Source organism: Lacerta agilis, chromosome 3 (assembly GCF_009819535.1).
Source record: "Lacerta agilis isolate rLacAgi1 chromosome 3, rLacAgi1.pri, whole genome shotgun sequence".
NCBI classification, from domain to species: domain Eukaryota; kingdom Metazoa; phylum Chordata; class Lepidosauria; order Squamata; family Lacertidae; genus Lacerta; species Lacerta agilis.
The window spans coordinates 21965043-22096827 of NC_046314.1; the positions used below are offsets into that span (position 1 = coordinate 21965043).

At 42.1% G+C, this 131785-nt stretch overlaps 1 protein-coding gene across 1 annotated transcript; it reads right to left on the reverse strand.

Annotated features, from left to right (window-relative positions):
- Positions 1–26240: 26240 nt before the first annotated feature.
- On the reverse strand, positions 26241–104210 carry MYOM2 (myomesin 2). Its single transcript, XM_033142997.1, has 37 exons — positions 104086–104210; positions 95887–96017; positions 94214–94357; positions 89158–89299; positions 88867–89024; positions 86141–86233; positions 76553–76641; positions 76413–76463; positions 75662–75826; positions 73196–73357; positions 70514–70655; positions 69585–69784; positions 67927–67980; positions 65356–65483; positions 64079–64262; positions 61218–61392; positions 60183–60304; positions 59233–59420; positions 58081–58207; positions 55096–55274; positions 54759–54873; positions 54082–54238; positions 53881–53987; positions 50134–50178; positions 49498–49634; positions 44173–44317; positions 43815–43874; positions 42170–42237; positions 39195–39308; positions 38143–38230; positions 37295–37333; positions 36177–36282; positions 32309–32472; positions 31958–31994; positions 31071–31093; positions 28978–29033; positions 26241–27223 (listed from the first exon to the last, which is right to left on the reverse strand). Exons 2-37 carry the CDS (start codon positions 95988–95990, stop codon positions 26915–26917), a joined length of 4377 nt encoding a protein of 1458 aa, XP_032998888.1. The 5' UTR covers positions 95991–96017; positions 104086–104210; the 3' UTR covers positions 26241–26914.
- Between the last annotated feature and the right edge of the window lie 27575 nt (positions 104211–131785).

Here is a 131785-nt window from a genome sequence, read left to right on the forward strand (position 1 = left end):
CCGTCAAACGACCGGGGACCCTGTGTGATCGCCACACTCCTGTCTTCCACTGCCTCCCGCAGTTGGGTCAAACTCACATTGGTAGCTTCAAGAACACTGCCCAACCATCTCGTCCTCTGCCATCCCCTTCTCCTTGTGCCCTCAATCTTTCCCAACATCAGGGTCTTTTCCAGGGAGTCTACTCTTCTCATCTCATGAGGTGGCCAAAGTACTGGAGCCTCAACTTCAGGACCTGTCCTTCCAGTGAGCACTCAGGCCTGATTTCCTTCAGAATGGATAGGTTTGATCTTCTTGCAGTCCATGGGACTCTCAAGAGTCTCCTCCAGCACCATAATTCAAAAGCATCAATTCTTTGGCTATCAGCCTTCTTTATGGTCAAGCTCTCACTTCCATACATCACTCTTGGGAAAACCATAGCTTTAACTATATGGACCTTTGTCGGCAAGGTGATGTCTCTGCTTTTTAAGATGCTGTCTAGGTTTGATATCGCTTTTCTCCCAAGAAGCAGGAGTCTTTTAATTTTGTGACTGCTGTCAAGTTAGTGAAGCATAAAGTCACATGTAACTAACATTCATTTTGGAGGGTTTTTTAAGTTAAATTCTCTTTCCTGCTTATAGTCATGGTATGGGGTAATGAAAATGGGTTACATCAAAAGATAGATTTTCTGGGATAAAGGGGGCAAACCTAATCATGAGGTTTATGTATTGGACTATTCCCTTTCCCCCAACAAATTCACTTCATAGACAACACTGCCGGGCTGGGGCTTTCAATGCCTCCAACAATCTACCTTGGGCAGCTGGCCAAGCTGTCTGGTGAATTCTGAGACATTAAAAACAGAAGGATTTGTACTTTGTGGAACTGGTGTGGCAACCCATGGCAATTTAGAAGTTGAGCTGAATCACCCATCTTCCAGGGTACTAGCTAGCAATGGCAGGAAGGTGAGCTCCAGGTTCGATCCCTGGCATCTCCAAGCTAGGCTGGGAGAGATCCTTGTCTGAAACCCTGGAGAGCTATTGTCAGTCAGTGTACTCCAAGAGTGGGAACTTATGGCCCTGCAAATGTTGAGCTGCAACTCCCAAACTCCCTGGCATTTGATGATACTGGCTGGGGCTGATGGGATCTGGAGGTTTTTTGTTTTTTTTACATCTGGAGAGCCATAAGTCACTTACCCCTTGTGTGGACAATAGTTGAATGCACCAGTGTTCTGACTGGGCATAAGGCAGCTTCCTACATTCGTATTAAAATGTTCGAGGAGGTGGGAAAGCCAGAGAACCTTCCATTAGCCCCTGGTGTTTAGTATCATCAAAGACCCTTCTGCTACAGTTCTGTCAAGTGATTTATGTTCCCTGCATTTTTTTTCCCTTAATGATTCTGCTTTGGTTTTCGGGACTTCACACCTGGCATCAACTTTCTTTCTGAGACTTTCCCATTCAGATCACAAAGCAGCGGTTGGATTTCTTGTGAAATCCTCAATTATTTTCTGAACCGCAGTGCTGTTTCTGTTTCTGAATATATTGGACGCTGCATGCTGTGTTCAGAAGCACAAGCTGTTTAGTCTGTTCTGCCCTCCCGAAGTTTCTGCAGTTTTTCCTTTTTTAAAAAAAAAAAATTTTTTTAGTAGAGTTCTGCTGTACTCAATTATGTTAAATATTTCCTCAGAAATGACATGCTTTATCATCAAAATCTTGCTGGTTTCCTGTGATATAAGAGGTTTATTTTCAATCTTGTTTAAACTTTGAAAAGAATTCTTTCCAGATAGTTAATTTTCCCTGTACCAGTGATCCTCTTTCTTTCTGCTTTCATGAATCCTCAAGACATATTGTTTAGGCCCTTCAACAAAATGTCCTCCATTTATTTGTTGTTTATTCATTTAGTTGTGTCCAACTCTTTGTGACCCCATGTATAGTGACAGAAATTCTACATTTTAAATGAACAGAATTTTGGGCTGTGTTGGTAGGGGCAGGGGAGTCAAAAGCAAAGTGTGATTCATCTTGGTTCAGAAGAATACAAGAATCTTTCAGAAAACACCTAACACAGTTTGTTAAGGGTTTTTAACAAATGGTGAGCTAGTCAACATTAAATGTCTCTCTCTCTTTCTGTTCAAGTGATAATGATTAATCACAGCAGTTGAGCTGATAAAATGTACTTTCAAGTATGAAAGAAAATGCTTCAGCATTAACCAAATTAATGCAGAGACTTCTTTGAGAGAGAGAGAGAGAGACTGAAGGAGAGGCTCAGTTTTTTACTGAGAAAAGCAAGATAATACTAGCTGATTGTTTTTCATTTTTAAAATTAAACTAGTAAATCACATGGTTCAGGAGACGTGACTTCAAAATAAGAGAGCTGAATCTTTTACAAAGGTTCACATTCACTAGACTAGACATAGCAATTGACTCTCCCCCTAATCCATTTCCCCTGCTGTTACTCATATAAAACTCTACCCTGCTGCACTCAGCCTTAGACATGGGCAAGCTCTGAAATGCCTCCTTTGGATTAATTCAGAACTTATTTTCTGTTATGCAAAATACTCAATGAGTCAAATCATCAGTAAATGATAAAACAACAATCATCCAGAAAATGTTAAAATCTGATAAGGCAATACAATTAAACCCCCTCAAGATGTATTTATTTGTTTCTTTGTTTTAAATATTGGAAAATCTCAGGTCATTTGTCCAATTCAAGGGTACCAAAAATGGTTCACATGTAACACTAAACCATGGTTTATAATAGCTATGGCTTAGTCATGGTTAAGCCATTAGGCTGGATTCAGAAAATCAAATAAACTGTGATTTAATAAACCATGGTGTAATGTTATGTGTGAAACAGACCAATATAACCTGCCCATCTCTGTCATCAGGCCCATCTCCAAAAGGCACTTTTAATGGCTAGCTGCTAGAAGCCATGAGGCTTAATGCCTGGGCATGGCAGTGTCTTTGAGGTTAACCTGCTTTACTTGCCCAGAGTTCTGGGGTCCTGGATGGAGGTCACCTTAGGGTTGTGCTTCAGGTAAGAAGGTAATGACCCTATTGGTCTTCTTGCTCTGAGCAGAGTTACCTCTCCAATGGCACTGGATGTATGCTATTTGCCTGCACCTTTCACTCTTTCTGCAGATGTTTATTTATATAAATAGAATGTCTGAGTTTAAGCCATGCTACACATTTTGCTTCTTACTTCCCAATTCTGGTCTCCTTATGTTATAGTGCAGGCTTCGCCAACATGCTGTCCTCCAAATGTTGTTGGCATTTTCATTGGGGTGCGTGTGTGGGAACAGCTTCCCAAATATGCTGTAAACTGAAGCAATAAATTAGGAGGTTCATAATCTACCAAACTTCTGAGTAGCTACCTTGTCCAAGACTTTCCCTCTATTCATCAAGCACTTGTCAACTCAGTGAAATATCATAGTATTGACCAAAATGCTTGTATGTCATTTTAAATGTCGTAGGTCAAGGAAATAGTTCATCCAAAAGTTGGGAAAGGTCCAGGCATTGCCCAAAAGGATAGTGAGGGAATGAAACCATCAGCATCTTCTGCTGGCCGTTTTAAAGTTTGGATAAAATATTATAATGCTACATGGCCACTTTCTACTGCATTAGAATATTAAAATATGTATTGGGGTCTCGTGGTCTGTTACATCACTTGCATCATGTTTTATGGTATATATGCAGTGAAAAATATATCTTCCTTTCATCTTATGGTACAGAAAAGTCTTCACCAATCTGGTGCCCTCCAGATGTTGTTGAACTACAATCCCATCATGCCTAGTTATTGGCCATGTTGGCTGGGACTGATGGGAGCTGGAGTCCAACAATTCCTAGAGGTTACCAAGTTGGGGGAGATTGGGGTAGAGCATGGATGGGGATCTGGGGGCCTGATCTTGGGGTCTCAAATGTCAGTGGTGTCCCATGAGACACCAAACTTCAGCCCTTCTGTCATGCTCCATTCTAAATCATAGTTGTGGCATCCCTGGAGGCACCCCCAAGGCTATGCGCCCACTGCAACCGAACCTGTCTCTCTCACCTAAATGCTCCCCTGCTTACATTATCACACTACTATTCTATCTAGGCCAGTGTTCTCTGCCCTCACTAACAACAGCTGTCCAGGAGTTCAGGTAGGAATATTTTCTGGCCTATTTGAAATTTCCCACAATGTCCCAGAGCAATCTGGGAAATTAAAGTGGAGGATCCTGAATCAAGCCATTGGATTGGAGCACTACCAATGGCAGGCAAGTCAAAGGAGGCACACCAATGTAGGAATGGCCCATTCGGAAGACATTTTGACAAGGGCCCCCTCCAACATAGAGTCAGCCTTGTGAGATGGCATTGCTTCAGATATGTAAGGATGTTAAGGAATAGTCAACACACATTTTGTGTTTTGTGAAAGGAAGCAAAAAGTAATTCAACTCATCTATTGTTACTAAAGGTGTAGAGAGAGAAAACAGAGGGAAATATCAGCCCCAAATGCTTGAAATTTCAAGAAGCTTTTAACACAATTGTAATGGTGTCAAAAATTGAAATAGTTATGGCATGGAAACAAATAAGCAGTTGGTTAAATAATAGACCACTTATGCCTGCCTTCTATTTTCTAAATAGGGAAGTGAGTATGGAATGCCACAAGAATGTGTGTTACAACCTGTGTTTGTTTTTTTGAAAAGGCATTGAAAAACTGAAGTAAGAGCTGACAGGGTTGTTGTTGTTTTTAAGATATCAATGCGGATGTAACATCTGACATTTAAGAAAACAAATGCTATCTTCCTTCACTTTTGGTATAGAAGCTGAGACTCATGGTAAGTTGGTAGTTCCATAACTGCATCTTCTAATTCAAGGTTGAAATTTCTTTCAGTGACTGACCATAAGATCTTCCATAGAATAACTGGGAATTTTGACTTTAAAGACCCACAGTTCTACATTAGCATCAAAGTAGTGTAAAGTGAGGATAGAGATATTTTTTCCTGCAAAAATAAAAAATACATATTAAAAATTGCAGGCTTTTTGATGGAACTTGCTGTCTCTTGATAAACATCAATACTCTCTTGAAGCAGAATGCTTTTGAACACTGTAAATCACCACCCACCAACTACCTTTCTTGTACTCTTTAGTATTTGGTAGGTTTCACATGGGGTTGCCACTCTGCCCATAATCAAAATTATGGGTTTCTTGGGATAAGGAAGAAAGTGACATTCAAGCTCAGTGGAAAATAATGTACTAGAGTAATGGGCTAATTAAACACTTTACAAATTGCTTCTTTTATATCCTATCTTTCTAAAAACGTGTGCTTTTTTCCTGGCTGATTTAAACACTGAAGCATTTTACCCCTCAGTATTAAAAGCTGTCAGATATAAGTCTCGTTAATGGACAGTTTGAATCTAGCCCACTGATCGCTCAAGTTCAGTTCTGCAAGTTACCACAAAATGAACACATTCATCATATGCAGCAGAGGAAGGGAAACACTGCTGAATTTTTTTTTTTAAAAAAAAAACACCCAGTGTTTCAAAACTATTTATCATAGAATGTGGGAGTGGGGGGGCATTACTTTTGCTAAGGACTACCTTACTGGCTCCACATGCCTTACCCTATTGCTATTAGATGGCCGACTAAATCCTTATTTCTCTCTCATTAGATATTTAAAGTTGTTGAAGATGGGATTCCACTGACCATCTCTGTTAAGTTGTTTGCATCAAAAACAAGAATCTTGAGTTATCTCAAAAACTAGCACATTTAGTTTTTGTTTTCTGAGTGACATAATCCGCTAAAGTTTCCACCTAAGTGGTTGTGAGCACAGTAAGAAGAGTTATCAGCAGTTCAAGAAGGGGGAGATCAAGGCCAGCCTAGGACATTTTGCTGCTGCTGCTGCCGCCGCCTCCACCTCCACCTCCACCACCATACCCCTGCCACTTCTGCTGTTGTGAGCACACCACTGCCATGGGCATATCCCCCAATACTGCCACTGTGAAGGGTGGCTGTGCCCACAGTGGGGCATGTCCATGGCAAAGGAGGCAGTGGTGATGGAGCCATGGTGTAGTGGCAGAAAGCAGTGTGGCATGCAGGCGTGGGAGGATGTGGCAGTGAGCAGTGTGCTCCTTGGGCCCAGATCTGCTGCTTGAGGCAATGACTACATTTGGCTTCATGGGGCAGGCCATTAAACAAGGGATTTACTTTGTTGATGCTACACATTGAACTACAGTGGTACCTTGGTTCTCAAACTTAATTCATTCCAGAAGTCCCTTCCAAAACCAAAGCATTCCAAAACCAAGGCACGCTTTCCCATAGAAAGTAATGCAAAATGGATTAATCCGTTCCAGATCTTTAAAAACAATCCCTAAAACAGCAATTTAACATGAATTTTACTATCTAAAGAGACAATTGATCCATAAAATGAAAGCAATAAACAATGTACTGCAATAACACACACACACAATCAATCAGTAGCTGAACTGGGTTCCACACAGTCACAAAAACAAAAGCACCACAAAAACAAAAACACGAAATAAGTATCAAAAACAGACAGACCTCAGCATAACACTCACAACGGAAGTGTGGCACTCAAAACAGAAGTGTGGCACTCATTGTCAGCATAACACTCAAATTGGAAGCGTAACACTCAAAACGGAGCATGTTTGTCTTCCCAAAAACGTTTGCAAACCAGAACACTTACTTCTGGGTTTGCAGTGTTTGGTTTCTAGGATCCTTTGATTTCATTTTCAGTGTTACTGGAATTTATAAACAACAAAACCACTGATATTTATTCACTATTCACTTAAAAAAATGGTTACAATCTAGACATGTTGGGGCAACTGAAACAATTGCACCAGGAATGCAAGTCATCAAATGGCAAAGGGAATGATCCTGCTGTTCAACCAAATAAGACATATTTTCATAAATATGCTGCACCCAAAGATGTAAAAAGTCTATGGAAATAAAAAATAACTTTTAAAACTTATTGACAGCTGTAGAAGAGGAAACACTTGCAATAAAACAGCTAGACAACTCGAGAATATGGCACTAGCAAATAATGAATGTGCCATTAAAGCAAAAAAGCATCTGGTCATCTTCGGAAGGGAAGTAAAAATTGCTGTACTTAAAGCCAAGCTTGCGTTCTTAGCTGAGCATTTTATCATAAGCAGAAAACGCATTTGACTCTTTCTGTAATTAATAGCAAGTATCATGTTTCGTGGGGCTATAGCACAAGAAGAAACGCACACGCACTGTAGAACTTTGATCAAACACTAACTATAAAATGGAACAGTGCTGAGCACAGTTGAAATAAGTTCCCAATATAGATATTTATTCCCCAACGCTTGTTCCTGATGTAGAACTTCACTCACCTCTTCTTCCCTGGTGGGGAGGGAGACGCTATTTTGTGGTTCGCCTCAGATGCCAAAATGTATTGGGCCCACCATTTATGAACAAGTTATAAACCACAGGCCCCACTCCTTTCCACATCCCTCCATTCAGAGAACTGCCCATTTATTCCTACTCTTTGCTTCCTGTTACTTAACCAATGACAGATCCACAAGAGGTCATCTCATCTTATTCCACAACTGCATGGCCAATTAAAGTGCATATACTACAATAAAATAAGCATTTAAAACAAATCATATATTGGTGGAAATAATATTAAAAATTGCATTATATTAAGGGAAATGGTTCTACCAAAAATATGCACGTTAGGCAAAAAGTTTCAAAGAAAAAGTGCATATTAGGATAAAAATGCATTAAAATGCTGGTTTCCGTGATGATGATTTTATTTTTATTTAAAAAACGCAAACTGATGTGGAAATGCAGAAAACTGAAGACTGAAAAATGAGAAATCTTTTCATTTTTTTTTTGTAATTACGTCAGTAAATTGAAATCCAGCAGCAAATCATAAACAAAATAAACAATGCATACAGTTAAAAAGGAGAAACTGAAATTGACATATTTGATAGTTCCTGCTAAATTTAGCTCCGAATTTTGAGTAGACGTGTTTAGGATTGTACTGTTAAGTCAGCCAATTCGGTTGTTTAATCAGAAAGGGCAAAACCATTCCATGGGCAGGGGGTACCGGTAATCTGCTCCCAGAAACAGAGGTTGAATTACTGAGAAGCATCTGGTTTTCTAGGTGTATAAGAGGGAGGACGAAGATAACCCCTGTCCTGTTTGGACACCATACCAGGATGGTGAACCTATTGGCTTAAAGGCTGGTTCACATAACCATTCCAAGCATGCCCCTTTGCATTTGTCATAGCAGCCTTGAGTGCATGCTGCAAATGGATTGTTTTTGAAAGAACGAATGCCATAGTTTTGATGCCACTGCACAATGCTGTGATTTACACTTAATGACTGATGACTCTCATGGATCATTCGCCAATGTGCACAAGGCAAGCCAGGCTAGAAAGAAGTCCCCAGAAATGCATATAAGGCTGGGTTCTTTGGGGGAAAGTTTGCCCACAACAGTCCAATGCTCAAAGCATCCCAAATCATGCTTTTCCAATGAAGCAATACACATCCCATTTACTCTCCCTCATTGTAATTCTCTGGATTTATAATGACATGACAAAGATTCTGCTCCACAGACTTAGTCTTAGTGCCATCCATCACACCAGTCCTCTATGCCAGAGCTCTTAATATGGCTATTTACATGCCACTTTAATCTTAAATACACAGTGCTCGTGTCCCAGAAATAAGCATATTTCTGTGGCAAATTAGATTTAAATGCTTCAAACCAGTTACCATACTTAAAAAATAAAATAAACGCGACTGCTGTGGGCTTGGCTAGAACTAAACGAATCTGCCAAGCGCTGCTGAAGTGGAAACAAATCAAAATAATTAAGGGACTGGTTTGCAGCTCCAGGTTTATTTTTAGATTGATCCGTTAGCCCAGGCAGAAGTCCACACCTGCAATTAATTTCTGTAATAGACAATGATCTGCCGTTCTAAAGTTAATGGACACAGCTCCACCACCAAGAGGTTGGACAAGGCTCCCTCATCTGCCCACACCACCATGCAGGCACCAGAATGGAGCCACTGTTCATTTCAACTCTATCAATTAGCTGCAGGACCTAATGGACCCTTTGTATTGCTGACAGAGAGGCATAAACTCAAATTAAAAACCAGCTATGAATTCCACTTCAGCCTATACAAAGCCAACTCAGATCTATAATCACCCATTCCCACGCACTTCTGAGTAATACCCCTCCCCACTCTCTCACTATATTTAAGGGTCTGGTGACTTCTGTTCCAGTGTATCTGAAGAAGTGTGCATGCACACGAAAGCTCATACCAAGAACAAACTTGGTTGGTCTCTAAGGTGCTACTGGAAGGGGGGGAAATATTTTTTATTTTGTTTTGACTGTGGCAGACCAAAAGGCAGAGGAAATAGCTTTGTCTGAGAATGGCCAGGAGGTTGATGGAAGGGAACAGATTCTATTATTTAATATAATGCGCTTCTCCTAAGAGAGCCAGTGTGGTGTAGTGGTTAAGAGCAGTGGATTTGTAATCTGGTGAACCGGGTTCAATTCCCCGCTCCTCCACGTGCAGCTGCTGGGTGACCTTGGGCTAGTCACACTTCTTTGAAGTCTCTCAGCCCCACTCACCTCACAGAGTGTTTGTTGTGGGGGAGGAAGGGAAAGGAGAATGTGAGCCGCTTTGAGACTCCTTTGGGTAGTGATAAAGCGGGATATCAAATCCAAACTCTTCTTCTTCTTCTTCTTCTTCTTCTTCCTAAGTAACAAGATGCTGTGGTGTTCATGCTCGACACCTGCAAAGAGTTTCCCATTCTCCTTTTGTAGCTTTGGTTTGTGTGTTTTGTGCAGAGTGAAGAATTACTTATTGTTAAAGTTACCCTTTCAAAAAGAAAAGGGTGGTATGACGTTGTAGTAAATTTCATTAAACCTTCAATACATTTTGAAAGTGTCATTAGCGTCATAATCATAACTCTACAGTTGTGGGGACGGAGGGAATTCTTGGCTTATTTCCCCCACTTTCATGCTGAGTTCTCAGCTGTATCGCAGGACTTTTTCCTTAAGCAGAAAATAATTTTATCTTTACCCTTTAGACATTAACGTGCTGTTAAGTGTAGGTACTTCGCTATTATCTATGGCTGTAGTAAAAATGAGACATTATTCCTATTTCCTGGGAACTGAAACACTTCTAATTTTGGCCAGAGTCTAATGTTGCCTGGTTCATTCAATGAAATGTTTAGATAATCAAAGTTCCTGCTGTAACTGAAGTATTACAGATGGCGGATTTATTCTTAACAAGATTTTTATATTGCCACTATCAAATAGGACTTCCAACTGTCCAGAAAGCATTCTTTGTGTCTATTAAATCAGGTTAATCTTTACAATGGAACCAGCAAAGTTTTTAATGGCAGTGGGGTTAGGTTCATTGAATTTACGTGTCACCAACCACAAAAATAACATCCTGCAGTAATCTGCATTGAGAATGAAATACAATTTTAAAAATAAACAAACTTGTGCATCGAGCCCATCCCCAATGGAAATAATGACACAGCGGACACAGAATTTAGTTTAAAGGTTAATGGGCAAATTTTGCCCACAACTTTATTGATAATACACAAGTGTGACTGGTATTGGCTTAGGCATTGGTATCAAACTATAACTGGCTCCTACCCCACCGTGTAGGAAGCCTGGAAAGGTAAACAACCAGCAGGGGGATCTCCATCAATGTGAATTGACTGGCGCTCATCCCTGGGGTTCCTAGGCGTCCTGGCATGGCCCTAGCCCCTATCTGGGCTTCAGACGAGATCCAGACCCCCGGATTCCTTTAATGGAATACCCTATTAATGGGAAGGGCAGGTGATGGTTGGACCTCCCTTCCCCACATTTCCCAAAACCAATGCCTAACCACCAAACCTTACAAAGTTGTGACAATTGCTAAGATTAAATCAGGTTAATCTTTACAATGGAACCAGCAAAGTTTTTAATGGCACTGAGGTTAGGTTATTGAATTTATGTGTCACCAACCACAAAAATAACATCCTGAGGTAATCTGCATTGAGAATGAAATACCATTTTAAAAATAAACAAAATTATTAAAAACATTATCATGGGGTGAGGGGATCCAATCATGGGTGTTGACCAAATACCTGGAAAAACAAAAACTTACTTGCCTGGTGAGAATACGATGAAAAAATAAGCCTATGCTGCCAATACTCTTGGTAAATCAGTATACAATCAGCAGCACAGAAACGGCGCACACAAATCTACTAAACCATTCCACGTATAGAATTCTATATTGGTATTCCAATCAACAGGAAAGCAATGCAAAAAGTCAAAAAGTCAAACAAAGAAGCCACAAACAGAAAACTCATTCAAATTGGTACAACAGGACAATTTCAGTCTTTAAATGTTTTTAGCCAGGCTCCTGTAGATATTGACGAAAATAGATCCAGTCTGATGATATGTACAGATGTTAATAGATGAAAGTAAGTCCAATCAGAGGGAATATTGACGATGTGACGCACAATAGACAGGGTGCCGGCGTTTGTCCCCTGTTTCGCCCACGGACAATTTTGGGCTTCTTCAGTAAATTTTGGATTTACTGTATATTGATACATACAAATTTACATGTTACATCTCTAAACTAGAACATCTAGTCTTCTTCTTCACAATGTTCTTTTCACAAAGATTTGATATATTTGCACACTCTCAACTTCAAATGCTAAGTTCTTTCTTGGCTTAAGCATTAATTCGTTTAGCCTAAATTCGGCTAATTCAGGCTAGTTCCCATGACCATAGATTCTACATCCCTGCTGTACAAAATCTCTTTATGAATGCCACATGTCTAAAGCCAAGTTCTACAGAATAAATCATCTTGAGTATGACTCAAGTATTAATTGGACTTAGTCTTAATTGGTCACTTTGCCTTTTGTAAAAAAACAAACAAAAAAACTTCCTGTTTCTCTCAAAGTGGTAAAAAAATGTACGGCTCAATTTTAATAGCATTTCCATTTGAGAAAATGCCTTAATATAGTGTAGCCACTTGCACAAAGGCGAACATTCTGCAAAAGGGTTGTAATTTACAAAGTTCAGCTCTTCAATTTTTCATTATCTCTATATTGCCAAATAAATAGTGCACTTCAATAAGTTGTTTGGTTTGAACCAGAGAAACAATTTGTGACTCTACACCTTTCATTAATTCTTTTATAATAGTTCAAGTGAGCACAAACCATCCATTGTAATTTCTCTGCTTGATGTCTTTCCTTTGCTGAGTCAAAATATCAATAATCATGAACAGTAAAGACCAGCTTTCCTTGGGAAGCCGAATGTTCAAACAGAAGGGGGATTTTCTTAGCAAAAAAAGAGCTGCTCCCAAACTTTTTCATAAAGGAACCATGGAAATATTGGCCACATTCCAACTATGATCACAAACAACTGGTCACCTAGAGCAACAGGTATTTCTGGGTGGTGATGCTCATCTTTATGTTCCTACAAATAGTTCATCTCAATCAGTTCAGTGGGACAAAAATGAGCATTGTGATATAGGCAGAGATATACAAAGATGTGCATCTGAGATAATGCATGTGAAAGAAAAGCAGGAGCTAAAGTAGATCACAGTTAAATCTGCATCTTTTTCCAGCTACCTTTTGGGGGGGGGATATTTTTGTTTGTTGTACAGGGGGGGGCAATCTATTTTTAGATGTGCCTGTTTCAACTCCTGAACACATGCTGAAAACCTAGAACTCCTGAACACATGCTGAAAACCTAGGAAACTCACTCTCAGCTTTCCCATAGTCCACCCATATCTCCCATCTCCCATACTTGACTTGGGTCATTGAAATAAGTGTATAGAAAATCACAGGGAAGCCTACAGAGGAACAGCTGTAGCATATTTGGTATCAGGCTGATATGGAGAATATTTCCATCATCAGAAATAAGCAGATGGTTTCTGCTAATTAACAACAATCTTACTTTTATTTATTTTTAAATTGGATCAGTACATGAAGCGAGTAACAACACTTGCAAGAACACCTCTGTGTGTTTTTATTTTGACTCAGAACCACCAAGAGATGCCAAAAGAAATAGTGTTGAAACCACAAGAAAGGGGATGGTTTTGAGGTTCAAATGCTACAGGACAAAGATGGAAAGAGTAAGAACCAGTGATTTGCAATTTGTTTTTTCCTCCCGCAACAAAACATCCAAAGTGGATCGCAGTTATGCTGTCACCATAATTTGAAGTTCTTAGTTCTCAAAGCGAGTGAGATCTGCAAGTCCTGCCTTGATTGTTACACTAAAACAGCAGAAAATAGTTACTCTCACCAATTTTTCCCCATTTCTTCATAATGACTACTTGTTATATGAACTATGTATGGACTTGGGACATGGGTGGGAAACTGTTCCCATGTACCCGGATAAGCCAGTTAAGTTAGAATACAGGATATTGGGGAAATGCAATCCTGGCTGTACTGTATTTTGTACCAGAATGAAGTCACTATCAATTAGACGAGCCTCTGAGGGAAATAAATCTGCAATATGAGTGCAAATCACATGGGCTCAGCCAATGCGGTCTGCCTATTTCAGAACATGGGAAGCCTGCAATGAACATTCAGAGGTCTTTTTTTGTCATATCAAGTGAAGCCAATTTAAACTGTCAGCATTACAGCAACCATACAAAATGGGTAACTTAACAGATCCGTAAGCAGATGGGGAAAATTGATGTCTCAATAACATTGAGAAGGAAACTGAATATTAGCCTGCCTTGAAACAATTGCAACATGCCCAAATTGCTTTCAGTAACGCAAACTGAATGCAGAGGTGGAGGAATGATAGGGAAAGCAAAGACATGTCATCAGGTACTCACTAAAAAGATGTTGTTGTTTTGAAAAAAAAACGAAGTATATAATTCCACTCAAAACCTATGGAATAAATAGGCAGTGCAGAACTGATTTTTCTTCATCTCATCATATGGAGTCAGCCAAAGATGGCTGGGACACTATTTGCAGATAACAAGTCTCCTTAGACTGTGCCACTGGAATAAGCGCACTCATCCTGCAGCCTTTTCTAGAACATGCCAGCTTATTTGTCTAGAGAGTACATCACTACCACCATTTTGCAACGCATGCTGTTTGGGTCCTTTGTCAGAATTTGTTCAGTATGATGGTTTGAGATCAAGAGGAAGGCCATAACATTCACCATGGAGATGTTCCAACCTTATCACTGCAAAAAAGAGGTGAGAGTGAGGGATTGAGTTGGAGAACATATTAGCTTTCCTCCAGACTTTTCCAGGAGTCTTGCTTAGGGCTTTAACAGCCCCCTATCTTTTGAGATGCCTCCATGCTACTGTTTTACAAGAGGGTATTGTTTCACACACACACACACACTTTTATTCAAGGTCTCACCATGCATAAAGTTTAAATGCAATTTTTTTCATGCATCCTAAAACTATGAAACTCGCTCCCACCAAAGACAGTGATGAACATCAACCTGGGTGGCATTAAAAGAATAACAGACAAATTTATGGAGGAGAAGGCTATCGATGGATGCTTTCCATGGGGACTATGCTGTGCCTCGACCATTGGAGGCAGTAATTCTTCTGAATTGCAACTGCTGGAAACAACAGGGGGGGATCGTGTTCTTCTGCATGGATATTTCTTGTGGGTTTTCTTTGGGCAGCTGGTTGGTCATTGTGAGAACAAGATACTTGGCCTAATCCAGCAGACTCCTTTTACATTCTTACGTTTTAATGAAACTAGTTTCTCAAGAAGTCATTTTCAGGAGAGAGAGAAAATGCATTAGTTTTCAGTTGTGTGGGGGCTATGTGAAAAAAAGCAAACATTCAGTCTCCATTGATTCTAGGGGGAAATGTTGTGTGCACATAACCTATGTAAAAAATGTCTGCTGTCAAATTATCAAGTTTTAAGGAGACATTGGCATAAACTTTTACAGGCTGGATATTATTCTGATGAGTTGTAGTTCTGCCAGGCCCTAAGAGGTTTACATTTCTGCCTTAAACAGCACAGCTTTTATTTGCCCGGATGACAAGGAAAAGTTTCCTGCTAGGATTGCCCTATTTTCTTCCAGTTCGCTGCAGATCTTCTCCACACTGGTGTCCCCGGCTGCAGATGTTGCTTACGGTTCTTTCACTAGATTAATTTCAGTAAAGTTTGTTGTAGCAATTATCTTCAGACGATAAAAGGCCAAAGTTAAGATCTTGAAATATATTTGGAAAGCAGCAAAAACATACACCACTCTGACAGAAAAAAAAAACTCTGCAATACAATAGATAATACTTATCATCAGAAAGCAGACGCCTGAGCAGGCAGTCAGCTTCTGCATGTGATAATGTGATCACACTGAGACGACTGAAGGGAGGATGTTGTTGTGCTGAAGGATAATTTCTGTAATAACGCTGGTTTTCTGTTAAAACATTTCTCCCAGATGAATAGTCCTTTGATACTGCTAAAGGGGCTTTCTTGGATCTGGGCTTTGCAATTAAAACAAAATTAGCTCATGTGCTTAACCAGACAAAGTGGAATCTAAAACAGAAATAAAATTCAAAGAAATGGCGGGGGTGGGGGGGAAGCTGCTGGCCAATATTCTTCTTACCCTGACATGTAGGTTATTTACACTGTGTTGCAAGCAAGATCTCTCAGAGGAATGGATGCAAGCAGATAACTTGCAGAGAGGGACTATGTGCCATCAGTTCCACAGGCAGAAGATAGTAACAGGACTTGGCCTCTCAGTCAGACTGTCTGCCTACTAACAGGGAAACTATACATTATGTCAGCTTTGTAGCTAGGGCTTTAGGTGCAGAGAGGTTGACTGCAGAAAACAATGCCAGCACAAGGCACCTAATGTGGGGCTAGGATACCTTTAAACCTTTTGCTTTCCCCATGGTTCTGACTCAGATTTTCCCCCACAAAAGAACTTACATAGAATGGAGAAAAACTGCAAAGTGAAAGCACACTGAAAGGTAAAGCACTAACGCCCTCCTTACGGTCTTCCCCACCCTAGGGTGCTGTTCCAGATCAAGGGAGCCAGCATCTCAATCTGTGTTTGTTTGTTTTTTAAGTCCCTGCTCTTAATGGCATAGCTACATAGCTAACACAATAATTTCACTCTTAGTAACATCACAGTCCACAGCAAATTCTAGAACTCCCTTTTCATCCCTCTTCAATGTTGCTAGAAAAGCTCCAATCAGAACTTTCAGTACAGCACTAAAATTTAGCTGGCAGTTCTGAGATAGTAACATTAGCAAATGGGGCAAGCTGATGGAGCAATCTTGACAGACTGGGTAATGTGTTCACAATCCTGTGTATTCCCAGCAACAAAACTGAAAGCGAAGCAATACAATGAGAAAACAGAACTAATGTATCACACACACGCACAAGTTTCTAACAATTCCATCCACCAATCACCATGTCATTAGCCAAGCAAGGAAGGCACTAATCAACACTTGTCAGCAGTGGGGATGCTATGACATCATCACAAAATCTAGCCTATGCCCCATCCCACATACAATTGATCAGCTTTAGCTGTCAGGAAGAGACTTACTTGCATTGTGATATTCCATTTGGCAGGCTCTGCTGCAAATGGCCATTTGTGTATGGGCACTCCTGCAGATTGTGGGGTGTTTATGGGAGAGGCCTGGAGGGTCTTCAGCAGTCCCACTTTCCAGCATTAACTCCCTCTTACCAGAAATACACCTTCCATTGCTTACCTGTGTGGGATGCCTGGTCCTAGTTCCAGGGATACTTCTTGGTCCTGAGGTAGGATAGGTAGTTAACCTGGACAGTTAAGCCAAGTCAAAGGTGACTATGGAGTGCAGTGCTCATCTCGGTTTAGGCTGAGGGAGCTGGCGTTTGTCCACAGACAGCTTTCCAGGTTATGTGGCTAGCATGACTAAACCACTTCTGGTGCAATAGAACACCATGACGGAAACCAGAGCACAAGGAAACACCATTTACCTTTCTGTCACAGCGGTACCTATTTATGCTTTTGAACTGGTAGGTTGGCAGAAGCTGGGACAGAGCAACAGTAGTTCACCCCGTCACACAAATTCAAACAGCCAACCTTCCGATCGGCAAGCCCAAGAGGCTCAGTGGTTTAGACCACAGCGCTACCTGCGTCCCTACTGAGGTAGAGTACCTGCAAGGGTTCTGGGAAAATAAGCACTACTCATCAAATCTCCTTCTTTTATCTGGTTGATTGGTGGACATTTTTTGATGGTCTGAAGTTCCCAATCAGGTGCCAGTTGCTAACCTCTAATTTGGGGGGCACAGAGTCTTGTGACAATAGATACATTGTTGGCTATTCCTGGGTGCATACCTGTGCATTGGAGGGCATGTGTGATGGGTGACACCATTGTGGAATCCCTGACATTGACCTGTAATGGTTGTTGCCACCTTCAGGCATCACAGGTGAGCAATGTCATGATTAGTGGGTGGTAGGAGATTTGCCAGGAAGTCTTTGGGAATGCCTATCAATGTTGCTACATCAACTGTTGCTTCTGTTGGTGTTACTTGCTTTCATTTTTACTGTTGGGAATGCAGAGGGTCACAATTGAACAATGTGTAGCGGCCTATCCATCCAAATATCAGGGATTCCAGCTGCCATCATCTCTGGCGATTGACCATTCTAGCTCAAACTGGTGCAAGTTGTAATCCTGTGGAGGACCATATCTGGAGGGCCACAGGTTCCCGTTCCCTGCCTCAATGAGTATGCTTTGAATCAGGGATGATCAATGAGGTTGCCTCCAGAGATGGTTGGATAACAAGTCCCATCATTCCAGACCATGTAGCCATCCTGTCTACTAGGGCAGTTGTTGAATTCCAACATCTGAAGGGCACCATGTTGGCTGTCCCTGCTCTATATAATGGCTGCATGTATCTGTTGGCCAGGTGGCTGCTTTGCAAAAGGAGGAGCTCCAGCTATGGTTATCCTGGTTTCCGCAAGATGGAAGGATGTTCATTTCTATCAATGTGAAAAGAAGCAGCTTCAATCAGATGTTTTTGAATTCAAGATGTCTGACACAAAAAGTTGATAATTATGCTAATTAGCACCAAGTAATTTGTTTTGCAGTCACACCAACAAACGCTGGAAGAATAGGAAGGGCAGCACATTTGTCTAGATAAAGAGGGCTTATTTATGAGTTTTCGTCCTCAAGATAAAAGCATGTCATTAAAGCTGTACATCACATTACTGTATTGTCTGGTGTCTTGTAGCAAGTAAACGGTTCGGCGAATATAATCAAGAGGGTTCCTTGTGCAGATAAGATGTTTTTGTGACCAGAAAACAGATATGGGTCTAAGTGAATGGTTTGTTATTAGGATTTATTTTCTTTGTGTTTCTGGCATATTTGTAATTACAGGCTATTTAATAATAACTTGGGGGTGCTGTGTTATTTTCAGACAAAAAAAAGTATGTTCTGCTAATGAACTTCCATTTGTTAATAAACCAAGGGCCTGTGTTTTTACAACTCCAGAATATAGATGCCACCAGAACTGAGCAACCCAGTGAGGCGGAGCCGCAGCAACAGCTTCCACTTAACTTGAGGGGTCCACACAGCCCTGACCTCACCCCTCCCAGTAGGTGACAGCCAAGCTGAGAGGTGACACATGCAGCTCTTCCCCACTGGGCAAGCCACTTATCGTTGTCACCCAGGCTAAAGTGTTCTGTAGATACAATTGTAGTTACGTTGAGAGTGCCATAAATTGGGATGATTCAGATACATGCTTTTCTGCATCTCCTTTGTGGGAAAGTTGACTGATCAGACAGGGCTCTGTGTCTCTGCATTCTGACATACAGCAACTGGAACACAAAATGTGGCACTGGAAACAATTGGCGAAAATGGTATCACAGGAAATGGAATCGTAAGAAGGACCACAAAGTCTTGCATCCAACAATGCATGAGCAGAAGGCAGCACATGCATGGACCTTTCCCTTTCCTTAGCCCGGGTGCAACCCCCTCCAGAAATGCCTCTTCAGAGGCTCAGAGAGACCTACCAAACAGTGTGGACCGTGTCTTAGGGGGTTGCAGTGGGAAGGCTAAAATCACTCAAAATTGGGTAGGCGAATCCTGCACCATAATTTGAGCCTAACCTAAGCACCCCCTCCCAAGAGATGGGTGGGGTTTGTGACACCATGCGGGATCACCTGGCCAGGTGACACCCACCTTGCTACAGGGCGGCCGTCGCCCTGCCCCCATCTCGGCAGGACAATGGGCTGCCAGCTGGGGGTGGGGCCAGGAAAAAGGCCGAAGCCCTTCGGCCCAGACTCACTTGGTTTTTATTCCTGCTGGATGCACCCACACAACCCTCCCAAGAAATATAACATGGTTTTCCTTTGCAGGCTAACTATAGCAGGTGCTGCTATGGTCATAAGATGGTTGCTGTTTTCAGAACCAGGAAGGAATTTCCCCTGCATTGACAGGTTTTGCCTTCCCCATAGCAGTTCATCACAACTTTGGTGGTTTGGGGCGTTGGTCTATCTTCGAGTTGGGGGAGTAACATCCTCATGCACCCCCACGTGGCGGCGTTTGCAGGGGCCCATTAAAGGGCTGATTGCGGGAGTCACTGGCCCTAGAGTGGTGGCAAATAGGTCAAACTCCCAGCTTTGGTGAGGTGGGAGGGCATGCTGTGTAAGTTCACGCTTTCCAGTCCCCTCCCACTACACCTGACTGCCCTGCGCATCCTCAGCCCCTTTTAGGTTGAGAGGGATAGCTCATAGCTGTCAACTTTTCCCTTTTTTAAGGGAAATTCCCTTATTCCGAATAGGATTCCTCGCAGGAAAAGGGAAAAGTTGACAGCTATGGGATAGCTTCCAAGGCCTAAGTCAAGGTTCCTACACCTGAAATTCAATAAAGCTGTGGCCTAATTTAACCCATACATGGTTGTCATGTCTCAATTTCCCATGCTTTACTCTCACTTTGAAAGCAGCCCACTTCCTTTCATAATTCCACTTTGGGCATTGGTGGAGAACAGTTCACCCTCCATGCTGAGTGGGCATGTGGAATTTCAGCCACATGTTCTAGCTACTGACACAGTTAACCAATTTCGCAAAACGTTCTGAAACTTGCCGGCTGCTAAGAAGGGCGACGTCATGACCGTTTCACCTCCTTATCGCGGAAGGCTTACAATGAGCTAAGCAGTTATGATTCCATTGCAAAGATACTTTAGATCTAAGATGAAATGGGAACCACATGTTGACAGCTCATCCTAGAAATACAGTAATAACATTCATTTTATATTGGGCGATAATTAATCCCTCAAGAAGCCTATCTCCCAAAGCATTCAAGGGAAGTGTCATTGAGACTTAAACTCTTACATTCCATGACTCGGCAAAACCTTATGCATTTTAATTTCTGCTACATGCACAAGGGATTGCATAGAGGGGATACATGGCATGTCAGAAACCGGGCAGGGAATGGCCTGCAGTCATTCAGAATTTGGAGGAATAGTTACCATAGCTTCCATCCAGGCTGAAAGCCTCTTCCTTCCGTAACTACAAAAAAGGCTGTGCTCAGAATTGTCTTCATAGCCCTGACCAATCACCATGGTCTCAATGGTTGTAAAGTGTATGAATCTTGACAGCACCAGACCTTGCAACTGAATTAGTTACATCTCAGATTCTGGGATCTGCAGTTCCTTAACTGTGGAGTCCTGAAGTAAAATATATGAAGCAGCAAGATCTGCAAGAGCCATCAACAGAAATCTCCCTTTCTGCTAATAATGACCACTAGCAATGGGCATGTTGCATGCTATATATATACGTGGTCTTCAACACAAATCTCAGTGTCACAAGAGACCAGTAATATCTCACAGGCTGCATTTGGATTTCACCAAACACGTAAAATGAAAAGATGCGAACTGGCTGGATTATTGCATTTTTTAAAAAATAATAATAATCACCCGTTTCCTAGAAACTATAATTTGCTGGACCTGTCCTTGTCCCTGGCAGAAGTATAATGCCTTTAATAATCTTCTATTCCCTAAGTAATGTGTCTGCATCAAAACGACTGATATTAAAAGAGTGGGAAGATTATTTTTTTAAAACCTCCTTATTTTTATTTTGTTCTTTTGGTGCCACCTAGAGGCTTCAATGCCATACTCGGGTGCTTTGGAAAGAATGTGCCTTATTTTCTCCCCCAAAGTTTCCTTAAAGGACAATCATAGGTTACTGTTATTTAGGGTACGATTCCCTCAGCAATATGTCCTGTCAGGGGAGACTCGAAACATTTTTCTGCCGGAGGCAAAGGACAAGATGATGCCTCATGCTCCCAGCCCCCCGCCCCTATTTCAGAAGCCAACCAGGCTGGTAGTTGAATATTACTTTGACATTGGAGATGAGAAAATGGTTTCTCCTGAGGACAGCAGACTAACTTACGAGATGCAAGAGCCCTATTTTGTATACACAGCTCTGTTCTCCTACACCTCATTGCTGGTCCTCAGCATCAGCTTCCTGAGGCAATCACCTCATTTTACCTAATGATAGGGCTGGCCCTGGATTTTTTCCTCCCCCCTACATCACACATGGATAATTTATATTATGGGCTGCCAACACAGCACCCACGGGTGCTAGTGCCTCTTATGGCACCTATGAAAAGTCTCAATCTCTTTTAAGATCCAAAATGTAAGAGGCTGTTCTTCCTGCTCAGCTCTTGTTTGCATTAGCTTGGCCTCTCCCACCATGAGCACATTTCCTTAAACATCCATCATATTTCATGGCATGCCAAGAATTGACACACACCCTCTCTTCTGTTCTGCAAAGAGGTGTAGAGCTTTTCTCTGTGCCTTTTCCCCACTGACAGGGGACTGACCCCCCCCCCAACCCCAGACATGACTTGACCTCATATGGTTCTGTCTTTTTTCTGCTCTTTTCAGTATGGCAGCTATTTTGGATTATGCCATGCTCCCATGGCAGCCGTTTTGTGACTGGTACCCTTACTATTTTCTCAACCTTATTTATTTATCATCATCATCATCATCATTTGAATTTCTATGCCACCCTTCATCTGAGCATCACAGGGCGGTTTAGAATATTAAAACACAAAAGACATAACAAACTAACAAACAAAAACAAGAACCCCACCACTCTCTCTCACTTACATTAAAAAGCCATAGATTGCTCAGTTAGTCAAAGGCCCGAGAGAGGAGGAATGTTTTTGCCTGGTGCCTAAAGATATGTAACAAATGTATCAAGTGAGCCTCTCTGAGGAGAGCATTGCAGAAATGTTTAGGGAAGTTTTTAATGTTTCTGGGAGCCACCCAGAGTGGGCGGGGTATAAATAATAAATTTAGTAGTATTAATAATAATAATACTGGGGAGCCACCACAGACAAGGCCCATTCACATGTTGCCATCTTCCAGACCTCTCATGAAGGAGCCACAAGAAGAAGGACCTCTGATGGTGATTGCAGGGACCCGGTTAGTTCATATGGGGAGAGGCAGTCCTCCCAAATCTGCCCACTAGTCCCAAAAGATTAGTATCCCCTGGCTTATGTAAAAGGACATTTGAGTTATAAGACATATTGTACCTTTGATGGGTGGGTGTGTATCTCAGCACCTGTATATTGTCCTCAAAGGGAGAATGGCTTAGGACTTATTTTAAGCATCTCAGCAGTGTGCAAATCAGAGACAGCAGAAAAGAAGCAGGTGCTTGGGGGGCAAGGAAGCTTCTCAACAGTCTGCCAACATAACAGAGCCAGAGGCTACCTCAGACTCATCAGCATAACTAGTTGACATCTTATCTACCTCCTGTGACAAGCCATCTATGGCCCATTTCATGCTGTGACTGCCTAAAAGAGCGCAACAGGAAAGTTGCCCAACACAGAGCTCACTAGTCAGACAGAAAATCAGTCTAATAAGAAACAGCCTCCATTAGGAGCAGCTAACTCTGTGTAATAGGCTCCTGGGTGAGGAGAGGAAATGGATGAAACCTCCAGCTGCTGTAATTTACTGTCGCTTCATTGCCTTTGATAAGCAGGCACTGATCAGCACATGGGATTAAGCCCAGACGATAACAGAATGCCGCCATCTCTTGCTCTGCTTTAGCACATGTATTATAGCTCAACGATGTATGGAAATTGTGTCAAAGATCTAGCTTGTTCAGGCACTCTCTTGGCACAACTGCGCTTCCAAACTTGACTGCAATCTGAGATTTATATCTAGAAACTAGACCTGGCTAAACCCCCTCAACCTCGATCTTTTTCCTGCAGCCACTTGAGGCCATAGAATACCACTGCTGCAAGCTAGTCCTGCCAAGTCTCTCTTCAACGGTCCTACCATGAGAACAGATGGGGAACTGGATCTGCCCTGTGGGATGAAGTCCTACTTCTCCTAGCCTTCCATGGGCCAACATTGACAGGTGGGCATCATCCGACACCTGACAAAGTTGTTTGAAAGAGATTGCTGTAACCAATGATCAGCAGTTACAGGGAGTCCCTTTGACAATCTGTTTGGAGGAAGCACTTTGAATTAAAACTGCTTTCTCCAGCTGTAGAGGGGGAGGAACAGCTTCTTGGAAAGAGAGAAACTGACTCTCTCTCGCTCTCTAAGACGCATGCACACCCTAGAGCATCCATGTCACGAACTTTCCTCCTCGTCCTTCTTATTATTAATCTTATTATTATTTATACCCCGCCCATCTGGCTGGGTTTCCTCAGCCACTCTGGGCGGCTTACAGCACATACCTGCCCCACCTCTGATGTCAGAAGTAGGACAGGTGAGCATGGTTTGTGAGAAATGGCCTCACAGACCAAAGTGGGACCCGTGTGGACCAGAGGCATGAAGGGCAAGGCAACTGTCTCAGGCAGAAGGTCCTGGGAAGGGGGAACCTGGAGCACTGAGAAGGTGCTGGAGGACAGAGTTCTGAACACAAGGCTAGCCTGCTGCCCTTGAGTGCAGTGGAAGATGATAATAATAATAATAATAATTAATAATAATAATAATAATAATAATAATAATAATAATAATAATAATAATACTTTTTCTCATTTATACCCCCCCCCCAAAATCTGGACATCTGAAGACAACTGAAGGCAGCCCTGTATAGGGAAGGTTTTTTATGGTTTACGTTTTGTTATGTTTTTATATATGTTGGAAGCCGCCCAGAATGGCTGGGGCATAAATAATTATATTTTTATTATTACAGAATAGGACACCCCTATTTCCACTGGAGAAATGTTGGCGGGTATGAGACGAATAAGGTGAAGCGAGACAAGGCAAAGGAAGCCAGTGTGCCTGTTTGAGAAGCGGTGAGTTGTTCAGACTGAGGAGCTGACCTGGTGTGAGCATTTTATAAGCCCTGTGTTAGAAGGTGCTCTTGGTCAACAAACAACCTGTCTGGTTTTTCTGAAGAGTCGGAAGTGCTTGTGGTGCAAGAGTTAAGGCAAAGAAGTGTGGCTGTGTGCACATAGCCTACAGCTGATTGGAGAGCCCCTGCGCAGTTCAGTGTTTTGAAAAATCATTAAGGAATAGGTCTTATGATTAATGTCCTTGCTACTTCCACATACTTTTCTTTCAAAAAACACACACACATCCAAACAAAGAGAAAACTGCTGCCCGGCATACTGGGTGGGGGGGGGGAGTATAAGTGCTTATTACAAATCTTCAACCTCCTGAAAACAGTGTTCCAGCAAGTACTAATTTCTCTGCTTCAGCAAAGGATTAAATGTCACCATAAATTCTTTCCCTTCTACCTGAAGCTTAGTTAGCTAAAACAGGCCAGCTAAAGGCATAACTAAGATGAGTCTAACCTTGTCTGCAGTGCCCAAGGATACTTCTGGAAAACTGCCGTAACACACAATAATCTGAGTCTCTGCTAAATACAATTTATGTAGGATAAAAGACACCTACAAGAATGCTGAATTTTGGCTATTTTGCATGCTATGTTGATCAGTTCCTTCAGCTGGCTGGCTGAATCCAGTAACATTTTAATTTGTACTGTACAGATTCCTCTGGTTCAAGCTGGAATTGGGTTTGACCAATCAAGTTTTTTAATCCACCAAAATTGAACGATATCTTAGAATTTCCCCCCTCAAGCCCATTCTTGAATTCCCTCTGTACTTTCAGTGCTTCGATTGAGAACATGATACTGTATCAGATTGCTTTCTTACATCACACCCAATCCACTGTCATCCCCTAAAATTTGCCCCACCAGAGTTGTACTACAGCAACTTCTGAAGGGCTAAAGGTCACCAATCCTTGCCTTAAGTGGTCCTATTGATGCTAAGCACTAAAGAAATGTAAGTGATCACTCACACAAAATATTTAATTTACAATGTGTTGTGCAGTGTTTCTCAGCTTGCATATTTATAAACTAGTCGCTCATCACTTGAGAAGAAATGGTTTTTCTTCACTCAGAGATTATCTTCTTGTAGGTGGGAGGGGAGAAAGGCATGTCTTAAGGAACTGGTGCATGTAGTTAGTTTGTGTTAGGAGACTTTGCCAAGTTCTATTTTTGGCACCACTGGTATACATAATCATCCAAAACTAAATAAGAACATATTGGTTAGATCTATAGCAGCCAATGCCTATGGGCCGTGAGGGCTTCAGTCCCCACAATAGAATATTTGAGGGGGCCAGCCCCCCCCCCAAGTTGATGGGCATTCCGATACAAATGGTGGGTGTGAACTGCATCATGTGATCGCTTATGTGGGGTGCAGGTTACCTGGGCCCCCACAATATTTTATTCAATTTGGCACTCCTGGTTAAATCCAATATACTTCTACTTCTTTCCGAAACTAGACAGGATCTGCAAACTCACACAAACTTTTGGAACTGAGCAGCTGCAAAGCTATTCTCTCCTGGCCAAATATAAATTATTATAGTTTCAGAGTAGCACATGAAAGCATACTATTTCAGGCCCTTATGTTACAGCCACAAAACACATGAACATTCCCACAGAAATAAACACCTGCGAGTGGTAAAACATTCCCAGTATTGTGTTCAGCACAGCTACTTTGGTAATGAATACATTTAAAAAAGAGTTTTTACCACATTTTTGTGTGTGGTGGGGGATCAAACCCAATCTGGAAATATAATTAGCCTAGGAAGCTACCAAATGGCATAGGTGTCTCCTGATACTAGTTCCTAACTGCTTGCTGACCACACCATAAAGTGTAAAATTAATGTAGTAAGTGGCTGTGGAGTGACTATGATTAAGCATAATTTGTTTTCTTCTTTGTTAAGTCCATTGTCTGCATGCTACCAGCTGTGAAATTGTGCAATAAGCCATAATTAAACAGTGAAAGAGAGTAAACAGAACTAGTTAAGTGTAATTTGGTGCAGAGAGAAACACAAGGTGACTTTTAAAGTTTTTTTATTAGCACAAAGCAGGGGAGGAAACAAACAAACAACAACTGTGAAACTTATGGTTTAAATGAGTCCATGGTGATTGTAAAATATCACTAAAGATCAGCTTGCACTACAAAACAGCAATACTACTAAGAATTACTCGGAAGGTCATTTTTCAGCTTGTCTGGTTTATATGAGGCTGCAGTCCTCAAAGTGTTTACATTTCTGCAGCCCATTTGAATTCCATTGGGGTTTGTTTTTTTTTTAACAAAAAGCACCATGGGTCACAACCCAGATTGAGGAGTAAAGTTCGGTTCCCAAATTATATATAACTAATAAAAGTCTGATCTTCCCATTGCCGTAAGCAGAGTTCCATCCTACAGATATAGCACCGATTTGCATATAAGTTAATAACAGCTGCCCCTGCAATGGCTTTTTGTTGCCAGCCACATAACAGCTTCTATTCATAATGATGTAATTGCATCTGGGGATGGTACGGTTAGAGAACCGAGACTGTGATGCCAACCTCAAAAAGCTTAACTGTTCCTTGGACATTGCCGGTTATCTACTGCAAAAACACTATTGAGGGGGAGGGGGGACCTACAGATTCTCTCTAGCCTTTTGCCTGTCAAACACACCCCTTACAAATCTACTTCCCTCTGCCCTTATTATGCTTGGAAGATTAATGAGTTCCTTCTGGAGCTATTAGCCTTGATTTGCCACCTGTGCCAGGCTTGACGTCCGGCAGCTCTTCGCCATGCTTGTATACACTTACGGTGACATCCACCATCTCGCCACCATACTTGTTCTTGACATTGATACTGTACTTTCCTGAGTCTTCTGATGACACCCCCTTGATGACCAGACCGGCATACTTTCCTTGCTCCAGTTTGACTACATAGTGATCGTTCAGTTCAAGCTCCTTGTCATTCTTAAACCAGACGAGCTCGGGGTCGGGATTACCAAAGACAGTGCAGGTCAGATTCAGGGTCTGAAACATACAGGGAGGGAGTGGGGGAAAGAATGTGAAATCCAGACTCTGGCATTGGCTTACTAACTTAGATTTCTTTATCTCATAGCATGATTGTCACAAAACCTCACAAAGCTCTGTCACTGTGGCAGTTTTCCAACATACATTGGCATTATCCCAGTTCAGCACAAGACACAATGGGTTGTAACCAGTGCTTTTTTTTCCTTTAAAAATGTTTAGGGGTACTCTCATTTTCCTGCTCATATTGAAATACTGCCCCTCAATACAGGGGTGGAGAAATGGGGATGCGGTGGTGGCGGTTCATCCCAGGTGTCACCACTGGGGAGTGACAAAATGCCGGGCAGCACTCACCGCAGGGCCTGCAGCGCACCCAAGCCATGCGTCTCTCCTGGGAGTGACACAGTGGCTTGAGCGCCTGCAGGCTCCGTCCTGCCCCAAACAGTCCACCCGCCTCCTCCCCCTCAGCTGTAGGGCAGCTGAGGAGGAGGCAGGCAGGCAGACTCCAGAGGCCCCACGGAGCATCCTGCCCTGGCTCACCCCGCGCCCCCGCGCCCTGTCGGCTTGCTCCGCTGCTGCCTCAATGAAGCCAAACTTAGATTCACAAAATGTTTAGGGGTCTGTGTAACCCTGCGTACACCCAGAAAAAAGCACTGGTTGTAACCAATTGTGTCTTGTCTGTCCCCCATTCCTACTTCACAGAAAATTTTGTAAGTAACAGACTGTAAACTGTGTACAGCTGCTGTTTTTTAGAGACTGATATTTGAGTGGACAGGCGGAGTCCCCCAAACCCCAGGTGACCCCTGAGCAGAATAATGACACAAAACAATGTGCTATGGGATTTAAATTGGCCACAACTTTATTAAGATTCAGGTGTAGGGAGACCTTGGCTCAGGCATTGGGCGTTTATCCTTCCCAGTCCCCAGCCAGGGGACGGTTGACTGAGATAGGCAGAGACCCCAGGTATCCAGCCTGGGGAGGATGAAGCTAGCCCTAACTACCTGGAGCCGCACTGGGATTCAGGGAGCTGCGTGTGACCACGCAAAAGTCACCCCCCCCCATTTGATGTGGGGAGCGGTCATTATTTTAAAACTGCAAAGACAGCCACTCAAAGGCTGACTACAGACCCAATGCTACTACTACAGACTCAAGTTTATAGAGATAGCCCAGGTAACCCTCTTAGACATAATTATGATGGGACTTTAAGTGATTGCCTGCTGTCCCCCCCTTTTTAATGGAAAAAGCGTGAAAATGATTCCCACCCACCCCCTGCACAAAACCCCCACCACATAAATCTGCTCCAAAGAGTTACGATACTGCAAGAGGTGGTGCAGACAAATGAAAGAATTCTGAAAACTGCCTCCCTCCTTCTTCCATCCATCATCCATTGGAGAAAAGAACCTTCCTGAACAGGTTACAACCCAGATTACTAATCCTAAAAAGCATGGCAATCCTGAAATGTTATCTTGCCTTGATAGAAACACACCCAACCCCTTTCCACACAGATAGAGAGGTGAAGGGCTGCAGCAATTTTCCTCTTTAAACACGGAATTGACAGAACTGCTTCAGTGCCAATATGGGTGACACTCTCATGCTTCCAGCATGGCACCCTTGCAGAATAATGTGGGATCAAGTGAGGGGGGGCGCATATTTATAGGTATATTTAAAATTCAAATGTAATGGTATTCTCTCATGAGGCTTTCTTAGTCTTTTTTGTAGCCACACCACGACAGCCAAGCCACATGGCTTAACCTTACCTTGCCTTCCATTATTGTCACCACATCGGGCAAACCACCAATCACTTTACCACGATCTATGAAGAAAAAGCAATCAAATTATATAATTATCAGCGCATTTTGCCAATCAGAGAGTAAGCACCTATAGGATGATCAAGGTGAGACAAATGCTGAGACGGGGGGGGGGGGGAGGACCAGTGTCAGCAGCTACTTCCTGATGTTTAAGGAATATGCAAAATATGAAATGTCTGCAGGAAACATTAGCCGGCAAGTGGATACTGAAGATTGTTAAAGGGTACAGCCTGTTCTGTGTCATCTTCATCTTCAATTTATTTCTTGCTCCCTCAGAGGTTTTCAATTTGGAAACTCTTAGGCACTCTAAACCCATAAAAAAACAAAGACTGTGAGACTATTTAAAAAATGGAGATAAGGAACAGCTAAGCTCTTAGCCCATTGCAATGCAAAGGGGTTTGTTGTGATAGAGTCATACACTAACTTTTAAACTAACATTTATACATTACCCAGTAACAAATGTCTCTGGACAGCTTACAGCAACTTGAATTCATTTTTGGTGAAACATTAAGTAGTGCACGATTCCCAGCATCTCTAGGTAGGGCTGGGTGAGACTCCTTCCTGAAATGCTGGACAGCTCCTGCTTCATTTCAGTGTCAACAATACTGAGATAGATGGTTCGTTGGACTGACTCTGCATAAGACAGCTTCCTATGCTCCCATAATCAGTATCCCAAGTTTTCTCCTGGTAATGCTCAGTTCAAATTTCAATACATCTGGACACTTTGAAAATGGAAACATCCGGTTTCTTCTGGCTCAATAGCACCAGGTGAGTCTCTGCTAATATACAGAGCTGGCCTAAAGATTTTGCTTTGTTTTGTAGGTCAAGATGAATTTAAAAGCATGTGCACACAACCCCTGTTTACTGAGCAGCATAATAATAATACATAAAAAATTAAGAGTTGACTAGGATATTATTTTCCTATTTTCAGTTTCAGTTTTACACTTAATTTTAATTTTTACCTGTCCTGTTATTGTAACTGCACAGTTTAGCAGGACTCCGCATTCAGGGGCATTATCACTGACATAAATTAGAGTCTCCATTTCACCTGTAAGCAGGGGCTGAAAAGGTGGATGAATCTAAAAAGGCAGGCAGTTGCTCTTTCTGCAGGGCATTTAAATAACTGAAGCAGACACCCCGAAATGTTATCACCCCAGGAGATTGCCTAGTTTGCATCTATGATTTTGGCAGGCTCTGCATATACAACAGAGAAAAACATTAGCTGACCATTTCAGGTAAAATGATTGTCCTGGGAAATGGGAAATGACTAGCGTCTGTCATCATAATGGTACAGAAATCATAGTGAAATATGATGAAATAAGACACCTTCCTGGAAGCTATGATTTTAGGCTAAAAGTGGAAGTATATTACAGGCAAGTAATAAATAAGCATGCTTAGGGTCAGAGTGCCTGACTGATTACCCATGCTGGTGAATAACGAGCAGCCCTTATGTATACTATCTATCACTCAGATTTCTTGCCATCATCAACATGAAATCTGTCATCCTTGGTTTCCAGACTGCATTGCAGATCCTCACCCGTAGTCTGTTCTCACTAACAGCTCTGAAACCTAGCTAACAATGGTTTCTTAAGTTGAGAGGTTTAGGCTGGACACCCATTCTCTCCCACTTTTCTATTCCCACCTGCCAACACGCTTTCCAAGAATAAACAAACACAGGTTCTCCAGCTAAGGTAGACCTGCTTGACAACCCTCCCCTCCCCCAACAGAGAGCAAAAGCAGGAGGTTTATCAAGTCTCGGGGGTCATCAGGCATGTATTGTGGACTCTGCTAAGGTTGGTGGGTTACAGGTTTTCCACATCTTCTCTAAAATGGCAACTATCTATTCGGCTTGAAAGTGCACCTTCCTCTTAGAATGAACTGATGGAAAGCACCATTATGTACACCTTATTCCTTCACTTTTTTTGAACTCTGTGTATGTAAATAAAAGGAACAAGGTCTCCCTAGCATTCACTAGGCTGCTAGATCCTGCTCTTATATGATGATAATAAATAACATGCTTCCTCTGTACAGAATGTACTTACTCTTCTCAGCAAAAGCAGCTGCCCTAAAGTGGGAAAAGAAAACAGAAAACAAAATAATTAATATCACAATTATGTATATGTTAAGGCAATCAGGGGGTCTTCGTCAAAGACAATTATATCTGTCTCTGATTGCCTGTGTGTCGTGTTTCCCTTGGGAGGAGCGTCACTTGGCGATGGCTGATCTGGTTCCAGCCGGGGTAATGGATGGTGAATTTTGAGATCAACCAAGGGGCTAATGGAGTGTCCTGTCTTTGACTTATCTAGATTGAGCTGGCGTTCTTTATGTAATTGGCCTTTTTGCTCTCAAGTTTTCCTCTCCAAGGGAGTGTTACGGCTGGGTGCATTGCACATATCCATTCTTGGCGGCACTGCCAAATGAACCATGGGTCTATGGCAAGTGCCCTCCAACAAAGAGGGCATTGATTGCCTGGGGTTGGTCCCACCTTTAGAAGAGATCAAGGTGCTGTACATGGTTTTCCATGGTCTCCATTTTATCCCCACAACAGCCCTGTGAAATGGTATGGACTCCCTCAGGAGGTGGTGGACTCTCCTTCCTTGGAGGTTTGTAAGCAGAGTTTGGATGGATATCTGTTGTGGATGCTGTAGTTGAAATATCTGCATTGTAGGTGGTTGGACTACAATTCTACGATTCTATGATTCTAAGTAGGTTAAGCTGAGAAATGGTGACTGGTCCAAAGTCACCCAGTGAGCTTCATGACTGAGTGGAGTTTTGAGCCCTGGTCTCCTTGATAATTGAGTCCAACACTCTAATCATTATGTCAGGTGGGCTCTCCACATGTTTCTTATACCCTATTATGTTAGAATGACACTGGTAGGCAAGACAAAGTAATTGTCATGAGTTTAAAGGAAAACGGTATAAAGCTTACTTGAGTCGCTGGAATTCTGCATAAGCATCGTCAAACGCTGCAAAGAAACATTTTTGAGTATTATAAAGTTTGCCTTTTGAATCGGCACAAATGCTTTGATGCCTACTTGTGTTTCTTTTCTTTTCTCAACTTATAAAAGTGGTAGAGAAACATCAAATGAAATCTAAGAAGAGAGATCAAAGTCAGCCCTGATGAGAAGAGGCATAGCATGAACGAAGCTGGTAGTGTGCCTTGAAAACTGTTAGCACAAAATAAATACCTAATAATAAACAATGAACGTTAATTCCCCAACTGCAAAATGGCCCCAAATTACAGTGTGATGAATCCAGTTGCATGCTTAAAGATGCCTACCTTGTCCAGATAAATCAATACTCCGCTTATAGGACTCCTTGCCATCAGACAGCTCAAAGGTGTACTTCCCTTTATCCTTTTCTGTGGGCTCACATATCTGCATCCAGGCAACTTCATCACTGCCTCCAATCCTCATCTTTTCACTAGAAGAAATCTTAGATTCCCTGGGAAAATGAACACAGGGAGTCTTCAAAATACACACAGAGAGAGTTTTGAGGTGAGAGCATAAAAAGCAACATATCGGCTATTTTCCAAGGACCCTTACAACTAGTTTCAAACACCTACAGTAGGTGGACTTTGGGCCTCTGTTTCTTGAGCAACGGTTCCTCTTGCTCTGTGACAAAGCCTTTTGAGGCCAGAAGAATTTTCAGAAGCAGGCTGAAACATGGCGTATGGAGTGATCAATAACAAATGTTCAAAAGGGGAGAAGCAATACAATTTTTTGCTGGCCATGCTAGCCCTTGGATTGGGTATGCCTTGGTTTAGCCATCAGGCTGAAGGTTATAAAAGTAAGCAGACTTGTAAGCTTGTTGACCAAGGGTTAGTGGGATAGAAACTTGTTTTCTCATTCAATGGATTCATAATCAGCACCAGCTTCAAGAAATGCAAGACGGAATTTACAGGCTAACCTAAGCACTATCAGTTTGTTTTGTTTGTTTTTTTGATATAAGATCATGCTCTGGGTCTACAAGTCAGAGGACAATTCTGGGGTTAATTTCATCACATCTGGGAGATTCATTTTTGGATTATCTAGCCTCCACCTTTGTTTGGTTAGTTTTCTTCAAAGCCTATGACTCCTTCCTATTTCATTTTGAATTTATTTTATACTTATTTTTAGTCTATTCATATTTCAATTTAATAATCTGCATGAAGCTTGAAGGATTTTTTTTTTTTTTAGGAAGAGCATCTGTCACCCAGAGAGGGTTCTATTACTTCTGCTATTTATCATTTATAGTGCTTTCAAGATGTGCATTGCATTTTCAGAATGAAATAAGAGACATACACAAAGAGACAGGGTGGGGAGGAATGCCAGCAAGGGGAAGGGGAAAGACAAGGAGAAAGACAAGCAAGTGCACGTATGATTAGATCAGCCAATGGTTTGTGAACAGCCCATTGGTGCAGCTCACTTTTGGCTTTGTGGGCAAAAGGTACCAGGTTTAATCAATCTCAGGTCAGGCTGAGAAAGACTCCACTTTTTAAATCCTGGAGAGTCATTAGTGCAAAGACAAGAACAACTTAGAGAAGAAGAAGAGTTTGGATTTGATATCCCGCTTTTCACTACCCGAAGGAGTCTCAAAGCGGCTAACATTCTCCTTTCCCTCCTCTCCCACAACAAACACTCTGTGAGGTGAGTGGGGCTGAGAGTCTTCAAAGAAGTGTGACTAGCCCAAGGTCACCCAGCAGCTGCATGTGGAGGAGCGGAGACACGAACCCGGTTCCCCAGATTACGAGACTACCGCTCTTAACCACTACACCACACTGGCTGTTAGAGGGTCATGACTCAGTGTATGTCAATCCTATGTTCATGTTTGAGAGATGGGCTTTCGGGCATACAGGGCAGCATGGAAAAAAGCACAACTGGCGTTGCTAGAAGTGTACAACCTGAATAAAATTCTAAACTTCAACCTGAGATGTTCAAGCCTGTGCCACTGGTAAGATTTCGTTATTTACCTGGGTCGCTGCTGCATTTTGATTTTTAAATGTGCAGTCCTTCAAACTGTATTTTATATGCTTGACATTCTAGGACCAAACAACGGATGATACTACTGAGTGAGGGATAGGGAAAATGTAAAGGAAAACACTTGGCCATTTGTGTACAACCTCTACTACACATGATTAGGTTTCCTGAGATCATGATTTTAGCCTGTAAATAGGAATATCAAGTTCTGGATATTTTGCTCCATCATTAGGAAGGTGTGAAGACATTTGCTCCCCTACAAATTTAAGAACATTTAAAACAAAATAAAATAAAAGATCTCAAAGTAGCTGTCTTAATACAAAGGAATTTCAGAAATAGACTGGAAAGAGTAGTGGCTGAATTGCAACTAATCACCAAACTTAAAACCATGGAGAAACCTGGTCTGAACAAAGACATTGGATTATTATCTCATTATACATGACAAAGCTATCTTTAGCCATCTCACCCCTTGCCTTTCCCCTTAAGACCAAATTGCAGTCGTTAACAGTCATCTACAGGTTTTCCACACCTATCAGCTGATCACCCATTCCCACTACCCTTCTGAGTAATGCCCCTCCCCACTCCCTCACTATATTTAAGGGTCTGGTGACTTCCATTTCAGTGTATCTGAAGAAGTGTGCATGCACACGAAAGCTCATACCAAGAACAAACTTAGTTGGTCTCTAAGGTGCTACTGGAAGAAATTTTTTTATTTTTTTATTTTGTTTTGACTATGGCAGACCAACACAGCTACCTACCTGTAATTAAGAACATTTAGTGAAGCCATTTTCCAAATTTCCTCACCTGTTGAGGTTAGGCAGGTAGCAACTGCAGGGCTCTACCCTCATACTGCGGGTTTGAATTCAATTATGTATTTTCTGTGGTGGCACCTTATTTGTAGAGTTCCCCCAAACCCCATCTATACAACCAGGTAAGTGTTGATTTATTTGCTCAGGGGTTATATTTCAACACATGTTGTCTTATCACTGCTGTTTTCAGATTTGAAAACGCAATCAGACTGCTTTTGTTGTTGCTATGCTATTTTATTTAGCCCTCTTGTTGTTTGGTTTTATCTCACTAGTTTATCTTATAAGCAATTTTTACAGCTTTATTTTTTCTTTTTAGTCATAAGCAGTTTCCAAAAAAAAATAATGGATAAGGTCAGATACTAAACAAATGTCCTGCAGCCTTTTAGTTCTTTGGAGCTGTTGGTGATACCAACCAAAGGAATAAAAACTACCAATTCAGGGTGAGCACAGACATATTGGTTTGCAAACAATCATTGGCTCACAGGCTCATTGGAAATCTAATCTAGGCTTTGAAACGTTGAATCCATTGCTCAGATTATTATTTTTTAATCCAGCTATTTCAATCCAGAAAATGACTAAACCTCAGTGGCTAAAATACTGATACCTCCAACTTAGATTCTCATCAATCAGCTAAAAAAAAAAAAGGCCAAACAGAAATGATTTGGCCTAATGATAACAAAGGCCTAATACGAAAAGATTGAAATATCATTACTTAGCTTTTGCTTTGCTATCCTAGATTCAGCTCACTCAACCAAGCAAGTCTCTAGATGGGAATTCAGATTCCCTGCAGTGCAATGAGTGGATGATTGCATGCTGGCTTTACGATTTGTTTTATGCTCCCTGCGATGCAAAGTGTTGGGATGATTCAGGGCGGGCTGGGGATTTGCATGCAATGCTGCCAGCTGTGCTGATGACAGCATGGAAACCAAAAATTGGCTCATTTCTTATGAAAAGGTTGTCGCCTGAATTTTTCATTTTTCTACTTTTTTATTAAAAAAAGAAGGAACACTGAAGATTCGCATCTGTCCACCCCACCCCCAATATTAGTATCAATATCAAAATGTTAATTTGTTAAGTCTCTGAATACCAGGCAAAACTCACCCGGTACAGTCATACCTCAGCTCCCAAATGCCTTGGGAGTAAAACGTTCCGGCTCCAAACGATTAGAAACCGGAAGTGAGTGTTCCAGTTTTCGAACTTTTGTTGGAAGCCAAATGTCTGGCTCGGCTTCCGCTATTGTTTCTGGAGCACCTGCACAATCGGGAACCAATTGGAACCTGCCCCTTGGTTTCTGAACTTTTCGGAAGTCGAACAGACTTCCAGAACGGATTCCGTTCGACTTCCGAGGTACGTCTGTATTCAGAGCTTGGCTGTTACTTACTTGTGAAACCAACTTGCTTTCATTTCCTCTGTGTAGTACTTCAAGAAACACTGTAGTCTTATGCCTTCTGGAGTACAGTGGATCTTCAGTTCAGAAGCAGATTTACCTACAGGGATAAAACATTATTCAGATCCAGTGGTTGGGTTTTAGAATCTCAAATCATGATCTAAGCAAAAACTCCAATAACCAGACATTCTTAAGATAATTCATTCTACCTACAGACTTTCAGTAAATAAATAGTGAATCAACAGATCTCCAGGACCACTCCTCTTAAAGGGCTGCCATGAAGCAAGGTCAATATAATGATGCTGAATAAGAGAATTGGTTTTTTTTTTAATTCTCATGTGTTTGATTAGATATTAAAAACCATACTCACAATAAATTAAATTTTCTATTACTATTATGTCATCTATGTATGTTGTTTTGTTGTATGAAATGCCAGAAATCTGGAGACTGTTGACATTTACTGAAAAGTCTTAAAAGGCCAGAAGGAAATGCCAGAAATTCTGACCTAACAAAAAATCTCAAAGTCAGGTCAGTGCCCTCAGTAAATGACCAAATATTACCCACATTTCCAAAATTAACATGGTTAAGCACCGTAAAGTGTCAAAAACAAGTCTTTGAACTCAAACATTTTCATCATTCTTAGAATTTACCAATAAATATCAATATTCACTAATTTTCCATAATTTTCCGCACAGTGTAATATTTCAGCCCAAAGTGCAATATTTATATTAATATATTACAGAATTCAATGTGGTTTAGATTTTAATGATGAAATCGTTTTAAAATTTCTTCTGAGTTGGATCATTGGATCATACTGTGACCATTAGCACACTTATATAAGAATAACTTCTTATCACAAAGCTAACAAACTGCATTGCCCGAAGCCTATTTGATAAATGACACTAAACAAGCATGTGGTTTTTTTTAAAAAAAAAAATGCCTTCCTGATTAATAATGTCAATTAAAGTCAAAAACCTATTCAGAATGTTAACTACACCTTAGAAGGGGATAAGGCTATTTTGAGATTTCCTGCTTTCAGCGACAACAGGTTCCCTCAGTTTCTGGCAATTTTAATATGTTTTTGAAATGAAGTGGAAATAACATTTACTCACCACTGACTCGACTCAATCCCAGGATCATATCTTCGTAAACTGAAGAGAAGAAGGGGGAAACAATGGATTGTTAGCATGAGAAATACAGATATGTAGTATTCGCATGAGAAAGCTTTACACAGATAAACAATGATACTGTGATAATTATTTCAGAAGGGCTTGTGCTTGGTTATTTTGACTTTATATTCTTGCATTTAACAATCTTGTTTTCCATATGGCTGCACACATAGCTTTGGCTAAGTCCAAATTAGACCAATTCAGTGGGCTAACCTGCCAGTTGTCCCCACGAGCTGGAGTCTTGCAACCAGTTTTGCAGCTCATAGAGACAACCTCTGTGTATTTGGCAGGCTGTCCAGAAAGAGCCTCCAGGAGGGGTCAGCAATGGAGTGCAGGTCAAGCATGCCCAGTCCCAAACTCGACCGTCATGCAGTTGTTGCCAGATGTTTGATGGCACCTAAAGTAGGCTTATGTAAACAGCTCAAGCAGTCACCTTATGTGGCTATTTTGTGAGTGTTTTCCTGAGGGAGGAACTGATATTAATTAAAGGACAATATGTGCATGTATTTGGTAGTAAAAAATAAATAAATCTGAAGGAATGAGTTATTCCAAGAATCATACAGCAGCAATCAGAGGTTTGTGAGGCTTGAGCTGTATGGGATGAGGTGGATGACCTGCATGACTTTAGAAGGAGCAGAAAACATGCAGTTATAAATGTTTCAGAACTTCTCACAACTTCCATGCCAGAGGAGCTTCAATCCCAGAGGTGATGTCATTATTTCCTTTGTTCCCAGTGGTTTGGAATAACAAATAACCATGCATGACCAATGCAGGGGGAAATAGAGCTTTACCTTGTCCTGATACATCAATAGCAGAAATATCTTGACCTCGGTCATCTGACAGCGTTGCCTTATATTCACCCTGGTCCTTTTTAGACAGCTAGAAATAAAATATGACACAGGGATTGTGTGACTTATATTAATGGAAGTCACTTATATACTTGCTGCATTTTCTATATCAGAAAGGAAATCTACTTTGAACTTCGTCTGAACAGAAATGACATGAGAGGCAGATGTGGTGAGAGCATAGTTAATGAGATAATAATAATAACAACAGCAATAATAATAATTTATTATTTGTACCCCACCCATCTGGCTGACTTTCCCCAGTCACCCTGGGCGGCTCCCAAATGAATGTTCAAAGATAATTATCGCATTAATACTTTTGCATGTACCGCTTAATTAATTAAACTGCCTTCCAAGCTTAACATCATTTTTAGTCCAGTGGAAACCAGTGTAAAGTTAAAGGAAGTATTTATTTTGACAGAAAGAGATGAAGCAAGTTGGTTTAACATGCTAACATATAGGTGATTAAAGATTGCCTTCTCACTTTTGGTTTATATCTATGTGAGATACAGTCATAACCAAATGCATTTATGTAGTGGTGACCACCTTGAAAATATGCAGCAGAGACCACGCCATAGGCACAGCTACTTGGGAGTAAGTCTCATGGAAATCAACGAGATGTGCAGCAAAATCCTTTGCATGTTTACTCAGAAGTAAGTCCCTCTGTGTCCAGTGGACTTTACTCCTAGATACAGTACATGGAATTGCAGCATTACTTCTGATTAAATATGGGGCATGATGTAGTCAAACGAAACATTCTTCAAGTGCCATTGATTGCAGGGGAAGAGAGTATTTGAATAATAATAACCTGCACAAAGCCAAATTTCCCTCACTAGCAGGAAACACAAATAAAACACACACACAAGAATGGGAGTTCCCATTGTTGAAGCAGCCAACAAGTACAGCAAGTACAAGCCTCAATAATCTTGAACTTCTCAAAGAGAAGTTAGGAAGGAAGAATCTGTTAAACATGTCACCCAGAAATCATTGCACCATACCTTTGGAATAGTCAAACAGACAACCTCTTTCTGCAGGTCAGGTACCTCTTCAACATCAAATCCAACACCATCTTTGTACCACTTGAAAAAGGTCTCTTTCTTGGTATTTGCCACCTGAACAAGGACAACAAAATCAATGAAGTATAATATGCTGCTAACAAGCTGTGCCTTGGTGGTTTGTTTGGTTCACCAGTCACAACATTTTTGAAGGTCCACCTGCCCTCATATTAGTCTGCCCAAGCATTAAGATGTTCTTTGAAGGTCCTGCCCACATTTTGAGGTGCAAAATGGAGAAAGGCTTCATCTGTGGTGGCCCCCTGTTTTGGAATGCAATTTGATTTATCAGGGGTGCGTACTTAACAGCTTCCATTCTGTTCTCTCTATTCACTGGGTTTTGATCTTAATATTGTTTTGAAATATTGCTAGCTGCCTCAAGAGAAGATCCACATAAATATTCCAGTAATTATAGACACATCTCATAATGTGGCACAAAGTTTGTACTGGAACCGGTCATAAAAAGTAGCAAAGCATTTGGAGTGACTTAAGACTATGATTTGGACTGTGATTTGGACTTGAGACTAGTATTTGGAAACAACTTATTTTGAAATCAATGGGATTGAATGCAATTTCACATGATAGCAGTTGGGGAAAATAACTACCCACATGGTAGGCCAGAGATCACAGTGTGATACTTGCACTGAGCCAATGGTCTATCTGACTGCACACTGACTGTCTGTGGTTCTCCAGAGTTTCAGACAAGAGTCTTCACCAACCCTACCTGCCTGGAGATGCCAGAAATTGACCCTGGGACCTTTGCATTCACAAAGCATGCTTAACTGCTGAGCTTCAGGTCTTCTGCTTTTTTCAGATATCTTCTGGGCTGCAACTTTCTGTGTTTTCTGTGACTCTGAAGGTAACCAGGATCCATCACAAATAAGTATGCAGTACTTTCTTGGAACTGTTGCAAAAGTACCTATGGGAGCTGCTACCCAAATTGGTTCATCTGGACTCATAAAGAAACCAATGTTGCAATTTTGCCAAATGTTTTGCTCTTGGCAACCAATGACTGCGCTGTAGATGGGTTGGAGGTCTTCTTCTACAGCATGGAGTGCCCTGCAGGAGGCAGGAGCACAAGGAAGCTTCCTGAAGGCAGCCCTTTTGAAGTGCTAGTGGAGATTCAGCTCAGCAGAATGGCAAGGGAGAAACAGTGTGTTGTTTTATGCTTGGAATATAGCTGTGTATTGGCTGACATGAAATATTGCTGGATGAGCGAGTTTAAACGGTAACTTGAAAGAAGCAATTTTAGAAAGAGGGTTTTTTGTTGTTGTTTTTTTGAAAAGAACAGAAGATGATTACTTTTCAGAGACACTGTTCTGTGCTGCTGAACAGGTCTGTCCATCATGGAGCCACTGTTGCTTCGGTAGCTGTAGTTTTTTGTCACATTCGTCTAACAAGGATCACAGCAATACCAAAACTAAAAGCAGATATAGCAAAATTAGGTTTCTTGGCCCATAATGATTTTAGCAATGTGCCTGTGGAGTCTCTGGAAGAAATGCACACAGAGGCAAACTACTCTCCACGTGGAGCCCCAAATAGCAAACAGTGAAATATAAACTAATTTTGAAATTGAGCAAATATCCCAAAACAATTTGTAGCAGGACATGGAGTTGTACTAGTGAAAGAGGAGAAGTCAGAAATCACAGTAGCACTCGGGTTTTTTGTATCTCAGGCACTATAAGATTTATAAAGATGTTGGTTCCTTAATATGGTTTGGTACAGAACCCCTCTCCTGTCAGTCACTAAATGGATGCTATTATGGAGTTATACCACCATTCTAGGTTTGGGTTGGACAGGAGAGGGTTTATGGGGCTGGAATGAGTGCAAAATTTCTTTGCCGGTCCCGTGGCAGATGCATTCTTTCATTAAGGGAACTGTCAATGATGTGTTTCCCTGGGAACTAATTGTTAGGCTTCTTCTAAACAGGACAAAAGCAGGCCTCCCACCATGCAGCAAAAGATGGTGTAACCTAGGTCTCTGTGCGTAATAATAAACAATAGATTGCAGTTTGAACCAGAGAAGAAACCAGAGAAGAAAGAGAAAAATTGAAAGCTGAGTTTCGGCTCTGTAAACCAGCAACATTTGAGAGTGCTGGCACTTTCTCTAGTAATCTGAGTGCGGTTGGCTGTTTTGAGTGTGCCTCCACTGTGCCTCGACCTATGTACAACCTGAAGACTTGTAAATAAACACAAATGCTACAAAACACCAAAAGCCTTCAGTGATTTCCTTTCCAAAGAAATTGAACCTAAGTAAGCACGATGCCCTTTCCACTCTTCACCACTTGGTGAGACACCATGTTTCTGAATCAGGGGTAGAGGGGCAAAAGCAGTAGCTGGGGAATGGGGTACTGGAAAAAGTTGAGCCACAGGAATTATACATCACTCATTCCTTACAAGGCACAGAGAATGTACCTAAGCTTTGTGCCACAAATGATCAAAAGCTGGTGGTGAATGGCTTGGTTGTCAATGAGGAACTCAGCCTCACTGTATTTTGGGTACAGCCTCCCTCTGCACCCCCACCCCAGCACACTGACTCCGGAAAATCCCCATGATTCAAAGTTGTTGCTTGAATTTGCTGGCCTCGGTTTAGACTGAACTATGAGGGACTTGCACTGACTGTAGATAACAGTAAGAGAATGAAAACTAATATCTTTATCTTTTTGCCTGGCCTTCGGCTGAACTGTACCACCTTGAACACATCCCGATTCTGCATCCTTGTAGCCCCAAGACGCCTCGGCACTGTCGCCACCAGTGGCTATATTAGCACTCATTGGCTTCATGGTCAGAGCCTTCTATCTCTTCATGTGGACATGGCACTCTATTTATATGCCCTAAACATTTGTACCGCAACTGCTTGCATTTATGCCCCACCAGGAAGGGTGCCATTTTATTAAAATGTAACAAAATACGATGGTTCACCTTACAGAGCAGCACCACTTCGCATTCTTCTGAAATTTCCCAATACAAAAACTCCAGAAAATGAGGACCTGAAAAAAAAGAAAATGATAAACATATCCTATACTGTTGCTTCTATTGTTTGAGAGAATGAACAAACCTGGAGAGAAGCACAGAACAGGAACTAAATCACATGACAAGCAGTTGTATCTGGAAGACCTTTACTCTTTTGGTCAGTGCACCAATACATAGATAGCCATGTAAGGTGAGAGAGATGCTCAAGTCCAAGGAGGATTTGTGAGTACAGCTAAGTGCCCGTGCTGCACTTATGAGCATGATTGTGGGATCTGCAATGGCTCTGTGCTGCTCGTATACAAGTTGGTGAATGCGTTTACCAACATATAATGCATGCAAAGCAGGAACAAGGCTCTGTAATATCAATTTATGGTTTGCATAAGTAGTTAGGATGGCGTCCACGTTTTGAGTGTTTGTCACTTGATCGTTGCAGCACCAATAGGCAACGTCAGCAAACCTCCCCATTGGAGCGTTCATATCTAATTCCCTCAAAAGCAATGCTTTTCAACAGACTCACCCAGCACATTCAGCAGAAAATCATTAAGTGCTGAGCAATCAAGGTTTACGAAAAGAAGTAATGCACATCTATGTGTGATAGTAGCTTCTCCGGACAAGAGAGGTAAAGAGTGTTGAAGGAGGAATTCAACAAATGAATGTGCATATGCTCACCTCCTTTCCCCAATCATGTTTAGAACTGGACCCAAGCCTTATGGATGTGCATGAACAAGTATATTATAATGGAGCCAAGAGGGGGAGTAGGAACTTCATCCTGGCACCATTCCTCCCTTCCGGGGGCAACATGCCATGTTTTGCCCACTTGAGGAGAAATAGGAAGTGCTGCTTTGCCCTGCCACTCGCTGCTGCCACTGCCCATTCTGCCACTTCTGCATGCCCTGCCACAAGCACCACTGGCAGAGAAGCATCATCATCATCATCAGTGCCAATTTCAGGTGAGGTCTCAACCAAAACTGACATGATCTTGTCCCAAGACTGCATCAGTGGTGGCAGCGCTTCTCTGTTGCTGGCAGAGGCAATGGGGCAGCAAGGTTTCTGTGGGGGTGCCACGTGGGTGACTTCTGCCACTTGAGGCAGTGGCCTCACCCTGTCTAATGCCTGGGTCAGCTCTGCTCCCTCCCATTCGCTGCCACAGTCATCTTCTTCCCTTTCTCATCTATCAGGCAGAAGCAATGGAGAAACCTCTCCTGTCGGATCTCCTTTGTGCTGAAGAAAATTGCCTTAGCAGCACCCCAAACACCCTGGTTCCCTGACACTATTACCCTAAAGAGGACAGTAGAAAAATGCTTTGGAAAGAAAACTCCAAATCTATTGCACCTTTATTATATATTGCAAGCTAATCTTTAGGGTTTTTACGAGGGGGGGGGAGTACATTCCAACTGTCTTGGAAGCAGGGCATGGTGACGTTGTGTGTGATGACAGTCTGCATGGAAACAAAATTACAGCTGTACAAAGTACTGTATTAGCATTTTTGGCATCCAGTGATATCAGTGAGAATTAAGTGAGAATATTGTTCTCAGGGAATGTTCCTTTCCATCACACAAGAAAAACAAAGCTTGCCTAATTGTTTCCACCTTACCTTGTTTCCTCAGGAACTCTCTTCTCTGGAACTCGGCTTCAGCCAATACAGCCTTGAATGCTAAAAATAAATTAAAAAAATAGATGAGAGAAAACAGAGTGAGTTGCTTACTTGCTCATGTATTCGAAAATGCTTAAATTACATTTTAACCCAGCCTTCCCCAATCTGGTGAGCGGTTGGATTAGATCACAGATGGAGAAGCTCTAACCACTCAGATATTGTTGGACTCCAGCTCCCATCAGCCTCAGCCATCATGGGCAGCGATTGGGGGTGATGGGAATTGTAGCCCAAAATGTCTGGCGAGCACCAGGTTTGGGAAGGCCGCTGTAAGCGAAGGCAAATCGGCCAGGGAACCTACCATCACCAATAAGAACTAATGAAGATTGGTTCTTGGCTTTCCCATCATGCATCTGCACCGTGTAGGTTCCTTCATTTTCAATAGTGAAGCGGTCCATAACCATCTCAATGATACCAGTCGAATGGTCACATTTGATCTTATGCGTCTGAAATCAAGGCAGGTCAAAGAGATTATCTACGGGGATTATGAGGCTGGGCTGGAAGGTGAGAGGTGGGTGAGGCAACAGGGCTCCTCTGCCTGGTTCTCCCTGCAAAATGGGCCTGCTGCCAAATGTTTGGGAAGTGGGGAGGTGTTCCAGGGGCCGGGAGGGGACAGGGTGGAGCCAGCCTGGGATTTGCTGGATCCACAGTTGGTCTCACTGCCATTGTACAGCAGTGTTGGCCCTGTACAGGAGCCGACTGTTCCCTGCCCACCACCCCTGGAAGGCAGGGAAGGCATAAGAATATCAAAAGGGAAGGACTCATCTCTCTGCTGTATCTTTCCACAACTGGGTGTCTCCAGTATTGTGTCTTGAAAGCTTTGGTTGCTTCTGAAAACTGGCTCTTTTAATTCTAAATGATGGCTGATCCTCAACATCCTCATCGTCATTTGTATGGTGCCTTAAAGTGTTCAAAGTTCTGTTTATGGGTTGGTTATTTGAGGTTGTGTGTTTAGGTTTATATAATAGTTTGAAGAAATCATATATATATATTGTGTGTGTGTGTGTGTGTGTGTGTGTGAGTGAGAGAGAGAAAAAGACTTACAAATGTATGTTGCCTTAGAAGTTAATTTCATTGCGTTTCATGGGCTTATTCCCAATTATGATTTAGGACTCAGCAACATTAGTCAAAAAACAGTGTTTTGGATGCGTTATAAACATGCAACTCCAAACTGAAATCCAACCTCTGCTGGAGGTGTAATAAAGAAATAGGAACGACAATACACATGTGGTGGCTGTGCGAGGAAATTAAGAATTTCTGGTTAATAGTGCACAAAGAAATGAAGAAGATGTTGAAAATATCAATAACAAAAAGACCAGAGGCATATCTACTTGGATTAATAGATGAAGAAATACCGTGGGGGAGGAAAAGAATCTTTCTCTATGCAAGCGCAACCACGAGAGTAGTAATAGCCACAAAATGGAAAATACTGAAGGTTCCAACAAAGGAAGAACGGATTTGTAAATTAAATGAATATCTAATCTTGGCAAAATTAACTGCTATAATAAGAAACCAGTCAAATAAAAAACTAAAAAATGACTATATGGCAAAGCCTTGCTCAAAGAAAGATGTGCTATTATGCCTAGATTAATAATATGAAGTATACAATATAAGAAGATTTAGTAAATAAATAAAGAATTAACAACAAAAACTGAGGAGAAATATAGAACGCAAGAGTATTGTAAACATAGATGCTAGAAGGAAGTCGAGTTGGAAACTGAGGGAAGTAAGAGGGGTGAAAAATGAACTAAAAGAGTTGGAAGGAAATATAAACGAAGGGGAAGTGGGAATTGGTGGTGGGACAAGGGGATAAGAATGTGAGATAGATAAATATAATGTATTGTATGGAAATAAAATGTAATATGAAAAGTAATAAACTGCAATACAAAAAAAAACCATGCAACTCCAGATGGGGCTGTAGAGCACAAAACTTGTCTACGCAATTTTACATAGCTTTTTTATTTCTTTTGTTATAGCGATTTAATTTCTGACTTATTTATAGTGGGGTTATTCCTCTGTGTAGATCCACCCTTATTCCCAGTTACAGCTTGTTCCTAGTTCTACAGTTATAGGAATGTAGGGTTACATGGGATTTTATCACTTTTTCTCTCTCCCTGAAGGACTAGGCAATATGAAATGCCAGTCCTCTTTCCATCAATTTGTGGGGGGCACCACTTTTGTGGCTTTCCACAATCCGTATTGAACATCTTCTATACAAGCTCCATAGGGATTAATACAAAGCATTCAAGAGCACAGATGCACATCTTTTAATATTAATGTACCTTTTGAAGGCAGTGCGCCTGCTGATTCTGCCACATTCTGCTCCCACAACCAAAGGGGCGAAAACAACAAAAAATTTACATTTGCAATAGATCAATATTCAAAACAGAAAACTTAACTGTGTTTCCACCAGACAAAAGGAAACAAAGGTTTGATCTTTTTTCTTTATACTTCATTGCAATATATCTATTATTCCCCTTTTAAAATCTACAGGGTGTGGGATTAAAACTGCCACTTAGAAGAGCTAATGAATTTAGCCCTCTTTTTCTGTTCCTTCATTTCAAAAAATAAAATCCTTCGAAATAAAGGGCAAAGGAAGTTGTTCCAATTAGAGCCTCAACGGAAATTATCTATTTTCGGCCAGTGTCAAGAACAAAACTATATTCCTGCTAGTATGGTGGTCTATTGAACATGATCAGCAGCTGCAGTGACTGTCTCTGGGCAGGTTTTAGAATATAATTAGGTTTCTAGCTATTGCCATTATGCAGTGAGATGAAGTTCAATGGTTTTATGGCAGTCATAAATACAAGGCTTTTATGTGAATTTCCGCAAAAATATCATCAATCTCCAAATGCAAACGTCACCTGTGGCTTGCTAATTAAAGAGGTGAAATAATACTACTGTTCCAAAAAAAGGTAGCTCTGATGCCAGTGCTTTCGTAGCATTGCTAAAAATACAAAAGGCAGGGAAGGAGGGAGAGATGACGCAGGTCTGGAAATAGCCAAAAGAAGAAGAGGAAAAAATGGCGGGGGAGGAGGGGGAGAAGGAATAGTCCCTGGAAATTACTGCTAAATAAGGAAGCAAAAAGTAGGCAAAATATAATATTCTGAATACAGAACATTTCCCATTTAGAGCTGTCTATATATAAACTTTCTTGGGTTCCATGATCACTGCGATGGTGACAGCAGTCACGAAATTAGAAGACGCCTGCTTCTTGGGAGAAAAGCAATGACAAACCTAGACAGCATCTTAAAAAGCAAAGACATCACCTTGCCGACAAAGGTCCGTATAGTTAAAGCTATGGTTTTCCCAGTAGTAATGTACGGAAGTGAGAGCTGGACCATCAAGAAGGCTGATTGCCGAAGAACTGATGCTTTTGAATTATGGTGCTGGAGGAGACTCTTGAGAGTCCCATGGACTGCAAGAAGATCAAACCTATCCATTCTCAAGGAAATCGGCCCTGAGTGCTCACTAGAAGGACAGATCCTGAAGTTGAGGCTCCAGTACTGTACTTTGGCCACCTCATGTGAAGAGAAGACTCCCTGGAAAAGACCCTGATGTTGGGAAAGATGGAGGGCACAAGGAGAAGGGGGCAACAGAGGATGAGATGGTTGGACAGTGTTCTCGAAGCTACTAACATGAGTTTGGCCAAACTGCGAGAGGCAGTGAAGGATAGGCGTGCCTGGCGTGCTCTGGTCCATGGGGTCACGAAGAGTCGGACACGACTGAACGATGAACAACAACAACAACAAATATATAAACTAGTTAAACCTCTGAAAGAGTTTATAAAAAAATGGAAAGAGTTCCCAGAATTGCTGTCTATTGCATAAAGCCTTGGAATGCTTTTTATGTTAGTTGCACCATAAAACTGCCCTGGTGCAGATGAATAGAGGGTGTGTGTGTTTCTCTGTGTGTGTCTTAATATGCTCCTACTACCGTGACTACAACTACAAATCTGTTCAGTTTCAATGGTGTATTGGACGCTGAACACCACAGAAATGGTGTGCACTTTGTTCAGGGGATGTTAAATCTGCATTATACTCTAAACAGAGGGCAATGGAGGCTGGGGGGAATAAAAGGGACTGCTAGTCCTAGAATTGACAAAGAAGATGATTTGCTAAAAATGTGGCTGGCTGCTGAGTCACTAATTATATAACGCCAGAAGTTGGTGGGGCCTACTTCCCATATTGTCCTACAAGTGGTGAAATGCTGCGGGGGGCCAATGGGTCCTTCAGAGGCAACAATGAGTTCCCTGAATTAAGTTGGTGGCTAAAGTTGATGGCAATTTAACACCATTGCTCTGTGCAATTTTTTAAAGCAGTTTCCAGTGGGGAGCATAATAAGGGTAGGTGCTGAAATCTGTGCTTGGTAGCTTTTAGGGTTGTTTGTTTGTCCCTCTCTCTCCAGCAAGACTGCAGGCTGACTATCATGGAGGGTATGTCACGTGCGAACAGGTAATTAGAGGCTTGGTGGCATGAAGGAAGAAAGTTAAGGCACTCCCACAACCTGGCAGGAGGTGCTGCCAATGGTTCCAGCTGCACTTCCCATGTTTAAACCATTTTCCCCAATCCCAACAGCCCAAAGAGCACCAGGAGGTTGGGTGCCATTTTTATGCACTGTTCCCAATATATAATGTAGCTCTGGGGCATCAGAGCACTGCTGCTGCCTGGCACTGCCATGCAAGCCCACAGTGGTAAGAGAGAGCCTGCAAGAGAACATTTTTCTCGAGGCCCACTAGTTTTGCTGCTGAGATAAGGTTCAATGCTGCCTTACAGATGATTCTTCAACAGTTGGACTGGTCATGTTGTGTGGATGCCTGATTATCGTCTTCCAATGCAACTACTCTATTCCGAACTCAAAAATGGAAAGCATAATACTGGTGGTCAACAAAAGAGGTTTAAAGACTCTCTCAAGGCAAATCTTTAAAAAATGTAGTATAAACACTGACAACTGGGAAACACTGGCCTGTCAGTGCTCCAATTGGAGAACAGTCTTTTCCAAAGGTGTCATGGGCTTTGAAGATGCTCGAACTCAGGACGAAAGGGAGAAACGTGCTAAGAGGGAGGCACACGTGGCAAACCCTCACCGTGATCAACTCCCGCCCGGAAACCTATGTCCCCCACTATGGAAGGACATGTGGATCCAGAATTGGCCTCCATAGTCACTTATGGACTCACTGTTAAAACCGTGTTTATGGAAGACAATCTTACTCAGCTATGAGCGATCACCAAAGAGAAGAAGATTCCACTGACCAGCAGAATCTCCACATGGGCAAAAATGGGTCACCTGATATCATGCTATCCTCATGACATCATGTGATTGAGAGGTGGATGACTTCATTCACATCTCAGATTTGGCCAATAGGGGGTAGGGGGTATATGAATTGGGTTCAGCACCAGATCCAGTTCCCTACTCTTGAATCAATCTTCTTTATTTATCACATCGGACTCTCTCACTTGTTAACAGTGGGCACTTGCCAGGTGAAGTGGTTTGTAAGGTTATACGTATCTCACAGCTGTACATATGGAGAGATGCCATTTAAAAAGAAAGAAAAAGTCCCTTCACCAGGTCTAAGTATTCGTCCTACAAAGAATCTGGCACTACATCTTCCCAGGCATGTACTTACATCACTGTTTACAACTTCACTGTCATTGATTACAAATCTATAGCTGGTATCAGCTGAAATGCTCTCAGCCTGAAGCCAGAAACGAACTTGGCCTCTGTCCAAAATCTCATAGGTTAATTCAGACTTCAGAGGGATTGCTGGAGGGAAAGAACAGAGCACAAAAGCAAACACATGAAGGACTCCCCCCCCTTTCCTTTCTTTTCTGCCTTGGAACAACTTAGCTAAAGATAAGTCCCAGCAGTTTAAAGCTTTCGAGAGTCTTCAGCAACAAACAAGTGAAATGTTATGAAAGCTAAATGGAACCCCTCCACAGTATTTGCACAGATGTGTATTAAAGCTGGTTTTGCATGAGTCAGAGCACAAGCTGAAGTGCATATTTATTGCACTATTTAGGGCTTTTAAATACATAATCCAGCAAATATTAGACATATCCAAGCTGAATCCATTCATCCAAATACATTTGCAGTGGTGAAGAAGATCTCTCTTAAACAGAAACTAATATTTGCATTTAATTAATAGAAGGATAAGCAAGCTGTTCTTTAAAAAAAAAAAAACTTTTCATTACTTTACTCCAATCAACGGAGTGTAAATATATTCCTTCTGGGACTGAATATTAGATTCAGAAGTCCTACTTACTTGGATTTCTGATTTCATGGCTTAGTGTCATCAGACGTTCAAGCTCTGAAATGAAGGACAATTTTCATGTTTTAATTTATTCTGACAGTCAAAATAAATGTTAAGAACAGTATATGACTCCATAAAGCACTAATAATCTTTTTTTCCCCATTTCAGTGAAGAAGATACCTATGAAAACTCAACTTTTGCAAATGAAAGAATATGGGATGTGACAGAGAGTTTGAAAAGGGCCATATACCTCATGCAGAATCCCCGTCATCTCCAAGACAGACTTGGGGAGACCCCTTTCTGAAATCATAAAATTACCACAGAATTGTAGAGTCAGAAGGGACCATGAGGGTCATCTAGTCCAAGCCTCTGCAATATTTTGCCCAATGTGGGGCTCGAACCCACAACCCTAAGATGAGAGTCTCATGCTCTACCAACTGAGCTATCCAGCCCTGGAGCTCTGCTGCCTGTCAGTGTCAAGAATACTGATCTAGATAGACCAATGGTCTGACATGGTTTAAGACAGCTTTCTATGTTTCTAAGTTCAGAATGAAATATACTAAAAGCAAAAGGTAAAATGTCCAAAACAAGCAGGGCCAGGGGCTGAGTGAGACTGCCACCTTAGGCAGCCGATTTGGAATGTCATGAAAGGGCAAAAAATTGGTGGCTATTTAAATTACTAGTGTTGTATTTACTGCCAGGGAAGGGTGCTTATGAGAAGTGCCAAAATAACATGACCGCCCTTTGTTAAGGTGCACTTTGGGTACAATGAAGAAAGGGCATTTGCGGTTCCACCTCAGGATGAAAATTGTCTTGGGCCAGCCCTAATCCAGCATCTACCTCCCCCATTTCTCTGCTGAGCTGACCCTGTTCCCTGGTGTCTCCTTTTGAAAGGGTTGCCTTTCAGCAAAAGAGAATGAAAGCTGGTGGACAGGAAATGTTTACAAAGATACACAGCAAATGTCAATAAATCCTCATAGAAATTGTGCAAAAGGCTAGGTTCTACATAGCTGGATGCAGAGATTAGCCCTACTTAACACATTAGAATTGCTAATGAGAGCTCAGAAAATGGAACTAATTGCACAATGTGCAAATTTGCAAGTAACAAAGAAAAGGCAAAATTAGCAAGTGAAACATCAAGGAAACCCAACAGGTAGTTCTATATCATTTCTAAAATGTATTACATGCATCTGAGGCCCATTCATTCCAAAGGTTTCCTAGTTTGTGGGGAAACGTGGATCCTAGAGCTTGTGGAATAAATGAAATATGATCAATAAAGACTGGGCACCTTAGAATTGTATCCAGAAATAAGCCTATGAGTCTCGCCTTGCAACCTGAGACATATGCCACATGTGTAGATATGTTTTATGTGTTACAAGTCTTTTATTACATGTGTTTTATTATGATGTTTTTATTATCTTTGATTGCCTGTTAAAATATGTTTGCTTGGTTTTGCTTGTTTGTTTGTTTGTTTGTTTTGTTCGTTGGCTATAAACTGAACTTGGCTGAACTCTTGATTTGGATATGATGCTAACAATAATAATAGTAAATAGTTGTAGTATTGTGGCTCTTGAGTTACTGGTCCTCTTGATGGTGCAGAGTGTCTTCCATCAGCTTAGGCTGGTGACCCAACTACGACCCTATCTGGATAGTAATCTATGCTCTGAAAACCTCCAGGTTAAACTATTGAAATGCGCTTTACATGGGGCTGCCTTCAAAAATGGTTCGGAAGCTTCAGTTAGTGCATAATACAGCTACCCAAATACTGAGAGGTTCAAGGTGAATGGATCATACAATGCCAATCTTGTTACAACTACACTGGCTGTCTGTATGCTTCTGAGCCCAATTCAAAGTCCTAGCTTTCATCTATATAGCTCTTTATGGCTCAGGACCCCATTATCTTCTTGAATGCCTCTCCACATATAAACCTAACTGGACTCTTAGATCAACTTCTGAGGCCCTTTTCAATCTCCCATCTCTGAGGGGAGCTCAAAGGGTTGTGGCAAGGGTCTTTTCAGTTGTGGCACTCTATCTGTGGAGTGTTCCGTGATATAATGTATTTATACATATGTTTTTAAGTATGTTGTAAGTTGCTTGGAGACTTTAGTGTACCAATCAACTATCAAAGTAGTAGTAGAGCTGGAAAATGATATATCTCTATTGACTTTTCTATCGTTTAAGCAGTATTTAATTTTATCAAATGTTTCTTGTTGTTGTTGTTGTTGTTTTTAAAAAAGCCAAATTCTAGAATTTGAAAATTCGGGGGGAAAGATGTCTTTCCTTAAAAAATATTAATGGCTATAAAAGTTTCATGTCCACTTTGGCATAGAAACAATGAAGAAAGCACAAAACCTCCAAATAAAAACCTGGCAAACCAAAGGCCTATATCGCCTAATAGACTTTTATAAAAAATAACAAACCTCTGTCAACACAGGAAATACAGGACAAACTAGAAGACACCCAAATGCCCTGGTTAGCACAACACCAACTACATGCCCTCTTAAACAACCCAGCAGTAAAATTGGCAGCAACTAGACCCCTAACAACCTTCAAAAACCTCATCCTAACGACAAAGGGACACGGCAAAGGGATGGTATCCACAATATACAAAATACTACTCAAAAACCCCACGAACTCCCTAGACACAATCAAAAAACAATGGGAGCATGACATAGGATATGAAATCAACCCCACACAATGGACCATAATGTAGTCTAAACCCCCCCTTTAAATCCACATCAATGAAAAGATAATAACTCACCCTGAAACTAACCTACAGGTGGTACCTAATGCCAAGAAAATTAGCACTAATACACCCAGGAACCTCACCAAAATGCTGGAGAGGGTGCCCCTCCACAGGCACATACCTCCACATGTGGTGGCAGTGCCCCAAAATCCAACTATTCTGGACAACAACCATATGAGAAATATGTAAGATAACCAAGCAAGTGCTAGAAATCACCCCAGAATTAGTCTTACTAAACATCTTCCAAGACAACAATGCCCACTTACAACACAAAGAACTCATAACCCACCTACTCTCAACAGCCAGAAACATCATAACCAGACACTGGAGAGACCTGTCAGGAGTAAGCATGGACCAATGGTACCAAGTAGTATGGGAAACAGCCCTACTAGAAAAACTAACCAGTAAGCTGAAACTAACATGGGGACAAATAGAAGAAGACGCCTTCACCCTGGTATGGTTCCCCTTCATCACACACACAGCCCAACAAAGCAATGACAAAAATCTACCGACAGCATACAAATCAATATGGCTAACCTGATCAAAAACACTCACCCACCCCACTCACACAGGAAACCAAAGACCACCACAGCCAACTACAAATGATCAATCACACCCTACACCAACCCCGACCTCTCTCACCACCAAAGGAGCATAAGTGAACAACAGAGAACCTGCACAAACAACGCTGACACAAACCCTACATATATTAAGTAAAATAGAAACATAGCCACCCCACCCCACGCCACCCATCCCACCCACCTCTTTCCCCCTTTTCCTCCTAATGTCTCAACAAACGAAATTGACTTGTAAAAATGTTACATGGAAAAAATACGAGAGAGACATTGCACTACCTTTGTAAATCAAGAAAATCTTTAATAAAAAATACTTTTTTAAAAAAAGAAACAATGAAGAAACAAATGCATATATTTGATTTGGGATTAATAAAGTTTCCTGTTTAGATTTATATAACTCTGCCATGCCCTACAAAGAATACAAGATTATTTTCTTACCTTCTTCATCCATAATAAAACTGGATGAAACACCATCAGTATCACTAACAGCAACAGCATAGGTTCCCAAATCATCCTTGTCAGGTTTCATAAAATAAAGTTTAGAACTAAAAAAAAAAGTACAAAAAAGACGGGTCACTACTTGTTTGCTAAAAGAATCCTGATTTTCAAAGACTTCTTTAAAACAACTGTAGAACTTACTGTTCTCCAACTGTTTCAACTTTATATTTATCATGATCTTCTATCTCTTCATAGAATTTACTCCAAGCAAAATGAGAAGCATCTGAAATTTCTTTGCAGTCAAAGGCAAGGTAAACATTGCCTTCTTCATCCACACCTGCAGTGATTTCCTTAGTGTCTGCAATATATGATTGCCACGAGAAATGTAATTATTAAGGGGATGTATGGGTTCTTCCAAATGTTGATTCAATTAAGAGAGTCTTAAAGTCTGGAATATTCCTTTAATTAGTTCAATTTGCTGCTGAAGCCAGAGGGAAGACGCAGCTTACAAACAGAGAGAGCGGACAAGTTTATTTTAAGAGCTTGCAACAGTGGGGAAATGGGGCTGTTGCAGAGATATTATTATACAATCTAGCATTCCCACACAGTGAAGTGTCAGAGACAGGACAGGGTTAGAATTGGGAGGCGGTTTCAGTGTGCCCATGAAAGTAGAAACCAACATAAAACACAGGGCTTCAGCAAGAAGCAAAAATGGCTTTAGGGGTGCACTTTGACCTCTTTGGGTCTCAGCCATAGGCTTTATAGTCAGATAGCAAAATAAACTCCACATCTACCCCTTCCAGAGTTTAAAAAGTTACCCTACGTTGTACATATTTGGGCATTTTAGAAGTATAGTGGTCAATATCATGTCTTCGTACCTGGTCTAGCCTGGACCAGCACAGCTTCAGAAACATCCGAGGGCTTGCCTACACCAGCATCATTCACTGGACGAATTCGAAATACGTAAGATCTGCCCTCATGTAATTCGGTGACCTTAAAAAAAAATACAATGAAGTGCTTTCAACTAATAGCAAGATGGGGGGAAATTAGAAGTGACAACATTCCAAACACCACAGCAAGTACTCTCCTTCCTTGGAGGTGTTTAAGCAGAGGTTGGATGGCCATCTGCCATGGACGCTTTAGTTGAGATTCCTGCATTGCAGGGGGTTGGACTAGATGACCCAGGTGGTCCCTTCCAACTCTAAGATTTTCTACCTTTTGATAACGGTGTGATGTTGGCTTCTCGTTGAATGTGTGCCATTCTTCTCCTTCCTCTTCCTTGTAGTCCACAAAATATCCACTAACAGGGCTGCTGCCAATGTAGACAGGCGCTTTCCAAAGAATCACAAGGGATGTATCCCTAACCTCACAAAATGTAAGATCGTAGGGAGGGCCTAAAGGAGATGGAACAGAAATGGATGTCCAAAGGAGAAATGAGGGAGAAAGTCAGTTCAGTTCACATTTAAAGGCATACGTCACTCATTAGCACTTTTTAACGTATGCATAAAAATGCATACGTTGGTGAAAATAACATACCAAAATGTATTATATTAGGGTGAATTGTTTTGCAAAAAATTGTATATCCACAATGGTTAGTTGATGTCTGATGTTTGTTTTGTTTCTATTGCTGTAAACTGCTTTGACATATTCTTAATGATATAGTAGTATACAAATAATTATATGGATAAATAAAATTACATACAAATGTGTCTATTGAGAGAAATTTGCACTAGCATGCTGCTGAAATTTCATGGGGACTTTAAAAAAAAGAATCACAAATTAATGTGGAATTGTTGAGAACTGAAAATTGGAAGGAATTTTTTTTTCTCTTACCAACAAGTTAAAAGAGCAGGCCTGGAATGAGTAGGAACAAAGCCCACTGCTTCCTTCAACAATATTAAATTATGTCAGAATTGGATCCACAGTTCAGACAAAATTCATAGATGGCAAAACTGGAGAGGCCATTTCACTGAATGTTCTCTAGGGGGGAACCTGAAATTTCCTGACTGTTCAGGAGGAGTTGAAAAGAAGAACATTTTCCAAACACTTGCCAGAAAACTCTTTTCTGAGAAATGTCAGTCCAGTCCTAATTACCACCTAGCAAACAGGTTCATCCCCTGTTTTCCTTGCACAAGAGTGACACATTAGAATTCAAGAGCATAGATTGCTAAATGGAATTTAGTAGTTTCAATCTGAGGTAAGAGGCATTTCAGTGGGAAATTCCATGTGTTCAAACAGTATTTGTGTGTGTGTGCGCGCGCGCGTGCACAAATGCTTCCTTTAAATACAGTTTTAATTTATTACTGTTCTGATGTGCCAACCTGCTCCACTGAGTTTAGAACTAACTTTGTCACCGAATACAAATGATTTCATTAACACTTATATTGATTTTACTGTTTCCACATGAATAGCATGCACAAAATGGAAACCAGTATTCGCCACTGAAGTCCTTCAATATAGCAAATAGTGTTTGAATTTCTGCTGCAAAGGGTTTGTATCAATCTGCTTGTGTTTTGTGATGAAGTACTTTTCATGGTAATGGAACAACAACAAAAAGGCATGAAGCGGAAGGCTAGAGAAAAAATTCAAGGAATGTAATGATATTTCCCTTGAATCCAGCTATAAGCAGGTGCCTTATTCATGTCTTTCTATGCTGAGATGCTGAATCTTTACTTCATGATTTATTTTTCTATAGCTGTCATTGAGAGTTCCAGTGCAACGCAGCTTTCCACATTAATATTTATATAACCAAATATTAAAATACTCTCATATAAAAAGAACCACAGCAGGTTTGTGCCACAATTTCCCAACGTAATTCAAACCGCTTTATTCAAATAATGCAGGACAAGGCAGGGCGTATATAAGCCCACCGTTTTCCTGCTTCTAGATGCATCTATTAAAGATTAAGAGAACAGCCTGAAATTCTGCAAACATGTGCAGAGGCAATAATCCGAAGTGGAAGGTTATAGAAAGGACTCAACGAAGTAAATAGTGATTCCCTTTTTCTCTCAGCGTGATTATAGTCACTTTCTTGAGATTGGAATCTATTTATGATCAAAAGCTTGAGGCTGAAGATGTATTCCCTTCAAATGAAACAGACAAACAACATTACCCAGAAGCTTCTGTTTGCTTTGATTAATTAGAGAGCTGGGCAAGCTATCTGAAGCTCACCTTGGAAGAACTTGGAAAGTTTCCGTGAGTGGAGCTAGGAAAATTTGGGTCATTTTTTGAATACTTTTGTTATTTTTGTTCTGAATGCAGAAGCCCTTGGCTGAACGAACCTTTTCCTGAGCATTTGGGCCCTGATGCTCTGTTAGCCCAAGTGTCAGAGGAATATAGATGGGGAGAGAAAGGAGACCTTGGAACCACTCCTTGCGTGCCGCCATTGTTGCTACTTCCCCCACTATTTGACAAATAAGGGAAGGAGTAATGGTGTTTCAGTGGGTAAGCAGGCTTTTTGGGGGATGAGGGCTGACAGGGATAGTATGGGGGCATTTTTCCAAGTCCTCAGACTGACTTTGAGAAACAAACTGAGATCTTTTAATTGATTGATTTTTTTTTAAAAAAAAAAAAAGATTGCATATAATTTCTGAGTTCATCTAAAGAAAGATTGGGGCCACTCACCCACCAGTTATTGAGCACACTTCTGACAATATTCTCTCCACTGATTAACTTACCACAGTTGATTCACCAAATGGAAGGGGACATAGGTGCCATCTCTAGGGGACCCTGGGTGCCAAGACACCCACAAAAGTTTCACAGTGGGTGCCCAGCCAGGTGCCCTATGGTGCCCTATGGTGTCACATGTGTGATGTCACACAGTGCCCCAAGGCCTGATGGGGCTCAGCGCAGCCACTGGAGGCTCTGATGTCATGTGTGTGCCATGTTGGGCTGTGTGTCGCCATGTGATGCCACGCATGTGGCACGTGTGACGCCACACACAGACACCAGGCACCCCCAATGTGGGGCAAAACCCAGCACGCCTGGAAGAGAATGGAGTCATGATTGGCTGTGAGCAGCCCATAGGCCTTGTATCGCTTTTCCCTGACAAACTGTGAAAACCCTTTCTTACGACAAACTTCAGTACTGTGCTTTAAACTCAAACATATTAAATTACTACTACAGTTGTCAAGTGATAACGTTCAAACTGTCACTCATTTTCCAAAATGCATTCCCTTTATGAATGGCCAAACGACTTACCAGGTTCTGGCATTGTCCAAGCCTCACATTTGAAATGTTCGCTAGGTTCGGATGCCTGCCCTATGCCAGCGATATTTGCGGCAGCAATTTTGAATTCATAGTAGGCGTTTTCTGTCAAATCCTCTACCTTTGCAGAACAGTTGACATTAAAAACAAATTTCACGTGGGTAATATTCACATGACCTTCTTAATAGAAGTAAGACATTCAAAATCTTCTCATTTATTTGGTGTTAACTTCCATAGTGCTTTAAGCTAAATACCCAAGTTAATAAAAAAAAATTATTAAAAAATAGGGAGGAGAGCTCTTGTTCTGAATGTTTAGCTATTTAAATATGGACAGGTTCCAAAAGAGAAGCAATGGCTGGTCTGTTTAAAATAAAATTTCTAATGGAAAACTGTCCTGTGGGACTTTTAATGGTTGTCTTTTTATAACATGAGATTTTGTTGGCAATAGGTAACAGATGAAATAAGCTATTGTCCAGAATCATTCATCAAACAGCAACAAGTAACAGTAAGATGTAGCTAGAAATCAAGCATGCTGGTCAATTGTTCCTTCCTGTCTTCTGACCTCCAGGAGAAACAAAGCACAAGGCTGGGCTTATCTATACATGCAAACCAACACTTGCAGTTTGTTTCTCCCAAACCAACAGTAAAACAGACCCTAGTTGGCATGTAGCACTAAGGCAAGACTTGTGCTTGTGTTTCTCCTGAAAACAGGCAAGGTGAAGCGAAACAGAAGTGATTGACATGCGTGCACCAGCACACTGCTTGTTCACAGTAAACCATGGTTTATTTCTGACTATGGCTTACTGTTATGTGCAAACAGCACCACAGTCTCATCCTGTACTGAACTTGTCTTTTCCTTTACGCCAGCTTGAATAGACCCCTATAGAAGCATTGTCTCAATGCAAGAGGAAGGGAGGAAAAACCCAGCCAGATGGGCAGGGTATAAATATCATCATCATCATCATCTCATCCATTGCATGCAACTGCACAATGTGCCCATACAGACAGTATGTGCTACTGTTTCTTCTCTTCCAGGCAATATTTTGGAACCTAATTTGTATGGTTTCATCACAGTCAAAATTACATCTTAAAAATAAAGTGAAATTAAGTCTAAATACGGTACCAAAGTCTGAAAGCAATACTGACCGTATAAATCCTTTCTTTAACAAGAGAAGAGTTGACTTCATGCCAGTTGTGGTGATGTACCTCTCGTTTGTCTATGTAATAACCCAGAATATTTGACCCACCACTGAATCGTGGAAGCTTCCAGCCAATGGTCATTGAGTGGCCATCACAGTTGAGAAGTGTGAGACCATAAGGATAGGACGGGCAGGCTGAAAGAAATCAAGCACATGAAACATTATAACAACGTCCAAATTGAACAGCTCGCATAATACCAAATTGCTTCTTTTCTACCTATCAGTTGTGTTATGGTGAAATAATGGTTTCAGACTCAGCTAACAAATTTAAGAATATACATAATCCTATGCATGTCTACTCAGAAGCAAGTCTCATAGTGTAACAGTGGCTGTTCACATTATCACATTATTATGGCCCTTTGGGCCACTGCCACAATAGTACTCAGTGGGGTCTACCTTAAACACATTATAGGTAAAGAAAGGCTTAACTAAGGCATTATTTCCCATCATCCCTCAATAATACTCTTCCATGTTCCCTTGCAACAGCATTAACATAAAACACCTAGGTTAATCATCTTCCTAATGTCCTAAAGACCCCAAAGATTAGATTGTTCAGAACCTTTTCTATGTTCCTACTCTTCTTTTTGAGGAACTAAATTCCTTTAATGAGCCAAGCTAACAAAGGTTGTCCTATATTGCTCTGACTCCCCACATCCTACTGGAATGTGCCATGCCATTCCTCAAGTGGAAACCTCTGATAATGTGAAACAGTCCCATGCTATTGGGACATGGAACAGTGTGCTACATGTTATACAGCACATGGCAGAGTCACTGCAGGGAGATGGTTCACTGCTTGGATCAGGTAACACATATGCCAGCCCTGTGACAATTGTGAGTACAAAAGAGTGTGTTTTTGTTGCTGTTACTGAATCTGGACCCTTACAAAACATCACTTACTGAGGGCTGCTTGTACTGTTATAGGTTCAGACTCCTGAGAATTTTCGCTCATTCCCACCGCATTTGCAGCCTTCACGCGGAAGACGTATTTCTCTCCTGTTGCTAAGCCATGCACAGCAAATCTGAAAGAAATGAGGATGGAGGCTGTTACGAAGATTGAATGGAAAGATGTATACGTGGACTATATTACATAATGAGAATTCCTGACCTATATTTGCATCAAAAGTATGTTCTATGCGAGCAAATCGACGCATGTTTGAATATAATTTCAGCAACGTCTCCCTTCAAATGAGTTGGAGAAGATGTACACATTTGATTCTAGCCCTCTTCATAGTCCCTGTGCCCTCAAAGGTTCAGAGGCAGGTGGACCAGGAGAGGACATTCTCTGTGGACCAGGAGAGCACAGTCTCCCTTCAAATGAGTTGGGGAAGATGTACACATTTGATTCTAGCCCTCTTCATAGTTCCTGTGCCCTCAAAGGTTCAGAGGCCGGTGGACCAGGAGAGGACATTCTCTGTGGCAGCCCTTAAATTGTGGAATTCCCATCCTCACAGGATGCAACTGGCAATTTCATTGCAAAGTTTCCATCATATGCCAAAGACAGATCTCTTTGCTTTTGGCACTTGAGGTATTTATATTATAGAATCCACCTTATTCTTCTGATTGTGAAATGTTGAAACAGATTTTAGCATTGTATTTCTATATTCTGCCCTAGGACCTAATGGTTAAAAGGAGGCAATAAATGCAGCTAAGTAATAATAATTACAACAATAACCACTTGTGTGGTATATTCAGTGCTTTTCTTCTAGAAAAATGGTGCTGTGTACCCAGAAAAAGCACTTATATTATTAAGCATCAAATTAATGGGGGAAAGAAGAGTTTGAGGTCTGGAGAATAATTTCAAGGTAGCTGAAGCTAAGAAGTTCTGAACCTAGTCAAAATTCATGTAAGATTCTGAAGCTGTTTGACCAAACAGCAGATTTTTTTTTTAAGGAAATGAAAAGTAATACATCAAACCATCACAATTCCCTTTACCTGTTATAGCTGATGGGCTTATGGTTACAAGATTCCCAGTGATTTGATCCTGCCACAGAATAGTCAATGTAGTAGCCAAACAGGTCTTCTTCATGTTTTGGCTTGTCCCACTGGACAACAACAGAGGTTCTTGTGTTTCTTGTTGCCACTATACGGCCCGGAGCAGAAGGAACAACTGTGCCACAAGAAGAGAAGGTTTTGCTCTTGTTTGTAACAATTTGCATATCAACATATAACTCACCAGCTCTTGGTACACCAACAAATAACTACTTAGCACACAATATCCCAGTTGCTAAACCAGCGCAATACCAATGAAATACAGCCCAAAGCTAAGCATTTTTCAGTCCTAGCAATTTTAATGGGAAAGTGTGATGATGCCAATATCTGGAAATAATGCGTTCAAGATACCCTCTCAGCTTGTAATGCCTAGATGTGTTCCAAAGAGAGAGATTATTTTTCTTAAAATTTGTACTGTTCTTGGAATTCAAAATGAGACTATGGATACAGACTCTCTGTTTTGGATGGGATTCAATCACATACCAGGAAATTCAGGCTGCATGATTAAGAAGATTTGGTGCTCTTTCAAAACAAACATGCTCCCCCAAAATGTTAGACTTTTTGCAGTAAGGAAAGTGACGGGAAAATGCACTGGATAGTGTGGGATAGCACTTGCTTGTCTACAAAAAGAATCAGGATGAATGCTCATTAAGTAACCTGTGTAGTCTAATCTCTCCATGAGCAAATTAGGATAAATGCTCCATAAACAGGTTGTCTGGAAGCGACCTATGTTGTGTTTACATGCTAATTATGTGCCTATGCAGTCTTTGCTAATCAGAGTGGGTGATCAAACCCAGAAGCCACTGTTGACAAATGCTCAGAAGTTGATTACTATAAACCCCTAACCCCAATGGAATTATCTTTGATTGCTGTACTTCACTAGAACTTTTTAAAATGGGAAACTCATTTGCAGAAGAACATCTTGGCTCCTGAGCAATCAATTGGCCCAGGAACTTCCAAGAACAAAAAAAGCCAGGTACGTCTCAAAGGCATACAGCATGTAAATGTGACCTTTAAAGATGTTCACGGGGAAAGGTATTTACAGAAATAAGCAAAATCTCAAAACAGGATATACAATGTAATCCATCCCTAGGTTTATTAACAAACTTCAAAGATACCCAATTTAAATTATGACACAAGGAACTTATTGCTTTTCTTTTGGTAGTGGCACAATTGCTTGTAACATAAAATGGGAAATGACCCCTACACATCACACAATGGAAACAGAATATATGGACAATTGCTTTATCTGGGAAACTAACTAAGACAGTATATGCACAGGATGATGTATGTATCCGATGACTGGCACACACCAACTAGGCATATAGAGTTATGGGGAAATTTGATACACTGGTCTACTGTTTTGAGTGGGAAGGGAAGCTGGTTCTGCTTCTACATGGGGAAGACTGAGAGGAAAGGAGCTGCACCATGGCAACAGGTCCCTCCTCCTGAGTAGTAGCTCCCATCAATCTGGTGCCAATCTGCTGTCTCAACCATCACTGAACCTGCCTTCGATTGACCCACAGAACCCAAGCGGCAGTTTGAGAATCTGTTTTCATCCCATAAAGGCTGTGTTGGATGCGGCATTTGTTATTTTTTTATATATCTGGCACTTCCTGCAATCAGGAGCGCAAGATAGCTAACACTGCCTAAATATAACAAAGATTCAATAATAAAACCAGAGCCGTCTCATCCATAGAGGCCGGTGGCGCGGCGCGCCAGGGCGCAGGGCACCCCAGGGGCACCCCCGTGAGCCCGCCGGCATACCGGGCTCCCCCTCCCCAACCCGCCCCCGCCCCCATGGGCAGGCAGGCACTTGCGCGCCGGCGGGCGGGCGGGCTGTAAGCCGCCCGCCCTCGCCTCCCAGAGCCCCAGCTGGAGCGCTGAAGCGGCGCGGGGCTTTGCGCGACCTTCCAGCACTCCAGCTGGGGCTCTGGGAGGCGAGGGCGACCGGCTTGCAGCCCGCCCCCCCCCCCCGCCGGCTTGCAGCCCGCCCTCCCGCCGGTGCGCGAGCGCCCGTCCGCCCGCCCCTCATCCTCCGCCCGCCGGAGCGCGGGCGCCCGCTCCAACGCCACGCCTCTCATCCCCCGCTCGCCCACCCCCCTCCCGAGGGGCGGCCAGCGCGGGAGGGAGGCGGGTGGAGAGGCGGCAGGCTGGGGGCGCCGAGGGATCGCTGCGCCAGGGCGGCAGATCCCTCTAAGACGGGCCTGAATAAAACCATAGTTAAAACCACAATATCATACTGTTTTCCTGACTTTGTTGAAAATAGAGATAAGCAGAATTCACTCATTGTAAATCATGTGCTTAATTCCCCCACCCCTTGAAACTTTAATTGTGCTTAACTGTGGCTGAATCCTGCCCCACTTGAATTACAATGATTTTACTCTAGTTTGGTAGACAGAAACACCGATACAAATATACAAATGCTAAACAGCAATGCTGATTAAATTAATCTGATGTTGTATAACTCTCATCTTAAAAAGGTAGGAAGGTGAGATAGATAGACATCTGTGTGTGTGTGTGTGTGTGTGTGTGTGTCACTGTAAAACAGAAGTCAGAACTCAATTTCTATGACTTATCAGAAGAATATATTTTGAAGAGCTCTAGTTGCTAGGCAATATCCAGTCCATGGGCATGACTATGGTTGGGAGAATGATGAGTTGCCTCACAGATTCACAATCACCTTTTAAATTTTGCCATATACATAGTATGTACATTCTTGAACTTGCTAGCAGAACGTTCTACTTTTCAGCACCAACAGCACCCCGATATCACTTTTTGTTAACATTTTAAAACTGACTTACCAATGGCCTCTTGTGCTTGAATAGGAGGTGTTATTTCAGAAGGATCACTGATCCCATGCTTGTTTGCTGACAAAACTCGGAAAACATATGATTTCCCTTCAGCAAGGTCAAACACTGCATAGCGGGGAGATCTCACAGCCACTTGAGCATTGACCCTCTGCCAGCTTCCACTGCCAACCACGGACTATTCGGAAATAAATAAATGAGTGTGGTTATCACTACTTTGTAAGGGTTGTAGAAAAAGGTCCTTGAAATGCTTAGATCACTATACCATCGGCACAAATCCTTATTGTTTCCAGATTGTCAGCTGCCAATTATCCCGTTCGTTATCTGTATAATATGGGATCACTAAGCGTGGATTCATGCCAAATAGCACAAAACACGAGCCTTTTTCTTTTAGCTTGCCTGTTTGAAGTCTGACATCAATAAGGGAATTATAAAAGTAAAGGAAGTGTGTGTGTGTGTGTGTTTGTGTGTGTGTGTGTGTGTGTGTGTGTGTGTGTGAATAACAATAATCATCTTAAAACAGATGCTCCTCAAACAGGGATTATTGTTTTCCAGAGTCTGGAAATTGTTTGCAGCAATCCGAGAATGAACTAGTTTGTGAGCATTGCTCAGTCCTGATAACGGTGGTATTGCTACTGTTTTACTGTCCTTGTGATTATTGAGAATTAAGTAGGTTTATGCACATCCCTTGAAGTAAGCCCCACTGAACTCAACAGAGATTACTTCCAGGTAAACATATATAAAAGCTTGTGTTGCTAGTCACCTGAACTGTTTTTTTTTCCTATTGGACTTAGTATTGTGCCATAAGGGGGTCCTCTTTCTCCTGAGTATGTTAAATGAAAATAGGCCAGCAGGCACCAAACCTTGCCAAGAAAAGGAATAGGTGGGTTTTCTTTTGGGAAGCAGAAACACTCAGGGCAAGTGGTCAGTCAAGGCACTTTCCATCCTCACAAACTCTTTCTAACAGGAAGGCTAAGGTTTCACTGTTTCTCAGCGGTACATCAAATTCAACTCTCACTTGTTCTCAATCTAGACCAGGCCATCCAAGCCCTGAAAGAGCACTTTATTTTGAATGTCTTGTGTTTTTATATTGCCCATGATAAAAAAAAAATCAAAGTAGCAAAACATTATATTTTTCTGGTCTTTTTCATCTTCCTCTTGCCTAGACTAGTTTGCTAATTCTATTGTTTTGCTTGCTGAAACTATCTGAAACGAAAGGGTATGTGGCCATGAAATGCCTTACAGCTGAATGCAACTATACGGCGCAGTACCTTCTCAATGAAATATGATAATGGCTCTTTGCCACGGGGAACAGGTGGATCCCAGCTGAGTACGACATATGTTTTGCTGGTTTCTGAAGCGTGTACATTGGTGGGAGGTCCTGGAATCTTAACATCGCCTAGAGGAGCAATAAACTCAGTAAGTGTTAAATGCCAGATTAACCTCCCAGGTCAGCGCTTATTTGAGAGCTTGTCTTCTTGAACTCCCTCGCTAGAGTGCATTGCTTGGCTATTAAGAGCTATAGTATCAGCTTTACAGTTTATTAAAGTTGCTTCATTTCTATTTTAAGACACCCAAGCAAGCCAATTAAAAAGGAAGGATTGATTTTTCACAGGCAATGTTAGAAAAAAACAACACAAAAATCTGAAGAGGGAGCAAAAAATAAATAAATCCATGTGTATTCGTCTCACAAGAACTTTGTTCTACTTTGATCACGTTTGAATCACTTTAATCTGCTGTACTAAATGGCTTGATAAAGTCTTCATGCTTTATGCAGATGTGAGACAGAGCTGATCAAAGACAGGAGCCCAAAAGCTTCCGCCCCTGAAAAATGAGCAAGGAGGAAAATTCGCATGAAAGATCACAGCAATTAAGTATAAAACAGTACAGGTAAAGCACTGAGGGGAAAGCATCACGGAATAAATATCTCTTCTACACCAGGAATGATAACGAGAACCAATGACACATATAGTATAGGAATGGAGAAATGAGTCTCCAACCACCTTTGCCCTCAAATTCCCAACAGGCAACAATCCAAGACTTACTAATTTGGGAAAACTGAGAGGTGACAGAGATCGGAGTGACTGCCCACACTGCCTTAGTTTGCCCAATCCATGCTTGTAACTCAGCAAAAGTGTCTGATATTGTTCACAACCCATTCCCTATCATGTCCTGAAGGGTGCAACTAGAATTTAGGGAAGATGGCTGAATGCTGCCAAAAATAGTAACCCCTGCCTCATCTTTCTCCTGCAGTGCCTAGTAAGAAAAGGGTAAGATGTGACACCATCACATTTCCCGTTTCCATGCCTCTGCATCCACAGAAATGGAGATGGGGGGGAGGACTCAGTGTGCATTGCATATTTTGAATTTCCACAATATAGGTTCATGGGCAACAGAGGGAATCAGCCCCCTTGAGGCACCCAGATGGAATGCTCAAAGGATAAACATGCAAGGCTGTTTGCCCATTTCTACTGCATTTGCCCCTTTGTTTTTCTGGGCAAAGATATCACACCCCTCAGTGTGACCACCATAGCTCCTGCTTCCTTTTGGATTCCAACCCTTGAGACATCCCACAGGAATAAAGACTCCACCACACAGAGAGAAGACTTCTAAAATGACTCCTAGTAAAAACTGAAATACACACTGGCCATGGTCTTCTTTGGGTGCAAGAAGGTGCTTTGACCCTTAGCATCCATGTTGTGAAAATCCTACATACAATTTGCACTGAAGGTTTAGAGTGGAAGTTGCTTCAGTTTAGAACAGTCATGCCAATAAGAACTGCAATGGTTCAGTCCCAGACTTTTTCTATGCTTGTAGGCTCCACAGTCAAAGAAGCAGAAAGGAGTTGGTATCTTTTGGACACTTGAAGAATTCAAAATTTGCAAAATCCAGTATAAACTGGCCAGATCTGTATCTCCCAGATTACTGTGTGGATCATAATATAGGTATACATAGAATTTTACACTTCTCTGAATATTGCAAAATTTCAGCTCAAAAAAACATACATTGGGATAAAATATATTTAGCTATGTGCATTTTGAGAGAAAACGTGTTCAAAAATATGTTTATGCATGTATGTAATTATGAAATGTATGGAAGTTTTTAAAAAAAGAAATCACAAAAATTAATGCGGAAACAGAAGTGAACACATATGAAAGTCACTAGAGGTTTCCTAGGATTTGAGAATTGCTACTAGAAACATCCCCCTGATGGAAGGATTCCCCCCTCCACAAAGAGTCACAAAACCCCATATTTCTAGCCCCTTGGATTCCACCCCCTACTCTTTGTCTATCAGTGCTCTTACCCACATTTCTGTGATTGGCTTTATAGAAATAAACTGTTCCATCTTTCCATGCATCTGCTCTGGGAAGGCGTCCTGACACTGTTTTGACAGACTTAAACTATTCTTAACAGCCTGGAATTATAGTTCAGGTGGGGGGAGGGAAAGGAATGCTAAGCACCACAACAAACGTTAGTTCCCAGGATCCTTTGAGGGCAACCATGGTAGTGGAAGTGGTGGCAGAGATGTAGTCTGATAGTGCAGCAACTGCTTACATACACAGGGCAACAGCAACCTACTTCCTCAATATTCAGAGCTGCAGTGTTGCAAGAGGCCGGGTTCTTCTGCTTTCCACCCCCAAGATTACTGTCTATGTGTATACAGGTGCATATATTTAGCTCTGCATTAAATAGGCAAGAGGAAGAAGAATTCATTGGGTGGGAAACACACAAAGAAACAAGCAGAGGAAAACCGAAAGACAACCAGGGGCAAGAAAATCCTAAATAAATGGCAGCAGGGGAGCACCGGTGAAGAGGTACAGAGGCACTAATTACGAACGTACCTTCAAGGTCATCTTGGTAGATTACAATCTGTTTGTCTCCTTCCAGATGAATAGCTGAAGATCAAAACAGACATTTGTTCTTTTATTCAGCTCTGCATACTATTTGAATGCTTTTGCATTTTCCAAAGATTACATTTATTCAAAGGCCACCATCACTTTTATGCACCACTATTTGCTGATACCACTCAGAAATGTGGGGGTTTTTTACATCTGGAATCTCACTCAGGGTTACAATTGCTATCTCCACTGGTCTGATTTTATTAATTCAGATGAGGGCGGGGATGACAAGGTATCTCCACCAAAAATGAAGTAATATTCTTGTTGTTGTTGAAAGATGAGCACCACACCCCATAGTCGCATTTGACTGGACTTAACCTTTATCTTTACCTTTTACCTTACCTTGTTGTTTTTAAAAAAGATGAAAGTAATGATCTGACTAGAAAATATATTATCCTCTCTTAAAATAGGAGACTTTAGGGTCATCCATACAAATTAATGATTCAGAACAAAAAAAAATTAAGTACTTCTTTAGACATCATGTTGTTTGTGGAATTTGTGGTAGTGTTGCTGTTAGATGTCTTTTTGAAAAAGCTTAGGGCGAAAAAAATGGAAGATAGTTCTATCAGATTATAAGACATAATAGCTAAGAACAGAATCCCATGTTACTTATTATTATCATCATATTGGAATCACATATTATTATCAGATTTTGGGAGGACAAGCAACAGGAAATGCCTGTCTTCAACATGTCTTGTTTGTTCGTCTACCATAGAAATTGAGTTAGCTACTGTTAGAAATAGATGGCTACTTTGCCTGATTTAGGCAATTCTTATGTTCTCAGGTTTGAACTCAAGAGCACCTCCTTAGATAGCTTACATAAATTGCAAGATGAAGATGAATTAGATTGTTGGAAAAAAATCATTTTTATAAGGACCTCAACTTTGTCTAACTGATGAAAGCAATCACAGTAAAATGGATTGAAGCTAGCAATTTATAACAGTGGTACAGTTTTTCAAAATTAAACATGTCCTGTTAGTTATTGCTTTGTTATAAGTTAAATAGAAACAAAGCAGAACAAAAGCTGTTTTAAGAACCCCCAGACAAATGAAAATCACTCCTTGCTGTCTGGGCAAGAGTTAAGGATCATCCATAGAAGAATCTACAAATGATACCAGATTAGTTATATTTTTACTTGAAATAATCAAGAGGCGTTTCAAAGGCTTTTAAAGATGCAGAGGGAAGAGGCAGAAGAAAGGGCTTACTGGTTGTAGAAAACTATTCTGATGTACGGGTTGAGTACTATATCTGAAAAATCAATTTTGAATGTTGAAATAATACAAATAAAAGGAACCCATTTGGATCATAGAGTGCACCTTTAAATTCTGACAGCAAGAAAGCCATATCAAGGTTGGTGCTCCCTTGTGTTATCATTAGCTAGTGAAGATAATAGGGGGAACAGACCTCTACACTCCACCACAAAAAATCTCATTCTGCTATAAAAGAAACAAAAAAAATCCTTTCAAATATTAAGTTACAATGCAATTCTCAACATTTTTATACAAGCAGAAGTCCCACTGAAATCAGTGGGACATACCTCTTAGTAAATATGTGTAAGGTTGCAGCTTAAATAAATGCTGAAGAGTTCTTTCGTTACTTACTTTGCAATCTTTCCAAGTCAACGGGGTCAAGAGCTGCCACTGCTTCAGAGTTTCTAGATGGCCTGCTGATGCCAGCCTGGTTGACTGCCCTCACACGGAATGTGTAGGAACGCCCTTCAAACAGCCCAGTCACTGGATATTTGCAGATTTTAACGGGAGCATCATTGCACTGAACCCAGTTTTCAGTACCCACTTCACATCTGGGTTTTGGAAAGGGACAAAAAGACAAAGGGAACCAAAGCTTTCCAATGTTTCATAACAGCCAGCTAATGCCAAACACAATATATTTCTCTGTGACAGGATCCCACACTGCTCCAGGAACATGTAACAAAATGGAATGGCAAAACCATGCATAAGATTCCTCTTACATGGTTTATTAGGGTTGTTGAAGACATGTATGTTGTTTATTGCCATACACATCCATGCTGAATGTGGAGTCTGGTCAGTGACTTTAGAAACACTGGGTGGCAAAACAGGGTTCTGCTGTAAGTTAAGGTACTAACGGAGTGTAGTGGTAAAATACTTATGAGAGTCAATGGAGCTGACACACATTCAGGTGTGATTTATCATAGAATTGTAGAGTTGGAAGAGACCACATGGGTCAACTAGTCGAACCCCTTGCAATGCAGGATTTTTTTGTCCAAGGTGGGGCTTGAACTCACCACCCTAAGATTAAGAGTTTCACGCTGAGCTATCCCAGATGGCTATCCCATGTATCTGCTTGTGTGGCACAGCTCGAATAAGGCTGGAACTGAGGCTGGAGACTTGGTGACAAAATCATAAACCCCACACAGGAACAGGAACAATGAAAGAGACCTGAATGATACTGCTCTTGATTCACCATAGCAAGTAAAACCAGTGTTACACTCCTTAATAATTGTTTATGGGTCTGATGTACAAAAGAAACACCAACCCCACCAGACATATACCTGTCCACAAAATAGCCAATAACTGGAGCTTCATGGGTTGTATTGGGTGGTTTCCAAGTGACAATAACATAATCTCTGTTGGCATCGTAACATTTCACATCCATGGGTGCTCCTGGCGCCCCCATTACCAGTGCATCAGCACCTGAAACCAAGCAAAAATGTAGATTTAATGACATCTGAGCCATAATTCAGTTGATATTCTCAGTGGGTGCGTGTATATGAAACCCATGAGCAATGTTTCTGTTAGTTTGCTAATGTGGATATAAATTACCATATTTATGAAATGTGTTTGTGATATTTATGACTATGTTATACCTATTGCTTTGTTTCCTATTCTTGTGAATTGCTTTGAGCATTGTTTGGAAAATAAACTTGATGATGATGATTCTGGGTTTCAATTAAACTAAACCGGGGGGGGGGGCATAAATTTGGTGGCTTTAAAAAGAAGTTCAGCTCTAAACCTGAGGAACTGATATTGCGGCAATCAGCTATGTGTCATAAATCATTCGTGCAAAGAAGGAAGAAGTGGCATTTCATGCCATGATAGATCCAGCTGCATAAAGGGATTTTATGTCCCTCCAGAACATACATTGTGTGCACATTAAGGAAAGAGTACGCAAAAAACAACAACATGACACTACGGTTGGGCCTTAAAGAATATCCAGTTTGCATGACCTGGCTGCAACAGCCCCAGTCCCCAGGGATCATAAAGACTCTTATGTGTTATGGAATTAAAATTAGGCCACAACTTTATTAAACTTCCGAATGTAGGAAGACCTTGGCTTAGGCCTTGGGCATGTATCCCTCCCAGCCACTGGAACATGTCCAGAGGAGGGCAACCAAAATGGTCAAAGGCCTGGAAACGATGCCTTATGAGGAATGGCTTAGGGAGCTGGGTATGTTTAGCCTGCAGAAGAGAAGGTTAAGGGGTGACATGATAGCCATGTTCAAATATATAAAAGGATGTCATATAGAGGAGGGAGAAAGGTTGTTTTTCTGCTGCTCCAGAGAAGCGGACACGGGGCAATGGATTCAAACTACAAGAAAGAAGATTCCACCTAAACATTAGGAAGAACTTCCTGACAGTAAGAGCTGTTCAACAGTGGAATTTGCTGCCAAGGAGTGTGGTGGAGTCTCCTTCTTTGGAGGTCTTTAAGCAGAGGCTTGACAGCCATCTGTCAGGAATGCTTTGATGGTGTTTCCTGCTTGGCAGGGGGTTGGACTAGATGGCCCTTATGGTCTCTTCCAACTCTATGATTCTATGTATGTGTATGCAGGCAGCCCAGCCCATATCCCTGCACGCAGGGTAGTTCACTGACAACCTTTCCCACAAAGGGCACCCACAATGTAAAGTGTGAGTGCTCAGTCTGGATGTTATAGCTAATCTGTTGAAATACTAGCTCTCTGAGAATATTTTCCTCTCGGGATTGTTTTTTATCCTACCAATGTTGGGCTTCTTACCCAAAAATGTGGATTGGCTGCCCTTCATAACTGTCTTGATTTCAATAATGTTCACTTTTCTTTGGGAATTATTATTTTGTAAATGAAAATAAACATATTCAACACCCACATTGCCCTGAAGCGCCCTTAGTTCAGAGATTCATTCACTGGGGAGCATGTATTAGAACAGGAATCTGTTGCCCTCCAGATCTTGTTGGACTCCAACACCCATCAGCCTCAGTATAGTCAGTGGCAAGGCATGATGGGAGTTGGAGTCTGGAGGGCCACAGGTTCCATCTCCCTGCATCAGAGGTGGACACTATGAACATTCAACTTTCACCTTCTGCCATCTTTACTCTCTGAGGTGGAATTTCCCATGTAAGCTTATGAGCAGAGTATACTAAAGAAACAAAAGTATGGCTCCAGTGAAGGGAAAAACAAGAACAGAAAAACAGAGAGCTAGGAAGTTTTATGAGATGACATTGATACTTATTTCAGAGAGAGAAATGGTAAATCTTTGCCCTACCCCCAGCACCAAACAGCACAGAAGATTTGCATGTAAAAAAAAAAAAACCACTGTATTTCTAAGCTTGGGATTCAGAATGAATTTCCTTGGAAGTAAATTCTACTGAAATCATTCATACTTACAATAAAATAAGTTTAATATCAGAGCTATTCTGTCACAGAATATAATGCAGCATAGCTTGACTGCTTATAGCAGAGGATTTCTCCCGAAGTATTTAACGAAATCTAAAACGCTACACATAACAGAAATGTGCTCATTTAAAAGAAGGAATTTAAAATGGAGCTCCTTCCCCTGTGGGCTCATATAATCTTATTCTGACCTGCCAGGGGGAATTGTGAACGCAAATGTGAGGTCAAATGGTGACCTCCATTCTATCTTAATGTATTCCTCTCCTTTTCATTTACACATCTGATTTAGGCAACCCCTTTTTCTTTTCTCCCTCGGGCATTACATGAATTGAATCGAATTCTCCGGTAAGTGCGAGCACCGTGGTGTGGACACACAAGTGTTCCATCCACGCTCTTGCATGATAGTCAGCCACAACAAGCATAACCCCTGAAATGGAGTGTCTCCAAGCGACATGTCTCCTAATTTCCCATGGTGATGACATCTGGTAAAGATAGACTGTTGTGGCCTACCTCTCCCCCATTCCCAGTTCTGATGATCAGACATGCAGAGCAAGGCATAATCGTTCCATATACCGAAGAACACCATACCTCTCACAAACAGAAATGCACTGTATTCACTCACTCCTCCTTTCGAAACTAAACGCAACGTGTATAAGCCTTCATCATCCTTGTTCAGGTGGGTAAAGGACAGTGCTGCCCGGCCATCTCCAAAGAATGTTTTTGTCCACTTGGAGTCTTTCACGAGCACATCTGGAACAGATTTGCACATACCATCAGGTTAGCAGTGACTGACTGACCCTGATCCTATTCTGACCTGCGCTGAATCATCGAGACAGTCATCTTAGGGCAAACGTATTCAGGAGAAACTTTATGATGAAGTTCTATCTTTAAAGAACCAAACTGTCAACCTTCGAATTCATGCCGCCTCCAATTATATAAAGATGTGAGTATTCTATTTTTGCACTACTCAAGACTGTCCCTCAGAGACCTGGTGACTAGGTGTCTCAACATTGCCATTTTAAACAAATCAGCTCACCTGGACCCCATTCCCCCCTCCCAAAAAAAAACCCACGAACCCTTTTGAAGCAGTCTCATGAAAACATAATCTAGAGAACAATCCAGTCAAAGTTAAGTATTTTAAGACCTATTGATTTCAACAGCAGCGAGTTAAGCACAGGCTTTGCTCTCCCACGTAAATCAATGGGATTTAAATATGCTTAACTTTGGCTGGATTGCACACCCCTAATCAAGAGTTATCACTCTGTGTATGCACTTTTGATCCTTTTAAATAAACTTCTCTATCCAAGGCATGTGTCAGATTAAATTGGAAAGGGGGGAAATGACTTAAGGCCAGATTTCAGTTTAATCTGAAGTCTGCTATAAATACACACTTAATTTAAAATCTTGTGGGCATTCCTGCTGAGCAGTGAATCAAATTAAGTTTGAATTTCTCACAGGTGAGAGGTTGTGACTCAAAATTAATGTAAATTAATCAGTTTGACTAGTGCAATGGATGCAATGAAATGTGTAGAATATTTTATCTTGGCTAAAGAAGTTCCCAATGATTCCAGTTCTTACCTCTTACCTTAATAATTGATTTGGGTACTTTTAGGGCAAGGTGGGGCGTTTAGCTTCCTGAGAACTGTTCTATACAGATATAGTCTAATCGATAAGGTCTTGTTACAATGAGCACTTAAGTTCAGATCTCTGCACAAGTTGTGTATGGAAATACACAGACAATTTTCAAAAGTCAGAATATTTTAGGCTGTGCAATTAACTGAGCAATTAACATCTATGCAATTAAGTGATTGTAATGTCATTTGTGCCTTGTGCTGGGGCCAGAAGGTGGTGTTGGAGAACTCCCACAGAGTATTGTTGGGAAACTAAACTTTCATACAAAGGCCACCTTGAGTGTCCCAATTGAGGACTTCATGGCCTCCATGACAACCTGTGGCCATCTCAATATATCATTGGCTGAAAGCATGTTGTAGGTCATACCCTGGATCCATACCCTCCAACATTTCTCCAATGAAAATAGGGATTTCCTATTCCATTATTATTATTATTATTATTATTATTATTATTATTATTATTATTATTATTTATTACATTCTGCTCATCTGACTGGGTTGCCCCAGCCACTCTGGGCAGCTTCCAACATATATAATAACCCTGATGCCATTTTTACACCTCAAAATCAGGACATGTCATGAATTTTCCTGATGTATGGCAAGCCTACTTTTGCCAAGTATTTTAGAATGGAAATCCTGTACAGTAATGTTAATCAGCAGCAGAAATCTGAAATGTGTCTCTTTGTACTTCCAGAATTTGTGAACCATAAACAGGATCTGACTTAACCGATTTTTATACATACTGCATTCCCCAGAGTTTAATAGCCAATAAATGCTTTAAACTATAGTAATTTGGAGCAAGCAGAAAATTCTCATGGGTCTAATTAGGGGAAGTAAACTGCGGAAGTCCACCTTATCCATTCGTATAATTAATTCAGAAAAAAAAGATGAGGAGGGAAAGGTTTTAATACTGAGAAAAATGAAACAACTTGTACAAGGGAGTGAATGCAAACCCAGACTTATCTATACTGAGTGTATAGAAAGAAAATTTAAAGAAAAATATTCACCAATCCATTAGTAACGCCCTTACCCAAGAGGGCTTTTACCGTTGGCTTTCTAGACTAATGCTATTAATGCAGAGTACACTGAAGATTTGCAAAGAGACAGCAGTCACTATCTACATGTCTGGTGCTCTTGAGGAAGTAAGGGATCTACCCAAGGATACCCACAGAGTACGCTTCTGACTAACATCACACAATACTATACCCCTTGAAAAATTCAAAATAAAGCTGCTGTCCCACTTGCAGTGCCCCCTCCCCTGGCAGCGACTAAAGTGAGGTGGGATAAAATCACTCAAGCGGATAACGACGTGGATTTTAAAATGGCCACAACTTTAAGGCCACAACCACCGCCCAACTGAGAAAAAGGTGAGCGGCCATTTAAGAGCAGCCACATATTTCACCTGAAGAAAGAAAAAACTTACCATCTCTGTACCACTCAGCACGAGGGCGAAGGCGATTCAGCTCTGGTGTGATCAGCAGATCACACCTGAGGGTAAGTGTTTCCCCTTCCACACCAAAGGTGACACCAAACCTCTCCAAGAACTGAACATCAAAATGGGAGAAGCAGATGTCCAGGGGCATGGGCACTATAAGCAAAACAAGAATGAAGCTAGCATGAAGTACAGTAATAGAGGGAGAAAAAACCAGATAGAGAGATGCATAACCCCAGCAAGACATCAAACATAGAACAATTTAGACTTTGCCCCAGGAGTTGATCATTTGGTGAGCTTGTTTTGGGAAGGAGTTCCACAGACCAGGGGCACTGCTTAGAATAGGGTTTCCCAAACCTGAGTCTCCAACTGTTTTTGGACTACAACTCCTATCATCCCTAGCTAGCAGGAGCAGTTGTTAGGGATGATGGGAACAGTAGTCCAAAAAGAGCTGGAGACCCAAGTTTGGGACACCTTGGCTTAGAAGGTCCTGCTATCAGCCCCAGCAGATGTTATTTGGCACCCACAAGAAGTCCTCTCCTAATGGTCAAAGAACTCATTGAGATTGAGGTGTTTCTAAGATATGCAGGCTCCAGGCTGTTCAGAGCTGTGTAGGTTAAATCTGCCATCTTAAATTGTGCCCAATAGCAGACTTGAAGCAAAATTTATTATGATTCCGGGGAAATGTACTACCAAGACTTCTGGCGCCCATATGACTGCATCAAATTCCAAGCAAACTTACAGGTAATAGGAAGGACTCCAGCAGGATAAGGCTCCTCATCGCCTCTGAACCCTGAAAGAAAGTGACGAACAGTTCTGACATGAGCAACTTAAGCATCATTGTGGTTATTTCTCTTTGGACTGTCTCTGTAGCTTACTTACTCCTCACGATGACAGCAGCATTGGTGGATGCCTGTCCGTGCACATTTGTCGCCACGGCGGTGTAGGTAGCGGTGTCGTCATAGTGAGCTCTAAAAAGGGTAAGAGGGAGAGATGCAGCAACCTTGCAAACAAGATCACAGTACAGTGGTACCTCAGTTTAAGAACAGTCCTGTTTACGAACTATTCGGTTTACGAATTCCACAAATCCGGAAGTAGTGTTCCAGTTTGCGGACTTTACCTCGGTCTACAAACGGAAACTGAATAGTGGAAGGGCACCGGCAGCAGGAGGCCTCATTAGGGAAAGTGTGCCTTGGTTTAAGAACGGATTCAGTTTCAGAACAGACTTCAGGAACAGATTAAGTTTGTAAACCGAGGTACCACTGTACTTACAAAAGCTTTTTACTAGCATGCCGGGGGTTGGCAGAGGAGGGAGAACTGGCTCAGCCCCTTCTCCACAGGCACTTCCTGTTTCAACTCACAAGGCAAAATGGGATGCACCATCCCCGTGCGTGTCTATCAGAGAAATAGAGTGGTGGTGGCCCTGCACACTTTTGGTATTGGACCCACCCGGTGTGGATTCCAGCACCACTCCCCACCGGCATATGTTCCCTGTAAGGTCCTTGGATGGTTGCCCATGAGAAACCAGGGATAACTCCAGGCATTCCTTTAGTAGTTTTATTGTGCATACTATGTACAGTACAGAGCTTAAAAGTTCATGTCTGTATCAACCATCTGCAGAATCCGGGAGTGGCCCCTTCCGGTTCTGACCCCAACATAAGAGTTTCAGTATACGAAATCTCCACCTCCCCTCTTTTCGTTTCACCCCTCTGCACACTTGGGGTGAAGGAAATAGCGTGTCTCCCTCCTCGCCCGCTGAGAGTGGGGAGTGCAGGGTCTCTCCAACATCCCCAGAGCCTCGACTCTCCAGCTCCTGGGCTGCCTGCCCCTCCCCACGGGAGACCTCGCTGCTCCCTCTGCTGGAAGAGGAGGTGCTACTTGTCAGGTGGGGCTGAGGCTCTCTGTAACATCCCGAGAGCCCTTCCACCACCCTGCGCTGAGCCGGGGACAGTTCCCTGACCATCCCCAAAAGCTTTTCCACAAAGGGATGCATCCCTCAGGTTGAAAAACAATCCTCCGTCCCTGAAATACAGGTTCAGGTTCAAAACTGCAGCAAGAAGTCTGATATTGCTCATTTAGCAGAAACAAGACTTTCTACTTCCACAGATGAATTTGACCCAAGTAATGCCATAAAGATGGGCACAGAAGGAATCAAAGTCTTTGGAACGTGTTTTAAAATTGCACTTCCACTGAGTCTTCAGGTCCCAGGGTCCTGCAAGAAACGTTTAAAAAACTGCAATACTTTTGTGATACACTTGAGAATATGTGCTTGGGTGCTTCTGTGTAAAATCCAGGTATATCCTAACATGTTCACTAGACAAATTTCCTCCTAAGTGTCAGGAGACCACATTTTGAATGTCTATGCCTTTAAAGATGAAGTTTCAGATTTCCTCTCCAAAGATCAGATTGAGATTATATAGATATATTATAGTTAAGGAAAGGTGAAAAAAGAGGATATAACTATCGCTTGCACATGTGCTTCTGATTTGACAGACGATAACCGACACAGAGAGTTGGGATGCCCAGTGAGCTTTTGTCTTGTGAAGTGGACCTCTTCATGAAAGAAACAATGTCACAGCCTTGCTTTGTATGAGGAGAAAGGAGAGGAGGGAAGGAGGAGGGAAAAATAAAGTGAAGATCTGCAGTCAGAGCACTTCCTTTGGTCTATGACATCACTGAAAGGTGAAATGTTCACTACTTCATTTTGATAACTCGCTTATGAATGACAGTAAGTTTTGGAATCACTTTAGTCATATCTAAGGGTTGTAGCTCCTCCTAGAGGCAGATCATCGCTCATGCATTGCAAAAACTAGAGGTGAATCGGTGGAATTTAATAGTCACAGAGACCTGAAAATTGTGTGTTATATTGCAAAAAGTGAATGGTAGTCATTGGCAAAAGAAAAACAAGACTGTGCTGTGGATGCGATGGATACTATTTATTTTATTATCCTACTTTTCTTTCTAAGGGAACTCAAAGCAGCCATCAAAAAACTTTTTAATCTAAAATGAAATTTATGCTCTGATAAGTGTGCATGCCTTCAAATATTTTTTGAAAGGGCAAACTATACTCAGAATTGTTTCTGGACTTCTGTAATGTTGAAATGACCAGCCAAAATTCAGTACCTATAGATTGGATCCAAAGGTGCCTGATAACAGTCTATTTCTGAAGAGTGAAGGGAAGCCACCACTAGATCCCTAACTTCATCATCACCACTAGATCCTTATCTGTATTTTGCACACCTCAAGAACTCCATGTGGAAATAGCAACAGCCTTGCTAATAAGCGAAACACAGATCATGCACAGACTATACCTAGACGATAACAAGGTTGTTGGTGCTGTCTTCGTATGACAAATAGTAAAGAAATGTGAGTTATCTTTTTCGACCATTAGATAGGAGCACAACTTTGTTGGGTAAATATTTACTGACAATTCCTATTTGGGCATTTGCACTTTGCCTGAGAGGCTAGCGAATGGAAGGGAAGGTGATTCATACCCAAGGCTGGATTTAGGTTTGATGAGGCCCTAAGCTACTGAAGGTAATGGGGCCCTTTATATGTCCAGCTGTCCTTTGTCAACAACAATTTGTCACTGTTTTTTGTGTTGAGCATATGCTATATGCGGGGCCCATTACGTACATCATAGAAGCCTACACAACACAAACCCTGTTGCTGTATGTAGTTTTTACTTTATTTTATTTTTACCTTATATTTTGGAAATGTACATCCAGTTTTTTCCCTTTAATTTTTTTTGGGCCCCCCAAGAGAGTGGGCCCTAAGCTATAGCTTGTTTAGCTTACACGTAAATCCGGCACTGATCACGTCCCATGCCCTATAAGCCCCAACTCCATTGTTCATGCATGGAGCACAGATTTTTGCCTATAGGAAGCCTACATGTGTAGAAGTGTTGGGTTCCCAATTGCTTATATGTGTGGGCACCTTTGGATGTACCAGCACTGGTCTAGGGATACTAGCAAGTGTTGTGCTACAGAGCTCTGCCCTAAGCCCAGAGCTACTCAACTGTCCTTCCATCACTTTGGAAAAGTGAGGTGCACTTCTAAAACTTGTAGAATCATAGAATCATAGAGTTGAAAGAGACCACAAGGGCCATCCAGTCCAACCCCCTGCCAAGCAGGAAACACCATCAAAGCATTCCTGACAGATGGCTGTCAAGCCTCTGCTTAAAGACCTCCAAAGAAGGAGACTCCACCACACTCCTTGGTAGCAAATTCCACTGTCGAACAGCTCTCACTGTCAGGAAGTTCTTCCTAATGTTTAGGTGGAATCTTCTTTCTTGTAGTTTGAATCCATTGCCCCGTGTCCGCTTCTCTGGAGCAGCAGAAAACAACCTTTCACCCTCCTCTATATGACATCCTTTGATATATTTGAACATGGCTATCATATCACCCCTTAGCCTTCTCTTCTCAAGGCTAAACATACCCAGCTCCCTAAGCCATTCCTCATAAGGCATCGTTTCCAGGCCTTTGACCATTTTGGTTGCCCTCTTCTGGACACAGTTTTTGGTTGTAAATGATAACCAAACAGAGAGGAAGAGAGACTGTGAACACTTCAGAGGACAGGAACATGCCCAAAAAATGATTTCAGCAACCCAGATAATTGGCAGAAGTAAATTGGATGAAATTCTATTTATTGAAGAAATCCAATAAAGTTTTGAACAGTCTTTATATACTGTAGTAAAAATATCTAATAGCCAAAATATTCCTGGGGCATGGGCAGGGAATCTTTTTAAATCCAAGGTGACATACCCTTAGAGAAATACAGTCTGGGGTCACATAGCAGTGGAGGGCAGGGTTAAGGCTGGTGGAGGACAGAGCCAAAGCCATATGTGAGTAGGGACATCCTTTTGTCTTTCTGCCAAAACTTCTCACTCTCTCCCCCTTCTCTTCTCTCTCTCTCTCTCTCTCTCTCTCTCTCTCTCACACACACACACAATTCATTTGGATTATGGGGAAACAGAAAATCAAGTCCTTCTCTCTGCTGCATTTCTATTGAAGGTGGGTAACAGAGCCAAAACTGACAAGACCAGTTCTTCTCAGTTGGCAACCCTCCCAGTCATACAAAGATGTCAATCAGAACATTTACATCTTTGGCAGGCATAAATTTGAGGCAGGCTTTCTGCTTCTGGGGGACCCATCAGGTGCCTTCCAGTTCCAGCTTTCTATCCACATGTGCTTATATAGAAGGAGCATATTTGCCAGAGTTCAGACTTGCCTGGTCCTCAAACATGAGGCCTCCTCCAATGAGGAGCAAAGGAGCAGGACCCCTCGCCCATCTGATCTCCACATTGCCAATGATCCTGAGGAACCAATGAATTGGGACATCCCTCCACTAGGATTAGAGGACCCACCGCCAGCTGTCTGGGTTCCTGGCCAGCTCCCTCATCCCTCATCTCCCCAGGCGGGTTCATGTGGGTGACAGCAATTCATTAGGAACTGGGGTCATAAGCAGTTGGTGAGGGTATTGCCACAGTAGATGATACAGCAAAAAAACACAGAATAATATGCAGGGGAGATCTGAAATCAGTAAATATTATGGATTCAAAGGTAGAGGATAAGAAATCATACTTCAGGAATGGGGAACTTATAGCCCTCCATATTGTACTGGGCTATAACTCTGGCGGAGGAAGAGGAGTGCAGGGGGGAGCGCACCACCCCCGGCAGCATGATCCCAGTGGAGTGCCATCGCGGCTGCCCCCCTGCCCGCGCTGGGTGCCACGCCCCCACAGGCGATGTGCCACACCCCCAGGACACGCACCACGCCCCTGCGGGCAGCGCACCACACCCCAGAACGCATGCCATGTTCTTGCAGGCGGCGGGACATGCCCCTGGGACATGCACCAGCCCTGCCCCGCCTGCTCTCCGCCCCCCGGTGCTGGAGCATGAAGCTCCGCCACTGCTCCCATCATCCATGACCAGTGGTCACTCTAGCTAGGGCTGATGGGAACTGGAGTACAACAACCAAGCCTCATCTTACTGTTAGGCAGAGTCATATTGCCACTTCTGGTCTCTGACTTGGAGTGTCATGAAAAGGCAGTAAACGCCTAGTTATTTAATTTTTTGGTTGCTTTTTTATTCCTAGCGAGGGAGAGTTGTCCTTATGAGATGTTTTGCCTCAGGTACCAAAAATAATATGACCAGCTTTTGGTGCTACATATATTGAGTACAATTGGTACTGGGCACCACTTGCTCTTTCGCCTCAGGCAGAAAAAAAAAAATCTTGCAATGGTCACAGGTTCTCCATATCTGGATAAATTCTGAGCATAAGTGAAATCTCGCATATGGTGCACGATTTAATAAATTGGGATCTCAGCTGCTGGTTTCAATAAGGAAGTAGAAACAGCAACCAATTGAAAAGCAGTGAATGGGAAAGAGAAGCCATCTTGTTTTGCTGCTTATTCCAGGAAAGGGAATATGAAAGGCCACAGTATAGAAAATAAATGCTGCAACACCTGGCTGTTGAAACAAACACACACAGAGACAACAACACAGAGTGAGCTGATGGATCCAAAATGGGAGGGGGAGAGACTAGATTTTGGTGCAGATGTCAGAGTCCTCTGAGACAGGCAAATGGACAGATGGAAGAGTGTCCAATTGCAACTTTAAAAAAATGATAGGGTGATGCCACATCTTTGGCTCCTCAAGAATTTTTCCACTGGAGCCAAGGAGCACCCAGTATATTCATAGGAATAAATGTCACACTTGCATCAGAAGGAAAAGTTCTCTGCATAAACCTCAGGGAACCACTAAGATGACAGCCAAGAAATTCCTAAGCTGCTTGAAGTGGCCAAGTATCGGGTGACTAGAAGCTCAGCATATTGGCATGAACAGCTGAGAAGAATACTGAAATAGGCGGAGAATCTTAGCTGTTCTATAGCCCCACCACCACCCAAAAATGACACTAGAGATGTCTGCAACTTTCCAATATATATCTTCAAATCTTAATAAGACTTCACCTCCTCTGGATTACTTTTCACAAAAATGTAAACAGATGCAAGATCATTTCATGAATCTCCTTCATAACTATGGTCTTCATTCACTAATTATGTGGGGTTGTTTGTTGTTGTTGTTCAGTCGTTCAGTCGTGTCCGACTCTTCGTGACCCCATGGACCAGAGCACGCCAGGCACGCCTATTGTTGTTATTTCCCCCCCAAAAACCCAAAAGTTGTTATTTCCCCCCCAAAAACCCAAAAGTTTTAAATCAGACATGGCCAAACTTGGCCCTCCAGATGTTTTGGAACTACAATTCCCATCATCCCTGACCACTTGTCGTGTTAGCTAGGGATGATGGGAGTTGTAGTCCCAAAACATCTGGAGGGCCAAGTTTGGCCATGCCTGTTTTAAATGAAAGCAGAGGAAGGTGATGGAAATCCATGATCAGCTTTCCTTTTTCTTTCTTTTTTCCTTTCTTCTTTTTTTGTCTAGGACAAGAATGATAGACATAAAGCTTCACCTGAATGCAAATGCCTGGCTTTCTGAAAGATGGAGTGGGTTAAACTGTGGAATAAAATTTGTGGCTGGGCATCATAATTCAAGAGTCTACATGAATACTAGTGAGTACAAACTGCATTGGGCAAAGCACAGATACACACCTTGTTGCAACAGTAAAAATTCATTCTCCTTCCATTCCAAAGATTGTTAATGAATATCAAGAGGGAACTCCCAAAGCACTCCCATTCAGCTTTTTCTGATCTCAGGCTTATTTTTCTTGGCTGTCACCAAATATTTTCCCTTTCTATAATATGGGGATTATAAGGGCTGGTGTCCAAATTACTACATCACAAAAGACTTGGGAAGGGGCACTAAAATATCAGCTGTAGAAGAAGTTGCTGTAGGTGCCCTTTCCGGATGCAACAGTATGACTCTGTTAATTAAAGCAGCAGTCTGGAGTGACATTTAAGAGTTTTATTCTAGAACTGGGGATGCCCAGATTCAGATGCCTTCTTGGCAATGAAGGTCGCTGAATGAACCAGTCACACTCTGAGCCTAGCCAGCTTTGAGGGGTTGTTGTGAGGATAAAAATGGATAAAATGAACATTGCACAGCACCTTGAGCTCACTGGAGAAAAGGGGGGGGGCAGTAAATGAATGAATGTAAAAAGGGAAAAAAGAGAAACATATGCACATGGTTAATGATGTGGCAGACACAGTCATAGAATTGTAGAGTTGGAAGGGACCACAAGCATCATCTAGTCCAACCCCCTGCAATTCAGGAATCTTTTTGCCCGATGTAGGATTCAAACCCATGGCCCTGTGATCAAGAATCTCATGCTCTACCAACTGAGCTCTCAGATTTGGTTTCAGTAGGCAGTTTTATTAGGGTGTGCGTAAGGGAGAGAGAAATGGACTTGGAAAGAAGAGAACAAAAGCCCCCAGAAAACCATAAAATAGAGCGTCTCCACTGTACAGCACAGTTGCTCATTAATTTATCCAAGTAAATTATATAAAGTAATAAGTAACTATCAAACCTGAATATATATATTCAGCAAGTTTCTCAGTGATGCATTAGCCCAGCATATTTTCCATTAGCGCTACCAAATGCATCCACTCCCTGCCCCTCGATCTCCTCTTCAACCAGGCAAACAAGCATAGGCACCAAAAACATCCAATCTCAAGACATGTCCAAATTCCCTCAGGCACACCTTCAATCACACAAATACAGAGACACTTTGAAGAAGACCCTTTCAGCCAAATGTATCGAGACTACATTCACTGGCTTTTCCAGGGATTGTTGTCCTTTCCAGGTGCAAACTAAGTGTGATGGGATTCACACCTTTAGCCTTTGCTTATAAACCACTGGCATGGAGAGAGGAAATATCCAGACTGGAACTATGGTCTGGGGAAGGGGCTTTAATCCTTGGTCCAGCTTGGAATCAAAGGGTGAAAGCCTTCTCTCCCCATATCACAGCCCCAGGCTTGCTACCCTTCCCTCCACACAAGAGCTTAAAGACATAAATGCCATCACATCTACAGTTTGACCCCAAGACTCCTAAGAAGCCAGAAGAAATGATAACATGGAAAGATACTGGGGATAGGGGGAGATGATCTCCTTGAATAGAAAACGACAGAAGACCATCACCCTTTCTGGAAAAAGATACAAACATTAAATCAGGTAGATTCCTAGCTGCTATTAGACAGGTTTCTGCCTAATTTCTGGGAGAAATTCCCCCCGATCCTTCCTATAGAAAGTGAATAGCTTTCGTTTGGCTTCTTTAGCATTCTCTTTCCTTAAATTGGCTTATGGCTACTTAAATTCCAGCCAGCATTTGCTGCTGACCGCCAAAGACAGCAGCCTGATCGATTTGTAATTATCTGACTGGCCAAACAATCATTTGTGTTGTCTGTTTACAGCAGGTTTTCCCCAGCACTTGGTACAATTGAGGATTTGTTTCATCAATTTCCATTAGATCAGGGGCAAGCAACTTAAGAGCCACAAAATTATGTGGTTATTTTGCAGCCTGTTTTGCTCTGGAGTCCAAATGGTGCTGCCACCAGCCTGGGTCGATACTTCCACAAGTTGTGCTACAGCATTCAGACAGCCATTCCTGTTTTAATCTCCCTCCTTCGCAAGGCTCTGCCTGAAGTAAGTCTCTCATGCGCATCCACAAGAAAATATTTTTGCCCATTTTTCCTTGAAACAACTAACTACAGGTAAATCATGGTCGAAGTAGACTGTGAACTTAACAGTGCCTACCAATGCAATAGACTCACCTCCCCCCCTTCTTAGTCTAAGACGTCTAAGAGGACCAATGGTTTGTGTAACATATTAGAAGGTTCTGATGATTCCCTTTCTCCCCTCTGAGCACAGTGGCCATACTCTCACAAGTGATGCAGCCCAAATCCAGAACACTGTCTTCCGGGTCCGAAATCCCATGTGAGTCACATAACCTGCGCAACATTATGGACCCAGAAAAACTGCTTTTTCAGTCACGTTGCCCAAAAACACATGTTTTCGGGTGCCACGTGAGATTGCAGACACAAAAAAAGCAGTTCTTTTGGGCACAGCACCCTAAAACACATGTTTTGGAGTGCCGTGCAAGATCACGGACCTGGAAAACATGCTTTCTTGGAGTGAGATATTGGCCCGAAATTGGGCAAGAGCAAATAGCCACCATGCTCTCATGGGGGGAAACAAAATTTCCATGGGGGGGGGCAGTTGACAGGTATGCCATATGTTTGGTGCTCAATGCGCATACAGATATGCTCACATAGAGCTCATCCACATCCTATCAGGATTCTTCTCATGTACAGTCCCTTCACATGCTCCAATCATGCAAGTGGCCAAGGTTTAAGTTGCAAAGGGTGCGGGGCTGCTGTGCACAGTCCATGTTTTCTGAATCCATGGGGTGGTAATTTGACTCCCCCTATAGTTGCTGTGGCATAGTACGCTATATTTATAGAGGCCGTTTATTCACATAAATGTACTTCCCCCAAAAGAAGAAGAAAATATCCTTACCGGTTTATATCCAAGACATGCACCCCATATTTGCTTTCGATTGTGTACTTCCCAGGCTCACTTGCAGGAGTAATCAGTTCTTCATTTTTATACCTAACACATGAAAAGAGGACAGATCACACCAATAAACAAATTGCAACAGTAAGTAAGGAGCAATTCGATGGCATTTAGGACATAACAACGGTAAGAACACCAGCTGTTGGCCCCGTTTCAATGACCTTCTGCACGTATATAGAACGGATGGTGTAGGGAAAATGTACAAACTACGTGTATTGAACATAGATGTCCATAATCTCAGTTAGTTAGGCTCACTGCTCATTCCACCTGGGATGACTGAGCAGACAGGAGGACAGGGCTTCTGTCACTTTAATGGCTGCATAACAGAGAATCTCACTAAGTGTAGCTCCCCTAGAAACTTTATAAGCTATCCTGCAATCATTCCCTCTTCTGCACAGTTATTAAAGGCACAGGAGAACTTCCTAAGCAAATAGTCATGCTAATAGTCACATGGGAGACTGCATGTAATTATTGCACCATTGAATTAGAGCCATCATGCAGTAAGCTTCCCTACGGTGCAATAGGACATCCTATTTCTCCCTGAAACATCTGGAAGAGCATGACTAACTGTGTGCCTCCCTGTTTGGCTTTATGCTACCATCTGTCTTTGTCCATCACCAGCTCTTACCAACTCTGTCTTTAGAATGGCAGGGAAAGGAGAAGGACAGCAACAGAGCATATGTGTCGCATGCATAAGGTCTCAGGTTTAGCCCCAGTATCTCCAAGAGCCGATAGAGAAGATTTCTGCTGAAATCCTGGAGCTTCCACAAGCCCGTATAGACAATACTGATAGACCAATTGTCTTAGTGTAAGGCAGCTTACTATGATCCTATGACAGGTGGCAAGGGGTAAAAGGAACCGTTCACATACATATCAACTGGCAGGATAGCAACCCTGGACACTGGGGAGGCAACATTTTAGCTACTGTGAAACACAGTGGAAATACATTACTTATACATCCCTAATACTGCTCACAGACTTAATTACTTCCTATAAAGTTGAAGATAGACATAATATTAAGCCACAAACAGGTCATGACTGAAATAATGAAACAGAAAATAGGTTTCCCAGGAAACAGATGATTACAAAAGAGAAATCAAGGCACTCATTCTCCGTAGTCAACAGAATGAAGGTTAGACTACAGGCACATTCAGGCATGTGGATATGCTGCCAGTGCCTCTTCCCTCTTTGGATGAATACATGAACGCCTTCAGATGAAAAGAGATCCAGATGAAAAGAGATCACCTGGAATACTGTGTCCAGTTCTGGGCACCACAGTTCAAGAAGGATACTGACAAGCTGGAACGTGTCCAGAAGAGGGAAACCAAAATGGTCAAAGGCCTGGAAACGATGCCTTATGAGGAACGGCTTAGGGAGCTGGGTATGTTTAGCCTGCAGAAGAGAAGGTTAAGGGGTGATATGATAGCCATGTTCAAATATATAAAAGGATGTCATATAGAGGAGGATGAAAGGTTGTTTTCTGCTGCTCCAGAGAAGCGGACACGGGGCAATGGATTCAAACTACAAGAAAGAAGATTCCACCTAAACATTAGGAAGAACTTCCTGACAGTAAGAGCTGTTCGACAGTGGAATTTGCTGCCAAGGAGTGTGGTGGAGTCTCCTTCTTTGGAGGTCTTTAAGCGAAGGCTTGACAGCCATCTGTCAGGAATGCTTTGATGGTGTTTCCTGCTTGGCAGGGGGTTGGACTAGATGGCCCTTGGGGTCTCTTCCAACTCTAGGATTCTATGATTCTAAGATTATATTATGTGAAAATTCCACAATGTTTGATCTGTGAAAGCTGTTTCACACATGTACATTATCATGTGATGTCTGAACTCTCGGTGAACATGCATGGGCAGACTCACTGAGAGTGATTTATAGTTACTTCTTCTTATTAAGATGTGCTTCTCTTGAGGGAACCCTAGACAACTCACTTGCAGCTTACAGAAGGTTTAGAAACAAGGCTGGGGGAGAAGCTACAGCAGCATCTACTGGTATATTGGCAGTGGGTTGGCAAGGATTCCTAGCTCCCAACTGCTTGACAATGGCAGCAACACAATGACTCCCCCGTTCCCAAATTCTACTGTGGAAATGGAAGACAGCTTCAGATGTGTAGCCAGTTCTGGTAGTCAAAAATGTCTTGGGCTCGGAATTATTTCAATCGAAGTGTATGTCTTTTGCAGATTCCACAAGCCTAAAGTCTGCATACCCTCATTTAGATTACTACAATGATCGCATTGCTCTACTGCTCCCTGCCCCCCTTCTCACGCCAATCGTTCCAGTTGATTCACATTTTCTTAGGTGACTTTGTAGCATTTCACTCTTATTGTAAAGCAATAATGGTAGTCTTGGGCTGCTATTTTGCTCCATTAAAATCAGCAGGAGTTTTAAACTTGTAGAGCGTTTTCCCTCCCTCTTTTCTAAGCTGTTAGGCCAGTGTGCCACAGCTTTTGTGCTCCAAAATAGCTACTGTGTGTATGTCTGCAGTACAAAGACTTTGGTTCCTTTAACTGCAATGTCAACAGCACACATCCAGCATGTCTTTGAGGATTACAAAGCATTTTTAACATAGCCATTATGTATGTGACACTTAATAGCTGAGCCGAAGCTCCCAAATGAGTAAAGCCTCACACCATTTTGAGATTCCTGGAAAGGGGTCAAAGCCTTACCATTGTACAACAGGAGTGGGAAATCCCTGGACAGTGAAGTAAAGCCTGACGGACATCTTCTCCCAGACTGTGTGAGACCGGAGCCGCACCAAAATTTCAGGGGCTCGGCTGATATTCTCTTCAACGGTATACCTTTCCAAAGCCATCTTCTCTTGTACCTGCAGCACAAGAGGGGAAACAAATTAAATAAGGAGGGGGTGGGGAGAACTAGGCAGTCCAGAGGACTGCAGCAAGGAAGGAGCTGGAGCAGGCCCACAAACTAAGGAAGGAACAAAGACCCTCTTACAGTACCATCCTCTGTATGGCAATTCTGTCCAGTTGTTCTCTAGCATGGAGCCTGGCTGTGCGCATCTCCTCCTCCAAAGCGGACAAGCTGGTGACAAACCGGATCCTTCTTTGTTCACTCCAGTGCTGAGACTTTTGCTCCTGAACCCTGCATGACCAGAGGAGGGGTGGGGGAAAACGGCATAAGATGGACCCATCATCAAAGCCTTCACATTGTTACTGAAACTCTACAGCGGGCAAATGAAGGCTATGAAGTTTCGTTAGCAGCATTAAGGAGAAGCAGATTCTGTACTCTGAACTATTTCCCTTCCCATGATAATGCAAGAAGAATCTTGAGGGGCAGATGCACAAGCATCCCAGCTTCTTCTCCTTCTCCTTCTCCTTCTCCTTCTCCTTCTCCTTCTCCTTCTCCTTCTCCTTCTCCTTCTTCCTTGTCTTCCTTTGCTGTGAGTGGCTCAACTAATTAGACCTTAATTGGTGCTGGCTGGAGTGGCTCCACCAATGTCACTGAGACACTTCCTTATGTGGGGCTTAGCTGAACCTTTCCACACAACCTAAGATGGTTGAAAGGGTCCTGGCAAGAGAGCAGGGCCATGGTGGCATGAACCCATTCACATTTAATATACCGTGCAATGCAATTACACTTGCACCCCTCCTTTCCTTTGAAGAGCATGTACGTTTGCAGTAAGACACATACCCCAACCACAGGGTTGGGGGCTGGCTCAAGAGCAACCAGTGAGCTAAGTATGGATTTGAACCGGGGTCTTTCCAGTCCTAACCACTGCACTACACCAGCTCTCAGATCAAAGATGGATTAACCATTAAGCAAAATAACCATCTGCTTAGGGCATCAAGGGAAGGGGGGGGGACACCACAGAAATGTTCCATTGCTGGGATTACCATGGACCATATGGTGCAGTTGAACCAAAAAAAGGCTCCCACAATAAATGGAAAAATACGTGTGTGTGTGTGTGTGTGTGTGTGTGTGTGTGTGTAATAAAGTGGGAGTATACTAAAAGAAACATCTTTTTTCCATCTTGCTGTAGGTTTCATTTCATTTCTCCAAAAAAATAAAATTTTATTCTACGGTATATTAGTGTCTATATTTTGAATTAGATATATATGGCGGCACCAAGCTCTTGGAAATGCCTCTCAGGGTCTTAATTTGGTTCTGTCTCAGATCCTTGGTGGTGGGTGCCCAATCACATAGGTTACTTAACACATGTATAGTGTGCAGCTCCATGAGGTCTGCTCACACAGTATACTGAAGGCATCTAGGGCATATACCTGCGGCCACTCTCATACTTTCCCCACCATGCCTTCAGTTGCCCTAGTTCCAAATGTTGCGTGGGGGGAAAGCATTTCAAGGAGGGCGCTGCCAAGGATGGTTCTCCAATAATATGTCCTTCAAGCTCTGTTTCAGCCTTCAAACATGCGTGGAGTGCTTTTACGAATGACACAGAGTGCCCTGTGACTTCCATCATATCTGCCAAATTGCACATACACGTTGTTCTGCTTAGCCCTGCTTCCGAAAGTGGAGGGGGGAGAAGACAGGCTGATAATGCAGTTAGCAATGCTGCTGAAATAAAATCAAGCTCTGGTGAAGTCCATCAGACTTCCTTCCTAGTAGAATTGCGTAGGATTGCACTGTGAATGTGGGTTGTTATTGGTAATTGTATTGTTGTCAGACTTTATTGCTGTTTTATGGAGTTCCCTTGTGAGGTCATGGTCCTAAAAGGAGACCTAAAAGTCTCTTTTAAAAGTCCACGGATTTTGTACAAAGAAGTGCTCTTTTCTTTCTTTGGCCTTCATTGACCCTTAGCTGTCAAAAACACTCATGTCATTACTTTAGGCCTTGAAAAAGCCCAGTTACTTTGCCCAGTTACAGAGAATGAGGTCATTGCTAGCAAGCCTCAGTCCCTTTAATTGAATCTGAAGCAAGCCAGGTCAGGGGTAGAAGGCCTCTGAATACCAGCCAATGCAGATCACAAGTGTGGAGAGTTGTGTTCTTCTTAGGTCCTGCTTATGAGCTCCTCATCTGGTTGGCCACTGTGAAAACAGGATGCTGAACTAGATGGGACTTTGGCCTGGTCCAGCAGAGCTCTTCTTAGATTCATCTGTTGAAACTGGGCTGAGGGTGGGTGCTTGGAGAGATAATAAAATGGGATTTGAGCAGCTCATTTTAGACTTTTGTTATTTTTCTGCCTGAACAGTTTTATATACCCAAGTAGATGTGCCATGGGAGATCCAACACCACGATCTCCTGTGGTCCGTTCTTTTTTTTTTTAAAAAAAAAATGCATCCTAAAGAGGCAGGGGGGACAAAACAATACCAGGCCATGGTCCTTTAGGAGGTCCTAATCTTTAATCCAGGAAGCATACTGAATTTCCCTCCCATAAGGACCACTGGGAGGGAAACTGAAAAAGGATGGAAAATGAGATAACACCAGAACCATTGGGGTAAAAATTGCCTTTTCTTCCCACCCTCAGCTTCCACCATGGGTGGTATTCTCTCTCACCCCTAACATAAGATTATTCTCCCCATTGTTCATCCTTTTTAAAATCACTGATCAGACTCCTAGAATAGATAACTAGTTTGTTGATATGGCATTGGTAGATCAAATCCTATGGATACTTCCATCTCTTCTCCATTGGGGCCACTGATTCAAAGGTGGAAAGTATCTACCGGTATCTGACGCAGTCTCTGTCTGATCCAAAGCATTCCAATGTTACCAATGCATCATGAGAGCTGATCCCAGCAGAGCAGCACAACAACGGCAACCATTCTACAAAGGTGTAATATGCAATCACATACTGGGTTTTTTTTTTTTTACATTCTGTATCCAACTCTGGACTTACTTAGAGGAGACCCACTGCAATTAATGAAGTTGCCTAACTTACATCCATTTAATTTCACTGGGTCTTCTCTGAGTAGCACACAGTTGGATACCGCCCTTAGTCCCTTGCAGCAGAATAGACAACATCTTCAAATTTAGATTTTATTATTTATACTGAGATCAGCATTCATATTCCACCCACTGTGATGTCAAGGGGCTGCCAACAGGTCACTTGGGGACCCTTAACTTGTCCGAAAGGAAGAGGGACGGTGATCTCTCTATAACTCTACCTTTCATGACATGACATGTCCATGTCCCTGGGGAGTATTTGTTGTGCAATACGTCAGTGGTCGTACAGCCACTCACACAAAACAGGAACAGGGCTGTCAGCATATTTATTACAGGAGTACATCTCTCGGCTGAAATTGAGATGTCACCTTAAGCTCCCCCGATGATAAATAGGAAGGGAAGAAGATAACTATATTATGAGTAAGTTGCCCAAACATATAGTTTTGGCCTTTAGCAAGAACTTAGTACAGTTGCTTACACTCCAAACACACACATGCATTTCAGTGCAGATTCATACTTAATCCAATTTTTAAAGTCTATTTTCAGTACTGCCATATGTCAGCTATGAGATTTACGAGACACTCAATGCTTCAGTATTCCAGACCTAATAAATTAATGAGGAGCCCGGGACACTGCAAGCGTCTTGTCATGTTGACAGTTCTGCCAACGAACCTGCTCCTCATGGGTGTTTCAGGAGGTTTTGAGAGTTCCTAATGTAGGAAATAATTTCCTTTCCTGTTTGAGGACTTCAGTGGGGAAGTAGGGAGGATGCTGTAGTCAACCATTATAAATATGCCCCAAGGCACATTTACTGGTGTGCCTGACAAAACACAATTCTTGGGTGCCAGAGACCCAAAGGCAACACATATGAAAATTGAAAGGAAAACTAGGAACTCCCTGTCAATGATCTGGATTGGAATTTCAAATCAAAATGAGAACTTCACCCTTCCTTGCTACTGCAGCTCTTGGCCATGTAAACATTTCTCTTCTATACTCATCCTCCCTCCTGCTGGTCCTCTCTTATTCCTCCTTTTGCCCTTCTCCTCTTTATTCATTTGGATCAAAAAATTTCTCCTCCAACACTCCCCTCTTATCTTGCCCTTTCTCCTGGTCTGCTGCCTTCTCAGACTCTGGTTCCTTCTCCTCCCCTTTACCTATTTCCTTCTGCTTTTCTGCCTCTCTCTGTGGCAGGGATAGAAATTTTAAAAAACAAAACCTTTGAACATTAGGCTAGTCTCTGCGCAAACACACATGCAGCCTTCTCTGTCCTCCATCCAAGGAAGAAAAGAAAAAGCATTAACAGAGTTGGACACAATGAAGCCAAAATATTCAAAGGAGGTGCAAAGCAGAGCTCATGAGGGGTATGGCCCACAGAGAGCTCCAAGGGGCAGACAGAGAGGTCTGCATCTGGCCCTCAGGCTTGAGGTTTCCAATTGGTGCTCTTAAAACCCTAGCCAATAGCATTTGCACCATTCTTAGGCAGCTCAGCCAATCAATAGGGTAGTGATTAAGGGAGGGACTATAGCTCAGTGGTAGAAGACATGCTTTGTTTGTAGAAGCTCCAAGGTTCAATCTTGGGCATCAGCAATTAAAAGGAACCTGAAGAGACAATACTGGGCTAGATGAATGAAGAAGAAGAAGAAGAAGAAGAAGAAGAAGAAGAAGAAGAAGAAGAAGAAGAAGAAGAAGAAGAAGAAGAAGAAGAAGAATTTATTTATTTATACCCCACCCCATCTGGCTGGGTTTCCCCAGCCACTCTGGGTGGCTTCCAACAGAATGTTAAAATACAATAATCTATGAAACATTAAAAGCTTCCCTAAACAGGGCTGCTTTCAGGTGTCTCCTAAAAGTCTGGTAATTGGTTTTCTCTTTGACATCTGGTGGGAGGGTGTTTCACAGGGTGGGTGCCACTACCAAGAAGGCCCTCTGCCTGGTTCCCTGTAACTTGGCTTCTCACAGCGAGGGAACTGCCAGAAGACCCTCGGCACTGGACCTCAGTGTCTGGGCAGAATGATGGGGGTGGAGACGCTCCTTCAGGTATACTGGACCGAGGCCAAATAGTCTGGCCTGGTATAAGGCAGCTTCCTAGGAATCACTGGAGTCTTTTCCACCATCACTTTCCTTACTTTTATATCTCCCGGCTGAAGAAAGCTTTACCTCATTGCCTGGGATTCGTGTAACTCCTCTTCAGATGAGATATGATGAAGTCTCCTGGCGCACAAGCGACACGTTGTCCTTCCCACGTCAGCAGGTGCAGAATAGGAAACAGCATGACTAGAAGCAGCTTGTCTGGAAGCAGCCCTTATATGCAACGCAATGATAACAACTTTTACGATAATGCAGTGTTAAGACTTCCATGTCTTTCTGGGAAAATCCAAAAACTAGTCATTGGCTGACTTGCATAAATGAAATATGTGTCAGTTTTTCTTTTGCCCAGTTGTTAAAATGGGGGGGGGGGGGAGAAGCTATCCAAATGGCAATAAAGGTCACGGTTGTTTCAGACTAGAGAGGTAACTGAATTTGAACTGAGAACCTAACAATCTCCTCTTCACTAACAGAAGCCTCTAGACAGATGCTCCAGAACTATGGTGAAGGGAAAACACAGATGGATGCAGCTCTGTGACTTTTTTTCAGAACAGGAACAATGATGGCATCTGCTGGAGGAAAAAATAACTTGAGTGGACCCGCCTTACACCATGAGGTTTTCACGTTGCTTTTGTTCAGCTTAGCATAGAAGAAGTTGGAGAAGGAGGAAAATAATCCAGCAAAGGCTGGATACTTCTTTCTCTTTCTTTGATGGGGTTCCTACTTCCTACTATCAGTTTAAATAGTAAAACTTCTTCAAAATATTATTTGTTTTTCTTTTTAAAAGCTAAATATTGCATTTCAGCTGGCTGAAAATCTTTGGTTGAAGCTCAAGGTGTTTTACAAGCTGAGCATAATCGGTGAAAAGCAAACACAGAGTTTGCTCCCAGAAGACTATGCACAGAATCACTGACATGCTGCTCCTAATAAAATGGATATACTACAATGTAACGCATTATTTGCACATGTATATAATAATGGATAAACATAGCTGCCTCCGTTTTGGACTCTTCTCAAGACACAGCTATATGGACTGTCATGGTGAGGTTGTGCACTGCAAAAAATGTATCATTACACCTCTCCCGGTTCTTCAGCATGACCTGAAGGTCACAGCTATTCCATTCACCTCTCTTAACTATTTGCACAGGGAGAAGTCAAGCTTCTCATATATCCAATATGACACCAATATTTCCAGTCAACACCAAGAGAGTGAGGCAGTTCCCATAACCCTCCAGCTTCTCATTTTTTTGTTATGGCAGGGCTACTTTAAAAACCATTTGCTGTTCAGTGAAGCATGATTGTCATTTGGTACACTGGTTTGCTATTATTATTTTATTGCAAAACTCTGTATTACTTTTCCTCCATAATCTGGTTTTGTGAGTGTGTGTGTGTGTGTGTGTGTGTATACATGTTCTTGTAAAATAAAAAAAATAAAATCTGTTGGCTCAGATGCGCATCTTAGGACTGAGCCATTTGGCCCGCCATGCACAACTTGTGCCCTGATTTTATGTACATCACAGGGTGACCTTTAACTTCTGTTAACCCTGCTAATTAATCAACCAGCAGATGGGTTGGTTGATTCAGGATACAGGCCCAATGCCTGTGCCAAAACCTGCTAACACCTGTAATCAATAAAGTTGTGTCCTCTTTAAATCCCGAGTGGTTGTCCTGTGTTTATTGTGAATTTATCATGCTTTGACCACACCACCATGGTTTCCAGCCAGACCCAGAAGTATGGCACTTACCTTCTTGCTGAATATTCCTGAACCAAATACCTCGTCTGAATATTGCGATAGGACTGGTCAAAGTGCTTGTGCCTCCTTTGGTAGAATGGCACTATAGACGACATCTTGGAATCTGCTACCACTCACTGCTCCTGTGAATTAAACAGTGACAATCATGTTCACCTGGGGCTTTCAGAACCTTTGTTGTTTCTCTTAAATTCTGGGGCTTGAATGGGCAACAACAAATCATGTTAGACTACTCTGTCAATTAACATGATGGAAGATACTAACAAATATATGAACTGAATATTTAGGATCATGTGCTAGGAGACATGGACAAGCCCTATGCATGTTTACTTGCAGGTAAGCCACACTGCATTCAGTGAGATGTACTACCACACAAAAGGTACAGGTGGGTTGGGAAACCTATGACCCTCTGGATATTGTTGGGCTGCAACTTCTGTTATCCTTGACATTTGTCCCAAGCTGGCTGAGGCTGATAGAGAACGTCTGGAGAACCACTGGTTCCTCATCCCTTTCATATGGAATTGAATTATCGAGATGAATGCACATGGGCCACTTTGGAACTGGCCTCAATCTCACATCACTTAACTTCTCAACACTTAGTGTCTACAATGAAAAACATGGCATTTGAACTGACAGTAGCTGATGCAAAATTTTCACGACAGCAAGTCATCTCGGAAGCATCATTCACATGTGCATATTACAATGCTATAGTCCAGGGAGCTTAGCTTTTTTTAGTCAAGGACTGCAATGAACTGTTGTCCACCCTCCAGAGGCCACATGTCAAAGTGGATGTGATGAGATCTAATGGCTTCCCCCATCAGCTATTTTACACTCTTTCGAATCATTTAGGTAAAGGTAAAGGGACCCCTGACTATTAGGTCCAGTTGCGGATGACTCTGGGGTTGCGGCACTCATCTTGCTTTACTGGCTGAGGGAGCCGGTGTACAGCTTCCGGGTTATGTGGCCAGCATGACTAAGCCGCTTCTGGCGAACCAGAGCAGTGCATAGAAACACCGTTTACCTTCCTGCTGGAGCGGTACCTATTTATCTACTTGCACTTCATGCTTTTGAACTGCTAGGTTGGCAGGAGCAGGGACCAAGCAATGAGAGCTCACCCCATCGCAGGAACTTGAACCGCCAACCTTCTGATCGGCAAGCCCTAGGCTCTGTGGTTTAGACCACAGCACCACCCATGTCCCTTCAAATCATTTATCCATTATTAAATTCAGTTAAAATGTGCTTATGTTATTTATTGATTTAAATTTGTATGCCATCCTTCATCCAAAGATCACAGGGCAGTTCACAACATAAATGACATTTTTATTTTATTTATTGAGAAAATTGTTTGGTATCATGGTATTACATCAAGAATCAGTATTTTAGCAGAAATTAAAAAATGACAAGTGGGGCTACAGCAGATCTTTTTGTGAGGGGAGAGGCTGGATAAGGCCTGCAGGCTAGCCACCCACTACTATAATCAGTAGCCCCAATCCACCTAAAGACTGGAAGCTTACAGACTCTTACCTGGGAATAATCCTCACTGACTACAATGAATAGGCACAGAATTGGTCTACAGGTTCCACTGAAAGCAATAGAACATAAGGTCATCTGCTACCATCTAGCTGGATCAGGGCTGCCTACAGTAATAATGAACATGCATGCAAGGCACCCAACCTTCATGGGGCCATTTCAAATATTAAAGCCATGGCTTGCCAGGTGAGGGAGGGAGGGAGGGCGGAGGAAAATCTTTGTGTCCCTTTGAGAAAGTGGTAGCTGACCCAAGTCCCTTTGGGGTTCAACCTTCATTGAAGGAGGCATTCAGAGAGGCAAACAACCAGACACCGAGCCTGCAAAGGCAGCTGCATGGTCCAGAAGGGACAAGGTTTATTAAGAGAGTGACACTGGCAACAACCCAAAATGTAAAATGCATTTCCAAACTGACCATATTTATATCCTGGCAGAGTCATTGCTCGATTAGCACATTATAACTTTGCTCCATTCGACATATGTCAGAAATTGGTACGGCCTCCTCGTGGGTGTCTCTTTCTGCTTAGACAGATAAATTAACTCTTTCTTACCCAAGAGGCCCATATTTCTGATTAAATTAATTGTTTTATGTTCACGGGGTTTTAGCCCAAAAGGTTTCATCTCGGGAGGGGGAGGGGCCTCAGTGTTTTTTTCCATATATTGTTTCTGTGGTTGTTACAATTTATATACTGCCCTTCATCCAAAGATCACAGGGTGGTTCACAGCATAAAATACAAAATGAGGACACAAATGCATAATAAAATAAGAGCAAAGAGCAAAAGCAATCCAATAACACTCCCCACACACAATATAACAGCCAATTCTGAATAATTGCGGCTCACGTCTACAATTAATGTGACAAAATAATATCAGTTCTGGTTTGCCTGCACAAGTTTCATGCTTTTTCCAACAGTGAAGTACTTTCCACCCAAGAAATGTATTATATTTTAGTTGCCCTTATAACATTCAAAGGCAGAGGATTTTGTCTCACCTCTAGCTAATATAAATTTTGTGGGGTGAATAAGACATTTAAATTACATAGAGCATTTGGGAATCTTTTAGGAATATTATTTGCTTTTCTTCTCATAGCAATCGAGAGGGGCGGTACAGCTTTGCTATTTCAGTAATGTCATATTTTGAGGGAAGTCGATATATGTATGGAATGTGCACAAAACTTTGTATAAAGAGAAAAAATGAAGAAGAAAGGGGGAAATGTTGTATTGGCCGAGGAGTATATTTGCTGTTATCCCTCAGATGGTAATTAAGAGTTTTGTGCATTATGAAAAATAGTTTGGATGTGTGATAACTTTTATGTAAGTATAGGTATTCTTCTATGTATTATTATGGTTTTCTTTTGTTTTTTCCTTGTTGGTGTGTGTTTGTCAGTTGTTTGTTTTTTGTTATTGTCGTTGTGTTTTTTTTCTTTTTTTCCCCTTCTCTGTAAAAATGAAAAATAAATAAATAAATAAAATTTAAACATAAAAATTTTGTCATATTTTGAATGGTTGACCATTCTCTGTTGTTGAACTCTTCTCCAGAAACACCATCACTACATCTTATCAAGCAATGATCCATTGTTCTCTATTAAGCAGCGGGTCACTGAAGGGACATTATAAAGGCAAACATCATCAGAGCCTGTCTCAGCTGGACTGCCTCCTCCCTCCCCTACAGGGATGTTCTTACCATCATAGAACAGCCCGACCACTGGACAATAACTGGCAGAGCCTCCAGGATTTCAGGCAAGGTTTTCTTCCCAGCCCTACCTGAAGATGCAGGGACCTTCTGCATTCAAAGCAAATGCTCTGCTACTGAGCTACACTCCTCCCTCTTCAGTAGTCCTATGGAAAGTTTTCTAGGAGGAAGAAAAATACCGGCAATGGCCACCTCAAAGTCTCCTCTAGCTGGACTTTCTCTCTACCCCACCATCACCACCAAGGTCACCTAACATCAACTCCTCTGTGAGCAGGGTCCTGATGATTTTTTGTATCTTGATATTGTTTATTGTGGGGTCTTTTTTTAAAAAATAAAATAATAATGGCACTCACAGGTCACTTTGGATCAATTTCTTTTCTTAAAGCTGGAATATAAATCATTGCAATAAATACACACTAGTCTTCTGTCTATTGCCATACCCCTTCAGATGCCTCAGAGTTCCATGAGCATTGAGGTTAAATTCGTCCACACTCCTTGCCGTATGGAACAGTATTCTAATTTCCACAAGCTTCAACTTCGTTGAAACAGTCTCAGTTTGCAGCAAGGCACTCCCACCTCAGGAGATTATTGCTTCATCTTTCTCAGTACAGAAAAATGCTCAGTCGTCAGCTAGCCTGAACCCACCCATAGCTTTGTCTACTTTGAGCTGCTGGAGGAAGGAACCTGGGACCTGGATTTGGAACAACTGCCGAGTGTCAAAGGAAAGGACACAAGCAGGTCCTTCCACACTGGTGTTTTGTTGAGGTTGTTTTCTACGGCATGTTATTGACACAAAGCCTCTCCGCTTCCCCGAGGGGAGGGGTTGTGAACGGGTCTCACTTCCTGCACTTCACAGGGGGCGTGGATGGCCCACTGTGTCACCGGGAGTCCTGGGCCTGCATCATGCCCTCAGCCAGCCAATCCAGCTGGCTGGGGGATGTGGTTTGCCGCTCTTAAGCGAACGTGGGACCATGGCTCAGCCTGTTGGAGTGAAGTATGGTCTGTTTGGATCCAGTGCCTAAGCCAATATCACTCACATTCTGTAACCAATAAAGTTATGGCCATTTTTAGCCCATTAACCTAAAATACTGATGTCCGTGTGTCTTATTTCATCATAAAGCAGGGGACGGGGCCTTGACTCACGATAATAGTGCCTTAGTGGTGGATTTGTTCTGATTCAGTTTGCTACATCTGAATTTCTATTCAGAGAGCTAAGGGTGCGACAAAATTGGGATGAAAATAAAACTGCACAATTCCATATAAAACATTGTGGGATTTCAGCTGGAAGCTATGGGATAAGCACTGGTTGGGAATGAAGCAGTATGGCTGTCCCAAGACATTTACAGGTGCAAACAGTACTAACAGGGTCATTTGTGCCCACCCAGATAGCACCACAAGCACTACTCATTCTGAATGTGCAATAAAAATGGTGTCTGCAGAGCCACTAAAGGAAATATGCCTTCCAGTTGTCATCTGTCAGAAGCCAGCCTCTTGTTTTTCTTTCTTTCTTTTTACAAAGGAAGGGAAATTCTATTAAGTCGGAATGATAGCTCACTCACGAAAACCCCGTGCTTTATAAATGATGCATTATTTCACATATTCGCCTCACCTTTCCGTCACCCCCTTCCCTCTTAAGTCTCATCTGTGTTCAGATGATGAGTCTTCAGGAAGGGGGCTTGTCGTTTTTAATTCCCTGCAAAGCACTCGGCTTATTTTAAGTGCTGTTTAAATCACCGTCGTCATAATGCCTGGTTGGGTTTGGGCATGAGTGATGTGGGAAAGCTTCTGGAAGCAACGTCGCCCGCCGCTTTCCGACTGTGGGAGACTTCCCACTGAATTAGCATTAAGCTCATTCCCAGGCATTAAAAGAATCCCCTGTGCTAGCACAAACCCTGTCTATTTCTGCTTAGTCAAAATCCAGCTGACTACTTTTTGTGAGGATGTAGTGTCCTGGCCAAACCCTAGTGCACATGGTTGCATCCTGCCTGTTCAAAGTCCACCTGAAATTGTAATTGGATGGAAGAGGTCCTCACTTCCTGTCCTAAGTGTGTGGGTCACGCTGCTATAAGGAGTGGGACATACATAGCATTCCCCACTAGAGGTGATTGGATTACAGAGGTGGCCAAAGTCAGGTCATGAATTACACATGCACAGTGAGAGGATTAAGCTGGCACATGGAAAACATCTTTTTTGCCTTTCTCTCTCACCTTAATGAGATACCTGCACAGAGATGCTTTCGCACATTGCACATTCAAGTTCCAGAAATGGGACAGAAGTGTGTGCACACATACATCATTAATTTTATGCACCTACAGACTCGATGGAAAAACAAAGCAGAAGGAAACCTTCTCTCAACCTTTTTCCTCCCTTCTCTCGCACAAGCAAATGTCTCCCCAAGACCATACCCTCAAAGGATAAAGTCCCCTCTCCTCTTTGCCCTGAACTTGGAAACAGAGTTCATGGAAGCCATGGAGGCAGCTGACAACAGCACCTGAGATTTGGTGTGGCTCCTTGCCCCATCCTTCTGCTTACATCCCACCAGTGCATCCCACTGCCCGCAGGGATTGGCTAAGCAAGGGGAGTTGCCTTGGGTAGCCTTCTGCATCATTTGCTGGAAACTGATCAAACCTCCTACACTCAGTCCATGTGTGTCCATCTGCCTTTTTTATTTTGGTGAGCATAGAAGTTGGGTTTGACACACCCACACCTGCATATTATCCAAAACTCAGCAACCATTTTGGCTATCCATACTTATATAGAACAAATCAGTTAAGAGTATCTAAATGGTTACAGGTTACATACTGTATGTTAGGAAGCAGTTGCTCAGGAACACATTCATTATCTCGGGTGGATAACCTGTGCCCACCCACACACCCCAAGATGCTGTTGTACTCCAGCTCTCATCAGTCCCAGCCAGGATGGACAATAGATGGGGTGAGGCAAATTGTAGCCCAGCAACATCAGGAGACCCTACATTTATCCACCCTTGCCTTACCTGTAGAACTTCATATACATATATTTCTTACTCTAATCTGAATAATGCATAGGATCATTTTATCGGAAGGCTCTGATTTCTGAAGTATCTAGCAAGCTGCAAAACCTCTAAAATTGCAACTAGTTACTGTTACATTCCAATCTACCCCCTTTTAACAATCTTACGTATTTTGCATTCTGTAACTTTTTACTCTTATGGTTGCTCACAAAAGTAAGTTAACTACAATCAAGCGTGCTGACAAACTGCTGCAAATCATGGCCATCTTGGTCCCAGAAATCCATGGCAATGTGATATGGAGGCATCTGAAAGTTTTATCACTTAGGTCGCAGTCCTCTAAAGTCCCAGGGGACGGAGGACTTTTCAGGTCTCCTTTTCCATGGATGGAAGGAGAGGGCTGCCCTCAAAGAGAGAGGGAGAAATCTGCTTTTGCCAGCTTCCTACTTGTGGTTGCAGAAAAGACCTCCTCTGGTGCTTCTCCAACATCAAGCTCTAACATTGGAGGGGACAATGGTGTGCAGGGCCTTCTCAGGGCATTTTGCTGCCTGTGGTGGATCAGCAAACAGTTCCCTATTACCAACCCCAAGTAAGCATATATAGTACCAAGACCTCCCAAGTTATTTTGACACCTGAAAACCCCATACACACATTTTCCTTTCCCTGACAGTAAAAAAATAATGCAGTGACAAACTAAATAATAAACACTTTGTTGCCCCTTTCATGACACCCAAAATCTGCTGCCTGGGGTGTATGTCTCATTCTGCCTCACAGTAGGGCAAACCCTGAAAAGTAGACCTAACAATGACAGAAGAGGCTGTGGCTTGGTAGCCCTTCCTTTCTCACAACCTGCCCTGGAGTGGTGGTGGGGGGGATTGTGTCATTGGGAGAAATGGGAAGGGAAGGTTTTTGGAACAGCAAAAAGCAACAAAAGGCCAAATCACAAGAGGGGAGAGTTGTCACCCCCCCTCCTCCTTTCCAGCATTGCATAGTAAAAGGTAGCCCTTCTGCATTGGTTTCTCCCCTCCCCATAGGAATGCTCTGCCAACTCTCTGCATAGAAAAGGGACTTGTAGCAGATGCCCTGTTAAGCCTGAAGATCCAAAACGCACTTTGAAGACACCCTGACCTTTTCATTGGATAGTAAAGAATGTGAAACGAGTGAGATAGCGAAAGGGAGTCCGTTCCAAACATTTCAGCTTCTATTATCCCGTCCTACGGCACCTCCATTGACTCGTGTGCCTCCTTCGTCTAACTCCACTGTTGCCTTCTAGCAGGCATCATTTCCAGAGCAAAGAAAAATAAGATTTCCAAAAGCTTTTCCTTCCACTCTCATTCTCTCACCAGTCATGCAGAGGGGCTGGCCAAAAGGCACAAGCAGTAAATACTCGACAATATCAACAGACAGAATTCCGTCTTTTAAGAAGTAGGATTTGAAATATACGGCAAACTCTAATTTAATGGATGTTTTCTGCCAACAGCTTTTCCCTTTCTTTCTTTTTGTTCAGTTTGTTATTCCTAGACAAATACGTGCTACGTCTTTTGCCCAGCATCTAATGTCTTCAAACTGAAGGAAATAAATATGAAGAAATCATAAACACGGAAATAAATAAACATGAATGCAGTTGCATATGTTTAGCTCAAGGGAAATCTATTCTGTTCAAGACCAAGAGTCCAGTACTGTATTCCTTTCACTGATGTGCATGTTAAACTCCTATTCAGGTGTTGGACTCTAAGGCTGCAGTTCGTGGCTGCTTAAGTCTTATTGGCTTCAATGAAGTTTAAGCAGCCTGTGTGCAGGATTGTGGCCTTGGAGGATGCAAAACAAAGTTGAAAAGAATGTTTTTTTTAAAAAAAATAGCCCAGTTTTTTCCCCAGTTCTTAGACTGAGAAGTCATCACTTTCACAGAGAAGGTGGGAGAGGAAATATATTTTCTCCAAATCTGAATAATGCATATTAAAAAAAAAAAATGAGCACAGACTTACCTAGAGAGGTGTCAAAATGGCAATGCAGAGAGGAAGGACAGTCTAACCCAGCTTACCAAGCCCTAGGCTGAGGAAAACAAAAATAATGTCTAACTCTAAGGGGAGGCTACTGCCCCCTTCCCTCCCATTTATGGGCAGCTAGGATGCTATATATAGAATCAATTTAGTTGCTCTCACAAACCAGTGATGTGTCTAATAAGCATTAAAACTATGATTTAAGTTAAATGAGTATTTACAAGTGGCCATATTTTGAAAGCTTTTTGGTACGATTGCATGATCCTTAAACATGAAAATTAATTGTTGGCATACATTTAAAGTTTTTATTATTTATTATATGCAAAAAAGGTAATAAGGGAGAACTAAAAAAATGATTTTGTAAAAAATAAACACCCACTTAATAGCCAATAGGTAGTTATTTTGCACAGATAATGGTTAAAAAGACCAACGAACAGTCATTAGGTTTTAAAATCTTTTTAGTGCCGACATGAGATCTTCCCTGGTGCCCGGAGCTGTAAATTGATCCTCCCCAAAGTCTCCTTAAGGGCTGCCTGGATTATAAAAAAACATTGTTGCCATATGTTAAGCCATATCATCTACGTTTAAAAAAAGCTTGTTAACATGGGAAGAAATCCATGCCAGCTCTAACTCTGATTCATCCTGCCTCCTGGGTCAGTTGCCAGGCCTTCAGTATAGCTAACTTGCTTGAAGTCCCAAAGAGCGTCTGTCTGCTAGACAAAACTTCCTAGGAAATATTTATATAAAGTTGCATGCAACTAAGTTAGACTCAGAATAGATTCAATGAAATTAATGGACCCACCTTAGGCAAGTCCATTCATTTCAATAGAGTAGGACTATCATGGGATACCATCCATAGTGTGTGTAATGCACAACAACAACAACAACAACAACAACAACAACAACAACAACAGATTGTGCAAATGGAAATGAATAAGTAAAACAATGGGCTATGTTGAATCAGCAAAACTAACAGCTAGCGTAAGAGAATTTAATGATGACTTTTGAAGAATGGAAACCCTTTTCGGATTATTTGAAGAAATATTACAATATCAAGAACCCGTGACCAGGTTTTGAACTAAGAGCAAGAGAAAGAATTTGAGATTATTGTGTTCTGATTATGATTGAAAAAGGAATAAAGATATGGTGCAGCAAGGGTGGAGATAAGAATAACATCGCGGGAAATGGGTTGGGAAGTCAAAAATAGAAAATATTTTTTAAATACATATGTATTGGAATTTTATGTGCAATTTTTGGAAAACATTACGGAAAAGAAAAAAAAGATTGTGCAATTGAAGAAAGCAGTAAGGAAAGACTCGGGAAACAGTGGCTACAATGGACATCCAATGGTGTCACTCAGCTGACTGGGAAGCTTCCATCAGTGGAAGAGAAGCAATTTTCTACTATTTTCCCAACACACACACACATACACACACACACACACACACAATCTGTTCTGGAAGGTCCCTCACCTATCTGGAACAGAGTTTGATGGAGTGGAGCCTTCAGTGGCGAGGGGGAAGTGAAGGAAATGGTTTCTTCCCTGTTCCACAGATGGAAGCCTTACTGTCAGCTGAACAACAACATTAGATACAATTCTAAGGTTATAAAGCCCCACTAATTTTAAAATGTACAGCTGTGAAGCACAAGCTTAAAGCTGCCGTGTTAAACTGCTATTCAGAATTGAGTCAGGGAGGTTTACTTCTGTGTAAACCTAGCCAGGTTTGGGCTGCAGACTCCCTTATTTAAATCAGTTGCAAGTCTTAAAAGTGCTTTGGTTGGGCTGTGCCCAGGGATAGCTTGGCAGTGGAAAAGGGGCAAAAATAAATGCCCATTTAGCCTTTCATACTTGATTTCAAAGTAACAAGATACTATCATTTCATAAGTAATACACGATGGTTGTTTGTGGTATCTAGCATACAAGTAAACAAAATGATGCCCCCTTGAAAATCAAAATGAATGCTCTATCCGAATGCTCTATCTATTTTCCGGGATTTCTCACCCTTTTAGGATTGTGATAATGTGCCTCACACTATGAACAAACACCACCAAGAGACACCAAATATGCGGGCACGCCATTTAATCGAGGCACAGAGCACATGATGCACAGCTGAGTGGTATCATCACAAGTAGCTATGGGTGGAATCAAAGGTTGTGACCCAAACAACAATACAATGCATGCAGCAGAGCTTCTGAAACCTGCTTACTGACAGCTGTTTGCTTCTCTCCCAAACAAAAACAGGGGATCACTGGGAGAAATAATGGCTGTGGTCCCACAACCAAAGAAACAGCTTCTTTGGTCCCAGCCCAGAAAGTTCTACACATCACTGTTTGCTCCTGAAAGCATAAGTGCAGTGCCATATATATGGTGAGCTCCCCCAACCCCTGGATGCCATGCAAGTTGGCCCAGGCAAATCCCACACAGCTTTTGCTAATGGTAGCAGCATAATAATAATAATAATAATAATAATAACAACAACAACAACAACAACAACAACAACAACAACAACAACAACAACAACAACAACAACAACAACATTTATACCCCACCCATCTGGCTGGGTTTCCCCAGCCACTCTGGGCAGCTCCCAACAGAATATTAAAAACACTATACAGCATTAAACATTAAAAGCTCCCCTAAACAGGGCTGCCTTCAGATGTCTTCTAAAAGTCAGATAGCTGTTTATTTCCTTGACATCGGATGGGAGGGCGTTCCACAGGGAGGGCGCCACTACTGAGAAGGCCCTCTGCCTGGTTCTCTGTAACCTCACTTCTCGCATTGATGGAACTGTCAGAAGGCCCTTGGCGCTGGACCTCAGTGTCTGAGCTGAACGATGGGGATGGAGACGCTCCTTCAGCTATATTAGATTTAGGGTGGTGTGGGTGGTTCCCCCGCACAGGACACCAAGTCAAGGGGACACCAAATTGAGAAGATCTATAATGGAGCAGATCCATTTTGGGGTGCCAATTGTTGGCTTCGCAAGTTCCCTAGTCTAACTATGCACTGTGTGGGAAAAGTACTTTCTTTAATCACAAATGTCATCATGGTGAATCTGATGGTGATTGTTCAGATAAATATGAGCATTCTTGCATTAGGGGACAGAGTAAAACATCTGCTGTACACATGTGACCTTTCTGCTCACATCTATTGGTGGCATTCATCACCAACACCATATTGTAAGCAGGATCAGACCTTCTGTCTCAATCCATATATGTCACCATTGCAGCACAGAAACCATTTCTCTGTGGTCTATTTTCATGTGGAGCTGAATTTCTATATAAAAGCATCACATGGTCAGCCAAATGATGTGATTTTAGGGAAGGGTACAGGCGAAAAGATGGATGGTGGGTGAGAACATAGCAAGGGAGAGAAATGATCTGATTTGGTCCACGAATGAGATCTCCCCTCTTTTCCCACATAGTCTCCATACGCTATTTCCATCATGCTAGTCAGTTAAATATTCTATATATTGCCAGAAATAGAATAGGATCTGTGCCAGAAGAGCACTTTGAGACTTGAGGTAATTAAATAGCTTTCTGAATATTGGCTGTCAGTCGCCTGCTTAACTGACTATGAACCATATCTGCAAACCCACACCGACTCTTTGGAGTGAAGAGGGAATTGGGAAGGAAAAATAGTTTTGGTTTTAAAGAAAATCCATATAAAAATTAATACTTAAATACTTCCCAGCTCTTCCTCTGATTGCTGTGCAGTGTGCAGGGAAGGAGGGGCAGACCCCTCCTTCCCAGCTCAATGTAGAGCGGGGGGGGCGGGGAGGAAAGAACAGCATCTCTGCAGCCGCCCCTAGCCTCTCGCCGTGTTCAGCAAACGGAGAGCAAGTGGCAGTGAGAGGCAGGGGCGGAAGCCGCTTGCCCTCCGCTTGCTCCTCCCCAGCACGCTGAAAAGCAAGCGCCAGGGAGGAGCAAGTGGAGGGCGAGTGGTAGCGAGTGGTGGGGGTGGGGTGGGGGTGGGCAGTGTCGGTGGCAGATGGGACCAGCGGCCCAAAAGGAGCCATTTCAGCTGCTGGTCCAGCCACCCCGCCCCCCGCCTTCGCTCCATAAGATGCACAGACATTTCCCCTTACTTTTTAGGAGGGGGAAACTGTGTCTTATGGAGCGAAAAATACGGTCATATGTGCAGTGCGGGCACAGTGGAAGATCTGATCTGAAATCTCTGCCGCTGTGCACACACCACCTCAAGCACCGCACAGCTTTCCCCCTCTGTAACCACCAGCAATGTTGAGCATTGCGAAACCAGGTAAGCAACAGCATTCTACCCACATCACCCTGCCACCGGCTACTATAATAATATATCCCAGCCACCCTGGGCGGCTCCCAACAGAATATTGAAAACATGATAAAATATCAAACATTAAAAACTTCCCTTCAGGTGTCTTCTAAAAGACATCTGAACCTCAGCGCTGGACCTCAGTGTCCGGGCTGAACGATGGGGGTGGAGATGCTCCTTCGGGTATACTGGGTCAAGGCCATTTATTACCGGTGCACAGTGTGTATTTCTAAATATATTCCCCCCTAAAGCACGCATTTCCATGCACACTTTGGTACTTTTTAATTTCTTTGAGCCAAGAACGGTACTGCAAAATTCAAAGGAGTCCAACACCCGAAGAATAATTGCATTACAACGTACACATTAGTCTGATAAGTGCAAATCAAGTCGGTTGACTTCAAAATGAGGACCGAGCACCTTTAGTGCCGATGATGTTCTCTGAATCACTGATTATATATGCTCAAAGTAATTTTTCGATCAACAGGAGGGTAACTCGTTGTGCAGCTTTAGCATATAGGCTGCCTGCCCTACATGATATACCATAAGCTTTTATGGCTTGTTTTCAAGTACATAATGTTTTCCACAACCCATAGCAATGGGTTTGCTCTAGAAAAACAAGCGCATGCCCAAGAGTGTCTTAATGATTTCTTTTAGGTCAAGGCAACAGAGACATGTAAGGAACAGTATGCCTTGAAGCTCTGTCCTGCTCCAAGCTTCTGGATAGCTCACACTCTGCATTTCTCTTTTGGGTAGTACAGCATGTTCTCCCTCCAGTGTTGTTAGGTCAGCTTTATGCGTGTTGACATATTAGAGCAGCTTCTAAAGCAAGAAAATCAGGGTGACATAGGTCCTAGAATACAAAACCTGTGAGGAAAGGCTGAAGCACCATTTTATTAAACTTGGTATTAAAAGATGGGGGAAGGGGAGCAATTGTAAATTTTGCAATAAAGGTAAAGGTAAAGGTGACCATTACGTCCAGTTGTGTCCGACTCTGGGGTTGCGGCGCTCATCTCATGTTACTGAGTGAGGGAGCCAGCGTACAGCTTCCGGGTCATGTGGCCAGCATGACAAAGCCGCTTCTGGCGAACCAGAGCAGCGCACGGAAACGCCATTTACCTTCCCGCTGGAGCGGTACCTATTTATCTACTTGCACTTTGACGTGCTTTCAAACTGCTAGGTGGGCAGGAGCGGGGACTGAGCAACGGGAGCTCACCCTGTTGCAGGGATTCGAACCACCGACCTTCTGATCAGCAAGCCCTAGGCTCTGTGGTTTAACCCACATATGCTTTAATTGCTGCTGTTGTTCTTTAAAAAATGGTTTTAAATTCAATGTGGCCTATGCCACAAATGTTTTTCCACAGATTTTTACTAGCAGTCACTGACTAGATATGGTCAACTGCCAAAAAAACCCAAAAAACATTAATTTCCTCCTCCCCTGAGTCAGTTCAAATACCTGAGTGCAAATTGCAGTCTATATTCATCTCCGTTTACAACCACTAAGTGTGATTGACAGGCAGGGCATTTTCCCCAAAGCTACCCAGTGTGTTTTGGGTCTGATCAGGGATTCAATATCCAAACCCAACACTTCATTTAATGCATCACACTCACTTCGTTTCATATTTGCATCTCCATCCCTTTTAATACTTTGTACTGCAGTGAGGAAATGAGTGATTTAATACCTACAGGCTGGGCACAGCTATTGGCCCAAGAAGGCTGAACAAATAAAAACCCTCCATCTGGTCAGCAGGGTTATCCCAGCCGTCTCTTCGCATGAAGGGCAGTGTGCCAATATTTTCAGAAAGGTCATTTCAGTCTCGGCCCTCCAACCCACAACAGCCAGTTCATGTGGCACATCTGAAAAGGCAATCACTTCATTCCCAGATGAAGGCGCAGTGGCAAGTTTACCTTTCCTCCAATCTTGAATGTAAAGAGAGAGTGATTATATAAATCAAGTCTGATGGGTGTGCAGGGACAGACTGAGAGGTTACTTGTAGGACACTGCTCAGTGTCTAGTCATGCAAAGAAAACTCAGAAGTAAGTCTTGCTGAGGTCAATGGGGCATATTGTCAGATATGTGCATGTACAGGTAAGGATGAGGAAGGGAGGGGTGTGATTCAGTTCACATTTAAAGGCTAGCTTACTACACTTGTGATCTCCAAAACAATATGCAAACTGAAATACAGCCATCTTCCAAGAGTCACACTCTTTTGCAAAGAGGTTCGTCACCCAAGTAAAGTGTACAAAAATGCATGTATCAGGTAACAAATCAATAGAATCCCTTTACCATATCTTGTTAAATTGCCCTTTATACATTGTTCCCCGATCAAGGATTCTGAGTTCAATCATTCTGGAAAGTGTTGCTAAACCACCTGAATTGCATCTAGCTTATCTACTCCAGGACATTGACTCTTATAGAACATTACAGGTTGCCAGATTCCTGATTTCAGTTCTTTCATATAAAAGACTTCATGGAATGCTTCATGACTATTAAAAAATCTAGTAAACTCTATGCTCCATCTTTATCTTTAAGGCCATAATACGGTACATCTAGAGATTGTAAGTAATGCGAAGGAGATTATGCGTTGAAATATTTTAGTTGATATTTTAGAATGTAAAATGCTGTTTTTATTTATTGATTTGTTTTACCTTGTGGGCTTATAGCCGAATAAAGTATTATCTATCTATCATGTATCAGGGTAAAATGTGTGTGTGTGTGTGTGTGTGTGTACATTTACTATAGAAAACACGGTACAATAATGAATTAGATTAAGTGGAATTGCTTTACAAAAATGTGCATATTAGACAAAATTACAGACAAAAAATTACATTAGGAGTAACTCAGACTAAAATGCTAATAAATTTTCTTGAGAGCTTCCAATGGGCATCTGGTTGGCTACTATGAGAACAAGATGCAGAACTAGATGGGCCATTGGTCTGATTTAGCGGGCTTCCTGCTTAGGGAGAAACAAAGGATGATGGGGAAGGCTGTGACTCCACCAAGCCCTAAAGTTGTCATCTTCTCTTTTTATAGGGAAGAAGTTATTATGCGTTGTTGTTTTTCTATCACAAACCTACCTACATACCACATGCCAACTCCCAATATTGCCCTAACCTGGTTTAGCTTTCTTGGCAATAAATATTGCATTTGACTGTGTCTAAATGCTTTTTTTAAACCCTTGGAAAGGCAGCAATTACATTTAATAAAAATCGTATTTTCCCTCTCTGCCATCTGATTTCACAACTGGTTAAAGCTTTCAAATAACAGTGATACTATATGAAAGCATATCTCAGTTCTGGCAATCTTTCCAATTTCTTTTCCCTTGCTTTCTTTTTTTCTTCTTCTTATAAACAAAAAGTGAAACAAGGTAGATAAAATAGAATCAGACTAGAATAGAACTTCAACCTGACCAGAGGTATTATTCACCAATTCAGAAGATTCAGCACTCTCTCTTACAGAATTTGTTTTTTTATCATAAGCCATATTTCTTCTTCTTATAGGAGGAGGGTTTTTCTCTCTCTCTTTTATTACTTCAACAACGTTCACATTAACAGTGGCAAAGACTACCAGGTAATTTTTATTGGGGTTATTCAGGAGTGTGTGATTTGCTTCTGCACTATTCACTCACTTAAATTGGGTTATATTCTTAACGGAGAAGACTCACCAGAGTCGAGAGCCAGTGTGGTGTAGTGGTTAAGAGCGGTAGACTTGTAATCTGGGGAACCGGGTTCGTGTCTCCGCTCCTCCACATGCAGCTGCTGGGTGACCTTGGGCTAGTCACACTTCTTTGACTTCTCTCAGCCCCACTCACCTCACAGAGTGTTTGTTGTGGGGGAGGAAGGGAAAGGAGAATGTTAGCCGCTTTGAGACTCCTTCAGGTAGTGAAAAGCGGGATATCAAATCCAAACTCTTCTTCTTCTTCTTCTTCTTCTTCTTCTTCTTCTTCTTCTTCTTCTTCTTCCTGTGCTCAGTCACAACTGGAGTATTGTAGGCAGGGGCAGGTGGCGCTTTGCAAATAGCATAGCTTTTGGAGGGAAATACACTGCATCAGAATGGAAACAGTGCTGTGTGTGACAAACACTGAGCAGAATGGGAAACAACGTATTGTTCCATCAGTATCTGCAATCCCAAAAATTTTACTGCTTTGGCACAATTTCCCACTACCTTGCTTCAGCCTCGAAGTTCAATGGATAATAGTAACAACTCTTTACTGGCCTCCCCCCCCCCCGCCACTATGGTAGTCACCATAAATGGTTCCTGGCACATTAATTTAGTGAATCTATACCACTTTTCAAACTGCATGGGCTCCAAAAGTTTACAATAAATGGGTGTGCATAGATACAGGGATTACAGAGATGGGATGGATGGTTGGCATAATTTCCTGGTCCCTGTTACAGAAAATTATGCCGCTCTTACAGTAATTAATATGCTACATTAGCCATTTTGCATGTCTTTACAGTGTTTTTTTCCTTTAAAAAATGTTTAGGGGTACTCTCATTTTGACTCAAGAAAATCAGCATTTTATAGTTCAAATCGGGGAAAATAAATACAGTAAATGGACAAAAGTACAAAGATTCACAAAATGTTTAGGGGTATGCGTACCTCTACGTTCCCCCCAGAAAAAAGCACTGAGTCTTTATCATCTCACTAGCTTTCTTTTTTTAAAAAAATGAGCAATTCTGTTTAGTCAGGTTCTAGTCCCTTATGAGATGTTCCTGATGTCTTTTTGATATATATTTGATTAGATTTGAAGGATTTAGTTATTTGCCAAAGAAATGATTATGTTAGCTAGCAAATGAGGCATATAAGGTTTGAAGGTCTTGTTCAAAACATACTTCCTTATAGCACTTAAAAAAAAACACTCCCCTTAGTAAAAGTACATAAATCTCTTGAGATGTATTATGAAATAATGCAAAATACAGCAGATGGTCTATAAGCATCCTATATTGCAATTAGTGAAAGAATTTACTAATTTCACTTCATCTGGTTCGCTAGCTACAGCCATGCAGTCTCCTTCCCTCACCGCTCCATCAATTAGTAAATATGTTTAGCCAGTGCGTTTCTTCTAGAAAAATAGGTGCCGGTACTCAGCATGAAGTCATTACAGTAAGTGCCACACTTTTAAACATTAACGAAACAGAAGTGCCGGTACTGCATACCCTTGAATACCCCATCCCCACCCCCTGAAAAAAGCATGTTTAGTCTTCGCAGTCTTGTGCAAACAGCACTTAGGATCAGAGTACTCATGTGTATTCAAGCGTGTTCCTTCTTGCTCAAAAGAGAACAGGGAATACTTTTAATTACTCTAGCATCTCCTAGGTCTGATGATCTTCTGGTATGTCTGTCACGCTCCCTCTCCCTGAGATATACAGTTGGCATCTGTTAAGCCTCAACTGTCTGTAAAGATTATCTAACTGGAGGAGAGAAATGACATGGTTTGAATGACATACCTAGTGCCTAATGAGTATAAGACTACTACTGGTTGGGAATCCTTCTGCCTGCCGTGCAGTTTAAGTCCCTGAAATTCTCCATCCATCTGTCCTGACTTGGAAGCAACCCTTCTGCCATCTAATATCTTCCACTTCTTATTTCAACGAATTCCTAAAATGCCCATCATTAGGAAGAAGGCTGTGGAGAATGCCTATGGACAGAGAAACATATCACACCCAATGGAGTCCCTGGTATTCATAGCCTCGGCCACCTAGTGTCAAGTGATGAAGAAGTTGCCCTCCACCACTGTGGCTAAAGCAGTCAAACTGAGGAATGTGGACTTTGCCATATTGGATGAGAAGGAGGGGGAGCTCAAATGACAGCATGGTCCATGTAGTATACTATCGTTTGATGAAGAAAGGCTGTGGCCAACCCTTCTTCATGATGTTTCTCTACGTGCTTTATGGTGGAGCATTCCATCATGCATACCCAAAACAAGGACACATGTCTTCTGGGCCGCACTCCATGTGAGAGCATGGAGCCCAAAAACAGGATGTCCCAATTTAATCATGAAGTGTGAGCCTTCTTAGCAGTCTGATGTGGCACAATTGGACAGTGTAGATGTATATCTACTGCCTTAATGAGGGAGAAGGCAAATGACACCCCAAGGTGAGTGCTGCTCTTTCTCCCACAGCAATGAACAGAGTGCTCAAAGGGGTCAAAATGTTCCTCAGCTTTAGTGACCCCATATGAATTGGGTCACATAATGATCATGACGAACAATGTCAAAATGAACTGAGGGAGCATGGGCAATATTTACCAATTAAGTCACAGAAGTATTTCGCACAAATAAAAACCCTAACATTTGAGAGAAGACAACTCTGGCCTCTGTTTACATATGTCCAGCATTTCCCACTAAGATTCAGGATTTTTAAAATTATTTATTTATTTATTTATTATTATTATTATTATTTTAAAAAACCCTATACAATGGCTTGATTAAAGGGGGGGGGACCTCAAACCAGTTTACAAACAGAATAAAGCAATAAAGTTATCAGTACTTACTGGTGGATTTTCTTGTTTAGGCACTCATTTAATTTTTAATACCTGGTTTCTATGGGCCATCAAAAGGTGATGAAACACACCTGATCATACCCAGAGTATTTTTATTATTTTGGTATTAATTTTATTGAAAAGTTTTCAATTATAAGGAAATAAAGTGATACAAAGAAAAAAGCGAATAAAAATAAAAAGGCACAAAAAGTCTTGGGAGAAAGTGCTGGATTGTATAATTACAACCGTTCAGAAAAAGCTAAAAGTTTCAACGGAGAACATTCTTTTGAACTATGTACCTTTTGTATGGAAGTTTACAGCAGGACAACAAAAATGGATTCTATGTGCTCTAATGGTAGCCAGGAGACTCATATTGATGAACTGGAAGAATGAATATATAATCCCCTTTAATAAATGGATTGACAATATGATAACACTCGCAACTTACGAATTGAAATGGAATGAGTACAAAATGTAGCAGGCTGTTTACATTTACATATGTATTAGGATAATAATACCAAACTTATAAAAGAATGTATGGGTTAGGTTACCGTATTTTTTCCATGTATAACATGCCACTGTGTATATGACGCTCACTATTTGGGGGGACTCCAAATTAAGAAAGTGGGTGGGGATGATTGCCAGGAGTTGCTGAGCTTTTGGGGGGGTGGCACAGAGATGTTGAACTTTTCTTAGGGAGGATTGCCGAAAATCGCTCACCCGCCTGATCTACGCTGCCACTCACACGTGCCGCAAAGGCCACCTATTGTCTGTCCCCTTGCCGGTAGAAGCCACCAAAAGCCCGCCCAACTGATGCAGTGACAGCCAATCAACAATCAACACGAGACCTTGCTGCAGCTACCAATAACATGCCCAATAGCCGCTGACAATTTCTGGCTCGCGGCAGCAAGCAATTACACCCTAGGCACTATCCGATGACCCCCGATTTTTAACATATTTTTTGGGGGGAACCTCATTTATACACTGAAAAGTATGGTATTATTATGATTATTATTATACAGTTTTTGTGGGATTAGTGCATACTCAGATCACAGGGTTGCCTAGAGTGTCAAAATGTTTCCAAAAGTTTGTTTTTATGGGCGACTACAGGCAGCAGAAGCAGGCAGGAAGGAGAAGACCGTAACGCATTCTGCTGGTGGTTCTTGTACAAATATGCTACTTTATTTACATATAGGAGTATTTAATAAACTGACAACTCATTTAAAAACATCATGGCAGAGCACAATAAAACCTTCATAAAATTATAAAATGCAGAAAATATGACCAACCCCGAATGAAATTAACTGTCTAGAAATGCTTGGTGAAACAAAACAGTTTTCGGCAGGCATGAGCTGAAAACCTTCCTCTTTCTCCAGGCCTTGGGAGATGCTGTCACATTGAGCCTACACTGGGGGTGGGGTGGAGAGACATGGAGTGATCTGCATAATGTTTTGCATAACGCTGCTGTTTTTAATTCTCATTGGTTTTATGTTATGGTGTGTTTTTTATTGTGGTGGCTCACCCTGGGGTTGTTTGACAACAGAGCACAGAATGTAAAATATATAAATCAATTAAATACACGCATCACCCAATAGGTTGCCTGTTCCTAGTTAGCATGCTTACCATGTCAGCACCACACCTCCATCAGTATGGATTTCACATTTATTCCTCGTGGAGGTAAGTCCAGAAGGAATTCTCATTGGTATCCACATCAGCAACCAGATGTGATGGAGCACAAAAGTACTCTCAAATATACACATGCAAGTACGTCCCTCAGAAATGACAACTGCCCTTCCTTCACAGAAAATGATATGAAAACACTGCTAAATAATAAATTAAGGGCTGAATTGGGTGATACAATTACTCAGATTCATCCCTCTTAACTCAGGGACATCCAATGATGCTGAATGTTGGAAGATTCAGGCAGACAAAATAAAGTGTTTATTCACACAGAACATGGTTAAACTTATTATTGTTGTTGTTGTTGTTGTTGTTGTTATTATTATTATTATTATTATTATTATTATTATTATTATTACAATTATTATTATTTCCCCAGCCACTCTGGGCAGCTCCCAACAGAATATTAAAAACATGATAAAACATCAAACATTAAAAACTTCCCTAAACAAGGCTGCCTTCAGGTGTCTTCTAAAAGTCAGAGAGTTGTTTCTTTCCTTGACATCTGATGAGAGGGTGTTCCACAAGGCGGGTGCCAGTACCGAGAAGGCCCTCTGTCTGGCGCCCTGTAACCTCCCTTCTTGCAGTGAGGGAACCACCAGAAGGCCCTCGGCACTGGACCTCAGTGTCCAGGCTGAGCGATGGGGGTGGAGACGCTCCTTCAGGTATACTGGGCTGAGGCCATTTAGGGCTTTAAAGATCAGCACCAACATTTTGAATTGTGCTCGGAAACATACTGGGAGCCAATGTACTGGTAGGTCTTTCAGAAATTCCTCCCACAAAAAGTGATGATGGACACCAGCCAGGAGAACTTTGAAAGAAGATGAGACAGATTAATAGACAATTAGGTTCTCAATGGCTATTGGGCATGGTGGCTGTGTTTGACCTCCACTGCCATTGACTGGGAATCACAACTGGAGCAAATGCTGTTTTACTCAAGCTTTATTTTCAGGAGACAGTGAGGCCATAATACTGGGATAGATGGGCCATTTGTCTGACCAAACAGGCTCTTTATATGTTCTTAGACATAGCATAGAGAAACACCGTGCCTTGTAGACCTGCCTTTGTCATCACACATGTCTATACTTGCCCATGATGTTCTTAAAAGGGTACTATGTAAATGAAACCCAACATTTCTTGGCCAAAATTTTGTGGCTGCTTCCCAGATGTAATGTGGAATATTGGCTGTTTTAGCTGGCCCTACACATGTTTGTGCTTGTGTCTTATCTAAATGTTATGCCCATGCATAGACATTCTGTGAAGTCAGAGGTGAAACAGTAAGGTGCACTCTCATTCCCCACCATGCATAGGGATTCAATACATGTAAAGGCATCACCCGATCCAGTCTGGAGAGTTGGAGGGCCAAAAAAGGCTTCCTTCCAGTTTAATAAATGTCTTGAAGCCTTGATCACAGAGAATGTAAAGTCCTGAACGCTTGGGGCAGCTGTTACCCCGCCCTATGCTGACTAGCCGATCTGGTTACATTTGATGGCAGTTTTCCACAAGTGCCACACATAATACAGCAGCGTTGCTGAGCCCAGTGAGAGATCTTCAGAAATCTGCAGCTACTGCAAAGAAAACAGAACAGAATCCTCAGCATCCTATAGCATCCCCCTTGCAACCAGAACATTGAGGACCACTTGTCTTGTGTCATCATGATATGATGCTGAATTTACGAGCCCTCTCCCCTCAGTCAATGTGGAAGCCGGCAAGAAGTGAAATGAAACAAGGGGATATTTTGGATTCATTTTTAAGATTTGTATCCCGCTTATCAATCAAAAGATGACCATTTAGGTAAGTGAACCTAAGCATTGTTGGGGAGATCTGGAGAAGACTGAGAGGCCATTTTCAGGAATGTGGATTTCTGCGCTTAGTGGAACTTGCAGAACAATCCTTGCTTCCCTTTGGGGTGGGAGATATGTTAACAGAACCATCTCCAGGTCCATTGCCCTGCAGAGACCAGGGCTATAGGTGGGAGGAAGGGTTTCTCCTCCTTTTTTTTTTTCTCCCACTGACTACAATGTCAATTCAGTGGGCATGTCAGGGAAACATAGAGGCTGTGGACATGGCATGTTCACACACACACCCTGTATTCACCTCACTGCGCTGGTGGACTATCTTTGCTGGTAGAACGTTCTGCTGCCCTGTCATCCTGCAGGCATATCTGTCTCTTCCAGTGGAACAGCACTCATGCCACTTCCAAGACCATTCTTCTGCCCCCCGCCCCCCAGCCCATGAAGGATGAAATTGCTTTCTTACTGCCAAGTAAGTATGTACAGGACAGTTGCTTCAAGCATGTATATCAGAAATTGTATCCAGGAGGACACAGCCCAACCCACTGTAGAAGAATGGCTGGTAAAACTATTGGACTTGACTGAGATGGCAATCTTAACAGGTTGCATTAGAGAAAAATCATTACTGACATCTGTTAAGGATTGTAAATTTCTTGTGGACTTTTTGCGTGAAAGAGCAAAATGAACTTGTAATAGCTGGATTTGAAGATTGAAAAATACTTGTTTACAAAGGATGGAATGGTTGAATCTTAAGGAATGTGTATCATATGTAGCTGCCGGACAGAGAGCCAGAAATCCTTTTATTTTGTTTTTCTTCTTCATTCGTCTTTAGTTTTTCTCTTTCTCTCCCTTTTCTCTTGCTTTCTCTTCCTTTAGGTTTCTCCTTTGTTTGTCTTTTCTTCCTTCTGACATTGTTCTCTTTTAGACTAAGTAGCTGTTTTATCTCAGTATGTTATAAAAATATACTTTGCAATGGGCATGTATTTTTGTATATCTTTGAGTAAGTATCAATAAATAATTTGTTAACAAAAAGAAATAAATTGTATCCAGGAACTGGATGTAGCCTCCCAACCAACACAAATGCAAAGACAGCCCTCTCCACTCATCAAATCTTTGATCTGGTGTTTGAGGATGGAGCAAGGGTGATCATATTCCCACCAGGGTCCTGGGGTCCACTCAACCGAAGGCTATGTTTACTTTCTCCTTTTCCACCACTACCACCAAAATCAGTTGGGTCTCTGAAGAACTGAAAAACTTGCTGGGGCCAGGTCTGGCCTCCAAACTAGGGGTTAGCCACCCCTTTTCTAGCCCAGTCCTAAAACTGGGGGTGTGCCACCCATTATGGAAGTAAGAAGGCATCGATTTCTGTTCTGACTCATGTTTGTCACATGCAGGGTTGTCTCTATTCTGCTGCAGTTCGGCTTCCAACAAAAACTGTATTAGTCCTCTTGCTGTCCATTGTGATGGAGTTTTACATAAATAATTACATAATTTAATACATTATTAGTACTTATTTATTGCAAAGGCCAATCATATCAATGTAAAGGAAACACAACTTGCAAATTTCCCCCAATTTGCAATTTCCCCAGTGGGGTGTCATCCATTACGTATTGTTTGCAGAATGAAAACAACAGCCGCAAATAGCGATTGTATTCCAGGCAAGGGATGTATAAATGGGCATTTGTGATTCTGCTCCCATTTCCATCAGAATTCCCTCACATCCCTACCACCCACAGCCAGCCCAATAAATAAATAAATAAAGCTGGAGCCCCATCCATTTAACTTTCAACACAAATGTCACAAACTCCCAGAGTAACTATAAGCATACAACTGCACTAGAAGAATATGAAACGTGCAGCATTCTAAGAACTTAATTGAAAAGTGCAGGTGCATTTAGGTTATGTCTGATTGCAAGCACTTATTATCAGGCAAACATTCAATTATGTCATCAAAGATATTCATTATAAAGCTTTTAAAGACCTCAGCGATATTGCCAATCTGCCCCTGTACTTCAGTGAAATCAATATTAAATTGCATGGAGTAGACGCCTGGAAAATATCTGTCTCCTGTACTCAATCAGTCCACTTGGCCATTGTTATGAATCTCTGAATCAGTTAATAAATCTGATATAAGTGTTTAAATGTATAATGCATTTTTTATTATTTTTAAACCAAGGATTCTTCAGCGATGAATATATTCCATGAAGGGAGAGTGATTATTGTTGGGAGACAGTAATAAGAAGAAAAGCTTCTCCCGCAATCACTTAAAAATATCATTTCCCCAAATGGCCTAACTATTATGGTCCCAGTGTAGTGTCAGTAGCAGAAAAGGTTGTTTAAAGTTATTCCAGCTCTTGGCTCCTCCTGATGTCCTGTTTATTTATCCCAATTTGCTTGCACAAAACTTATGCAAAAGTGAGACTGTGTCTGGTCTTTACTGAGCATTTGTTCAGATTTGTTTGTGGGGCAGTTATATGACAATGGGCATTTATCCAGATTTGCTTGAGGTATGTTTTTGCATCGTCCCATCAATCATTTGTTCATCTTGCACTTTTCAGTGCATTCCCATCACTTTCCTAACTGCAAAATGTTTGTGGGATGGAGGTGGGACAGCAGAGTGCTTTAATCCACTTTAATTGCAAACCTAAACTTCCACTTTGAGGTTTTAAGCCCGCCCACAAAATAGTAACAGTCTGGACCTCCCCTTATCTATTACCTGTCAAAGCAAAAGAGAAATGAAAAAAAAAATTATATTCAGTACTTTATTATGAAGTTAAAATAACAACCCATTAAGAAATATTAAATAAAATAAACCAATGAAATTTTGTTTATTTTGTTTCATATTTCTTACTGGATTCTTATTTTAACTTCATAAGAAGAAGAAGAAGAAGAAATTGACATTTTTAATTTACCATGATCATGTCTATTATCATTTCTTTTCTTTTTTTTGTCCACTAGATGGTGCCATAAAACGCCAAAGATGCAAGCTGCTCTTGAATCGGTAAGGGGAGGGTGGGCAGATAGGAGCTGGTTGCAGAGAAACAGGCTGCTCCATTATCAAGAAGACTGACTGACAGCTAGTGCAAGGACAAAACCACGTAAGAAGAATCAATGTTCTAAATAGAGCTTTCAGTATGTGAAGCACAGCTGTATGAGAATGATGTATTTTATGCAGAACAGGATTTAGATAGATAGACAGATAGACAGACAGACAGACTGGAGTGAGGAGAAGCATACGCAGAGACAGAACAAGGGCAAGGGGGTGCAAAAGAGGACATGTGCCTTAGATTGGCAGGATAGGGGGCAGCAAAATTACCTGCCAGCTGGGAAGTGGGAAAGGGCTCTTCCCAAGGGAATGCCTTGTTCTGGGGTAGCAAGGCTGCTTCTCCTTCTCTTCCAAATCCGGAAGCAGAAGGTGGTCGATTATTGTTGCTGCTCAGACACTGTGAGGCTGGAGTGGTGGGGCTGAACATGTGTGCCAGAGCCCATCCCCCTGCCCAGCCTCTGTGCCTGCCCTATGCCAGCTCCCCCACAGCAGGAGCCAGAGCCCAGAGAGTATGAGTGGCATGGGGGCCTAGCCTGGAATAGCATGCCCCTCTTGCAGGAGGGCTGGACGCAGGTGGAGTTGTGGTCTAAACCACTGAGCCTCTTGGGCTTGCCGATTGGAAGGTTGGAATCCCTGCGACGGAGTGAGTTCCCGTTGCTCTGTCCCAGATCCTGCCAACCTAGCAGTTCGAAAGCATGCCAGTGCAAGTAGATAAATCAGTACTGCTGTGGCAGGAAGGTAAATGGTGTTTCGATGTGCTCTGGTTTCCATCATGGTGTCCTGTTGTGCCAGAAGCGGTTTAGTCATGCTGGCCACATGACGCAGAAAGCTGCCTGTGCACAAACACCGGCTCCCTCGGCCTGAAAGCAAGATGAGCGCCACAACCCCATAGTCACCTCTGACTGGACTTAACTGTCCAGGGGCCCATTACCTTTTTACCTTTGCTGCAACACAGACAATAGGCAGGTGTGGAATGCTGACTACTGCAGAGCTGGCCTTGGCAGCACTGGTTGGGGTTGCAGACGGCAGTGGAGGTGGGATCAAGGTCTCCATTGCAGAGCTTTGGGAGGCCAGCTGTGTGGGGAGCAGCTGCTGGTGAGCTGAAGCCAGCAGAGGAGGAGAAGGTGGTGTCAGGGGTGCTTAAATTTGTGTAGGCATTTGGAGCAGCTTTGGTTACTACTAGAGTGTTAGGCTCTGCCCAGTAGAGCAGAATCCAATAGCAAGATGCAGAAGGCAACTGCTGACTGGAGTTGAAGACTATGGGGAGGCAAGGGGGCTGCTGCCTTCACATGGCTCAAGCCCAGTCAAGATCCTGGAGTTTGTAAAAGCTCCCAGAAGGGAGGGAGGGAGGGAGGGAGGGAGGGAATGCTCTGTCAGCTCAGCCACTCATTCCCATTTCCTGCACCCATGGACAAACGTAGAATTGTGGTCAGCACTAAAACAGAACAGCAAGACTCATTTTCCTGAGTGATGCCTCTATGGCCCACAGCATCCCTTTCCTAATGTAGTGCAATGGCAAAAAGCCTCAGGACCCCAGAATCAAAGAAGGCCTCTATAGAGTGAACTATCATCACCACAAATGGTCAATACATTGGAACATAGGAAGCTGTCTGACCAGTGTTGTCTACACCAATTGGCAGCAGCCCTCCAGGATTTCGGGCACAGGACCCTGACAGCCCTACCTGGAGATGCCAGGGGCTAAACCTGAGACCATCTGCATGCTCGGCCACTGAGCTGTGGCCCTTTCCCCAGTTCGCACTGTGCATGGGAGCAAGTCTTGTCTTGTGCATGGCCTCCAACAAGCCTTTCAACGTGCTTAGAAGTGGATTTCCCAAGCCTTTTTTATTAATCTTTCCAGAGGAAAGCAGCATCCTCTTCTGGGACACTTCCGTAGACACTAGGCCTCCTCCCAGAAGACCCTTCTTCTATTTACTGAAGGAAGCTCTGTTCTCACTATCTCTTGTTCAAAACAGCAGCAGCAGCAGCAGCTATTTAGGTCAGCCCACATTTTGAAAGGCCAGGGGCAAGCAAGAGAGCAAAGGCATTGTGCGCCGACGGTACAAAACTCAATTTCATGAGCAATCAGCCTCTCTCTCTCTCTTCCCTGGCATTTCCTTCCCAGCAGACTCAGAGAAGAACCTCACAAAATACGAGAAGATAACATTACTTTGGTACTTCAAGAGGAAGTTGTCCAATTTCCTGCGGAACCTGACCCACTCACTCTTTGCACCCCAATCCTAAATATAGGCATGTCCTTTATCGGGTTGGGACAGCATCTTACATGGATGGTTTATGGCATGAGTGGAGATACTCTCTCAGTTGAAGGGTCACTGTCCCTTCTATGCATTCTTCTGGAGGCCACATGCTAGAGGCAAACACTTGTGGGGGAACTTGCATAAATTTTACATTTGTATAGTAGGCTGGTTTCTACAAACACTATGAGAACCCTTCCTTCCAGGCAAGGAAGAGACATCATTAGAATTCAAGGGCACATTCCAGACACATCCTCAATCCCTCATCACTGTCATATTGGCTCACAAGATACCCTCAATAGGAACTCAATACCAATCTGAATTACTAGACATTTTCAATTAATAGATCTCCTCCACAGACACCTCTGTGGTGGTGGTGGAATTAAAATATCCTGTTCTTTTTCAATAAGAGGGGGAAAGGAGACCAGTTAAGGTTGTAGCCTGGGGAGAGGGAGTACCCGAGTGTTATGTACTGTGTTGAATAGGATCCAAAATGCAGCAGCCTGATTGGTCCTAAAACAATAGGATTGAGATTGCAGCAGTCTGACTGGTCCCAGAACAATAGGATTGAGATTGCAGCAGTCTGATTGGTCCCAGAACAATAGGATTGAGATTGCAGCACTCTGATTGGCCCGCAGGAGCCAATCCAGCTCCAGGTGGAAGTGAATCCGCAACCTGATTGGCATACAGGAGTATCCTGGAATTAGCCAATCACGTGGGGCCCATTGTGTAAATAGTGTATATAAAGCAAACGTTTTGGGGGAACTGCATTCCTCACTACTATGAGCTGAATAAAGAGCATGAAATTCACACTTTACTCCGAGTATATTTCACCGAGAAAGGCTTGGAGGGCCATTTTTTTATCCCCGGGCCTGAGGTTCTTCGCCTGATTTATGGCATTTCACAGATGCAGCTGCTCATACAGTATGGCCCATGCTATGGAGACAAATACTCAACCAAACTGCAGAGGCTAAAAGCTTATTACCATCAAGTAACAGCCATGGTTAAAATCCAGATCAGCTCCTGATCCTAGAATGGTGGACAAGGTTATTCCAGGGCACGTCAGACACATACTCTTTTTCAGGCTTATTTTGGGCTATTTGCAGGTCACCATGTTACTCTGCGGGTATGGACTCCACTCTGTAAAGATAACAGCTCTGTTCCTATTACATGCAGGAGAGGAGAATCCTCCATCTCCTTATCTTGCCAGGAAATGTTGGTTTTGGATCAATTTGCTTCCAATCTCTGATTCACCCACTCTTAAACACACGTACACACACTGTAAACAAATAAGAGGTCAAACTAAGTTTGGGGTTGATTTCCCAGAATAACTGATCAACAGGCATCAGGCAGATGCAAAAGCTACAAGTCTGGTCCCGTGTGCAGCTTTTCAGCACCAATTACGAGGCAACCCTTGTCTTCTTGGCCTGCTGGTGATAATTTGCCACCCTGTTGCCTGTGCTGGAGAGGAACCAGGCACCACTTCATTAATGCAAGAAGAAAACATTTGTAGTTTACTTTAACCTGTAATATTTTATTTGTAATGTTCTAGAGGATATTTTGTTTAGCTGTTAATTGTATTATTATTATTATTATTATTATTATTATTATTATTATTATCACGTGAGACTTTCATTGTAATTTTGTGGTTGATTCTGATGTGTATCATTTTATTCAGATATTTAAGAGGGTGCCCTTTTTCGCTGCTCATTGTGGCATTCTGCAATGTGGATCCCCCCCCCTCCACTGGTATTTCTTGTATGTGATTCTGATTTATGATGTTTTAAGGTATGAGGCAAACTACTTGGAGATTTGTTTTTATTATTATTTTTAAAATGGTATATCAACAACCTAAATAAATATTTCATTCCTTGAAAGGCATGGGGTGGGTAGGTGGAAACAGTGGGGACAGCAAGGAAAAAAGAAAAAACGAGGGATAAGCAAAGAGAAAGTGCCTATTGTCCAACTGCATAGGAAGAATTTTATGCATCCACAGAGGAGGCCCACGATCTCGCCTCCCTTCTGTTTTTCCAAAGCCTGAAGCACAAAATCTGTCCCAAACAAGAGGTATGCAAAGAGCAAAGATTTTTATGCAAAGTACAAAATCGGAGAACAGCATGTTGATCCACCACATCTGTGATACATCAAGACACTCCTGCATATGGATAAGAGGGGAGAGTAAATAAACAAATGCTTGAGCCCAGCAAGCTGCAGATCGGAGGCTTTCAAGTGCTACAATGCCATAGGCTAGAGGGTAAGGCTGCAGGACACCCACTTAGAGCCCCAAGAGTGACATCCATAGTTAGCCATCCTCCAAGCAGGCCCACTGAAATCCATCGGTTTTGATGGGTTTGTTTCAGTGGGATAACTTGCATCCACTGGGACCTTAACTCCGCTGTTACAGCAGATGAATCTTGAGAAGTGCCCTGATCACTATCTATGTCCTGTTATGTTGGATGAGTTTCAATTAGAGGACATGGAAAAGGTCCTTGTATCAGTCTTGGTGACCACTTGCTTTGTGGCTGTTCTGATCCTACTTGGATGGTCATTTCCAGAGGGTGATGATTGGGGAGTGAAGCCTTCAATGCTGGGTTCCTCAGGGTTTGATTTTGTCCCGTACTGTCGGGCTTCAGGGAATCGGATCCCACCCCCCACCCCCGTGGCAGTAGATAAGCAGAACTTCTTACCAGTTAGAAACTTTAATAATCACAGCGAGAGAACAAAGAACCCAACTCTTAGAAATAGTGGTGCTCCCAATTAATAATCCCACCCCCTTACATTCCTATTAATCCACGTCACTTCTGCGTCTTGTAATCTCAGTCTGTCCCCTCTGTGCTTTGTGTGCTTTCTGTTCTGCCACTTTCTCAGCTCTTCTTGACCTTGGGGAGAGCACAGGAATGCTTTCCAGAGACAGTAAATCTGTTAACCCTCTCTCTCCTAGTGTTTCTTCTCCTAGCTGTTCCCCATCCAGTATTTCCCAGCTTCTGCCTTCTGAACTATGTCCCTCTGCAAACCACTGTTCCAAATCTATACTGTCCTGCTCCTGGGAAGATTCAGGATCCTGATCAGGAACAGGGGGAGGGGGAGGGGGAGAGGGAGGCTCCCACCATTCCTCCTCAGTGCAGCCCTCCTCAGAACGGTCCCTGACACCTATGTTGTTTAACATGGAACCTCTGAGTGAGGTCATCTGGAATTTTGGAGTAGTTGTCAGCAATATGCTGGTGTGTGGCAGTGGGTGTGCTGGAACATGGTGTTGCCTCAGTAATGGACTGGATAAAAACCAACAATCCAGATAAGATTGAAATACTGTTAATGAGTGGCTCCCTGGACTGGGTGGATGGGAGGTTGCCTGCTCTTGATGGTTTTACATTCCCTCTGAAGGAGCAGGTACAAAGTTTGGGAGTACTTCTGGATCCACTTAATAACATGGGATTTCGTGTTATTATAATGCAAAATGAGAAAATAAATTGTATTATTTTGAAATGCATTTTAATAAGGTTTGGCATACTTAGCATCATATAAATATATTGTAGTAATAAATGTAGGGGCTTATATAATAAGGACGACATAGTATTTACATGCTTCAAACAGGATCTTAGACTTATAGGGACAGGGCTACCTAAAATGTATAGAAATTTATTCACATATGCTACTACAGTGGCAAGAAAGTTACTTGCCCCAAAATGGAAAAAGCAGAAGTCCCAGCAAAGGAAGAAAGGATCCAAAAACTTGTGGAATATGCAGAACTGGCGAAACTTACAGGAAGAATAAGAAATCAAGATAACGATTTTTTAAATAAAAGAATGGAAATGTTTTCTTGAATACTAGTAGACCCGGCCACGCGTTACTGTGGCTCATTTTGTGGAAACAGCCCTAAGACTTCCCCGTCACCTGTTGTTTTTTCCTCTCCTGTTCCCCCCTCCCTGCCCTCTCTCTTCGCGGAGTCTCTCTCTCTTTAGTTTGTGCGCGGCTTCCCTCTGACGACCCCCCTGGCTTCCTCTCCTCCTGTGGTAAAAATGCTAGCTCCGTCCCCCGCACACACAACCCCTACCAAACATGGGTTGGTTCTCCAGAACCAGCAATGGTGTTCAGCATGCTTTCAGGTTTACTACATTCCTCTCCCAGTTTCTGGGCTGTTAGCAGAACAATTTTAGCTATTTCAGAGTCACTCATGTAGCAGGAAGATGGTCTGTGTGTAAAGGAGCTGCAGCAATAAATCTCTCAGGAGCCGGCTTCTTCCTTATATAGAAGTTTTATTATTTACAGTTACCAGTTACCAGTTACCCGGCATGGCTAACTCCCAGCACAGCAGAACAGAAAGAGAAAGTGTCCCAAATGCTGACTCACAGAAAAACAGCACATCATGTGATCAGAGCAGTTTTAACCCTGTAAGCTCTGAAATATATCACAGCCTGTGGTCTTTGACATCCACTGGAGGGCACTGTTTTTTGCACAAATTCAAAAATTTACCTGGGAAAGGTGTGATATGTTTGCAATCTAGGTACCTAAGATCCTTCCAATATAGCCAAGGAATGTTGTGTCCAAATTTGAAGGCAATCGGTCAAGCGGTTACGGAGCATTGCGGCTACATCAAACGACCCATCTTGAACTTTATATATATATATATATATATATATATATAGATTTACAGATAAATTATAAACAGATAAAAAGTGGCAGGATTATTGTAATAACCTGCAAGTTTTATAAGAGTATATATTTATAAGAGTTTTATAAGAGTATATATTTAAAGAAGATGAATAAATGAGCAAATTAAGTTAATTTGGATATGCAGAAGATATTAAAAAATAAATTTAAGGAACTGCAGAAAGAAGGGGAAGGAAGCCAAGTTTTGAAATATCAAAATGATTGTGAAATTAGTGATATGTATAAACTTGAAAAGTATAAACAAACAAACAAACAATAGGTTTTTAGACTTTGTTATTTTAGAATATATGGGTGAATATGCAGAGGTCATATATGGAAGCAGAATGTCGTATACAGTATATTCTGGCGTATAAGACTACTTTTTAATCCAGGAAAATCTTCTCAAAAGTCGGGGGTCGTCTTATACGCCGGGTGGAAAATCTGTGGTCGAGTATATCTCAAACTCTATATTTTAACTTTGAAAAGTTGGGGGTCGTCTTATACGCCGGAATATACGGTACATTTGTTGGTTTGGATACATCCTTGGAGCATAAGTCTATTAATAGCTACTAATCATGATGGCTATATTCTGCTTCCATGGTCAGAGGCAATAATGCTCCTGGCTTGCAAGTTTCCCATGGACATCTGGGTCACCAATGTGAGAACAGTATGCTGAATTTAATGGGCCTTGGGCCTGAGCCAGCAAGCTCTTCAAATGATATTATGTGTTATTTTAAAATGATATGTTTAAAATTTTATATAGGAAATTATCCAATAAGTCAAAATTTCAGCTACATATATTTAAGCTCTTGACCATTTGCCGTTTCTATTAGACAGGCTAGTACTCTAGAGGGGCAAAGGGCGAGGTCTAATGCTTGCTGCTGTCATCCATTGTGCCCCAACACATATCCAAAGTCAGTGTGGTGTAGTGGTTAAGAGTGGTAGACTCGTAATCTGGGGAACCGGGTTCGCGTCTCCGCTCCTCCACATGCAGCTGCTGGGTGACCTTGGGCTAGACACACTCCTTTGAAGTCTCTCAGCCCCACTCACCTCACAGAGTGTTTGTTGTGGGGGAGGAAGGGAAAAGAGAATGTTAGCCGCTTTGAGACTCCTTCGGGAAGTGATAGAGCAGGATATCAAATCCAAACTCTTCTTCTTCTTCTTCTTCTTCTTCTTCTTCTTCTTCTTCTTCTTCCTCTGCTGCTGCTGCTGCTGCTGCTGCTGCTGCTTAATTTTGTTACGGCCAACCAGCCACAGTGGTTTTTAGAAGAATTTCAAAGTGACTATACATAAAGATGCTTTGTTTTCCAACAAAATAATTTGAAACCTCAGGATGCAATCAAAGAAAATGTTTTGTTTTTTTTAATCAAGACACTGCCAAGGATGGCTGCCCGATAATATGACCCTCAGGCTGCATTTTTGCCTTCCAACATGAGCCGAGTGCTTAGTGGTGCTTTCAAGTACAACACAGAGTGGCTTGTGACCTCCGCTGTGTCTGCCAAAGTGCTCACGTTGCTTTGCTTAGATCTGCTTCTAAAAAGAATAAGAATGTGGGGAGCAGAATCTGTTGACACAGCAGTTAGCAGTGCTGCTAAAAGAAAATTAAACACTAAATGTGGGAAAGTCCCACGTTTTTTGAGTGAAGAGATGCCTTTTATTGCTACCCAGTAGCTCTTGTCATTCCTGTGCACTGGTGAGCAGCCATGCTTATTTCTTCTCTACTCATATAACTAAGATTTCTTGTTACTCTAAGGTGCTTACTGGAAGGAATTTATTTTATTTTTTATTTTGTTTTGACTAAGATTTCTTGCACATTGTAGACATGCAGAAAAGACATGCTGTCTAATTACATCTGGGCAAGCTTCAGAAATCAGTATTTCCCTCTTCAAATTAAAAGTATTTTGAAGAGCAATTACTTTGACTGAAATGGAGAGAGAGGAGGTCCAAAGCTTGCTAAATCCTCTACTGCCACCCAAACAAATATTTCGCCTCAGGTTTATCTATTTGATCACTCATTCGCATAAAGCATATCTGCTGCACAGTGACGTCTATGCATCACATTCACAGTAGTGGGGATATATCCTTGTATGCTGTGCTATTTTTCTAGAAGTCCACTTTTGGTGCTGCGGCGTTGCAGGACAGCAGAGGCTTCACTGGGCCCCGAGGAGGGAGCTGAAATGAGCTTAAGCCCCCTCTGCCTATCAGGAACTGGATCCTAGCCTGCGCCCGGCTTTGACTAATGGGGATGCAGGCTGGGGACCTGGGCTGTGCCAGGGGGCAGAGCTGCCGGAGCAGGTAGGCTTCTGTAACGGATTGGTCCTAGGTTAAGGGCTTCGGAGTGTCCCCAGGAAGTTAAGAGTTAAGTTGCACTCCGTTAGAGTGACAGTTCGCTGTTGGGAGGCGGGACATTCTGCACTTTAAAAGGAGGGAGCATCCGTTGAGAGAGGGGGAGTGGGCGGAGGAAGAGTGGTGACTGGAAGGTAGAGGGTGGGGGGGCAGGATAGTGGTGGTTAGGTTTAAAATAATGATGTTCAACTGAACGAAGATCTGCTCTATTGTACCAAGCTTGTAAACAAAAGAAATATTAAAACTGTGCCTGACCCCCTTCATGGTGAATTTTGTGGGTGCTTGGGCACCCAGGGCCCCAGGGAGCTGGCACCTATGGTCTCAGCCAATGAAAAAATCCTTGCTCCCCTTTCATGACAGCCAAGTCATTTGCTTAAGGTTGCCTCCTCACTCTGCTTCAAGGTAGGCCAGCCTTCTGAGGCTAGGCTATGTTCTCCTACCTTTTTGCTTGCCATCAGTTATAGAGGATCAGTAAGGCAACTTTCAGTTCATAAAGCTTTTTGGTCCACCAAGGTCCTTAGCCCAAAGTAGATTGGATACTTTTGACTTATTTGACCTCCAGCTTCTACAACTTTTCTGTGACTGTCCTGCCCTAGGTTGTGAGCAAACATGGATATTATCAGATGTATGGCCTACATATATTCCACTTGTATCTAAAAGTTATTAACCGTAAATGTTTATTATGGTAGGTTGAGAATTAATCTACTGCTTTAAACAAACAGGGTCTTGGAGACATGACAAAAGAAGAGCTTCTTACAGGGAAATCATTCTGCTTAATTAAAGGTACTTATCAACCCTAATGGTTATCATCTTGCCTTTATGCATACCCTAATAAAACTGGAAATGGAAGCTGATGTCAACATAAGTCTGCACGAGTTTCATCGCATGTGAATGGGCATTTTTCACGAAGATCCACTGAGTGGAATTAAACAGATGGTTAAAAACTGCTTGCTGTCTTTCCCATCCCAGAACCTCAGTGTACTATTGCAAGATAACTCAGAGTCACAGTGTAAAACAGATGAATCCTAATGAAGCCTCTGTTACCTGGGAGATGCTCGAGTGTGAGGGGGTGTAGCTGTAGAAATGTTTTTTAAAAAAACATTTTGCTTTGTAGCTTTGTAGCTTTGATCCATGGAGGGGGAGAGTGCTGCTT

Coding starts and splice junctions, on each gene's coding strand:
- MYOM2 (XM_033142997.1), bottom strand. CDS start 95,990: ATGTCGTCTATAGTGCCATTCTACCAAAGGAGGCACAAGCACTTTGAC. Junction 70,656..73,195: donor TGCATTTCTGTTTGTGAGAG/GTATGGTGTTCT, acceptor GCTTGGTTTCAG/GTGCTGATGCACTGGTAATG. Junction 31,094..31,957: donor GCAGAATTCCAGCGACTCAA/GTAAGCTTTATA, acceptor TTCCCACTTTAG/GGCAGCTGCTTTTGCTGAGA.